The sequence below is a fragment of the Ochotona curzoniae genome, unplaced genomic scaffold, assembly GCF_017591425.1.
Source record: "Ochotona curzoniae isolate NIBS_2020 unplaced genomic scaffold, NIBS_Ocur_1.0 contig_1274, whole genome shotgun sequence".
In the NCBI taxonomy this organism is placed as follows: Eukaryota; Metazoa; Chordata; class Mammalia; order Lagomorpha; family Ochotonidae; genus Ochotona; species Ochotona curzoniae.
In genome coordinates, this window is record NW_024465023.1 from 14,052,828 (window position 1) to 14,195,364 (window position 142,537).

General features: G+C 44.2%; 4 protein-coding genes and 2 pseudogenes across 5 annotated transcripts in view; 3 read left to right on the forward strand and 3 right to left on the reverse strand.

Moving 5' to 3' along the window:
• The first annotated feature begins 5,352 nt into the window (after positions 1-5,352).
• On the forward strand, positions 5,353-82,761 carry MED14 (mediator complex subunit 14). The gene is made up of 31 exons (XM_040999879.1): positions 5,353-5,954; positions 11,266-11,292; positions 13,067-13,172; positions 17,387-17,560; positions 18,291-18,420; positions 18,890-19,018; positions 19,341-19,448; positions 19,981-20,113; positions 20,841-20,991; positions 21,431-21,542; positions 24,599-24,724; positions 26,268-26,346; positions 29,934-30,093; positions 34,731-34,922; positions 35,286-35,420; positions 40,423-40,499; positions 47,081-47,241; positions 47,328-47,474; positions 49,521-49,612; positions 51,171-51,323; positions 51,634-51,903; positions 58,094-58,234; positions 63,465-63,576; positions 66,100-66,231; positions 69,023-69,205; positions 70,383-70,618; positions 72,293-72,472; positions 72,564-72,671; positions 77,413-77,538; positions 77,949-78,141; positions 80,605-82,761. The coding sequence occupies exons 1-31, from the start codon at positions 5,716-5,718 to the stop codon at positions 80,676-80,678; spliced, it is 4,386 nt and encodes a 1,461-aa protein (XP_040855813.1). The 5' UTR covers positions 5,353-5,715; the 3' UTR covers positions 80,679-82,761.
• On the reverse strand, positions 42,803-44,473 carry LOC121171016 (annotated as a pseudogene).
• LOC121169335 lies at positions 59,247-61,383 on the forward strand (annotated as a pseudogene).
• Positions 82,762-83,935: 1,174 nt separating the features above from the next.
• Positions 83,936-105,673, forward strand: CUNHXorf38 (chromosome unknown CXorf38 homolog). Of its 2 annotated transcripts, XM_040999890.1 has the most exons (7): positions 83,936-85,280; positions 85,397-85,531; positions 93,824-93,943; positions 95,290-95,439; positions 96,060-96,239; positions 104,173-104,335; positions 104,721-105,673. In XM_040999890.1, exons 1-7 carry the CDS (start codon positions 85,065-85,067, stop codon positions 104,753-104,755), a joined length of 999 nt encoding a protein of 332 aa, XP_040855824.1. In that variant the 5' UTR covers positions 83,936-85,064; the 3' UTR covers positions 104,756-105,673. The 2 variants fall into 2 exon arrangements, with proteins under 2 accessions (XP_040855824.1, XP_040855833.1); XM_040999899.1 differs by lacking the exon at positions 83,936-85,280 and having other exon boundaries at positions 85,507-85,591.
• A 5,622-nt stretch (positions 105,674-111,295) lies between these two features.
• MPC1L (mitochondrial pyruvate carrier 1 like) lies at positions 111,296-111,751 on the reverse strand. Its single transcript, XM_041003051.1, has one exon. It carries the CDS (start codon positions 111,749-111,751, stop codon positions 111,296-111,298), a length of 456 nt encoding a protein of 151 aa, XP_040858985.1.
• Positions 111,752-131,788: 20,037 nt separating this feature from the next.
• ATP6AP2 (ATPase H+ transporting accessory protein 2) overlaps positions 131,789-142,537 on the reverse strand; it is a 22,956-nt gene continuing 12,207 nt past the window's right edge. Inside the window, exons 4-9 of the mRNA XM_040999922.1 lie at positions 139,438-139,533; positions 139,151-139,288; positions 138,125-138,178; positions 137,033-137,182; positions 134,726-134,845; positions 131,789-132,256 (exon numbers count right to left, since the gene is read on the reverse strand). Coding sequence (XP_040855856.1) covers positions 132,068-132,256; positions 134,726-134,845; positions 137,033-137,182; positions 138,125-138,178; positions 139,151-139,288; positions 139,438-139,533 — 747 coding nt within the window. The 3' untranslated portion in view covers positions 131,789-132,067. The remainder of the gene's footprint in view (positions 132,257-134,725; positions 134,846-137,032; positions 137,183-138,124; positions 138,179-139,150; positions 139,289-139,437; positions 139,534-142,537) is intronic.

Below are 142,537 nucleotides of genomic sequence, written 5' to 3' on the forward strand. Positions count from 1 at the left end.
CCAGTGCACTAGGAATGCGATGGCCATCCTCCCCATGAAGTGTGGGGCACTGGAGGTGGTGCTCCTACCTTAACACAGCAGCTTTTTGCTTTACTGACCCTTCCCCTGGCTGGTATGTTTGACTAGATTCCAGAGATCTGTAAAAGGTGATTTGGACAGGTGCATTAGTTTCTTTTGTGGAGAGACACAGTACACAGTTACACAGTTTTGCTGATTAATTTTTAATATACTTTTGATTTTAATGTGTTTGGACATAAATATGTGGTTAGGTTAAGAAAGGATAACATGGGACCTGGCACAATGACTCAACTGGTTAATCCTCCCTCTGCAAGGGCCTGGATCCCATGAGGGAACAGATTCATGTCCTGGCTGCTCTACTTCCCATCCAGCTCCCTGTTTGTGGTATGGAAAGGCAGTAGTGGTGGATGGCCCAAAGCCTTGGGACCCTGCACCTGTGCGGGAGACCTGGGGGAGGCCTGGGGGAGACTCATGGCTCCTGGCTTCACTTTGGCTCAGCTCTGGCTGCTGTGGCCATTTGGGGAGTGGACCAGTGGATGGAAGATCTTTCTTTCTGTCCCTCCTTTTCTCTGTAAATCTGCCTTTCCAATGAAAATCAATAAATGTTTCAAATGAATGAATGAATGAATATAAATGACCCATTTATTAATTAAAGCCAGAAAGCTAAGCACTATGCTTGGTGCTGGGATATCAGCGAGACAGACTTGTACACAGGACAGGAAAAGACAGAACGCCAATCAGTAATTAGGTGAATAAATGCTTGACTTAAAGCTTTGAGATGACAATGATGTCAATATTTATAGATCACTTGTGGTTTTAAACCCTTGGCAAATGTTAACTCAGTCCTTCTTTGCCATCACCCTGAGCTGAACACTACTGCTACACTTGAAGAAAATGAAATGTGGAGAACTTACTTACCCAGGACAGCTGATGGTATGTGGTAGGGCGAGGATGTCAATCTTGGCAGTCTGCTTTCAGGGGCTATGCTGCAGGGCGAGGTGGGGTGGGCAGCTGGGGAGGGGAGATGATTAACATTATGTTAAAAACAATGTTTTGTCAATCCATTTTGTTTCCCTCCTGGGCACTAAGAAAATGGTATTTCCCAGGTCCCTGGTGTGACTCATTTGGGTAATGGAATAAGGGTGGACATAAACCAATCTGAATTATAGCTTTTTGAGTGACAGTCGCCCCCTCCTCAATCAGGTGTGCCTTCATTGATCCTTGTGAGCCAGAGAAATAAACTGTGTGTTGAGTTGCTGAGATTTTAGGGTTAGGGTGAGCTAGAATATATTATACTATCAACAATATATATCTTAAAATTACAAAATAGTTCAAAATCAGTGACAGTCCTCTCTTTCTAAATTTCCAAGTTCTTAAAATTGTTGTATTTCCTTTCACCATTTCTTTAAGAAATCTATGAATATTTCTATGTTCATCTATGGTACAGAGAGCTCTAATTCATCTGAAGAGTTATGTAGAAATATAGTAATTGGTCCCGGTGAGATAGTGTAGCTGAAGTCCTCACCTTGAATGCGCCCGGGATCCCATAGGGGCGCCTGTTCTAATCCCAGCGGTCCTGCTTCCCATCCAACTCCCTGTGTCCTGGGAAAGCAGTCAAGGACAGCCCAAGGCCTTGGGACCCTGCACTCATGTGGGAAACCTTTGGATTGGCTTGGCTCCAGCCATTGCAGCCGCTTGGGGAATGAACCATTGGACAGGGGATCTTTGTCTCTCCTTCTCTCTGTATATCTGCCTTTCCAGTGAAAATAGATAAATCTTTAAAAAATAAAGAAAAATTAATAATAATAAAAAATACAGTAATTTACTTATCCTTCCTTGTAGTTGAGAGACTGTTCAGGTTTTTTTTTTTTTTCTTTTTTTGCTTCTATAAACAATGCTGCCATGGGCTACCTTGTAAATGCTTAATACAACAGAGAAAGGCCTCTGAGCGCTTTCTCATTTCAGCTGATTCTTGAAAAATAAGTCAGCCCTGTAGGGGCCAGGAAAAATATTCCAAGTATGTGGGACAATGGACAAGTCACAGGGTGGGAAGGAATGGCATGTTCTAGACCTACTGAGTTACAGTAAGTCAGGGTGCGAGTAGGATGAGATGGGTGCACTTGGCAGCAGGAAAGGACCACTGTGCTAAAAGTCTTTGGGGACCACAGGGATAAGTGTGAGCTGTTGAAGTATTTTCATCTGTTTCTAGATGGGTGAAACCACGCCCATAGCACTGTGATTTCTCTCTCTCAAATTCACCATGAATGTATCATCTGTTGAATGGATACAGTCATTGTTTTGCTCTCAATTTTGGAGAAACTGATGGCAGAATTTTATAGAAAATGAAAAATTTCCAGTTCTTTTTCTTGCCTCTCTTCCAAGAAAAAAAAAAGAATTTATTTATTTATTTGAAAGTCATTGTTACACAGCAGGGAAATAGAGATCTTCTATTTGCTGGTTCACTCTCCAAATGGCCCCAATGACCGGAACTGGGCTAGGCTAGACTGAGAAGCCAGGAATCTCTCCTGGTCTCCCACAGTGGTACAGGGGCCCAAGCATTTGGGTCAGCTTCCACTGCTTCCCCAGGCACATGAGCAGGGAGTATACTGGAAGCAGAGCAGCTGGGATTCCAATTGGTGTCCATATGGGATACCAGCACTGCAGCTGGCCGTTCCCAGCTATATCACAAGTCACAGCACTGGCCCCTTCCCTGCCCTTTTGTGTCTGAAGGTAGCTATATACTTAAAAATGAAACCAGAGATAGCATATTTTTCCAACAAAGGACCTTGCACCCCTGTGGGAGACCTGCAAGGGACTCCTGGCTTCTGATCTGCTCAGCTCTGGCCACTTTAGCCATTTGGGGAGTGAATGAGCAATGGCAGATTATCTGTCTGTCGCTCTCTTTATAAATCTGCCTTTCCAATATAAATAAATAAATCTTTAAAAAGGAATTATCATATTGATCCAGCAATCCCACTGCTAGCTATATATGCAAGGGCTTGAAGTCATGTTGCAAAGCTGTCTGCATTCCCAATTATATTCCAACATTTTTCACTGTAGCCAAGATATGACAGTTACCTAAGAACTCACGAACAGATGAATGGATTTAAAAAGGTGACATACAGGTGTATACACAATGGAATACTACCCAGCCTTATCAAAGGAGGAAAGACTGTCACTTGGGACAACATGGATGATTCTGGAGAACACTAGTAAAATTAACTAGGCACGGGGAGCTAAAAACCACATGATCTCTCTTACATGTTGGGTGTTACAACACTGAACACGTAGAGGGTACTAGGATAGTTAGCAGAGACTGGGAGGGACGGGGCTAACAGGGAAAGGAGAAATGCTTTCAAAGGATAGTTTCAGATCAACAGCCCGGTGGCTGTAGTGAATTCTACATTGCATATTTCAAAATCGCTAAGGATGGATTTTCTAAAAATGATTTCTTTTCGTTGGAAACACAGAATTACAGAGAAGGAGAGATAGAGATTTTTCCATCCATGAGTTCACTCCCCAGATGGCTGCAGTCACCAGCACTGAGCTGATTCCAAGTCAGGAACCAGGAGTTTCTGGGTCTCCCATGTGGGTGCAGGGTTCCAAGACTTTGGGTTGTCCTCTACCGCCTTCCCAAGGCATGCCCAGGGAACTGGATGTGAAGTAGGGCAGCCTGTACTTGCAGCGGCACCTATGAGGGATGCCAGCACTGCTGAGCTGTGTGTTACCAAGATGTAAGTATTTCCGTCACAAAGAAGTCTGGATGTGGGTTTAGCCTGTGGGATAGCAGATAATGCTGTCCCTGTATCGCCTGGGGCTTCTCCCCTTCAGATCCAATTCCCTATTAACACAGGGAAAAGCAAGCCGAGGATCCCCACCCCATTGGGTTTGGGTTCATGCCACCCACGTGGGAGACTCAGATGAAGCTCCTGACCCAGGTCTGGTTTAGCCTAGGACAGCATTTGCCACCATTTGGGGAATGAAACAGGAACGGAAGATGCCTTTCCCTCCCTCTCTTTCAAAATTAATACATCTTTGAAAAAAAAAAAAAGCCCAAGGAAGTAAGAATGTGAGATAAGATACAGTAGCGCATTTTGCACCTGTCACTAAGTATCCTCCTTCCTCTCAAGTGTACTTACAAATAGAAAGGTCAATTGCAAAGTTAAGAAAGTGTTCTTCCCTGAGGTAGTTTGCAGAGGATTGCCAGTCCCTGCCCTGCAGCAAAGTCTCTCAGGAGAGACAAACAATGCCAATGACGGGATTGTGTGTAAATGGGCTTTAGAAGCACAAAAGAGGGAAAAAATGTTTACAAGCTCTCAGGATCAGTTATTGACGAGGGACCAGGAGGGACCACGAGGGACCACGGGGAGTGTCCCAGCCTTTAGAGAACTGCACCAGCCCCTCTTTTCAGACTCAGAAGGTTGAAACCGCCAAATGGTCGCTGCATAGGGGAAGTGCCCGGGACCCAAGGCCAGACTTCCCAGCAGATCAATTGTCTGAATATCTGTCGGATGGCAGCCACTGTTCGTCGGAATACCCCGGGGGCTTACAAAATGCCAGCCTAGCCAGAGGATCGCCATTTGGAAAGAGGGGGCAAAGTCTCCCACGGCAGGGGAGCGGGAGGGGGAGGCATAGAAAGCTCTAGAAGGACAGGGCGGTTCGTCTGCGTGGAGGGACTAAAACCGAGTGGATTTGGGCGGGATGGGAAGGAGATTAACATACACCCAGCCCGCCTGAAAGTTTAGCCTGCCGCTAGCCTTGTCCCTACCCCAATCCTATTTTCTCTCCCTGCCCCCCTTTTTTCCCACAGCTTAAAAAAAAAGAAAGGGAGGGGGAGGACTGCGTCGTGCGTCCTCCCACGCTAGACGCCGGGGACGTCTGTCTGTGGGAAGGGCAAAGGCTTGAGAAATCACCCGTGGCGAGGCCACTACGGTTTCTTCGCGATTCCGAAGCCACCAGAACTCACGCACACTTAGGGAAGGTTTCCCTCCCATACACCCCGCTTCTCCGTGGGACCCGTACCCCACTTTCGAGATTGCTGATCGATCCCTCAGGGCTAATCGTGACCTTAACAAACGCCTGGGAGGCAGGGAGGGGTTGGGGCGGCGGCGGCGGCCAGGGCGGGGCGGCGGGTGACGTCCACGGTGACGAATCGCTCGGTCCTCACCCCGTTTCCGGCGGCTCGCGGGGCGCTCTTCCGTTCGCCCCCCCTCCCCCACGTCCCCCGAATGCCGGCCCCCGCCCCACCCCCCACCCCCACCCTCCGCGAACACTACCGCGCGGGGCGACCGGGCGAACCGGCTCGGGTTGCTCTCGGGAGGCCCCTCTGCGGAGTCTCTCTTTCCGCTCTGCCTAACGACTTCCGCTTTTGAGCCCGTCAACATGGAGACGGCGGCTGCGGGGCCGGGCGGCCTCTGAGCAGTGGCGGAGGCGCGGCGCTGCCGGGCTGCGGCCACACGGCTTCCCCGCCCTCCGTGCCTCCCCCGCCCCTCGCCTCCATCCCCGAGGCCGGCGGCTAGGCGATCCATGGGGGCGGGCCTCTGCGGGCGGAGCGCGGCTTCCTGTTCTGAAGCTTCCCGGCGGTAGGCGGCGGCTCCACTGCCCGCGCCCCGCCGCAGAAGGCGCGGTGACCGACTGCCCGGGAGGCTCCGGGGCTACATCTCGTGCCGCTGCACCGATCCTAGCCCCTTTGCCGCCATGGCCCCGGTACAGCTGGAGAATCACCAGCTGGTCCCGCCCGGAGGAGGCGGCGGCGGTAGCGGCGGCGGCGGCGGCGGGGGCAGCGGTGGCCCGGCTTCAGCGCCTGCTCCTCCTCCTCCCGGAGCCGCCGTGGCGGCTGCTGCTGCAGCTGCAGCTAGCCCTGGCTATCGACTGAGCACTCTGATCGAATTTCTGCTCCACCGGGCCTACTCAGAGCTCTTGGTGTTAACGGATCTGTAAGTGCCGCGAAACCCCAGCCTGCTTCCCAGCCATCTCTTCCCGCGCAACCGATTGAGAGGTTTGCGCCTCCCTCCCTACCGTGTTTCTCCCCGGCGCGGCTTAGTCGAGAATTTCGGAACTCAAGGGGTTCGTTCAGTAGAGGTGGCTGAAAAGCTTTGTACTGGAGGGGCTTTCTGGCGTGCAGGCAACGGAGACCTGTTCATTTGGCGTATTGCTAACACTTGGGTTGAAAATTGTCTTTGGGATTTTTGTCCGACTTGGAACCTTTTTAGCTTCCAGCATTACAGTTCAGGGTTTAAGAATATTCCACATTTAGAATGAAAAGAAAATCCCAAAGGCATGCATTCAGTCTTAGAGCCTCTGGACGATATGTTTTGAATGTAGGGTGTGTAATTGCTTCTAAGTTTCAACCTAGGAGATGGTGTATAAAATAACGCAACATTGTATGTTTAAGTACTTTCTTTCCTAGAAGATGGTAAGAATTGCAAGTCCTCTTGAGTCGTATGTATCAAAAAAAATTTTTTTTGTAGCCAATCTGTTGTTGTAGGGAGTTTGTAAATTACTTAGTTACCTGTGAAGTGCCTTGGGGGCATGGTTAGGGTGTTAATCCCTCCAGAATATGAACATAATATACTAATGCTTTTCAGTATATGAAGAAAAGGCTCTGTAAAATTTGGGGGCTGCGTTTTGCACGTTATAAGTCAGGTTCAGAATTAATATTTAATGTAGATTAATTTTCTTCCCTAATGGTAAGATTGCAAATCAGGGGTCTTTGTCAAAAAACATCAGTATGCAAAAATTAGACTGTTCAGTGTCACAGTGATTGGTTACTGGAGACTTAAAATAGTTGCAGGTGACTCCAAAAATTAAAATAGCTTCCATTTCTCTAAACCATTCTCAGTGTTGATGTACTGTACTTTACTGAATGAGACAGATATAAATAAGCCCGCCTCTGTCTAAGGAGAAATTTATGAGAAATAGCTGTCATCACTGAAATGATTTCAGTGGTACACATCTCTGTACTGTTCATTGTTGAGTCTTACAAGAACCTAAGAGGGTCCATGAGAAAGTTTCATGTGTGTGAAGGTCACGTACCCTGAATAGAGCTATGGGAAAAACATGTTGAGAACTGCTGCTGTTAATGATTGTGGTAATTAGTTTTTCCATAAAGGATTTGTAGAAATTTCTTGAATAATATTGTGTTATTTTAACACTTCAGGATGTGGCTTATGAAGAGAGGAACATCTGTTTTATTGTCAGAGAAAAAGTATTAGTTCCATGCCTTTCTATGATGTTGATTTCTATATACCATATAGGAGTATACACACACTTCACATACTTTAAAAAGGTTAATGGAAAAGCATCATTAAAAGATGAATTTTGAAATCACAATGCTGCTTTCAAAAAAGAAGGTTCTATTTTTATTGGAAAGTCAGATTTACAGGGTGAAGGAGAGACACAGAAAGATCCTTCCTCTGGTAGTTCACTCACCAAGTAGCCACAGTGGCTGGGGCTGAGCCAATCTGAAGCCAGGAGCCAGGAGCTTCAGCTGGGTCTCCCACGTGGGTGCAGGGTCCCAAGGCTTTGGGCCATCCTCTACTGCTTTCCCAGGCCACAAGCAGGGAGTTGGATGGGAAGTGGAGCAGCTGGGACACGAACTGGTGCCCATTTGGGTTCCTGCTACACGTGAGTCTAGGACCTAGCCACTAGGCTACCATGTTGGGCATGCTGCTGTTTTCACACTATGCATTTTTCATGGACTTTCTAAGATGCATGTATTTTCAGTATGTTTTTCCTTCATTCCAGATTCTATATCCAATTGCCCGTATTTTATTATTGAATGGGTGTTTCAACCTCTGTAGCCCAGAACCAAACTCCTGATTCCACTCAACACTCTTTCTCCCCCAAAAGCCACCTTTCCCATCTCAAAACAGCACGAGGCTACTTCAAAATGTTCATGGAAAAATAGAATTAAAAGATATTTTATTGTGGTTTAGAAGCATTTTGAAATCCATGCAGAATGTTTTTGGGGCATGTATTTTCTTTGAGGTTTTTTGGGGGATTTATTTTCATTGGAAAGTCAGATTTACAGAGAGGAGACATAGAACGAAACATCTTACATCTGCTGGTTTATTCTCCAAGTGACCGCAACAGCCAGAGCTGAGCCTATCTGAAGCCAGGAGCTTCTTCCTGGTCTCCCACATGGGTGCAGGACCCCCAAGGCTTTGGACTGTCCTCCACTGCTTTCCCAGGGCACAAGCAGGGAACTGGATGGGAAGTGGAGCAGCTGGGACATGAACTGCTGCCTATATGGGGTCCTGGCAATTTGTAAGAGGAAGGATTAACCAATTGAGCCAATGACCTGGGCCCCATTTTAGGCTTCTTAGAACTCTCTTATAGCTCACCATCTTGGCTTAGAAACATTTTACATTCACTTGTATGTACTGTGACCATAAAAGTTATGATCCAAACCAGAACTTTTTTTGTGAAGACGGTGCTGTTAATGTTGGTTCAATACACATAAACTGGAACTACTTTGGGCAAACCAAGACATGTGATCATCTTAGTGTTGAGACCCTATGTGATGTGTGCCTAAATGACCTTACTTCTTTAATTTGAAGTCCTGATTGTCTCTTCCTCACTTCTCTTCCACCTTTACTGCCCCTCTTGATGTTTTTGATAGTGTCTGCCACATTCCCACCGTAGAGCTGGCTTGCTCTTCCATTTTCCCTACAGCACTGATTGCCACCTGACATGATTAGTAAATTGTGCCCTATCCCTCGTTAGGGATAAGTTCTGTGAGGACTGGGGTTCTGACTTGCTTGCTATTTTCCCTGGCACATACTTGGAGGTTAACTAGATGTTTATTGACTGAATATATGAATGAATGAATTTTTAGGGCTCTCCTGTAAATCTTTAACAAATTAATGCTTTGGATAAATAAGTATATAAATGAACCTTCCTCACTATTAGTTTATGGTAACCAAAATTAATTTAGGAATGTACTATGAAAGTTCTTAAGTAGCCTGCTCTTCGTTGTTTCAGGTAGAATCCCTGACAGTTAACTCATTCATGTAGAGCTAGTATTGTAGGTAAGCTTTTGATGAGAGTTTCTTAGGGACATGGTTAGTTATTTCAGCCTCTGGTGCTTGTCTGTGAACTATTGAATTTGAAATTTAAGTGGTTTGGTTTTGGTCTCAGATTTGCTTTTTTCTTTCTTTCTTTCTTTTTTTTTTTTTTTGCCTTCTGCTTATTCAACTTTGCCCTCCCCTAAACATACATGCTTTCAATTTATTTTCTGGGGAAAAAAATAACAACTTAGTTAAATATCAAATTCCAGGATCTCAGTCATGTAAACTCATTGTACTTCAGTGTAACTAAGTGTGTGCCTTACTTCTAAACATTTGCGTTTTAGGTTTGTTTGTTGTTTTTAACCACAAATGATAGGCTTTCTTTTTCTTAAAAAAGATTTGCTTATTTATTTGAAAGGCAGAGTGACAGATCTTCCATCCACTGGTTCGTTTCCCAAATGGTTGCAACAGCTAGAGTTGGGCCAGGCTGAAGCCATGAACTTTGTTTGGGTCTCCCATGTAAGTGGCAGGAACTCAAGAACTACAGCCATTAGCCACTGCTTCATTAGCAGGGAACTGGATCAGATGCTGAGTAGCTGGGACTCAAACTTGCACTCTTAACCTGCTGTGCCACAATGCCTGCCCTGGATTTATTTTACATAAAGGGGTTTTATTTATTAATTTTTATTTTATTTTTGATGTTGTTTACATAGTTGAGAGGGATGCACGCCCTTGTGCATCTCTGATTAGGGTGGGGAGTATTAAGTGTGGAGGAAGATGGGTGGTGCAAATTCTTCAGTTTTTTTCTCCTGTCTGCAGAGGGGGAGGGGAGGTCCTCCCCCCTCCCTTTTCAAAGTACATCAGTACCTGGTGATAAGGAACAGTCCTTTAGTGACACCTTAGAGACAGTATGTGGGGGAAAAGGGTTCCAAGGGTGTTTCTGGAGTGGATTTGGTAGTTCTGAGATGCTGTCAGCTTCGTTGCACCAGGGTTAAGAAAATCTTTCCAAGGTCTATTGGTTGACCAAGTCCAGTTCAATGTGCATCCATAGACCCAGGAACATGCTGCAAAGATTAGGCAGGAGAACCTGTTCTGCTTTTCATCCTCTGATGAGGCACTTGACATTCTCTGTTGGCCTAGATGAACTGGCTGTCACGTCCCCTGAGTGCATCTGGGTGTGCTGTCCCCTGCACAGGCATCAGCAGCTGATGAGTCGCAGTTCCAATACATGCACTCCAAGATTGGGGCCCATACCTATCATTCAAGAAGTGATAGTTTGGAGTAGGGAGGCGGAATAGAGTGTTGTTCAGACTGTTGAGATGTGGACCGTGAAGCAATAGTTAACAAAACGTGGTGATTCAGCAGGCAGATCAGACCTTTCTAAGCATCATTGGGTATGTTAATGTTATTAGGGAGAAGTAGACATTGGTTGCTGACTATTAATACTAGAAAGCCAGCCAAAATATTAAACTGGAGCTATTTAAAAGTAAGCAAGGGTAGATGTTCAGCCAAGCAGTTAACATGCTCACTTTTTGCATTGTACTCCTGGGATTCCGTTGGCAATGCCAGCTTCTGCCCATGCAGATCCTGAGAGGCAGCAATGATGGCTTCAATGATTGGGTTCCTGCCACCCAAATGGGAGACCTGGGTTGAGTTCCTGGATCCCAATTTCAGCCCTGGCCATTGCAAGCACTTGGGGAGTGAACCAGAAGATGGAAGGAAGCGCTATCTCTGTTTCTCAAATAATACATACAAATTTAAAAGTAATGTATCTTTCCATTTAACCACCATGCAAATTGTAATTACTGTAAAAACCCTTGTCTGACACTGGTCCCTTTGTGTGATTAGCTTCCAGTTTTATCCACAATAACAAAACAGAGATTATTGCTTCGAAGTAAGATATCTGTTGGATTTGAGGAGGTTGGTACTCCTTTGAAGACTAAGAGGATGTTTTCTTGAAATTTCTGTAACAGCATGCTGCTGTGAGACTTGGGCTTTTTCAATGTTTGTGGTTCATGCAGTATCTTTTGAAGTATTTTCAATGGACAGAAATATTCTTTTGCTGATTTTTCCTTTATAGCTGTTTTGCTGGAAGCTCATTAAAAAGTAGGTAGCATCTTCTGAGTAACCATTTACTCAGGTTTTTTTTTTAATGCTGATATGTGGGTCAAAGGAATATTGTCATGCCTTTATGAAAGCATACATATATTTAATTAATTTATTATTTTTTTCTTAGATTGCCAAGGAAATCTGATGTGGAAAGGTATGAAAAGCTTTAAGTTTGTGTTTTTACTGATGTTTCTTTGAGTGTTGATGTGTGAATATGATTAGTGTGGGCTAGGGTGATTGTTCTCTTACATTTTGTGTTTAGGAAGCACCAGGGAAATGCAGTTGACTCTTAACAATACTTCTGGAGTGAGACCAGTTCTGGACCTTCTATTCTGTGAACTTTGATTGAATGACTAACTGGGTCAAGCTCCTGAGGGGTATAGGAAGATGTATACATTTGTAGTGGAAAAAGCTGAGAAGCAGGCTGGCTTTCAAAAGTTGGTAACTAATTTACCAACTTGTTATAATGTTGCTAGCAAATATCTTTAGAGGGCTGGCTGGCATTTGCCTATTGCTGTTACTGTTTTACAGCTGAGAAAATTTTGGTTCAGCTGAAAGTTGAGGCTGAAGACTTGACACTGGTATGATTTTGTAAGCCAAAGGAACAAGCTAAAATAAGACTTCAAAGAGATCATGTGATTGAAATTTATATTAATGACTGTCTACAAGCTACTTGGCTCTCTCGTTGACACTGCGGCTTCTTGATTCCCCCGACCCCCTCAATACCAAGCTACTGGGAAGGCTTTTAGCATTACTGGTGGCTATACTCCTGCCAAGCCTAAGTGACCTTTTTGATAGAATTAGACAGAAGCCAGAAAGTTAGAGATGGAAGAGATAATTGAAATAAGCTTGTTTTATGGCATAATTGGTCAGTTTTTTTTTTCCTCCCTCCCCGACTGGGAGGAAAGTGTAACTTAGGGTTTGTTCTTTTCCCTGAGGCAGCTGCTAGAAGTATTCCCTCTAACATTTCTGTTGTGTCTCAGTCTCACCCATGCTATACTGTTTTATCCGTTACAGTCTTCCACGGACATTGGAACAGTCTTTATATGGCCCCTAGTCAGGTTGCTGGCTCATGTCTGAGGAAGTCCTGCAGGTTGTCTGTGGGCTGCCTACACTCTGCACAGGAGCTGGGCTCTGTAGCCTTCAGCCAGCATTGTGCTTCAGCAGGAATTTTTATTTTGACACGCTGCATTGTGGTGGTGTTGGTGAGACAGAGTTGGCTTGGATCAATAGGTCACTGAATAGCTGTCCTAAGATTAGTAGGTCGGAGTCCACGGAGAGGGAGCTTGCATAGTATCCTTCACCAGTCCTGGCCTGTGGAGTGTTGTCTTCGGTTCCTCAAGGTAAACCATGAGGTGTAATGATGATCAGTTTCGCAGTTGCTGTGGAGTTGACAGAGCCAGCTGAAACACTGGTTGACAGCCTCAAACTTGTAGTCAGGCTTCTAAGGCTCTGTGAGGAAAGGTTCTTATAAGATCAAAATGGGCCATTGTTTTTATAGCAAGGCTTAAGCTTCAAGCTTTGGTCAAGGTCTGTATTCATTCCTTTCCCTTACCAAAAAAGCATCACTAATTACAAGTTTCAGTTATGAAATTCATAATTCTTAACCCCTAATTTGATCCTGTCTATATCTATGTATTGAGTATATTTTAGTAAGCTACTTTTATTATATGTAGTAAGCTACTTTTATAAAATTAATTTTAAAAATATTCATTGCTAGAATATACAGTTGAATTTGTTACTGAGATAAAAAATAAAGCATGCAGATGGTGCGAAAGATGTGATAGTAATTCATATTTAGAAGTGTTTTAGGTGGGTCATTTTGTTGTGGTTATAAGCAAAGGTTAATTTGTTTTTAAGTTCAGATGAAGTAGCTTGTGAAAGACTGTCTGATATTTTGGTTCATTGACAGTTGTTTTATTTTATAGGAAAATAGAAATAGTGCAGTTTGCAAGCCGAACCCGCCAACTGTTCGTTCGGTTATTAGCTTTAGTAAAATGGGCTGATAATGCTGGCAAAGTGGAAAAATGTGCGGTGAGTTCAAGTTTTAACTTTATTTTGTATAAAATAGCTTTTGGAATGTTAATTATAACAAATATATGTGATGTAAATATGGTTTCCAATTATAGCTTTGACTCATTTGTGATTTGATGATATTACTTATGTAAGTATTCCTATTTCTGTATATTAAGGTATAGAAAATTTCTAGGGAAACTTAATATCTCTGGTTGCCTGCTCAAAAAGACATCGTAACAGAGGGACTTGACATAGGAGACTGGAACTACAGAAGGAAAGTGGTTCGTTTCTGTAGGCTTTCATAGAATTTGCAAGGTTCTTTCCTTTAGTTTTGCTTATTGATTCCTGAAAATCCTGTGAAAATGACAATGAATATTTTCCTTGTATCTTATAGGTGAGAAGAGATAAGGTTCTTAGAAAATTCAGGGCTTGTTGAAGGTCACAGACCTTATCTGATAACACCGTTTGTGTGTGTGTGCTTGTTCCTGTACTCATTCTCTAAATCTCTGTTGAGCACAGGCTGTAGGACCTGGCAGGTGGCGGCTTGCATAGGAGAAAGTCACTGCAAACATGCATTCTTTTGACATTGAATCACTGAGGTTTATTTATTTTTATTGGAAAGGCAGATTTACAGAGAGACAGATTCCATCTTTGTTTCACTACGTAAGTGGCCACTACGGCCAGAGTTGAGCTGATCCAAAACCAGGAGGCTGGAGCTTCTTCTGGGTCTGCCCTATGGGTGCAGGGGTCCAAGAACTTGGGCCTTTTTTCACTGCCATTTCAAGAATGTTAGCAAGGAACTGGATCAGAAGTGGAGCAGCCGGGACTCAAACTGGTTCCCCTATGGGATGCCAACATTATAGGTAGAAACCTAAACTATAAAACCACGGTGCTGGCCCCTGAAGTATTTTCTTTCTCTTAATTTTTTTTGTTCTATACTTCATTTTCCATTTTTTTTAAAGATTCATTTATTTTTATTGGAAAGTCAGATATACATGGAGGAGGAAAGGCAGAGAGGAAGATCTTCCATCTGTTGATTCACTCCCCAAGCGGCTGCAATGGCAGGAGCTGAGCCGATCCAAAACTAGGAGCCTGGAACCTCTTCTGGGTCTTCCACAGAGGTCCAGGGTCCCAAGGCTTTGGGCCATCCTTGACTGCTTTCCCAGGCCATAAGCAGAGAGCTGGATGGGAAGTGGGACTACTAGGACACGAAACAGTGCCCACATGGGATCCCAGCATATGCAAGGCAAGGACATTAGCCACTAAGCTACCACGCTGGACCTTGAATCATTCTTTTGAAGTCAAAGAAGTGACGTGCAAGGAAGTGTACCAAAGTGGTTAAAATCTACCAAAAATAATTTTTTTCCTTTAGTAGGAAACCAAGTCGAAAGTGAACCAGCTATGATTCGAACCTGTGCTCTGATGTGAGAAGTTGGGGCTGCAAGTGTTGGTTTAACCAGCTTTGCCACAATGCTTACTCCCCCATCCTCAGAATTTGAATGTATGCTCAAGGAGCTTTAAAGAGGAAAAACATCAATTTGGTTCTTGTGTTAGCTCACTGAGCTTGTAACTTGGAGGCTGGTGTGTTAATAGGTGAGACGCACAATTACTCCTGTTCACCTCAGCCTCCTTTTTTAAAGGTTTACTTATTTGTGCGGGAGAGAGAAACTCTATCTACGTGTGCACTCATCAAATGCCCACAGCAGCCAGGACGGGGCCAGGCCAAAAGCAGGAGCCTGGAGCTACATATAGGTGTCTCACGGCAGTGCAGGGGTGTATGTTAGCAGGAAGCTAATTTGAAAGTGAAGGTGAGACTTGCTGCTAGATACTCTGATGGGGGATGTGAGTTTAGCTCGCGGTGCCACCGTGCCTGCAGACTTCATCCGTATTTGAGAATGGGGTCGAGACAGATTAGAGTTATTATCACAGAATGAAAAAATGTAAAAGAATTCTAAAGGAGAGTATTGTTAGCTATTAATAGCTGGATTGTGAATACTTTAAAAAAGAAAGAATATGGCCCAGTGTGGTAGCCTAGTGGCTGAAGTCCTTGCCTTGCACACGCCAGGATGCCATATGGGCACTGGTTCTAATCCTGGTGGCCCCATTTCCCATCCAGCTCCCTGCTGGGAAAGCTGACAAGTATAGCCCAAAACCTTGGGACCCTGCACCCGTGCAGGAGACCTGGAAGAGGCTCCTGGCTTCAGATCTGCTTTGTTCTAGCCATTGCAGCCACTTGGAGAGTGAATCATCGGATGGAAGATCTTCTTCTCTGTATCCCCTTCTCTCTGTATATCTGACTTTCCAATTTAAAAAAAGTAAATCTTAAAAAAAAAAAAAGTGGCACAGTGGCCTGAATTGCCTCATGGGATGCTTGCTGAGTGTTCCTTCGAGTTTCAAGCTCCTCTGCTTCTGATTCAGCTTCCTGCTAATGCACTCAGAAAGGGAATGAATGAGGCCTCTGCCTCACATGGGAGACCCAAGTGGAATTCTAGGCTACTGGCTTCGGCCTGACCAAACCTTGACTGTTGTGAGTGCCTGGGGAGTGAACTAGCAATTGGGAGATCTCCCCCGCCACCGCTAGTTACTTTGGCTTTTGTTATTTTTTAAAAGATTTATTTATTTTTAATAGAAAGGCAGATATACAGATAGGAGGAGAGACAGAGCGGAAGATCTCCTGTCCAATGATTCACTCCTCAAGTGACCACAACTGCCAGAGCTGCGCCCGTCCGAATCCAGGAGCCCAGATCCTCTTCTGCATTTCCCACGCAGGTGCAGGGTCCCAAGGCTTTGGGCTGTCCTCAACTGCTTTCCCAGGCCACAAGCAGGGAGCTGGATGGGAAGTGGAGCTGCCGGGATTAGAACCAGCACCCATATGGGATCCCAGCGTGAGCAAGGAGAGGACTTAAGCTGCTAGGCCACTGCGCTGGACCCTACTTTGCGTTTCAAATGAAAAAAAATAATCTTTTCTTTTTAAAAAAAGGGACATGGTGATGATTAGAAACCTACTTTGACTCATTAATAAGGTATTCAAAACTAAAGTTTTATCTTAGATAAGTTGAAGAAATGTAGCTTAAGTTAATGTATTATGAGTTCAGCAGGCTAGCTTAGAGAGGGTTTCATTAATGATCCATGTTTTGTTTTTTTTTTAAAAGATTTTATGTTACTTTTAATTTGAAAGGTAGAATTTACAGATAGAGAAGGAGAGACACACGGAGAACTTCCATTCACCAGACAGCTACAGTAGTTGGAACTGGGCTGGTCAGAAGCCAGGAGCCAGGAGCCAGGAGCTTGTTCTGGGTGTCCAGTGTGGGTGCAGGGGTCTGGATATTTGCGCCATCCTGTACTGCTTTCCCAGGCAAATAGCAGGAAGTTGGATTGGAAGTAGAACAGCCAGAACTGGAACAGAAGCCTATAAGGGATACCAGCACTGCAGGCAGTGGCTTTACTTGCTATGCCATGTTGCTAACCCCAAAGACCTATGTTCAAGGTGGAGCAATTTGGGCTAGATTAACTGTGGCCTCCCCATAGGGTTGGCACAAGTCTTCCTGGATAGAATTATTTGGTACTGTTGAAGTTTGGTACTTACTGACTTTGGTCAGAAAACATTTTTATGGTGAGCTGAATGATGGGAGAGCTGGGCTAGCCTTTATCACAGGTTAATACCTGGCTTTAGTTCTGACTCCAGCTATATGCTGATGCAGAACCCGGGAGTCAGCATTGATGGCTCAAGGAGTTGGGCTTGAAGGGGAGGCCTGGACTGAGGCCCTGGCTTTAGCCTTCTGGGTGTCTGTGGATTGAACCAAGGAGTGGGACCCCTTTATGTCTGTCTCTCTGCCTCTTTAAATTTAAAAGTAAACATATTGGAACCAAGGCAATCTAAGTTCAGGAGTCTCTGCCATTAATTATTTCATTATCAATCAGATCTAGAAATTCCTATGAGTAAAAAGTATTTTATGTTTCCTTTTCCTAACTTTTGATATTTTATATATACTATTTGAGATGGAAAAATGAATTGGAAAACCTTTTACTTAAAGTAATAAAACATTACTTTGTTAATATCAAATGCAAATGTATTAAATATTTTTTTCTGCAAGCTCCTGCAAAGTTTTTGAAGAAATATTTTAAAATATGGTAGAATTACTTTTAATTCACATCGGAGATTACTTTGAATAAATGGTAATTAGTACAGGTAGTGTTCAAGGCTGCCTAATACCTTTACCCTTGCTTTGAAGATGATCTCGAGCTTTTTAGACCAGCAAGCCATCCTGTTTGTGGACACTGCCGACCGCCTGGCCTCATTAGCTAGAGATGCTTTGGTCCATGCGCGCCTGCCTAGTTTTGCCATTCCATATGCCATTGATGTGCTTACTACCGGGTCTTACCCACGGCTGCCAACCTGCATTAGGGTAAGTGCTTTGCCTCAGTATTCTTAAAAGCTGAAATGGCTTTGGTATTGGATTCTACTGTATTAGGAAGCCCAGTAAAAGACATTTTTAAGACAAATAGTTTGTACAGTTCATTTTTTTCCGCGACAACGCAGATGGCAGGTTTTTTGATAGGTTGGGGATAGGATGTGAGTAGGTATAAAAATAAGTGAGCTGTGTTCCATTTTTTGGTTTGTGAGCAGACGGGAATGTAACAACCTATTATGTCCCTTTGTCCCGTATATAGGACACCTGAAAAGACAAATTGAGCAGTAAATGCACCACTCGTGGGACGTTTGAATAAATGTTAGGCACAGTTGAAATGCTGGGACTTAATAGGTTAACATCTATTTCAGATGTCAAAATACCTCATGCTAGTTATATTTTGGAAATATTTTAAAAATTTATGGTTGTAGTAGTTTATTGACTTAGTGCAGTTGTGTTTTATGCTTTTAAGAAGTGGTGAAAGTCATCTAAATGGCATAGAATTGCTTTCAGAAGTAGAGCTTGAAGATCAGGTTGCAATGGAGTTGTAACTCAGTGACTGGGTTGCAGCTTTGGTTTTGTAATGAATGGTAGTAATGGACACTGAACGTGGACCGTAGAAATGGATAAGATTCTCTTGTGTAAAGTGAAAAAAAATGTATAAAAGCAAACACAGGTTAAAAATATTCCTGAATGTTATTTCTAAATCACTTCAATTTTTTCGTAGGATAAAATTATTCCTCCAGACCCAATTACCAAGATTGAGAAACAAGCCACACTTCATCAGCTGAATCAGATTCTGAGACATCGTCTTGTGACCACAGACCTTCCTCCTCAGTTAGCAAATCTTACAGTTGGTAAGTAACTGAAGTTTGTTATTTTAAGAGTTGTTACCATATTTTCTTAAGCAGCTTCTTTGGGGTTCATTAAAAAAAAAAAAAGCTGCCAGTATGAAGCTTTGGGCCACAGTTTTGGTAGCGGTCGAATCTGATTGTCAGCCATATCATTGCCCTTTAATATTTACGCAGTGATGATATTTAAAGTTGAAGAATGAGAGAGACCCCCTGGGACTGGAGGGGGGCGGTGGGCCTACAGTTGCGCCTCCTGAAAATTTTGTTCATATGTGTTGGAGGATTTGCTTTATGATTTTTTTTTTTTTTTGATCTGGAGGCTGGCCATGGCTTATGTGGGAACCGCTGAACGATTTGCATGTTTACAAAAGAAGCTTCAACCTATATAAAATTCCTTGTAAGCAAGTGTAGAAATTGTAGGTTAGCAGAAAGTTGCTTGTTTTCTGTCAGAATATACCACTTCTTTTTCTAAAAGCAAATGGCCGGGTCAAGTTCCGAGTTGAAGGAGAATTTGAAGCCACCTTGACTGTGATGGGAGATGACCCTGACGTTCCATGGCGTCTTCTCAAGCTCGAAATTCTAGTTGAGGATAAAGAAACAGGAGGTAAGTTATAAGTGCTTATTTATTTATTTATTTTTTTTTATAAATGCTTATTTAAATCATAAGTATTGCCTTAAGTGTTTTGGCATTTTCATATTATGAAAATATCCCTGCAGAATATTAAATGTGTATAACGGAAGGTGATTTGATGACAGTCATTGAACTCACTGACTGAAAGTTTCAGTATTTCTCACAGTATAATATTCTTGAGATTTCCACAGATAATTTCATTAGCAATTCCTTAATAGAAGATGCTTTCTTAGCTGGTACTATGACACACTAAACACCTTTCTGACTAACTGCTTTTTTTTCCTGCCAATGGAAGACGGACGAGCTTTGGTTCACAGTATGCAAATCAATTTCATCCATCAGCTGGTACAGTCTAGGCTCTTTGCTGATGAGAAACCTCTGCAAGACATGTACAACTGCTTACGTATCCTTCTGAAATTAGAGACAAGCATATGTAAGGATTTTGTGTATCCCTCTTTCACATTTGTCCTTAATTATGAGTTACAGCACCCCATCTCTCCCCGCCTCATTGCTACTTTTTTGGATAGAAATATGGCTGGGTAACTGTCCAGTTATGTGAAATAGTGGTGCATATATAATAAGCTAAATTTAAAGTTTTACTGTTGACCTTTTAAGTAAAAGCAGAAAATGATTAAACATAGCACTGTTTAGAAATAAATACTATCTGGTTAATTCTCATTCTCTATACCATGAATGAATTGAAGAGCTTTCTGGATCTGTGGCTTGTTGATATTGGTTCAAAATTAAATACGAACCATTTCTCTAAAATTATGCCTCAAGCCATAACACTTTTTATGATGAGATTGGGAAAACATGATCCTGGAACTTTTCTTCATAGCCAGCTTTTTGGGAACACAGCCTTGTTAACTATAGTTTGCCTTTACTTGATGGGTTGTTGAAGTAAGAAATTAGATTTGCTTAACCAAAACTATCAGATTCCTTCTGCTTATCACTGCAGTTAGAAGTTTTGCACTCCCAAACTCTAATGTTAATCCGAGAGCGCTGGGGAGACCTCGTGCAAGTGGAAAGGTACCATGCTGGAAAGTGCCTCTCTCTCTCAGTTTGGAAGTAAGTAAAGATGATTCTGTTAGAGTCATGCTATGACTGTAAATGCTTGTTGTCCATTTTTCTCCCATTTAATACCCATCAGAACCAAGTGAGTTATCCATGTCCACCACTTTTTTTAGAACATGGCATATGTTGTATACAAGTACACTTCTCTGTGTCAAGACTACTGGCAAATTTGGGCGTGGCGGCATGGCCTAGCAGCTGAAGTCCTCGCCTTGAACGCCCCGGGATCCCATATGAGCGCTGGTTCTAGTCCCGGCAGCTCCAAAGCCAGGAGCCAGGAGCTAGAAGCTTCTTCCATGTCTCCCACGCGGATATAGGGTCCCAGGGCCTTGTTTCATCCTCTGTTACTTTCCCAGGCCACAGTCAGGGAGCTGGATGGGAAGTGGGGCTGCCAGCATATGAACTGGCACCAATATGGGTTCCCAGTGCATGCAAGGGGAGAGTTAATTTGAGCCATTGTGCCAGGTCCAAGTTGTTTTATCTTGGGGGCTTTTTTGTGTGTAGGTTTGTTTTATCTTTAAATTGTAAGTGTGTTTTCCTTTAAATGTAATAAATCAAAGGTTGTACTGGGGGTATCTTCCTAATATTAACTTAATCCTTCCATAATCATTGAGAGCTTATCATAGTTCATGCTCTCTGGTAGGCTATACAATAGACTGTTTTATTCCAATAGTTAACAATCTCTATTGAAATAACTTACTAATATTTCTTTTTTCCTGTTTAGTCAACAGGTTCTTGGGAGAAAGACAGGGACAGCATCTGTTCACAAAGTTACAATTAAAATTGATGAGAATGATGTTTCCAAGCCTTTACAGATTTTTCATGATCCTCCTTTGCCAGGATCTGATTCCAAATTAGCAGAAAGAGCTATGAGGGTAAAAGATTTCAATATATTTTAATGTTGTTTGATTAGATAAATAAAATTTTGCATTAATAGTTTTAGCCAATTCTTTAAAATACCTAATTGTTCCTAAGACTTTTTATGAAATGTATGTGAATATTATGCTCCTACATCTTTAAAACACTTGACCCTAATAAGATGTTCTTTTAAATTTATAGTATTTGGATTGAATCACTTTATATTTGAGCATTTTGTTAACTGACATATATAGTGTGGCTTGTTTTATTTTCTCAAAATGTTAACTATAGTTTTTAAGTTACCAGTATCATATGTTTATTTTGAACTACAAATTTACTTTCTTTTTCTTAACAGTGTAATTCTAAAAAGAGTATCTTGAAGTGCAGTAATATCTTAGGTTTTTAAAGTGACCATATTTAAGTTGCACAATGTGCCTTTTTGTCTTGTTTATGCAGATTGAACATTTATCAATAGAAAAACTGTTGATTGACAGTGTCCATGCAAGAGCTCATCAGAAGCTCCAGGAACTGAAGGCTATTCTTAGAGGTTTCAATTCCAATGAAAACTGTATGTTCTTTTAAATTGCGATTTCTGTTTTTATTTGGTTTAAATTGGTATCCATATTTATTTTTATAAAATGTATTTATAAGATTTTTTTCCCCCCATATAGTTTTTGTGGCAGAGAGAGTGCATTGGTGTGTTTTCACTTGTAAACTTCTCTTAATTTTTCCATATTTTCTTATTTAGTCTCATTTTTGAAACGGAAGATATTTAAAAATTTTAGTATGAATCATTGTGGTGGTTTTTTTTTGATTGCCCTCTTTCTGTATATATTTCAAAATATTGATTATGTAGTTGAGAGTCTTGCATATTATGTGGATTTCTGATTAGTGTGGGGACTGGTCAAGGTGTGGAGGAAGGTGGGTGAGATAAATGTTTCAGTTATATTCGTTCCCTCCTGTGTCTGGGGGAGGGAGGGGGCAATGGGGTTGGAGTGGGGAAGATGAGGGACTCAGTATTGTCAAACTACATCAGCATCCTGGATGGCGGGGGAGGGGGGTGCAGTCATTTGATGACATCTTAGCCAAATTCAGGGACCAAACTCGGGCACTTTGATATGGAATAGGGTTTCTTAACTGCTAGACCAAGAAATAATTCTTTTGAATACATTAATAAGATTTAGAATAAGAAAGGCAGATATAAACACATAATGAAAAGTCTTCCAAATTTAATTACCTAATAAGTATGTCAAGATCTTTGGGGAACAGTCCATCATTTAGGAAATAAGCCCCTTCGTTTTATGGAATATGGTTTCACAACATTGTAGTGAGCGTGTTTACTCTTCCTGGCTCAGTTGTTTGTGGTCTTGATTACTTTGTACCCAGAGTGTGCAGTCTTTAATTCAGGTGGTATAGCCTTTTAAGTAGCTCTAAGACTATTAAGACTAAGACTGTATTAAGACTATTAAGTCTTAATAATGCTGGTAGCAAAGGCATAGCCTTGCATCATCAACGAGCCCAGCTCATTCCAATACACTCGATAAAAGCAACTTCTTTGATATGTACCAGGAACTCAGGATTAAAATGTTTTAGTCAAAGTAGATAAAAATACTGCTTGAAGGAAAGAATGTCCGAAAGATAAATTTGTGTTTAGAATATTCTCTCGAAGAAGTTCTGGTATGCTGTTGCATCATTGGATTCATTCAGTTAATACTATATTTCCATATAGCTGTAAGAGAGGCTTTTGAATGTTCTCATTATAAAGAAATGGTAAATGCTTAAGGTGCCAGATATGCTAATTTCATGCTTTGATCATTACCCAACAAATATACATGTATTGAAACATGTACCCAATAAATATGTGTAAGTATGTGTCAATCAAGAGGAAAAGGACATGTAATCATTCAAGGAAAGTGAAAGAATAAAGCTGAAAAGTGGAAATCTGAAACAGCCAAAACATTAGCTCTTAAGTTTAGATCTTTAATTCATATTGAGTTATTTTCGTGGTTGGTGAAAGGTGGATCTGATTGCATTCTTTGCTGTAAAGATACGCAGTTGTAGTACGTCTGTTGATGCCTGGTTTCCCCCTGTTTGTCTTGTTACCCTTATTGGTGATAGGTTTCTGCAGTCTTAAATTTGAATTTTTTTTATTTCTAATTTTTCCAGAGAAAAATTCTAAAATGTTATTTTTTGAGATTCCAGAAAAGAGATTTCTGTTCTTTTGGGAGGCTCTGGCTTACTTCCAGATCATTGTAAGCAAGACTTAGTAAGCTTAAGAAGTTGGTATGATCGCCCAGAGGCTAGATTTCTTAGAAAAATAGACTGTAAGCATATGTTTACATAGAAATAATTTCTGTGTTTGTTAGTCTGTGTCACGGAGATTTCTCTTTCTAAGCATTATGTAGATGTTACTGCCTTAGTAGCAGAAAGATTGAGTTCCCTTTGTATTCCTGACAAATGGTTCACACACCTTTGACCTCATAGCCTCATCTGTATTAGAGGATGTTGGGAGGCTCCTTCCCCTTTAACCTGCTTAGATCTCTAACTCTAGGAGGAGTATATAACTTTTGTGGTTTTAAAGCTCCAGGGGTCTTTAGAGTCTTAGGTGTTAAAGTGCCTTGGGGAGGAGCCCAGATTACCTACCTAATGGTTTAAAGTGCGTTGAGTATTATGCTTTGCAAGAAGAGTTTCTTTGTGTTGTGGATCTTCCTAGGCCTGCTTCCCATGAGATCAGTTTTGAAAATGAGGACTTGTGGGTCCCCCACCCGGCAAGGGCCTGCTGGCTCTTTACTGTAAGGCTTGTATTTTAACTTGTTCACTTGGCCATTATCCTCCCTGTCTTTTTGCCTGCCTTCTGTGCTGTAGCTTTAGAGAAACTTGGTAAAAAGGAAAAAAAAAAAAAAAAGAGTGTATATATGTCTTTTTGCAACAAAAGTCTGGTCCACACTCTGAGCTTTTCAGTGCTTTGCTTTTTCAGTTCGTGGGATTAAGGGAAAAGTTATTTGGGCCTGGTGGATATAGCATGAAGGACAAGATAAAGTGTGTTAGTATTTGGGGTTTCTGTTTAGCTGTTGCCTATAGTCTCACTTCATCTATGATTTGAAAATGAGGTAAATAAATGACTTAAAAATTTTTTTTCTATATGGTCATACTACTTAATAGTTTTCAAATGTTTATTTATATACTTGAAATCTGAATGCTGAAGAGCCTCTCTTTAGGACATAAATGACATTTATTATTATTATTTTGTTTTACTAAAAGTAATTTTCTCCTTAATATTGTTTAAATAAGACCAAAAGGAAAATCCTTAGAAGTTGACTTTGTACTAACTATTGAGTAAAAGTAGAACTCAGTGATGTTGTAGTAGCTGTTTTAATCCTTTTTAAGGAATATTTGATTGTTTTTTTGCTGTAATGTTTGAGATGGATGTATTTGTTTCAAGTCAACTTGAAAACTACATTCTTCCATTTTAACTACTAATTAACTTAGTACGATTCCAGATTTCATAGTCATGCTTTACTTCTTACATCTAGAATCTTTCTGTGGTTGATTTGTTTTTATTGATTGAGTGTATTCTTTTTAAACATTCAGATAGAAAAATAATTCAAATTTTTAACCATTCAGCTTTCATAGAGTCAGCACTTCCTGCACTTGTTGTGCCCATCTTAGAACCCTGTGGTAATTCGGAATGTCTGCACATTTTTGTCGATTTGCATTCTGGAATGTTCCAATTGATGCTTTATGGACTTGGTAAGTTAAAAAAAAGTAACATAAGAAAAATACTTTTAATAAAGGCAATATTTATTTTGCCATTAAGTATTGGAAGGGGTGATATGCACAGTACTTAAAGTTGGTGTGGAAGGAATAAGTGGCTTATGTATGACCCTTAAGGGCCCTATTTTAATTCTAGGCTTTCTTTTATCAGAAGATAAACTTCCCAATATAAAGTACATTTGTGCTGTTTCTTTCATGTGAAAGTTATGTTGATGGTTGGTGTTTTTTTAGATTAACTTGTCAATTCAGCAGCTTAGTAGGTAAGTAACAAGAAAATTACCATAAAGATTTCTGCTGTCAGTTGCTGCTAAAGGAATTTTTTATAATAGTCCAAATGTCTAAGATCACTTGGCATACTCAGTCTTGGAGAATCGGATTTTTGTTTTCTGGCTTACACACAGTGGAAATTAAAGTTGACTTCTAGCTCATTTTCTTGCTGAGTTGACATTCTGAGGTGATAAAATATTAGGAATTTAGTGTTTTTGTGATATTGCTACAACACTATTCTTGACTACGTATAGTTTCTATTTGAAATTAAGCAAGATAGATTCGTACAAATAAGGATTTTCTGGCAATATTATGTGGGTATGAATGCAAAATCACAAAATTTTCAAATTTTTACTTATTTATTTGAAAAGCAACGTGAAAGATACTTTCCATTTACTGATTCACTCTCAAAATGGCCACCACGGCTAAATTGGGCCAGGCTGAGGCTAGGTGAGGTGAGACCTGACCTATTTCAGGGAGTAAACCAGCAGAAGGAAGATCTCTCTCTCTCTCCTCTTCTCCCCTGCCCTCATTCTGTATGTCAGTAACTTTGCCTTTCAAATAAGTAAATCTTTTTTTAATTTTAGTTTTTATTTTATGGCACAATTCTATATGCTTGGAATGTCCCTTGCCTCCTCCCCAAACTGCCTTCCCCCCATTGATTTTCCCCATACTCTAATGATAGTATAATCTTTCATAAGTAGTCCTAAGTCCATCCTTCTGCTATCTAATTGTCTCCTGACATTGCTGGTACAGTGGCAGACAGTCCAGCATCCTATTGTCAAGATGTATTTAACAGACTCATTGGGAATGTATCTTTGGAAGTAAAGATGCATACTGTGTTGTATCTTCACATCTGGATATGACAGTCTCCATTACACAGTTACTATACATTCCGTAAATGAATAGGCATACAACAATATCAACAATAGGAATAAGTTAAGAATTTTAAACCTTAATAATATGTGAATTAACTAGATCAACAATTTGGGGAAATTAACTATAGGTAAAAAGTTAATGTATTTTGGAATTGTTCTTGCCAGTGTGCACTTGATATTCGTTATCTGTGAGTCTCCTATGTTAAAGAGGGAGGGGATTGAATTAGGCAGATTGATAGCTAATGATATATTTAGGGTTTTTTTGTTGTTGTTAAAGTAAAACCATTTTCAATCTGGAGTAATAACTTTTCCTTAAGTTTTGGGTTACCTAGATTTTGTCATGTAAGCAGTCAATGCAATGCTTTCTTCTGTAGACCAGGCCACCCTGGATGACATGGAGAAGTCTGTGAATGATGATATGAAACGGATCATTCCTTGGATTCAACAACTTAAGTAAGTTTATTTACTTCACTCAAAACTAAAAGTGGAAAGTTATTTTGAAAAGAGGTATTGTTTTCATCATTACTCTTGATTAATCACTGTCTTTAAGGTTTGTGACAGGAAGCTGGAGCACCTTTTAGTACTTTATAATCTTACGTTCTCTTGAAATATTTCCAAAATATGCTATGTAAAGCCCAGTGTCAGATTCCCATCTAAAACAAATATAGATATGAAGGGCATGACATTCAACTTTTATTCCTTGTCATATTTTCTCTTGTGTAAGCACATTACAAATGTCCTGCACAATAGCCTTCATTGTATCAAATGTTCTTTGTAGTGGAGTCTTACTTGTTCTTTATCTAGGATAATATTCACAGTATGGATCCGAGAGCTGACACTTTCACAATAGTCATTTTTGCTTCTCTAATATCATCATTCCATTTGTCTTAAAAATCTGTTCAATGTTTTAAGTTGTTAAATCAAATACAATTGAAAATGGAGCCAGAGATAATTCTCTGGGGTTTCATTACTAATCTGTTGTATGAAGGCATCATAGAAAAAATGTTGCAGAAATCAAAACCCAACTGACAAATGGAGAGTAGGGGTCACATGGAGGTTTCAAGACAAAGACAGACTCGTTGGGGGTAGGGGAGGTCTTTGGTTGTTGCAATCTTTTAGCCTCACAAATTTTGTTTTTTAAAATATTTAATGATTTCATTATAACCAAGTGATTTTTTTCATTAATGTGGCATGATTTTTAAATTTAGGAAGTGGATTCAAGTATTTAGCTTTTTTGGCAGTGGCTGTTCAGTATATCCGGTGATGGAGAAATTATAGTCTCAGTAACAATTTCTAAAAGTTTTAGTGTTTTAGCATCATTTTGTGTGTTTTGCTAAATAAGCAAGGTTTAAATATCTGATAAACCCAATAATATATCCTCCATAACTTGAGGTTATTGGTCAGTGCCAGAAATAAAATCTAAACTGGAAAGCTGAGCCTCAAAAGCTTTTTAACAATTATGTGTCTGTACTTTACCCGACAAATTATTTATTAGAAATGTCTCCTGATTGCTACTTTCAATAGTGTTCTGGAATGATCTGGTGAGCAACCAGTATATCACTAATCTGTTTGGAAATGTCAAATTTTTGGAAAATTTTATTGAGCTACAACTTAATTGAGGTATTTCTTTAATTCTGTAAAATCCACATGTATTAAGTGTAGGAAATTTGCTCAGTTCTACAATCATCACCACAATCCAGTTGTAAGAAATTTGAAATGTTTCTGTCATCTCCCATGACTCAGTTTGTCCCCAGTTCCCAGCCCCAGGGAGCTATGAATATACCTTTTGTTTCTGTAACTTGGCCTTTTCGGACCATTTCGTATGCATGAATTATAAAGTATAGTCCTTTGTGCCTGATGTTTTGTTTAACATCCTGTTTTCAAGTTTTTTTCTCCCGTGTTACAGCAATGTATGAGGGTTTCCATTGCTCTGCATCCTTGCCATGAGTTCTTGCCATCATTGAATATAGACATCCTGGTGACAAAAGGTCTATTTGCAATTTTATTTTCATTTCCCTGAGGATTAATGAAGCTGAACAAATGTTCATATGATTGCTTTTTTATAATGTGCAGTTGAAGTGAATTCTAGAAAAAAGTAATGAAAAACTACATACAAACTTTATAACCCTGTTTTATTGTAGTCAACAGGCAAAATTAAGACTTTAACTTTAAAAAGAGATCTGCTTTGATTGAAGGGCAGGGTGACAGAGAGGGAAAAGTGGAGAAAAGAGATCTTCCATTTACTAATTGTGTCACCAAATGGACACAATCCTGGAGCTCACACCTTCATCCGGGTCTCTGGTGTGGTTGCCACATGTCCAAGTAATTGGGCAATCTTCTGCCCTTCTGTCTTCCAGGTTCATTAGCTCAGAACTGGATTAGAAGCAAAAAGCTGGCACTTGAACCTGCACTCTAATATGTGATGTCAGTGTCACAGGTGGTAGCTTAACCCACTGTTCTATGATGCCAGCCCCTGACTTTATACTTTAATAAATGTAGTTGGAACAAATATAATGTAGGAAAAAGGAAAGATACAGAAAATGTCAGGAGTAAAATTAATACTTTGAAAAAAAGACTACCTGTGCATATTGATATTTAAAATTTTTAATATGACAAATGAGCTCCTTTCTCGTAGTTTATGTAGGTCATATTGATGGCAATGGTACTCCTGTGAGATAACATGTATCTGAACTGTGTTTTTTTTTGTTGTTGTTGTTTGTTTAATAACATGCATGGCAGAGATAGTGTTCTCACACAGGCCTGTTGATGGGACTGGAAGTCGAGATCTGAAAGCATTTTTAGCAAGTTCAGGATGTTCATTTTGAACTGATTTCCAAAGTGAAGCAAGTAATACAATGTGTTCAAAGTTTACTTCTTAATCAGTAACCACTTTGAAGGATTGATCCTGTAACATTGTAGTTACATTTGTCTCAGGAAAAATTGTTTCTAGGTTTTATATAATCCTCAGTAGCAGTTGGCAAAGCTACCCCTAAAGTATCATTTATTAGAACACATGATTTCATTGTGCATGGCTCATACACAATTTGTACCAGGTACAATTCACTGTATAAATAGTAAAATACCCTGACTGTTCTGTGCCCTGTTTGTTAGCAAAACAAGCGGGAATGTTGTGGCACTGCTGTGAAAATTTTTCTTTTGTGAAATTAGCTCATTGTGCAGCACTGAACATTTGTGAGCCAGTCCTCTTGTCCTCATTTTTATATGTTTAAGTATATGATATTCTAGCCTCCCGAATAGACAATAATAAGAAAAGAATACTAGTATCAGTATTCAGGTGGTGGGTACTGGGCTTGTGGCTCAGCAGGTTAAAGCTACCATTTGTGACACCAATTACTGGAACACAGATTCGGATGCAGGCTGCTATGTTTCTAATCCAGCTCCTTGTTAATGAAACTGGCAAAGCAGAGGAAGATGGCCCAAGCACCTTGACCCTTGCTGTCCATGCTGGAGACCAGGATGGAGTTCCAGGTCTTAGTTTTGGCCTGGCTCAGCCTGGGATTTTGTCTGCATTTGGGGAGTAACCAGTGAATGGAAGATCTCTCATGTTCTGTTTAATCCTCTCTGATGCTTTGCCTTTCAAATAAATAAACTTTTTTTTTTTAAAGAGCATCTATGTAACATATGGTGACATACTCAAAAAGGAGGAGGGAAAGAAAATAATTAATGCTGGACCTTCTATGAGAAATTTATACATTAAAAATATAAAAACTGGGATTTGTATTTCCAGTGATACCAGGAAAATGAATTAATTTTTGTAGTTATTATTTGCTGTTTTGTTTTATGAACACTTTAGACATTTGATACAGGACATTGCATTTTGAATCTCTTAACCTAGAAATTAAGAAGCAATAGTTCCATACAAAACTGGAGAGAGACTCTGTCAGTATGGTCTTGTGTCCATCTAGTTCAGTTAAATTTCACTCAATTTTTGTTATTGGTGTTCATATTGTTTATTAAAAAATCATAAGTTGATCAGAAAAGTATGTTTTTGTGATGTGGACTGTCTCTTTTCAATTAAGATTTTGGCTTGGACAACAGCGTTGCAAACAATCAATAAAGCATCTGCCTACAATAAGCAGTGAAACATTGCAACTTTCCAATTACTCAACTCATCCTATCGGAAACCTATCTAAGAATAAGCTGTTCATTAAACTTACCCGTCTTCCTCAATACTACATTGTAAGTATGTAACTGACTCAAAAGAATCAAGTTCAGTGGTTAATGTGTAGGACGATTTTTTATGTAATTTGCAAATGGATTTTTGAATTTCATATTATGATTTTTTTACTTTTCAATTTTAATATTTATTATAAGGGTTGCAGATGGGGGAGGAAGGGAGGTGGGTGAGAAAAATCTTTCGGTTTCTCCTCCTGTGTTTGGGGTGGGTGCACAGGGACTGTCTCCCACACACTGCATCAGCCCTGATGTGGGGAAGAATGTTCAAGGGTGCCACTTGGGTGGTCTTAATTGTTCTGAGAAGTTGTTGGCTTCAGTACTCCAGAGGTGAGAATTTCTTTTATAAGGCCTTTGGTTTGATCGTGTCTACCTTAGTGTGTCCACAGACCTAGGTGCTTGTTGCAGAGACTGACCTGGAGTGTTGTTTTACCTTTCCATCATTTGATGAGATACTTGAACTCTTCTGTTGGCTTAGATGAGCCGGCTGTTTTGATTTGTGTGTTCATCTGGGTCTGTTCTCCGTTCTCGCATAAGGGTCAGCAACTGAACAGGCCCATTCCTGCGACATCTGCACTGGGTTTGGACCATATGTGATTCCCCCTGCAGTTGGGCATCAAGCGAGGTGGTCTAGTTGGGCAGCCTCCCAAGAAATTTCACCTGGGAGAACCTTAGACCTTGCTCTCATGTGTGCCAGCTGGTGCAGGATTGGTCTCAGTTCTTGCCCACCTCCCACCCTCCTGCCAGCCATCCCCCATACACCAGCCAATGCATGTACCAGTGGATACAGCTGCCTGGTTCATTTTTCCCTCCAGCCCTCACTCTCACAGGACCAGAAGGTGCTGCAGCCTCGATCAGCCTCCCAAGCCAGGCTCTCACATGCACCAGTGGGTGCTGTGGCTTTTTTTTTTTTTTTAAGATTCATTTTATTTATTTTTATTGAAAAGTCAGATTTACAGAGAGAAAGATCTTCCATCTGCTGGCTCATTCCTTAAGTGGTTACAATGGCCAGAGCTGAGCCAAACCAAAGCCAGGAGCCAGGAGCTTCCTCCATGTCTCCCATGCAGGTGGATAGTCCCAAGGCTATGGGCCATCCTGTACTGCTTTCTTAAGTCACAAGCAGGGAGCTGGATAGGAAGTAGGGCAGCCAGGATATGAACTGACACTGATATGGGATCCTTGTGCATGCAAGGTGAGAGGACTTTAGACATTAGGCTACCATGCCAAGCCAGATAATTAAAAAAAAAAATTCATTGTAAAGTCAGACAGAGAAGAGGAAAGATAAAGATCTTACGTCCACTGAATCACTCCCCAAGTGTCCACAATGGCCAGAGCTTAGCTGATCCGAAGCCAGGAGCAAGGAGCTTCCTCTGGGTCTCCTACACAGGTGCAGGGTCCCAAGGCTTTGGGCTGTCCTTGACTGCTTTCTTTGGCTGCAAGCAGGGAGCTGGATGGGAAGCAGGGCTTTTAGGATTAGAAACGGTGCCCATATTGGATCCTGACACTTGCAAGGAAAGGACTTTAGCCACGAGGCTACTGCACCCCTCCGAAATAAATCTTAGATTTTGCCCCTTTTTAACAAGCCTGCCATCCTACTAGTTAGCTGCTACCTATTTCCTATCTCTGTAAATTTGCTTTTACAGTCTGTATTTATTCAGCATAATGAGTTTGATACTCATTCAGGTTGCTTTATGTCTAGAAGACCTTTTTATTGCAGAATAGTATTCCATGCTTTGGATTTACCAGAGTTTGTTTAATGAGTTACCCTTTGAAGGGTGTCTGGAATGTTTACAGTTGTGAATCAAGCTGCTGTAAACAGATGCATATAGGTTTTATTTGAGCATGAATTTATTTCTTTTGGATAAGAAACTGGGAGTAATATTGTTGGGTTACATAGTTTCTGTGTTTATAAGAAACTTCCAAAGAGACTGTGGTTTTGCATTCCCACAAGTAACATGAGAGTTTTAGCTGCTTTCCATTCTTCCTAGCAATTATAATGTAACTTTAACATTTCAAACGTCCTGACAATGTGTACTGGTATTTCGGCATAGTTGTGATGATACTTGTGTGGGACATATTTTTTGTGCTTACTTGGTATCCAAATATCATTGTTGGTGAAGTGGCCGTCTGAACTCTTCTGTCTCCTGAGGAGCCTCAGGAGCGAGGCGCTTTTCTGAAGCTGGTGTGCAGGGAAGAGGAGGTGGGGGAACAGGGCAGATGAAATGGAAAGAGTAAGTTTTGCTCAGATTTATTTATTTATTTATTTATTGGAAAGGCAAATTTACAGAAAGATCTTCCATCTACCTGTTTATTCCCCACATGGCCGTGACAGCCCGAGATGAGCCAATGTGAAGCCAGGTGCTTCTTCCAGGTCTCTCATGTGGGTGCAGGGTCCCAAGGCTTTGTGCCATCCTCGACTGCTTTCCCAGGCCACAAGTGGGGAGTTGGAAGGGAAGTGGGACAGCTGGGACAAAAACTGGTACCCATATGCGATCCGGCATGTGTGAGGCAAGGATTCAGCCAGTGAGCCATTGTGTAGGGCCCCAGAAGCTTTTTTTTTTTAATGGTATTCATTTTTGTTACTAAGGAATTTAGACGTGTCGGTGCTGTTGCCTAGCAGCTGAACCCCTGCTTGTACTACTGGCATCCCATATGAGTGCTACTTTGAGTCTGGACTGCTCTACTTCTGATCCAGCTCCCATTTATGATCTGGGAAGGCAGTGGAAGATGGCTCAGGTCATTGGGCCCCTACACCCATGGAGGGGGCCTGAAGGAGGTTCCTAGCTTTGGATTGGTTCCTTTGTGGCTGCTCTGGCCGTTTGGGGAATGAACCAGTAGGATGGTTGTCTTCTCTTTCTCTGTGTACTTTTGCCTTTCGAATAAAAATAAAATAAATCATTAAAAAAAAAACAAATTTAGAGAACCTAGTGCAGTAGCCTAGTGGCTAAAATCCTCATCTTGCACATGTCAGGATCCCATATGGGCACTGGTCCATATCCCAGTGGCCCTACTTCCCAGAGATCTCCCTTCCTGTGGCCTGAGAGCAGTTGAGGACGGCCCATAAACCTTGGGACCCTGCACCCACTTGAGAGACCCAGAATAAGCTCCTGGCTCTTGGCTTCAGATTGGTTCAGCTCCGGCCATTGCGGCTACTTGGGAAGACAATCAGCAGGTGGAAAAATCTTCCTCTCTTCCTCTCCTTCACTCTGTAAATCTGACTTTCCAATAAAATAAATGTAAAGAAAAAATGAATTTAGAGACCATTTTTTAAACTTTGATTGTACCTTGAAAATAGTGAACTGGTATAGTAGGTGAGAGCAGGGTGTCTGGGCCAGGTTCCTGGAAGCAGAATATGTGTATGGCTGTATGACTTGGTACAAATAATTTACTTTTTGGTTCCTTGATTTCCTTATCAGAAAAATAGACAACATTTACCTCGCAAAATTGCTGGGAATTCGTGTGTTCACTTCTGTAATTGGCAAATAGCAAGGTCTGTGTCCGGGTTATTTTGCTCATCCTCACAGTGACCTTGTTCTTCCGTTGAAGCAGTTATGGCCTCGGAAAAACTATGTTGTTGAAGGACTATCCTATTGTAATCATGTGGGAGAAATCAGTAGGGCAGGGAGAGTGGAGAAAGGGGAAGAGAAATCCCTAAGGCTATGAAACTATCATAAAAATTTTTAAAAAGGGCCCTGCATAATAACCTAGTGGCTAAAGTCCTTGCCTTGCACACACTGGGATCCCATATAGGCGCCGGTTCATATCCCAGCTGCTCCACTTCCCATCCAGTTCCCTGCCTGTGCCCTAGGAAAGCAGTTGAGGATGACTCTAAGCTTTGGGACCCTGCACCCACGTGGGAGACCCAGAGGAAGCTCCTGGCTCCTGGCTTTGAATTGGCTCAGCTCTGGCTGTTGTGGCTACTTGGGGAATGAATCATCAGACACAAGATCTTCCTCTCTGTCTCCTCCTTCTCTCTGTATATCTGCCTTTCCAAATAAAAATAAATAAATCTTTTTTTAAAAATTAAAAAAATGAAAAAAAATCTCGTTTTGTTTTTACATGTCTGCAAGCATGATAGTTGTCATTTCCCCTAGCCCTAATCAAATTTTTAAAAGATTTATTGGAAAGTCAGATTTACAGAGCGAAGGTGAGACAGAGAGGAAAGATCTTGCATCCACTGGTTCGCTCCCCATGTAGCAGCAATGGCCAGAGCTGAGCTGATCCGAAGCCAATAGCCAAAAGCTTCCTCTGGGTCTCCCACACGGGTACAGGGTGCCAAGGCTTTGGCCCATCCTGTACTGCTTTCCCAGGCTACAAACAGGGAGCTGGATGGGAAGTGGAGCGGCCAGGGTACAAGCCATTTCCCATATTGGATCCAGGCATGTGCAAGGCAAGGACTTTAGCTACTAGGCGACCGTGATGAGCCCCATCATTCTTCTCTATTCTGGTCTATTATTTTGAAAGCAAATATATATTTACTGGGAATATTTTGTGCTATCATGATGAATTTGTCCTTGTTCTTTTAAAGAAAGACACGTTCAATTTATAATTCAAAGCCCTATTTGCTAGGAGGAAAGAAATATCCAGCACTTGATCTCTGAGTTTCTGATTTGAGTTTCTGATCTCTGAGTTTTCCTTTGTAGGTTGTGGAGATGCTGGAGGTACCCAATAAACCCACACAACTCTTGTACAAGTACTACTTCCTGTCTGTGAACAGCACTGAGCGTGAGGACAGCCCTGTTGTGGCGCTGGTGCTACAGCAGTTCAAGGAAGCCCAGGACTTTGTTTTTCAAACAAAAACCGGGAAGCCGACCAGAACTGGAACCAAACGGAAGGTATGGCGGCAGGGAGAAAAGAGCCCAGGACTTGGGTATACAATGGCTCTTAGAGACTGGGCTGCATGAGGCTTTAGTAACAGTTGTGTGCATTCCTTGAAAATGTTTCTCTTTCAGTTATTAATTGTGTACCATTTCCATGTGGAAACTTGTTAAATGCTGACTATTTACTACTAAATTACAGTGTTTAGGTCAGAATTTTCTCAGTTTACATCAGTATTTGCTCAGTAAAGACTTGCTGCAAGAGAAGAGTAACATTTGTTTTGGTTAACCTTGAACTTTATTGTGGTGTTTAACGGCCTGAAGGAATTGCATCACATTTGCTACTCTTTTACTCACATGTCTTATTTGCTTAAATTCTAGTTATCTGATGATCCATGTCCAGTAGAATCCAAGAAGACCAAACGATCGGGAGAAATGTGTGCCTTCAATAAAGTTCTAGCTCACTATGTTGCTATGTGTGATACAAATATGCCATTTGTAGGACTTCGGTTAGAGGTAATTTTTGAAGTCATTCTGAGAAGAGTGATTGTTAAAAACCTGTTGCTGAAGTTTCGTGGATTTCATCACACAAACCCGAACGGTTGTGATGCTGTCCATCTGGGGAGGACTTCATGACATCCGGGATTTCAGCCCTTGCGCTCAGATGCCAGACCTACTGCTCTTTATGGAAATGGAAAGTCAATTCTTCTCAGTTAAAAAGAAATAGAACTATTTATTCAGTCTAAAGAGGTCATCACATAGGGTGATAGTATTTCTGAGTTGAGTGCTCATATTTTGGTTCTTTAATGAGAGCGAGTTGAACCACATGAAATTAAGGTTTTGCTTTTGGTACGTGGCAGAATCTGTGCATATACATATAGGTAGTGTCTCTTCAGAATATCTAGTTTGATTCCATAACATGAAATTAAAGGGAGATAACAAATGAAGTTTTTTACATTTCTAAAAGGGTTTTGCCGGAGGATGGGTAGCCCTTTTGAAGTGATGCACTAAAACCCTAGTTAGGGAGTAGTACTGCAGTGCAGCAGGTTAAGCTGCCTCTTGGGACGGTATTCCATATTGGAATGCCAATTCAGTCCTGACTGCTCATCTTCTGATATAGCTCCCTGCTAATATGTGTAAGAAATAGCAGATAATGGCCCGTTTTCGAGTCTCTGCTCCCTCTGTGAGAGACCCAGAGAGCATTCTAAGTAGCCGGCTTTAGCCTAGCCAGGGCCACTGATTGTGGAGTAAACCAACAGATGGAAGCGATTGGTCTTTCTTCTTTCCTGCCTCTTCCTCTGTCACTTTGCCTTTCAAATAAATAAGTCTTGAATAAATGAAATCCTTATTATTTCCCTCTATTTTAAAGCTTTCTCTTTGTAAGAGTCTCCTCCTTTGTACGATACTGTGAATGAAGCAGTGACCTTAAATGGGGAGGCGGAGTTTTTCAGTTGGGCTGATGTGGTTGCTTTGGGATGACTTGCTGAAAATAGCTTAATGTCTTAGACCAAAAAGCAGCAAACTTTTTCTCTCAAGGCCAGATGGGAAATAATTTCGGCTTTATGGATCATATGATCTCTGTTATAGCTATTTAAATCTGCTCTAGTAATGTGAGCCAGCCATAATTGATGTTTAAGCAAATGAGCATGGCTGTGTTTCACATAAAACTTTATTTTGAAGAAGTGGCAGCAGTCAGGATTTGGCCTATGGACTGTGGTTTGCTAATAGAGGGCTTTGGAAGCTCTAAGTGGATGATAGGTGTGAAAATGTGAACAGCAGCAATAACCCAGAGAGAAACCAACCCAGAAACAGGCACCTAAAATGGCAACTCAAGTCTTCGATGTCTCAGCCCCCAGCTCTAAGAGTGAGTGTCCTCTCGGCTGGTGATTGGCCATTGCCCCTACACAATGCAGGGACATCCGTGTTTTCTGTTTGGCTGTGTTCTAGGGCTTTTATTTTTTAAAGGTTTATTTACTTGTTTGAAGATTTATTTACTTTTATTTTGAAATCTTTTACCGAGAGATTAGGAGATCCAGAGAGAAAGGGGGAGGTCTCCCATCTGCTGGTTCACTCCCCAAGTAGCTGCAGTGGCTGGAGCTGATCCCATCCGAAGCCAGGAGCCCAGAGCCTCTTCCGGGTCTCCCACATGAGTGCAGGGTCCCAAGGCTTTGGGGCATCCTCTACTGCTTCCCAGGCCACAAGCAGGGAGCTGGAAGGGAAGCAGGGCGAGCAGGATTAGAACCAGTGCCCATATGTATCCCAGCGTGTGCAAGGCGAGAGCTTTAGTAACTAGGTTATCGTGCCAGGCCCTGGATTAGTTCTTGAATATAATTTAGCTTTTACCTTTACAGCAGAAAGGAAGGATACATACAGTGTTGGAGCATTGTGATGTTTGTATCCTATCTCCTCAGTCCGCAGGTCAAAGTTTGGGGGTAAAAATGTGCTTTTGTGGCTATACAGTCTAATGCCTGTTGACATGTCTTCACTGTATTCCTGTATGTGTTGTATACATAGGTCATATAAGAAGAGTCTATAGTTCCTTGTTAAACTCAGTATAGGTCTTAAAAAATTGTGGTTTTTTTTTTTCTGTGAAAGTTCTAGTTGTGTTAAAAGACAAAATTGATGTTTCTAATTAAAGTAATTTATCTTGAGATGTTATCAGGGATATTTGTGTTTCTGACAGACTAGTGGCAACATTTTTTTAAATTTTATTTTTAATGTTTACATAGTTGATAGGGATGCATGCCTACATGGGGCTCCAATTAGGGTGGGTAGGATTGATTTGGAGGAAGGTGAGTAGAACACATGTTTCAGTTCTTTTTATTCTCATGGTCTGCTGACAGGGTGGAGGGACGAGAACTGTTCCTTGTTGTCGAAGTACATCAGCACCATGGGGATGGGTAATGGTCATTTGATGCTATCTTAGAGGAAAAATGTTCCAAGAGTGTTAATGTTCTGATAGTTCTAAGACACTGTTGACTTTGTTGCACCAGGATTGATGAAATCTTTCCAAGATCTATTGGCTCACTAAGTCCACCTGAGTGGGCATCCGTAGACCCAGACACTTACTGTAAACTTGCCCAGGAGAGTTGTCTAACCTGTTCTGCTTTTTGTCTTCTGACATGGCACTCTACATCCTCTACTAGCCTAGATGAGCTGGCTGTCATGTCCCCCGTGTGCATCTGGGCACGCTGTCACTGCACAGGCATCAGCAGCTGAGGAGGCCCAGTTCTTGCACCAATCAGCACATACCAATGGATGCAGCTACCTGGCTAGTTTCGCCTCCAGCCCCATCTCTCGTGAACTGATGGGTGCTGCAGCCTAGTCCTGCCCACCCCAGCCTGTTACAGGCCCAGTTTTCATTCACACCAGTGGGTGCCATGGCGTATTTGAAGTGACCCCAATAACCTCCGTTAGGCCTGCCCCCAGCACTGGCTTTTACATGTGCCAGCATGTGCTGTGTCCTAGCCCAATCTATCTTGCATTGCATCTGGTTCTCATGCATGCTTTTGGGTGCTGTAGCTTAGCTTACCCACCCTGCCCCAAACCTGACCAACATGTATGCCGACTGGTGCTGCCATTTTGACCATCCTGGGCCACCACCAGCCCTAGCTCTCATGCTCACAAGTGGGAGCTGCAGCCCAGCAGGGCAGGGCTCACAGTTTCCCTCCAGGACTACTTCCAGCCCCAGATCTTGTACCTACAGGGAGTACTGCAGTCCAACCTGATGTGACTTGCATCAAGTCCCAGCACTTGCCTTCTGGTTTTGCAGCCCTTATGCCAGTAGGTATGGCAGCCTTGCCCAGCCTGGCTTTTTCTTAGGCCCAGCTGAAATGCTGGTTGATGGGTATTACAACCCTACCTGGATCTGCCAGCCCCCAGTTCCAGCTCTCAAGTTTACCAGTGGATGCAGCAGCCCAGTAGGAACCCCAAGGTTTCCTTACCAGGTCTACTCCCAGCCCCAGGTCTTGGGTGTGCCAGCAGGTACTGTGGCCCAGTCTGAGACGGCCCTCCTCCAGCCTTGGTATTCAACAATAGGTGCTATTGCCTGGTTCAGCCCAGTTCTCCCCCAGTCCAAGCTCTTACCCATCCTGGCCCACACTCAGCCCCAGCCCTCATAAGAACTGATGTGTGTTACGATCTAGCCTGGCCTGGCCTGCATCCTATCCTGGCTGTCACTCCTGACAGTAATGTGTTGTGGACTGGCCCATCTCAGCCTATAGTAGCAACATTTTTTTTTTCAACTTTTTTCTTTATTTTTGACAATCTTTACATGGTTAATTAGGGCACAAAGATTCAAGGGCTACAGGAAAGTGGGTAAGACCATTATTTCCACATTCTCTTCTTTTCCTGTATCTGTATTTAAAAAAAAAAAATCATTCAGGTATTTGAAACAGTTCACAGACTGAGAGGCAGAGAAAAGAGAGATTTTCCAACCAGTGGTTTACTCCTCGTATGGCCTCAGCAGCTGGAGCTGGGCCAGGTTGAAGCTAGGAGTTTCATCCAGATTTCCCATATGGGTGGGTGCAGAAGCCCAAGCAATTGAACCATCCTCCAGCTGCTTTCCCAGGCACACTAGCAGGAAGTTGGATCAGAAATGGAACAGCTAGGAGTAAGACTGGGTTATACGGGATGCCAGTATCCCACGTGGTGGCTTTACCTCTCTGTTACAGCTCCAGCCCAGAGGCAACAGTTTTGCGCTTGCCCCATGCTTTAATTCCTTTTGAGTCTGAACCCTTATTGCCTACATGATCAGGAGTCGTTTTTTAAACTTTTGCCCTTCCCAGCCCCCAAAGCAAAAGGCTGAGTTCCTGCTTAGAGCTGTCTCTGGCTCAATTCTGGAATGAAGTGAGTACAAATAGTTTGACATAAAAGCCCTGGCAGTATCTACTAAAAGTATTCTTTTCTTTGGTAAAATCAGGTGACTTTTTGTTAGTAACTTCCTTGAAAGGGTTTCAGGCCTGTCTGTGCATTCATCTTTTTAATTTTCTGAATCATTCAATTGGGAAAGAGATCTCTGCATGAGTGTATAAATTAAAATCTTCAATTTCACATAGTAAATGGTTTATTTCAAATGTAGTTTAAAAGTTGTTCACTAAAAATATTTTTGATGACTAGAAATAAGACATGACTGTGGTTTAAATCTTTGTTTAGAATAAGCATGAAAAGAAAAGGTCTTTAAGACAAGAAAAAGGTCTTAATTTTTAGTGCCTCATTTAGAAAAACCAGCGTTACTGTTGGCTCACTCCAGAAATTAGACCGGTCTCCTGAATTTGGAAGATTTGCACCTGTGGAAGTGTTTTTACTTGCTGTTGTTTTTTTATTAACTGAGGTAGTTTTTAGTTTCATTGGATTTAATATTCAGAAAATCCAGTGATGGGACTAGTTCTCATGTGTGATACGTTGTAACTTTGGGAGAAGAGTGGCTCTAGAATAGATGCGGTAAGAAGATATCAGTACTTAGAAGTACTTTGTACAATTGGCAGTCTAATAACAATTGTGCATTTTTTCTTTCCAGTTGTCCAATCTTGAGATTCCACATCAAGGTGTACAAGTGGAAGGTGACGGTTTCAGTCATGCAATTCGCTTGTTAAAGTAAGTTCTGTCATATATCTTACTTGATACTGTACCCTGTTGTCACACCACCAGAACTGTTCTCCTTCCATGAGACAGTGTAGAGTTCAGAGCTTGTGGGTGTCATGGACTTCCTCCGAAGAATTACTAGGTCTGGGGAACAAGTGCCTTAAACATGTGAAGCAATGGGCCCGGTGCAGTAGCGTGGCAGCTAAAGTCCTCGCTTTGTATGCGCCGGGATCCCATATGGGTGCCAGTTCATGTCCCGGCGGCCCTACTTCCCATCCAGCTCCCTGTTGCGGCCTGGGAAAGCAGTCAAGGATGGCCCAAAGCCTTGGGACCCTTCACCGGCGTGGGAGACCCGGAAGAGACTCCGGGCTCCTGGCTTTGGATCGGCGCAGTACTGGCCATTGCGGTCACTTGGGGAGTGAATCAACGGATGAAAGATCTTCCTCTCTGTCTCTCTGTATATCTGACTTTGCAATAAAAAAAAAAAATAAAATAAATCTTAAAAAAAAAAATAACATGTGGAGCGGCAGTCTGGCACCACTGGATGTTTTAGGAGGCCTTTTCTCTGTATCTTTTTAAAAAATTATTCAACTTTTTAAAATAAATTTTTTAATTTTTTGAATAATAAATTTTAAAGAAATAAGTAAATAGAATTTTAAGCAAATTCTATTTACTAAGTGTGACTATCAGGCTTGAATTCGAGTTGGTTTTTTAGGATGGGTTCTTACAGGAAGTAGATGTGGGCTGGTTTATAAGTCAGGATGGATATTCCCCGAAAAGTACAAGCAATACTTGGACTAAAGAAGAGGTGAAGGTTCAGCGGAGGAAAGGGAGCTGGGCTGGGACAGGGAGAAGGGCTAGCTACTGATGCACAGGCTGGGAGGCATGAGAGAGCTCTGTGGCCTGTGGCCGGAAGGAGTTACTCTGCCTGACAGGCGCCAGGGTGAGGTCCTGTAGGGCTTTTAAGTGTCCAATTTAGACTATTTTCATGGCACTAAGAAACCATCAGATAATTCTAGGCAAGCGACAAGAGGGTTTGGAAAGCTGAGCCTAATAACAGCATGGACAATGAATTGCAGAGGAACAAGACTAAAGTAGCAAAACCTGATGCTGAAGTGGTTCCAACCAGAGCTCCCGGGTTTGGATTATGACAGAGTCCATCTGAAGCAGCCAAGGACTGGTGATTCAGTGGTATTGGCATGAGAGGGAGGCGGGTAGCCAAGACGCTGCTTAGTTTTATGTTGGGGAAATAACAGGTGAAGGTGGGGCTTTCCGAGAGAAGAAACCTTGCCCACGTGAGTTGGAAAGGGCTTTGCTAAGTTAGAGGCTCTTTGACATCTTTTTAGCAGGTGGGGATGAGTCTTAAGTGAGGCTTATTCAGGTAACAGGTATAGCAGGTTCAGTCAGGACAAGTCATCACCATGGTGATAGTAATTGAGTTGGTGTAGATCAGTAGGCGTATAGAGAAGATGGGAGGAGGGTTTGGTGCAAATGGACAGAGGCAAGAAGCCAGAGGTTGTTTAAAAATAAAACAACCTGGGAGACATCTGAGAGACACCAGGTGGTTGGGTCTCAGTTCTTCAGCTTGGCCCAGCTGATGGGACATGTCCATCTGTGTCTGTCTTACTGTCTGCCTTGAAAATAAAATAGAAATTTTAAAATGTTTTTTTAAATAAAAAATAAATAAAATGAATGTGCTACATGTGCTTTATAAAGTGATGCAGTGTGGACTTGGCAAAACTAGAGGGCCATCCCGGAAGTCTACAATTTGGGTCCAAAATACAGGATTTTGGCAGGAAGGGATGCATTTTGTTGTTTGTTTTTCATTCTAATTGGCATCTGTGAATAAGCCAATGATGTTAATGTTTGTGTTTTATTCTTTTTTTTACTTCTTCATAATAAATTTATTCATGAAAAGTAATATAGCATCAGGTCTGGGTGCTGTACATGGGCTGGGCCCTGGTGCGCTTTGAACAAGGAACTGGGAAACGAGATCCTCCAGGTGGGAAGTGTGCTTTTTAAAAAAGCTCCTTTATTTTTCCTGATAGTTTCTAGACTCGGGGATTTCCCCTTCCACCCTCTGCTCCTCCCCCATACTGTTTTCTCCATACCATAACAATAGCTTAGTCCCCCTCCCCCACCCCAGCATACTTTTTTATTTAAAAAAAAAAATAGTAATAATAACAGGAGCTACAGACCCCCCCCACACACACACTTAAAAATACACAAAAATAGAAGTCTCTGAGGTAAGTGGGGTGCCTGGGGCTTAAGGGTATTGAAAAGGTTTCACAGGTGCCAGGGTTTAGAAGGGGCACTCACTCACAGGGCCTGGAGGGCTCCTGCCTCAGTTGGTAGAACAGCACATAGCCCCTCACTGGAGGCCGCTTGGTTTGCACTGATCGGGGATACACGAGAGTCACTGGAGCCATGCCAACCAGTCTGGCACCAGCACAGGGCTGTGTAGTGGCCATGGTGGATGCTGCCCAGGTGTTTGCAAAGGGCATACAGCTGGTATACAGGGCTTCTGGCTTTGTTACTGGCAAAGTTCCCAGGTTCAGTTGCTGCAGTTTTAAGTCTACACCTATGCAGTTTTGCTTGATAGAGCCTTGGGAGGTGGCAAATTGATTCAGATGGAGCACCTGATTTCAGGGAACACTATTTGGTACTCCGTGTTTTGCTGACATTGGTCACACACTAGGGCATACTCCAACTCTGCCTCTTCTTCCTTGCTGAAACGGCTGAAACAGTTCTGCAGACACCTTGACCTGAGCAAATGCTTTCTTGGGGATGGGCAGGGACAGGTTACCAAAAGAAAAAAAAAAAAAAAAAAACCTCAAAAGGTCGAGGAGCCGATACTCACAGGCTTGACCCTTTAGACAACTTTTCAGCCAGCCCAAAAATAGGTTCACAGTCTTTCTGACGTCTCATTCCAGGTAGCATTTCCACGTCAAGCTGGCTCCTTCATGATCACTTAACTCGGGTTCCTCTAGCAGAGCCCCTCCAGGATTTCAGGACCTCGGCAGGTTCGGTGGTTGATTGCAAGGTGCAGTCGCTCCATGAGGCGCTTCAGGAACTCTGGTTATCTTTCTGGCTGTATCCCGAGAGGGAGGGAACATATTTCTGGAAGGTGGTTAGGAATCGACTAGGAGGGGCACAACTTCGCAAGAGTCATGGTTCAAGAGGCGCTGGTCACGTCTGCAAAGGCGGCAGTGAGTTCTTAAGCTGGACCGCCCCCAGGCACTTGTTGCCGGAAGTCCCAAGAAGCCGGGTCTTGTCCAAACGCTGAAGCATGGCAGTCAGGAAGCACTGGTTCCCAGATTTTGAGGCCAGTGTGACCAGAACCCAGAGCAGCATGTGATGAGTCACTTTTGCATCAGAGTAGAAAGGCTCAGAGGGCCAGCTAGATACCACGGAGAAGGAGCCTGGGAAGAAGGGGGCTCTGACCGGAAGCTGAGCAGCGTGGGCGGGACCAGGGAAGCCTCTGAGGCGGTGGAGGGAGGTGCTGCACCTCAGAGTGGGTGGTTCCTGCCGCAGAGCCAGGTGGCTCGGGGCAACCTCCGCCGCCACCATCACCACCGCCCAATAATACCCCAGTACCTTCCTAAGGCAATCCCCATGGGATGCAAGTCCCTATTGCTCTGACTTAAAACGGATTAGGTTGATCTTAGATGGCAGAGGCAGAGCCGCAGTTGGGCGTGGCGAGCCATGAGAGAGAACTCTCGGGTCAGTCCGAGGGCCTGAGATCCATCCTGGAACCCAGCTCCAGTTTTTTGAGCCATTCATCTGGAGGACTTGCGGGGGAGGCTGAAGTCATAAGATGGGGTTTGGCCCAGGGCTGGTTTGTGGAGCTCCTTGCGGCAGACCCAAGTGATGTGTCGTAGTTTATATCCCACTCGGTGCTGGACACTAAGAGGTGGCTCTTGGATTTTGGGATGTCAGCATAGGCGATGTTCAGAGGCCAGGGGCATTGTGGACAACACAGGTTGGACCTGTTCCCCATGGGGTGGCCAGGGAGGCTAGCGGGGGCCAGGCTCCAGCTTAGGGACACCTTGTTTTGCCCCCGGCTTATCTCCCCGCAGGTCGCAGGTCTCGTTGGAGCTTTAGCTGCAGGGGCCGCCGCCATCTTTGTTGGTCCTGCCCAGCAAGCGGCCACTGGCTTCACTGTCTCTCTTGTGTTTTATTCCGTGAGACATTATTTTTCCTGGATTGCAAGATATCAGAAATATCTTATTAGTATTTTTACAAGAGGATTTTCAGAATCCCCTTTCTGAACTCATGACTCCTTCATAGGAAGAAAGCATTTGATGTAGTTTAGCTTCTTTTTGCAGTAATCTTAAAGGAAGAATCTGCTCTAATCCTGGATTTTGCTTGCTTTATTTAAAGCTTACAGGATCATTTGTGGAAATGAATAAATTAATGCATTCTTGTATAATAGATGCTGTTCATTATTGATCGGGTGTAGAAAGGAGAAAAAAAGATGTCAATATGATTTTATTAAATTTAAATCCTGCATTGGTCTGATTAGTATGTAATTGCTAAAATGCACTTTATCTTTTTTTTCAGATTTATTTATTTTTATTGTAAAGTCAAGTTTATAGAAAGAAGGAGCGATAAAAAGATCTTCCATCCGATGATTCACTCCCCAAGTGACCGCAACGGCTGGTGCTGCGCCAATCCAAAGCCAGGAGCCAGGAGGAGCCTTTTCCAGGTCTCCCACATGGGTGCAGGGTCCTATGGCTTTGGACCGTCCTCGACTGCTTTCCCAGGCCACAGCAGGGAGCTGGATGGGAAATGGAGCAGCTGGGATATGAACTGGTGCCCATATGGGATCCTGGTGCATGCAAGGCGAGGACTTTAACCACTAGGCTAATGCACTGAGTTCTAAAATGCATTTTATTTTAAGAAGTTATTTTTTTAGGCTTTCATTTCTAGATATATTAAGTAGGAATATGAGTTGATGTTTAAACTGCTTTAAAATTGGGCACCTTTTCCTAAAGTTCTTTTTGTTTTTCAAATAAATGTCTTTGATGTACTTCTGAAGTCATAGTGCTGGTTGAAAAGAATCTTGATCCTATGATTTAAAAGAGCCTTGAAACCAGGGCCTGGCGCAATAGCCTAGCAGCTAGTCCTGGCCTTGCACGTGCTGGGATCCCATATGAGCACCAGTTTGTGTTCCAGTGACCTCGCTTTCCATCCAGCCTGTGGCCTGGGAAAGCAGTCGAGGACGACCCAAAGCCTTGGGACCCTGCACCCACGTGGGAGACCTGGAATAGGTTCTTAACTCCTGGCTTCGGATTGGCTCAGCTGTGGCCGTTGTGGCCACTTGGGGAGTGAATCAGCAGACAGAAGATCTTTGTCTCTGCTCCTCTCTGTATATCTGACTTTCCACTAAAAATAAATGTATTTTTAAAAAGAGCCTTGAAACCAAAGTTCTGAGGACAGCCCATAGCTCCGGATACTTGGTTTTGAGCTCTGAAGTAAACTTTTCCTTCTGCTGAGTTCACATTGCCGACAGGGCAGTGGTCTGTCTGGGGACCATATCCACAGGGGCTTTCCAGCTCTTCTATTGTGTTGCTTTGCCTCCTCTGACATGATGTTGATGTACAGGCACGGCTTATTTATTTCAATATTGAAATTATGTTACTTAACTTGTAATGTTTTGTGATAAATAGGGTCCTTTATAAAACTTTGGGAAAAAATGCAGAGATAGGTAATTTTAGGACAGCGAAGGTGGGGCCAGCACATTAGCAGGAAACTGGATTGGAAGCAGAGCAGTTGGAACATGAACCAGTACCCGTAATGGGATGTCAGCATTGCAGGCAGTCCCTTAACCAGTGGTGACAACTGCAGCCCCTCAGTAAGCTTTACGAATAACCTTTGTGTGTTTCTCGGACAATGCACCTGTTAAATGGGTTAATTCATGTGACGCTCCATCACAGGGTTACTTCTACAGAGGAGCAGGCTGACTCAGGCAGCTGAAATTTTGTTGTGGCAGTTCAATAAATGAGCAGGGTTTGGTTTTACTTCAGGGTGGACTTAACAACCTTGCCATATCAGCTACCATTAATGATTTTCCTTTGTTTAAAGAAAAGTCAGTGACTTATGAAGTAATGTTTTTTTTTTTAATGTATATAGTTGGGAAGCTGAATTAAGAGAGGCAAACGAGGCCAAATCAGAATTCACATACAGTTTTTTGTTTTTAACTTTCAAGCCTCTCTTCTTTGTACCATATCATCCTGTCTTCAAAGAGTGATTTTAGAGTATTTTGTTCACATTAGCTTCTCCTTGAGGATGTTCTGGGCAGATTTTGTAGGAAAGCACTATTCTTGATTGCCATTCTGTAAAGTTGTGGTCTTTTGAAATAACAAGAGTACGGGTAAAGACAAATATTTTGTGAAAGTGAGAGTACTAACTATGTTTATGTGCAAACAAATGGGTAAAGTAGTAGTAATTGTGAATTCGTCCTTCCTTTGCAGCCTGTGTCTAGAAGTATAATTTGAGACTCCAATGTCACCCCCCTGCCTGGCAGCATGTGCTTTGTGCTTTATCTTTGCTGTGTGAAATCCATTTAATGTGCTCTCCTTTGTCACCAGAATTCCTCCCTGTAAGGGTGTCAGTGAGGAAACACAAAAGGCTCTGGACCGCTCTCTTCTTGATTGTACTTTCCGATTACAAGGTAGAAATAATCGCACGTGGGTGGCAGAGTTGGTGTTTGCAAATTGTCCACTAAATGGCACTTCGACCAGGGAGCAAGGTAAGCTGTTTCTCACACTGCCTTCACATGTTCCTTGGTTTGTTTAAAGTATTGACTTCTATCAGTCTTCCCTTTTAATCCTGTAGGACCATCCCGGCATGTTTATCTGACATATGAAAATTCATTGTCCGAACCTGTTGGAGGTAGAAAAGTGGTTGAAATGTTCCTTAATGACTGGAATAGCATTGCGCGACTCTACGAGTGTGTGTTGGAATTTGCACGTTCTCTGCCAGGTATGCCTGAAAATCTTTAATTTTTCTCTGATGAATTAAAAAACCAAAAAAAGATGGGGAAGTACAGCCACATTGTGGCATAGTGCATAAAGCTGTTGATTGTGATTCCAACATCCTATGTGGACACCTGTTCAAATCCCAGCTGCTCCAGTTCTGATCCAGTTCCCTAATAATTACCTGTGAAAGCAGCAGATGATCCAAGTGCTTGAGTCCCTGCACTCGTGTGGGAGACACTGATGAAGCTCTGGATTCTAGCCTGGCCCTGCGTGACCCAGCCTTGGTCGTTGTGGCCACCTGGGGAGTGAAACATTGGATGGAAGATCTCTATGTGTCTCTCCTTGTATCTCTGTAACTCTGACTTAAAACACACACACACCCAAAACAACTAACAACCTGAAGAAAATGTAGCTAATGAAAGTAAGTGGCCATTAAAATTTTTTATTTTAAGGTTTATTTTCATCCGGTGTGTTCACTGATATACACATTGGCCGGAGGAGCCTGGAACTCTATCAGGGTCTCCCACATGGGTGCAGAGGCTCAAGTATTTGGGCCATCTTTCACTGGGTTACAGGTGCGTTAGCAGGGAGCTGGACTGGAGGTGGAGCAGCAAGGATTTGGATGCAGACTGCTTACTTGACCTGCTGAGCTACAATGTCAGCCTCAGAGTATCCGTTGTACCTCAGACTTATACAGATAATGCACACATATACACACAAACATACTTATATACCATATTATATATATTTTTTCTTTTTAAATTTATTTTGACAATCTTTACATAGTTAATTAGGGTAAGAAGGTTCAAGGGCTACAGGAAAGTGAATAATACTAGTATGTTTTCCATATTGTTACCTTCATGTTTAAAGGGGGGTATTAAGGGAGAAGGCCCGCCCAATTTCCCACCCTCCCCAGGTCCCGGATGTAGGGCATGCTCTGAGGTTCTTGCTCAAGTGGTTTTGATATTGCAACAGTTATGAATTGCTGTCAATCTTGCCACTCCAAGCACTATGAGGTCTTTGAAAAATCCACTGATTGACATAGTCTATCATAGCTGAGATGGTTGGTTGACCTGTTCTGTCTTCTCTCTTTTCTTGGTTAGGGTTCTGAGTCCAGCATTTAGATTAGGAAGATCTCCAAAGAGGCTTCTTGTATGTGGTAACAAGTACAGGGCCCGGCACCGTCCATCGCCCCAATCAGCTGGTGGTTGCAATTGCTGGGTTGGTTCTGTTTTCACTCCCGACTTCCACTGGAACCAATGACCATATTATATTATGAACAATTTTTGTTGACTTATTTATCTTCATAATTATGTAAAAGATAGGGATCATTCCCTCCCCCTCCATTTTTTTAAAATTTCTTCTTTTTATTGGAAAGGCAGATTTACAGAGAGAAGGAGAGACAGAGAGAAAGATCTTCAGTCCATTGGTTTACTCCTTAAATGGCTGCAATGATATACAGAGAGATATACAGAGAGAAGGACAGAGAGAAAGATCTTCTATTCGATGATTCACTCCCCAAGTAGCTGCAATGGCCAGAGCTGAGCCAATATGAAGCCAGGAGCTAGGAGCTTCCTCTGGGTCTCCCACATGGGTGCAGGGTTCCAAGAGTTTGGGCTGTCTTCTATGGCTTTCCCAGGCCACAAGCAGTGAGCTAGATGGGAAGTGGAGCAGAGAGGTCATGAACCACGGGGATCCCAGTGCTTGCCCGGGGAGGGTTAACTAATTGAACCATCCTGCTGGACCTTCATTCTTTATTAGCGAGGAAAGCATGTCACAGTCAGTCAGTGAATTTCACCAAAGGTCACATAGCTAAAGGGTGGCAGAGCTAGAGTATAGTTCACTCGCTCTAATGCTTGATTGCTACATTCTGCCTCCTTCTCTGTCCTCTTATAGAAATGAAAGTAGACTCTTGTGTTGGTGGGTATTTTTTTTAAAGACTTATTATGTAGAGAATTTTCTCTCCAGACATATAATACTGCAGCAACGCACTTGTCAAGTTTATATTTTAAAACTTTATTAATATCCTTTTTTGTTTCCTTTTGTTTAGACATACCTGCTCATTTAAATATTTTCTCAGAAGTTCGTGTTTATAATTACCGAAAGCTCATCTTGTGCTATGGGACCACCAAAGGGAGCTCAGTAAGTCTGTGGAGTTTCTCATAACTTTTTAAAGATTCAAGTCAAAAATAAAAACTACCTTGAAATAAGAGCTCAAAAATAAAGGATAAAATGATAAATTTCAGGGCTTTTTTCCCCCCCAGGTTTTGTTTTTATTGGAAAGACAAATATGCAGAGAGAAGGAGATAGAGGGTGAATGATCTTCCATCCTGTTATTTACTCCCCAAGAGACCGTAAAGGCAGGAACTGAGCTGATCTGAAGCCAGGAGCCAGGAGCCTCCTCTGGGTGGCCCATGTGGGAACAGGGTCCCAAGGCTTTGAGCTCTCCTCCATTGCTTTCCCAGGCCACAAGCAGGGAGCTGGATGGGAAATGAAGCATCCAGGACACGAACCACTGTCCATGTGGGATCCCTGTGTATGTAAGGCAAGGAATTTAGCCAATAGGCTACTGCACCGCACCTTTTTCAGAGCTTTTTAAAAGAAATATGCTGTGGGCCCGGCGTGGCTGGTCATGCAGCTAAAGTCCTCACCTTCAACATGCCAGATCCCATATGGGTGCCGGTTCTAATCCCAGCAGCTCCACTTCCCACCCAGCTCCCTGCTTGTGGCCTTTGAAAGCAGTTGAGGATGGCCAAAGCCTTGGGACCCTGCACCCACATGGGAGAGCTGGAAGAAGTTCCTGGTTCCTGGCTTCAGATTGGCGCAGCACCAGCTGTTGCGGTCACTCTGGGGAGTGAATTATTGGACGGAAGATCTTCCTCTCTGTTTCTCCTCCTCTCTGTGTATCTGATTTTACAATAAAAATAAATAAATTAAAAAAATATATGCCTTGATTCTTAAATTTTTCATGCCCCTCTGTGATGGGGCATACAATCTTGAAAAGTTTTGGATGAGATCATGTACTTTGAGGGTTTGTACTTTTTTCTTCACTGATCCCAAGTCACAATATGATTATTACATTATGAATAGTTATGAAGCTGATAACACTGTGTTATGTCTGCTGTGGGTCAATAAATGTTAACACAGTTTGGTCTTTTTCTTCATCTTGAAGGTATTCCTTGTAATCTACAGTTCCTTATTTTTTCCCTTCCATGTATGTAAAATGATAAAAAAATTTTTGTATGAAAATTCAGGCAGATAGCTTCTGTTTGGGCTGTTGTGTTACTTAGGTAATGTCACATTTCCCAAGTGTTTAAGATCTAGTAAGGAAATGCTTTCTTGATGGGTGTCTTTCTGTGCTGTGATAGTGCTCCTTGGTTAATAGAACTAAGATTGCAGTTAATCTTCATTTCAGAAGAAAAATAGAAAATACAAAACACTAAATGAGTTTGAGCAAGTAACGTTTTATCAGTGTTCTCTCTGTAGTATATTTGTGCTCTGTTGAGTCAAAGGTTGCTAATACATGTGTTCAGGAACTATCGTAGCTCCATATTAGCACATCTGGAATTTGCGTCAAGTTTTATTTTAAAGCTTGTGTTCAAAAGCTAATCTCAGTTAAATAGGTTGTTATTTTGCCTGTTAACTTTTTTTTTAACTTAATATGTTGCTTCCTTGTTTCTGTAATTTTTCTTTGATTTAGATTAGTATCCAATGGAATTCCATCCATCAGAAGTTTCACATTTCATTGGGAACTGTTGGCCCTAACTCAGGTTGCAGTAATTGTCACAATACCATTCTCCATCAGCTTCAAGAAATGTTCAATAAAACACCAAATGTGGTTCAGCTATTACAGGTAATTCAGTTTATTTTTTGTCTAAAAAATGAGATGTGTTTCAGGCAAAAGACGCTAAAAGAAAAATGCGTACTTACTTGTGAAAATAACAATGATGGGTACCTTTATCTTGTACATCTCGAAAGCTTCTTGTGGAATTTTCCTAAGATTCAAAGTGGATACAGTGACCTCCCTTATCTTCTTTTCAAGAAACTGTTTGGAATGTGCTAGAAGGATATTATCTCTTGTGTTGTTTGTTTATATATTGAGAAGTCTGAGATTTTAACGACTGTACAAACACTGACTGCTTTCTCTGTGTGTTTCCTTATAGGTACTATTTGATACTCAGGCTCCACTAAATGCCATCAACAAACTCCCCACTGTGCCAATGTTAGGCTTGACGCAGAGAACCAACACTGCCTACCAGTGCTTCTCCATTCTGCCACAATCTTCTACCCACATCAGACTGGCCTTCAGGAACATGTATTGCATTGATATATACTGCCGGAGTCGAGGTGTTGTGGCAATACGAGATGGTGCATATAGTCTTTTTGATAACAGCAAGTTAGTTGAAGGTTTTTATCCTGCACCAGGACTAAAGGTAACAGAGTTTAGCGTCTTAGCATGAGTAGTTATAAAAATGATCTCAAACAATTCCTTTGAGGTGAAACTAATGGGAAAGTAATGCATTCTTTTTTAAAAATTAATTAATTAATTAATTTTTTGGCAATCTTTACATAATTAGGGTAAAAAGGTTCAAGCGCTACAGGAAAATAGGTAAGACATTTAGTTCCTTCATATATCTGAGGTAAAAGGGGAGTTTAAGGGAGAAGCCCCACCCAGTTTCCCACCCTCCCCAGGTCCCTGATGTGGGGCATGCTCCAAGGGTCTTGCTCAAGTGGTTTTGATAGTTCAACAGTTCTAAATTGCTGCCAGTCTCGCCACTCCACGCACGATGAGGTCGTTGAAGAATCCACTGATTGACATAGTCTCTGTTTGCCCAGTTTTTCACTGCCAACATATAGCTGAGGTGGCTGGTTGACTTGTTCTGTCTTCTTTCTTTTCTTGGTTAGGGTTCTGACACCGGCAGTTCGATTGGGGGGGATCCCCAAAGAAACTTTTTGTCTGAGGTGTTCCCAGACCAGATTCTTGTATGTACTAGCAAGTACAAGGCCCGGCACAGTCCACCGCCCCGATCAGCTGGTGGTTGCAGTTGCTGGGTCAGTTCTGTTTCCAGCCCTGTTTTCCACTGGAACCAATGGGTGCCGCAGTCCAGCCTGATTCTGCCCAGCACACACTTGGCCCTCACTTAAACCAGTGGGAGCCACAGCCTAGTCGGAGCGACTCACAATAACCCCCACCAGGCCCGCCCCCTGCCCTGGTTTGCCAGTATGTGCAGCAGACTAGTCCAGTCTGTCCCACACCCCCTTCGGCTCTCATATATGTCAATGGGTATTAAAGCCTAGTTCCATCTAACCAGCTCAACTATCCAGCCCTCACAGATGTTGTTGGGTGTCTCTCTGTCTAGCCACCCCAGCCCCTGTCCTAGTTTTCGTGCCCTTCCGTGGGGGTGGTAACCCAAGAGGGAGGTACCCACTATTTCCCTCCCAGGCCACTCCCACTCTGGGATTATGCACTCTCCAGGTTCTGTGGTTTGACTTGACAAAACTAGGCCCCAGTGCCAGCTTCTGCCAGCTGATGCTGTGGCTAAGCCCAAACAACCCTCACCCACTCCAACTGTAGTTTGTACCAGTAGGATCAATCAGCCCAGCCTGGCTTTTCCCTGATCTAGCTCACATGAAGCCCACAGGTGTTGTAGCCCTGCTTAGTCTGGTCTGCCCCCATCCAAGCTCACACTCTCTAGTGGGAGTAGCTGTCCAGCAAGTAACCCCCCCCCTTATTCCCCCTGCTGGCTCTGCCCCCTCCCTTCCTGGTTCTCATGTGTGCTGTTGGGCGCTGCAGTCACATCTGGTACAGGCAACCTCACCTTGGCATTCCGTATTGTGTACTGCTTTTGTCGCGACTGAACCTGGCTCCACCCACACACTGTTCTGGTGCTCAGATTTGCCAGTGGATGACATGAACTGATTCAGCCTGGTCTGCCCCCGACCCATGCCAAATGTATGCCAGTGGGACATTTTCCATGGCCTGTTCTGGGCTGTTTCCTTTCATGCTTCTTGCACTTACCTGCAGGGACTGTGTCCTGCCAGAGGAGTTGCCCAGGCTCCTCCATCAGAACCTCTCCCAATGCCAGATTTCACACATACCATTGAGTCCATGAACCAGCCCTACTCAGTTCACCTCCTGTCCTAGCAGGAACAGTGGCTTTTCCTGACTGGCCTTCAACCCAATCTGGTTCTTACTGTTGGATGTTTCAGCCCAGCCACGGCTCGTCCATACCCACATACAGCTCATACATGGCTCAGTTGGGGCTGTGACCTAGCCTAGTCCATCCCACTTCTGCCCTGGTGCTCCAGAACACCAGGAGGTGTTGGAGTCTAGCCCGGTTTGGTGCGTCCAATCCCAATCCACACTTGTGCCAAGGGAGACTACAATTAGAACGCAGCCCCCATTCCAGCCCATGTGCCCCCCTTAGTGGGAACCTCCACCCAGCTAGGGTGTCCCCTTAGCTCCCCAACCGGGCCTGTTCCCAGCCAGTGTTCAGCAAAAACAATGCATTTTAATTTAAATTTTTCATGAAAGGGCTTCAAACAGTTAATGGAAAATGCATGTTATTGATCAATGCCATTTTTGCCATAGAGTTTTTCAAGCCACCTTGTAAGAAACAGTGTTTATTTATTTACTGTTAAGCTTCAAGTTCTGATTAAGTTCTGCACCAATGTGTACAGAATGATAGAAAATCCTTTCCTTTTTTTCCTACCCTGTAGTGGATAAGTGAGGTGAAAGTTACTGAAGAGAGTCAAGCTTACTCTTTGGAGCTCTAAGGAACTTTAAAAGTAGTCTTTATCATTGATTATCAAAAAGGTTTGGTCATCAGCTTGACTCTGATGCTTTTCTAAAATGTAAGGTCATGGGCCCGAGCCCCTAGATTTCCTGGTGAGATTCGATAGTGCATGTGTATATGTTTATAGTTTGTGATTAAATGAGTCCAAGAGGCTTTTGAAAAATAGTCCGCTGCAGCCATTCTTGTCATTGTCCTGCTCCTTAGACACATGTTTTCAGTTCTCAAATAGCTGGTTCTCTTGGTATTTATATCTGTATCTCTAAATAGCATGCTCATGCCACTATTGGCTCACTTTTTGGTTGAGTGCATTATCTGATTCCAGAATGGAAATGACAATTTTATTTTTGAAGGATATAGTTTATTTATTTGAAAGGTAGAATGACAGAGAGGGAGAGACAGAGACATCTGCTGGTTGACTCCTCTAAAGGCTGCAACAGCCGGGAATGGGCTAAAGCCAGGAGCCTGGAGCTCCACCTGGCTCTCTCATGTAGATTCAGGGACTCAAGTACTTTGGCCATCTTCCATAGCTTTCCCAGGCATGTAGCGAGCTGGGTCACAAGTGGAACAGCCAGGATTTGAACCTGTGATTTCATATGGGCTTAGGCAGCAGCTTAACGTACTGTGCCATAATATCACTGGTCCTGGCAATAATTTTTCTTTTTTCCAATTTTCTTTTTTTTAGTGCATTTCTTCCCACATTCAGGCTGCTCCTCATATATCAACATACTCTTCTTTCCTCCTTTCTTAGCAATATGGTTAGATACCAATTTGGTTAGGTAATTTTTTAGTTTTTGCATTACGATGAATATGGAAACGCCATTGCATTTAGCTTACTATAATTACTTTTATTTATTTAAATTATTTTTTTTTGCGTTTTATGTGAAAGACAGACAGATGAAAGAGATCTCCCATCTGCTGGTCCACTCCCCAAAAGCCTGCAACAGCCAGGGTTGGGCCAGGCTGAAGTCAAGAGCCTGGAACTGCAACTGGGTCTCCCACCTAGGTGGCAGGGACCCAGGCATTCATCCTGTCACCTGCTGCCTCCCAGAATGCGCATTAGCAGGAGTCTCGATCAGAAGTGGAGGAGCGGGACTCAAACCAGGCACTCCGATGTGGGGTGTGGGGTGTGGGTATCCCCAAGCTGCAACTTAATGCTGTACCAGACGTTTTCCCCTTTTTTTCTTTCTTGCTCAACATTTTACTTCTTGGGAATTATTAACTGGCTTTTTTTTTTAATATTGCTTTTCCTGTACTTCACTAACTCAGCCTTACCGTCTCTCAGTTATGTAACTCTTCTTTAAGTACATTCAAGCATATCTGATGCCCTATCAGCCTCATCTTGAATATCTTCCCTGGACCTCTCATCTGCTCCAATTTGGACTGCTAGTGCTCCAGGCCTTTTGTACAATGTTGACTCGAGACTCTTCAGCAGGACGAAGGGGAGGTTCTGTCACTTCTCTGGTGGCACATGGCTTGTATCCTATGACTTGGAACTCATATCTTGTTCATGGTTTACTTCATTGCCTTCTAGGACATTTGTTTCAGGGAGATGTTCCAGTGAGGTTGAGACTTTGTGTATCTAAAAGTGTCCTTAGTTTACCCTAATCTGAGGATGTCTAAGTGGATTCATTTATTGTAACAATTTTGAAAGTATCACTTCATTGTCTTCAAGGTTCCACTGTGATTGCTGCATCCTTTAATGTTCTACTTCTTGAATCTTTCGTGATTGTGTTTTCAGTGTGAAAGCTTGCATCCTCTTGTTCTGGGAGATTTTTCTACATTATGTATCATGATTCCTTTGCTTTGTTTTCTCTGTTAGCTCATTTGGATACCTCTGCTGTTTTGATGTTTAACGTCATGGCCTTGTCCTTTAATTTTTTAAAATTTTTTATTTTTGTCTGTTGTTTTCTCTGTGTCTCTGTTTTTGGGAGCTTTCTTCTGCTTTTCTAATCCTTCTGTTTTTTTTTTTTTTTTTTTTTGCTAAGATCTTTTTGTGTATAAATGTTTCATTTTATAGTATCCTTTTATGACATCCTGTTAGGCTACATTGTCTTCCCTAACCTTTCTTTTTGAGCAATCTCGGTTTCTGCCACTGTGCTTTCCACAATGGGGAGTAGATCCCGTTCATATTGGTGTCCTTTGTGAAATATTAAGTGGTAGTTTACTTTTAGTTAAAGGAAAACTATATTGACTGTGGTCTTCATTGCAGGATTATTTACTTGGGCTTCTTGTTGTTGTTGTTGGGGGTTAACTCCAGATGTCTGGAACTTTTGGTCTTGTGTTGGGATGATGTGAGTACCAAGAAAGAATGCATAAGCTTTCCATATAGGTAGCATGCATCTGTTTCCCAGTTCAGGTGAAGTTAAATGAAAGCAGAAAACTGTTTTTCGACTTTTAGTATGTGAATTATTAGTCCTCATTTTTCATTTGATACTTTTCTCAGTTGATCTTGCATTCCCCCAGGGTGGTGTAGATGTTCCTCCAGGGTGGCGGGGAAGATCTGGTGAGTTCAGTGAAAGTGGCAAGGGATCTGAGAGGAGTTCTGTGTCCACTGAAGAGTTTTTCTCCCCTCCCCCCCCCCCACGCAATCCTTCTGTTATTAGCCTCACGCTCATCCTGCTGCAAGGGTATCTGCCAGTTTCAAAGTGTCTTGGGGGTCTGGTTGGAAATGGCTTTGTGACTTGGCTTTCCCCACAGCTTGCTTAGGATGCAGTTTTCTTGCATCAGATGATTTAATTTCCACTCATCCATCAGCTGTGCTGCCTCCAATATAGATTGCCATTTTCTCCCTTCCTTTTTGTCTTTTTGTCTTACTGCCTTAATTTTCTTTGCAGTGCTTTTTGTGAGGTATCGGAAAATGGTGAAGCATATGTTGTGTTATAAGGCAATATGGAAGTTGGATGATTCACTTTGAATAGGTCTCTAGTGATTCTGATGAAGTAATGATAGATAATTTTTTAGGAGTATGAAGGTGGGAAATATTGAAGAATCTGTGCCTGAGATGCAAACTAGGTGGTCTTGCTCAATTTTTGGATGACATTCTGTAAAACAAGGCTGTCCCACTCTGGTGTTTCAAGATGTAATCATGTATAATAAAAACAAGAAAGTTGCTTAGGTTTCTTACTCAGTTTTCATGTCATATTTTCTACCTTGACATTGTGGTTACATGGCCATTCATTTGTTCCCCCATTTCCGGTCAGAAGTTAATTTCTTCTTCTACTTTCTTTTTTCTTTTCTTTTTTTAAAAAGATTTATTTATTTTTATTGGAAAGGCAGATATATAGAGAGGAGGAGAGACAGAGAGGAAGATCTTCCATCCAATGGTTCACTCCCCAAGAGGCTGCAGTGGTTGGAGCTGATCCCATTCGAAGCCAGGAGCTCTTCCAGATCTCCCATGTGGGTGCAGGGTCCCAAAGCTTTGGGCCGTCCTCGACTGCTTTCCCAGGCCACAGGCAGGGAGCTGGATGGGAAGCAGGGCTGCCGGGATTAGAACCGGCGCCCATATGGGATCCTGGGCGTGCCAGGCGAGGACCTTAACCACTACGCTATTGCGCTGGGCCCTCAGTCAGAAGTTAATAAGAAATATTTTGACTTGGTGTTAAGAGGTGCCAGGGTGTGCTTCTTCAGTGTTTTGCTTGTGTAATTCTTGTTAGTTGAGAATAATTTTGTACTTAGATGTTTTTTATTGCCCTCCTCAATTACCCTCCTTCACAGTGTGCACTGTCTCTTTTAGATTGTCCTAATAATCTCAGGGATGGACATATGTTTATTTCTGTTTTCCTTCAGTTAGGTAAGTAACCTGAATTTTATCTGTTTCCGTTTGTAGACGTTCCTGAATATGTTTGTTGACAGCAATCAGGATGCTCGGAGAAGGTCTGTGAATGAGGATGATAATCCACCGTCTCCTATAGGAGGAGATATGATGGATTCGTTAATATCACAACTACAGCCACCACCCCAGCAACAGGTACTAAATATCAAGTCAAAGTTCCATATAGTGTCACATTGGTGTAATTTTGCAGGTTCTAGGAGTGTCAGGGCTTTTTCGTTGAAAGACCAAGATGTCTGTGTGGGCCCACGGTGCTTAGGAAATTTCTTTTCTTTGCTTATTTCGTTCTTTCTTTTCTTTTTTTCTTTTCTTTTTTTTAAGATTTATTTATTAGGAAGGCAGGTTTACAGAGAGAGGAGAGCCAGAAAGATCTTCCATTTTTTGGTTCACTCCCCAAATGGCTGCAATGGCTGGAGCTGAGCTGACCTGGAGCCAGGAGCTTCATTCAGGTCTCCCATATGGGTACAGGGTCCCAAAGAACATGGGCCATCCTCCACTGTTTTCCCAGGCTAAAGGCAGAGAACTGGATGGGAAGAGGGGCAACCGGGTGTTTGGAGGTGAAAGATTAGCCAGTGGAGCTGTTGCGCCAACCCCTCAGAAATTCTTCTGAAGGGGAACAAGGCTTCCAGTAGTGGAAAGTGAATAGTGTCAGAGACAGCATGAATCTCAGACATTGTGATCACCTGTGTGCTTAAGATGATGTTATTTGATTCCTGCAGTGGAAACTTCAGCTGTGGGATTTGAGATCTTTAGGAGAGTGTCCTTACCACGTCGTGAAAGGCCCATGTTATTAGACTAGGTAGTATGCTGTGGGGTAGCGAGCTAAACCTCCGCCCACAGCAGCATCCCATATGGCTGCTAGTTTGAGTCCTGGCAGCTCCACTTCCCATCCTGCTCCCTGCTCATGGCTTGGAAAAGTAGCAGAAAATGGCCTTGGAATCCTGTATCCATGTGGGAAACCTGGAGAAAGCTCTTGGCTCCTGGCTTCGAACCAGCCCATCTCTGACTGATGCAACTGTTTGGAGAGTGAACCAGCAGATATTAAATTTCTCTCTCTTGCTGTCTCCCCATCTCTCTCTGTAACTCTGGTATCTTCCAAAGAAAATAATAAGTATGTATGTGTACGTATATATGTATATATATTTAATAGCAATCCATTTTATTTTTGATGCTTACCGAGTTGAGGGGGATTCATGCTCCTGTGGACCATCGGTTAGGGTGGAGAGGGTCAAGGGTGGTGGAAAGCGATGAGACAACCGCTTCCAATCTCCTTCCTGTATCTGGGGAAAGTGGAGAGAAGGGCAGGTGGCCACTCCCAGCGGCTCAATCACATCAGAGCCTGGGATGGAAAATGGTACCCAATGTCATCCCAGATACATTTTTTAACGAGATGTAAAGTTGTGTTGAAAAGCCCATGTTATTAAAGTAGAGCAAATGAACCAAATGTCTAGCGATGTGTACACATTTCAGGCCATTTGGATGAGCCCACTGTAGAGCCTTATGCTCTGTCATCTTTGCATCTTGATGCTTCTGATAATTGAACAGGCCCCCAGGGGAGCCTTTGTTTTTTCACTTAGGCTTCTGGACTAGCAGGCGACCGGTCATCCTTCATTCCTCCTTGTCTCCTTCCTTCACCCCTTCTCCAGTCCTTTGGCTCTGGAAAAGCTTCTGTCTCTGGCCTGAAATCTCCCATGGCTCCGTTTTTGCTGCATGTATGTGCTATATGCAAAGGTGTCTTTGACACATCCTTCAGATTTGGTCTGTAAAAGAGCTCACTGCTTCTCTTTGCAAAGCTTTCATAAAGTAGCATTGCATGGAACTAACATCCTACAGTGTCCACTTAGCTTGGTTGGATGCCCAGCTCTGGCAGCTTAGTAACTGTAACTTTTCAGTGTCAACATTTTTGATAAAATAACAGACTTACCTGAAGGAAGGTTGTCTGGCAGGTATGTTGTCCCTGAATTTCTGGCCTCCTTATTGTTTGCTTCCCTTTTTGGCCTTCATGAAGGTGAAGGAAGAAGTTCAATAGAATTCCACCTGTCTCTGTGTATCCAGGCTATGGGACTGTAATGACAGATGTTGACTAGAATATAATACTCTTGCTCTAAGAAAGTTGAGCCACCATTGGGGCAAAGGGCATTGACCCAGCAGGTGCCACAGCATAAGTTTTCTTGTGGAAGCCCCCTTACTTGCATTATATGTTTCTCTTATACCTGTGTGGAACAGGAAAGGAGCCACGTCCATGAGCTCTATATACCAGGAGCATTTCATACCGAACATGAGATTGATAATTAGGAAACTTGTTCCAAGCTAAGACAGAAAGATGGACGTAGGTAGATGGAAGACAAAAATAAGGCATTCCGTAAAAGTTGTAATTTATCATTAGTGACAATTTGGGAGATTTTCTGCTTTTAATGTCTCATCAAACCTTGTTTTTAAATATGAAAGTTTGATTTTTTTTTAATGCTAGTTGGAATTTTTTAAAAATAGTATTTACCAGCCTTGACTAAATGTCTTCAGACAGTGGCTTCAATGTTAGGGACTCTTGAGGGCTGAGTATTTTTTATTAAACAGTTTCAATTTTATTTCCTTTCTTTTTATTGGATAGTTATGCTGTATACTGTCTTGTAAGCTGTTAATCTCTTTGATAAGGTACTTGTGTAGAAAAAATATTCAGTAAGGGATTTATGTACATTTTACTTGATATTAGCAAATAGTGCTACTTCCTTTTTTTAATAAAATGATTAGTTTTAGTTGATAAGCCAGTCCATAGGAAAGAAGCAATATACAGCAGCTCGGGAAGGTCACAAGTTTAGTTAGAATGTAACATAGCTTAAGTGTGCAAAATAGCACTTCTAGGCCGTGCGCCCAGCGCTGTGGTTTGGCTGAAGCAGGGGTGGTGGGTGAAGTTGGGGTGCTCTGCAGGCCGCTGTCCACCCTGCAGCTGGGAGCACCTTGGTGAAAGTGGACATCAATGCAAGCCTGAAAAAGAAGAACAGTTTCCTCCTCCCGAGCCATGGCATACCCGGCATGCAGAAGTACCACTTTGGGGAACAGTCTTCAGGAGAGCCCAGACGAGCTCACACAGTCCCAACAGATCACCCCCGATTTGCATTTCAAGTTCTACTTCAGTTTCATAAGGCTATAGACTCAGCATTGGCTCAGAGGGTCAGGAACAGAGTCCATTTCAGGATATTGGCTCCAATACTACAGAATGAATGGGAAAAAATGGCTTTTTTATGCCATCTTCTGGTATTACTCATCGCTTTTTGAAGAAGCGCATAGAAGAGACTTTATTCTAGCATTGCAGAAATGAGTACACTGTGCTATATCAGAATCCTAGCAGAAGGAAGCTTGTTCCTCTGCAGCCTCTTAAATTATCTTTATTACACAGCATGAAGAAAATATAGCTTTTTTAAAAATGACAAATCAAAAGTTGTTATCTTCCTAAGGACATTCTTTAATGAACTCATTTTTAAAATTAAAAAAAAAGTGTGCAAAAGAAAGGTGCATACTACATTATTGGGTAGAAGAGTATACTTGAATAGGTGATTTTGTAGCTGTTGAGTTTAAGAGTTGAATTCTATAGTTTCTTTAAAGTAGGACAAGTCAGTCACACAAAAGAAACTGCAGTTTTTAAGATTCAAGGTATTTTACAAAAGAGGGCATCCTAATGGCCAGTGAGCACAGAAAAATGTTCTGACATTTCACATCAGAAAACTGTACAACTAAAACCACCGTGCGATTACACTAAATACTTGCCAACATGATTTTGGCCAAAACCTGATAACTCCTGCCAATTTTTGGTAGTAGGAACAACTGAAACTCTTCATTTACTACTGCAAGGTGTGTCACATGATAGGGTTACTTTGCAATAGTGCCGAGCAGTACTCCAGCTGAATGTTACACATGCCTGTGAGTCAACAGTTCTGCTCCTAGGTATGTATGCAATAGGTATGTGTCAAAAGCCCACAAAGGTTGGTGGCAGCATTATTTTTCCATAAAATTATAAACAACCCAAATGTTCATTAACAGTAGTATAAATGAATTAAGTTGGGCATAGTTATATATGGAGGATCTTATAGGAATGAAGAAACAAAGCAACGCTGCATGCACTACCCTGGGGGAATTTTACTGACAATGTTAAGCAAGAGAAGCCAGACACCATGAAAAGTAACTCAGCATTTAGGGAAGATGCAGAAACAGGGAAAACTAAGCTTGTGTGATAAGAGTGACTCCAGTGCTTATCTTTGGCGAGATGGGAAAGATGTGGAAGGCACATGAGGGCCTGTGGGCTGCCGGTGATAGTAGTTTGTCTGTGTCCAGTGGTAGCAACATTTACAGAAGAGTCACCAAACTGGACATGTAAGGTTTCTGCACTTGTTGTGAATTAGACTTCAATTTTGAAAAATACAGACTAATAAGACTATCCTTGGTTTTCATTACTAGAGATGAAGATAAACATGATAGAGATCAGGCTGAAGTACCATCTTTTATTCACTCAGAACTCCACTAAATACAAGATGCACTTTTTTATGTACTGCTAAGAAAGTAAACACAGTCAGTTCAAGTAACAAGACATGACTGCACACTAATTGCACCGATGTTGAAGTGTGGGGAAATAAGTCTTAGAATCATTGAAATAGTGGATAAATGATATAGAAAAATCAGTGATATGGTATGCAAAATGAGCATAAAACACTTTGAAGATTGAAAAGCAATTATTTTGGGTGTGTCGACATTGTGTAGTAGGTTAAGCCACCACCAGTATTACATATGGGACATATGGAGCATCAAGTTCCAGCTGCTCCACTTCCCATGCAGCTCCCTGCTAATGTATCTGGGAAATTCACATAGGATAGCCCAAATCCTTGTGCCCTTTCACCCATGTAGGGTGAAGAAACTCCAGGTTTCTGGCTTTGCACCTGCCCCGCTCTAGGCATTGTAGTTGTTTGGGGAGCGATCCAGTGGATATAAGGTCTCTTTCTCTCTGTATAAATATGCCTTTCCAATGAAGAATAGATCTTTAAAAAGAGAGAGAGAGAGAGAGAACGAATGATGTTCCAAGATCAGAAACAAGGAAGATGCTGTTTTGACACATTTTAAAAGAGTTTACTTTTAAGAAAAGATTTTTTTTTTTTTAAGATTTTGGCGGTTGCAAAGTGAGGGTTTAGCTACTAGGCTACCACGCCAGGCCCTTGAAAGAGTTTTTAAAGGACTGCTTTATTGATATCTATTTTGCACATTTCTTAACTCATGTTTCCTATTTGGTAGGCAGTTTAGTTGCTACCAGTGTAGCCCTTCATTTGTAAAGTCTTTAGTCTGTTGATGGTTGGTCAAGTTTTAATGTTTCGTCCTGTTCTTTCAGCCATTTCCAAAGCAGCCAGGAACATCAGGCGCTTACCCTCTTACTTCACCCCCTACGTCTTACCACAGCACAGTGAATCAGTCTCCCTCTATGATGCACACACAGTCTCCAGGTAAGATCTTACTCTCTTGTCATGTACAACTTTCAAATCTAGCACACACGCATATGGATTGGAGCCACTGTGCATCCCCGTCTGTGGCTACTTACTTGCTGTTTCTTCATTATGGCAGAGTTGGGGAAATTTGTGCTAATGGCTCAGGAGCACTTGAAAAGATTTCAGTTAAGTGACGGCATTGTCCCCCTACAACCTGAGGAATTCTAATCACAGCAACCTGTTACGGGTTGGCCCTCTAAAGGCTGAGGGTCAAAGCCTGTCCACTTTGTAAATAAAATTGCATTGGAAATCAGTCTCCGTCTGTTTATGTAGTATCTATGGGTGCCTTCCTACTGTGTCAATGCTTTATACCCAAAAAAAGGTGGGGCTCAGCTTTGGTGTATATGAAGGTGAGCCGACTCCCCAGCGTCCGGATTGGGTCCTGTACTGTCTAGACAAGACGGCCTTGCTGGTTGCTGTGTGAAGTACATTGTCAAAGTGCATCTGGCCTGAACAGAAGACAGGACGCATTATGAAACTGCAAAAAATTCTGATTTATGCCAACAGATATATTTGGCTTTAGATGTTCACACTGAAAATTGAAATTTGCAGGGCCTGCTTTTCATTTATAGAATAAAGAAATGTGTGCATCCGTGTTAGCAATTTGTGCGGACTAACAGAACCTGTTAATCTGTAGATGAGTAAAGTAGGGACATCGCTTGTTAACCAGCTACTTATATTGTAAAGTAGGAATATCTAAAGCCTTTTATTTAGTGAGGTTATGAGAATTGAATGAAAGAATTCCCATAAAATATTTAGTTGTGGTGCTTGGCATATGAAGGACCCCTCTTCGAACCAGCCGCTTATCTGCTTTGTCACCCCAACGGGGACGCTTGACATGCAGAGCTGCACAGGTGTTAGAGCTGAATTCCTGAGCCTGGCGCTGTGGCTTCATGGCTAAATCCTCACCTTATATGCATCGGGATCTAATATGGGTGCCAATTTCTATCCTGGCTGCTCCACTTCCCATCCAGCTCCCTGCTTGTGGCCTGGAAAAGCAGTGGAAGATGGCTCAGTGCCATGGGATCCTGCAACCCCGTGGGAGACCCAGAGGAAGCTCCTGGCTCCTGGCACTGGATTGGCTCAGCCCCAGTTGTTGCAGTCATTTGGCAAGTAAACTAGCAGATGGAAAATGTTTGTTTTTCTTTCCACAAATCTGCCTTTCCAATACAAATAAATAATGATTAAAGAGAGAGAGAGAGAGCTCTGATGCTCTCGTTCTTAGTGTTCTTTCCCCCTGCCACCCAAACACCCCCCCCCCCAGCTCAGTAGGTGAGAACCCTCCTTTCTGGCTGATGTGAGCTTGTAGTCATGTACAAACTGGCTTTCCGTGACTTCAGAATTTGCCTCGAATCCAACCACTTTCTATTGCTGTAGCCTTCCTCTACGCTCCTAGTCCTCTGTCACTAAAACACGTCTCTAACTGGTGATGTCTGTCTCTTCCCCTTCCCTTAGCCTGCACTGATATTCCCAGAGCAGCTCAAGTCCTCTCGTGGCATGGATGTTAGCTCATGGCTCCTGCTCCAAACTCAGCACTGGTTTCCTACTCATTCAGGGTGAACCCTGAGGCCCCGCAGTGACCCACAAGACCTCATGTGATCTGGCACTCACTCCTGTCTTGTGAACATTTCTCTCTTTTTTTAAAGATTTGTTTATTTTTATTGGAAAGTCAGATTTATGGAGAAAAGGAGAGACAGAAAAAGGCCTTCCATCTGCTGGTTCCTTCCCAGGCCACTGCGGGGAGCTGGATGGGGAAGTGGGGCAGCTGGGACATGAACTAGCTCCCATATGGGATACTGGTACTTGCAAGGGGAGGAAACACTCCCCCGCCCCTCCGCGGTGAACATCTCTGATGCCTTCTCCCGTGCGCCCTGTCCCAGCCACACTGCCTCATACATGTTCAGGATACTGCTTTTCCATTTTTGAGCCTTCTCTGTTTGCTTTGACTATCTTATCCCCTGAATATCCTTTTGCCTTATCCTTCACTTTTTTGTCCTTTCAGCTTACATGTCCCCTTCTTTGCGAGGTCTTAGGATATCCACCTCTACCGCTACACCAAATTGCCCCCTTATCTTGTTCTCATTTACTCTGTTATTTGGCAGATAATTGTATTTCTTATTCTACTAAAGTATAAACTCCCCAAGGCCTGGAATTGCTATGCCCTTTGTTAACTACTGCATCCCCAGATGCCTAGAATAGTGCTCAGCATGAAGCATGTTTATACCTGCTTTTGAATGACTGAAAGTGTAAAGGACAAAGTGCACCAGATTTTTAAAAAGTTTCATCAATCTAAGAATTACGGAGCCATGGATTCGAGCCCTCTCTTTTTTAATAGTGGAATCTTTTTAGTTTTTCCTTGCATTACTTACAGGCACTTTACTAATTATTCATTAAATCTGTAGGACGATTTTAGCTTGGGCTCTTTGGACAGGGCATAGTTTGTGTCCTGCAAGATCATCTGTAATTATTTTCCTTTACCAGGAAATCTGCACGCTGCCAGCTCCCCCAGCGGGGCTTTGAGAGCCCCGTCACCTGCGTCCTTTGTTGCCACTCCTCCCCCATCCTCGCATGGAATCTCCATAGGACCAGGGGCCAGTTTTGCTAGTCCACATGGTGAGTCCGTGCATGGAAGTGCTATAGTTTAAGAGCTTAGTGTGACAGTAACTTTTTGTTTAACAAGTGCCCTTATTGCAAATTAGTGTTTGTTTATTATTGAGGAAATAGCCAAAGTATTGCTGGAATAGAAATGTTTTCTGACCCCACCAAGCTGAGGTGATGAATGACTAGCTCGTTTCCCTTGGCTTTTGTTTGCGTCTTCTCTTTTGCGCTTGCGCTTCCTCTCACTCACTGCTTGCATGTTCGCTTACATCTCTGTTGCTCTCACTTGCTCACTACCCATCGTCTCGTCCTCTCCAACAGCACCCCCACGGGGCACTCTGACGTATGGATTATTTTGAGATTTGAAATTTTAACATTTTATCTTAAAAAAAAATACCTAATCTTGAGAACTGATTCAAATAGATGAAAACCTATTCTTCAAATACATAAGAGGATAGAAGAGCTACTGATTTTGCCTTTTTATTCCACCAATCACTTCCTCTTCCCAGAGTCATTTCATGTTATTAATTGTGTATTCTTGCAGTGTTGTTTCATGTACACACACGCCATGTATGTGTTTGCTTTGTACACACATGCAGCATATTGTACGTAGTGTTCAGTGCTGTTTTCATTTAATATATCATGAATACTATACCATCTCCTAGCATAAAAAGAGTTTTGTTTATAGACTGTGTAGCCCCTGTAATTTTGCTTTGTTCTATTATTAATATTTGTAGGAACATCTGTCAGTAAAAAACTCTGCATATCATACTAAATAGCTTTGTACTATCCCTTTGTCAGTATTATACATTTCGAATGTTTCCCTTTAAAAATGGTGCTGTCTCTATTGACATGCGTTGTTATTTCTTTAGATAAGTTCCTAGAAATGGAATTGCTGTCAAAGGGTTTGAGAAATTCTAAAGTTTTCAAAACATACTGTGAATTGCTCACCTGAAAGGCTGTGCCAGTTTCCTATAGCATCATACAAGAATATATGCTTTCTTGCATGAATGCCAGCACAGGCTATTAAGATTTTTCGAAATCTTGGCCATTTTGATAGGTGGAGATTGATGTTGTTAAATGTGTGTTTCTTTGATTATTAGTGAAGTTGAACCCATTTTTTATGTTTATTGGTCTTTAGTTGGTGTATCTTAATTTGTGCCTGCCAGTTTTTATACTTTCTCAATTCCTTGTGTGTGGGGTTTTTTTTTTTTTTTTTAATTGGAAAGTCAAATTTACAGAGAGGAGGATCTTTTGTCTGCTAGTTCACGCCCCAATTAGCTGCAATGGTCAGGCTGAGCCAATCTGAATCCTGGAGCCAGGTGCTTCCTCTGGGCCTCCCATGGCAGGTGCAGGGTCCCAAGGCTTTAGCCTGTCTGGATTGCTTTCCCAGGCTGCAAGCAAGGAGCTGGGTGGGAAGTGGAGCAGCCAGGATGTGAACCAGTGCCCATATGGGATCCTGGTGATGCAAGGCGAGGACTTTAGCCACTAGTGCTACCACGTTGGACCCTCTTGTATGTGTTTTTTTTTTTTTTTTTCTTACTGATTCTTAAGACTTCTTTTTGCAAGTAAAGACCATTTACTGTCTGATATATTTGGTAGAAGTATTTCCTCAGTTTGTTTTAAAGGGCATAAATAATATGTTGAACATGTTTGAAAGCTGGAATTTAAATCTCAAGTTGTTTATGAATCATTGCTGTCTCTTTTTTTTGTTTTAAAGATTGATGTATCGGAGCCCAGTATGATGGCTCAGTGGCTGAAACCTCACCTTGCCAGCGCTGGGATCCCATATGGGCGCTGGTTCATGTTGTGCCTGCTGCAGCTCCCTGCTTGCGACCTGGGAAAGTAGTGGAGGATGGGCCAAAGCCTTGGGACCCTGCACCTGTGTAGGAAACCCAGAGGAGGTTCCTTTCTTCAGATCAGCACAGCTCTGGTCGTTGTGGCCATTTGGGGAGTTAGCCAACAGGTGGAAAATCTTTTTCCTTCTGTTTTTGCTTCTCTCTGTGAATCTTCCTTTCCAACAAAAATAAATCTTTAAAGGAAAAAAAAAAACAGATTTATTCACTTGGAAAGAATTGGAGGAAGAGGGAGAGAGAAAAAGAGATCTTCCTTCTGCTGGTTTACTCCCCAGATAGCTGTAAGAGCCAGTGCTGTATTGGGCTGAAGCCAGGAGCCTGGAGCTTCATCTGGGTCTCCTTATGTGAATAGCAGGGTCCAAACATTGCTTTTCTCAGGCCATTAGCAGGGAGCTGCAGTGGAAGTTAAGCAACCAAGATACAAATTGGTAGCCATGTGGGATGCTGGCATCGCAGGAGGCAGCCTTAGCAGTCACAGAAAACCACTGCTCTCAAAACTTGATTCTTGATCATTTCTTTGTCAATGTAGCTTTCCCTAGATAAATACCATGGGGCATTTCCTTCCTCACATTCTTCTCTGAATAAAATGAAAGTATATCTTATCAGGGTTTAAAAGTACAGTATTTCAGCCCTTAAAATAGCTTTGAGGTTGTTGCTCTCTGTTTCTCAGCATGTGATTGCATAGACTGACATGGATTGCATATGTGGAAGCTTGTGTGAACGTAAGTTTTATCCTTTCTCTGTCTTTTCTGATTCTTGTGTCACATTAGAAAGCACATTAACTACACAACATAGAGCTGAAGCTTGATATGTAAAGAAGCATCAGGCTCCAGTGAGTTGCCTTATCAAAAGAAAATGAACTTATCACCATGTAAGGTTTTGAGTACTGTCAAATAACTTTGGGTTATTAAAATGTAGAGTTGGAGAACCATTTGTTTACTTTTTTATAGGAGCTCTTGACCCTAGTTCCCCTTACACTATGGTGTCACCAAGTGGCCGAGCAGGGAATTGGCCAGGGTCTCCACAAGTGTCTGGCCCCTCACCAGCAACGCGCATGCCAGGAATGTCACCCGCTAACCCATCCCTACATTCTCCAGTTCCAGATGCTTCTCATTCCCCTCGTGCTGGAACAAGTGAGTGCTGTTAGCATTTTTATGTTGTTTTTAAAATATAACCACTAAATGGTCTATTTTATTCCATCCTATTATTTGAAAAGAATGACCTACTTTTTGAATAGGGATCCTTATTTATTTATTTATTTTTTTATTGGAAAGTCAGATGTACAGAGAGGAAGATCTTCTGTCTGCTGTTTCACGCCCCAAGTGGCCACATGGCCGGAGCTGAGCCGATCCAAAGCCAGGAGCCAGGAGCTTCTTCCAGGTCTCCCATGTGGGTGCAGGGTCTCAAGTCTTTGGACCATCCTCCACTGCTTTCCCAGGCCACAAGCAGGGAGCTGGATGGGAAGTGGGGCCGCTGGTATTAGAACCGGCGCCCATATGGGATACTGGTGTGTGTAAGGCAAGGACCTTAGCCACTAGGCTACTACACTGGGCCCAAGGGATACTTTTTAAATAACTGAAATTTTTATCCTAAGTCAGTTAAGTTGAGAAGTAAGCCACATTTTAAGAAAGGCAAATACCTTTTCCAGAAGTCCTATGAATATCTGCCATGATTGCTGACTTCTGGTCACCATATTGAACCTTGAAGTTACATTCTGGTAGATGACAGAGAACTAACACATAAGAGAAGACCTGTAACTTTTAGTGTCTTAAAACAAACATCTTATGCTCACACTGGCTCAAAATCCTGTGGGTTTGCAGGCTCTCATGCACTTGCTTGTGTGTGGGTTGGGTAGGGGCTGGCTGTTCTAACATGGCCTCAGTTGGCATGTTTTCTTCTCTCTACACTGTGTCATCCTGCCTAATCCTGTACTTGTTCTCATGATGGCTGAGCAGGGTCCTAAGAGTGAGTAGAAAGAAAGCTAGGCTTGCAACTAACCCAGTGTCACTTCCTCCACCTTTTCTTGACCACCAGCAAGTTACAGGGCCAGCCAAGATCCCTGGTGGAAAAACTGTCCCTTCTTTCTGATGGAGCTGCAGCATTGTCACATTGCCAGGGGATTGGATTGTGTGTATGTGTGCGTGTAACTGTGGCACTTCCTGCTACCAAGGAAGTAGTATATGATTATTACATCATCAAAGTCACTGAAGTAGTGCACATTGATTTAGAATATCAAATAGTTATAATGCCAGCACAAGAGTGAGATAGCATGTGTTTGTCAATGAAATGACATGTTTTCCTCTCTAAAAGGTTCCCAAACAATGCCAACGAACATGCCTCCACCTCGGAAACTACCTCAGCGCTCTTGGGCGGCATCCATACCCACCATCCTCACGCACAGTGCCTTGAACATTTTACTGCTGCCCTCTCCAACGCCAGGCCTCGTGCCCGGCCTGGCAGGTAGTTACCTTTGTTCGCCACTTGAGAGATTTCTTGGATCAGTCATCATGAGACGACATCTTCAAAGAATTATTCAACAAGAAACGGTATGGATATCTAGTGGTCTTCCAAGTAGTGATTGTCAAAGGCAGGATGCTAACTTGCCTTGCAGCTCATGTCAGAACTCAAGTGACATCCCATTACTTCTTTTAGTCAGCTGGGTAGAATTGTGCTTGTCACCTGTCCTATCCTTTAAAATGGACTCCACTGTTCTTCCCTATTCAAATGTCAGCAGATTTCTGCACTTTGTAGTTGGTTGTGCTGTGGCTTGCACACATGCTGTGTGGCTAACATGGGTGTGGAGATGGTTCAGCACGGTGCAGAGAATCAATGTATTGGAATAAAATGCTTTATGATCATGATGTTGAAAGCTGCTTGGTAGAAACATTTACAACCAGAGTTATTTTAAGTCTTTATAGAAAAAAGAGTTATGACCCATCCTGTGTATGCCTTAAGCAGATAGCTCATAATCAACAGCACTGGACTTGTCGTTAGGATTACCACATACTAGTGTGTGCTTGGGTAAATTTCTTCTCCTTTCTGATAATAGTCAACCTACCTGTTATGTACCTACCTGATTACAAGTGTTGGATTTTGAGATATTGCTTGTTAAATTCTTACCATAATGCCTTTGTTATTTGTTATTTATTAACAATGTATTTGTTATTAACAATACATGCATTAAAGAGGTTGTTAACATGGTAAATGCTTAAAATATCTACTACATGTTTGCTGCATTGTCATTTTGCAACTTTTGTATTCAGACTAGGAAAAAACCCAAAGATTTTAAGTGGAATAAATAAGTTGAATAAATTTCCATTCATAACAACCCGTGACTTAGCCTCTGTTCTGCCCCCTCAGAGTCTGTGCAAGCTTTCAACTCTTTGAACCTCATTTTGTTCATCTGTGTAGTTAATATATTAGACTAGAACAGGAATCAGTGAACAGTGGCCTCTGGGCCCACATCCTGCCCATCACCTGTTTTCATAAGTGAAGTTTTATTGGGTTATAGCCACACCATTTATTTCCAGATTGTCTATGGCTGCTTCAGCTGTAATGGCATCATTGAGGACTAGTCACTGAGACCATTCAGCCCTTTAAGCCTTTCATTATCCAAGGACCCTTTATGGAAAAACTTTGTCCATCTGTGGGCTAGAACACAGGCCCAATCCAGATGTAATCTTTGTAATGGTGCTCATTATTATTTGTTTCTAACATGCCATTACAGAAAATGTGTCCTATATAAAAGTACTCAGAGAATAGTATAATCAGCTTCTGTGTTCTCATCACCAACAATTGGCTCATATCAGTGTATCTTTAGCTCATCCATCAGATTGTTTCCCAGCATCTTATGAAATTTATTGTGAAACTCGGGTCATTCTCTGGAGTTCTCCATCTGGACTTTACTGATCAGTTCTCTTTGGAACCATTTAACATAATTCATTTGACCCTATGTTTTCTGTCATCTTGATAAGTCATCTGTGTCAAAATACTCAATTCAAGCTCAAAATTTTTGTTGTTTGGCACGAATCCTTCACAGGGACATGCAATGTCTGATTACATCTCTTGGCAGTGCTGCTAGGCAGTGTTGATGCTCTGTGTGTCAGCCTTTGTTTTGGTACTAGTATCAGCTTAGCTGTTTTCTTTGAAACAGTTCTTTCGGTGGCCTGTTCATTTTCTGTTTGTCTTACACGTTAATTGGATGTTGTCTTGTTTTGCAGCTGCAGCTGATAAATTCTAATGAACCTGGAGTGATTATGTTTAAGACTGATGCACTAAAATGTAGAGTAGCCCTTAGTCCCAAAACCAACCAGACCCTTCAGCTAAAAGTGACACCTGAAAATGCAGGCCAGTGGAAACCTGATGAACTTCAGGTTTTGGAAAAGTTCTTTGAAACAAGGGTATGTGTTTGTTAGTAGTAATGTGTGCTTTTAATGCATGTGAAGAAAGAGAAGCATGATGGAGAGTAACTAGATTTACTTACTCTTGTAGGTTGCTGGACCGCCATTTAAAGCCAATACACTAATAGCCTTCACCAAGCTGTTAGGAGCCCCCACACACATCCTCAGGGATTGTGTGCATATTATGAAGCTAGAGCTGGTAAGTTAGCAACTCATACTTTACTTTTCTTTCTTTCTTTTTGTTTTTAAGACTTATTTAATTTACAGAGAGAAGGAGAGAAAAAGATCTTCCATTCACTGGTTCATTCCACTGAACCAGTGAGCTGATCTGAAGCCAGGAGCCCAGAGCCTCTTCTGGGTCTCCCACATGGGTGCAGGGTCCCAAGGCTTTGGGCCAGCCTCTATTGCTTTCCCAGGCCTCAAGCAGGGAACTGGATGGGAAATGAAGCAGCTGTGACATGAACCAGCACCTATATGGGATCCCAGCACACGTAAGGCGAGGCTTTGAGACACTAGGTTACTTTAATGGGCCTGCAACTCAGACTTTTTTTTTTAATCAAAAATATATGTTTTTTTTTTCTTTTTAAAAAAATTTTATTTTTGCAGTGGCTCCTGGAGTGTAGCAGGAGCTGGTGTCACCAAGCTTGAGAGTCCTCCTAACATCTTAAAAAAAAATTATTTTTGACGCTGTTTACATAGTTGATCAGGGTGGGAAGGGTCAAGGATCAGGGGACTTCTTGTATATGGAGAAGAGAGGGATACAAAAAGAGAAATCACAGCCAGCCTCCCAACCGCTACATTAACCAGGGGATGGGGAACTGCCACCCGATGTCATCCAGGGTCCCCATTGTGCAGCATTTTCTGAGGGTTCTGTTCATGTGTTTTCAGTAGTTCTGAGATGCTGCTGACACTGCCACTCCACAGATGAGGAAATCCTTCCAAGGTCAATTGGCTGTCATAGTCCACCTCTTCATTAGCCCAGATATTTGCTGTCAGGTTTCACTGGGGTAGTTGATCAGTTTGTTCTGCCCTCCATCCTTAACAATCCACTGGGTGCTGTGGCCCAGCCCAGCCCTGTCCCTGGGCTCCTCTATCGAATCTCCTCTCAGTGGCAGATCTCGTGCACACTGGTGGGTCCTTGACCCCAGCTTATTCCACTTCCTGTCCTGGCAGGAGTAATGTCCTAGCCCAACTGGCTCATACCCAACCCAGTTCTTACTGTTGTGTGTTACAGCCCAGCCAGTCCTGGTCCATGCCCTGACGCAGCTCTCATGTGGTCCAATGGGAGCCAAAACCTAGCCTAGTCCATCCTGTACCTACTTTGGCTTTCACTAGCACCAGTGGATGCTGGAGTCTAGCCCAGTCTGGCGCACCCCAGAGCCTGTCCACACCCATGCCGAGAGAGACTGCAACCATATCCAGCCCAGACCACCACCCCCGTTCCAACTCTCATGTTTACTAGTGGGAACCACAACCTAGCTTGAGTATCCCCTTAGCTCCCCAACCACGCCTGATCCCAGCTCCAGATCTTGCACATCCCAGTGGTTGCTCTGACTCAGCTCTGTATAGCTTGCTCCCTGTTTTGACCTTTGCCATCAGATGCTTCAGCCTGGCCTGACCTAGCCTGAGCTGGCCCCGCAAGTCCTAACTCTTGCTGATGAGTGCTTATAGCCTGGCCCTGCCCAGTCCACTCCCATCCCTGATTCATGCAAATCAGCAGGTATGATAGCCTAGCCTGGCATGCCCCATATTCTAGCCTGGCTTCTGCACGTGCCAGTAAGCTAAGGTTGGCTTGGCCCTGCCCAGTCTACCCCTTTCCAAAACCACCCCACACACATGTGGACAGGTGGATCTACCCTGCTCGGTCTGACCAACACCCAGGCCTGAATCACATGTTCACTGGTGGGAGCAATGTCCCATCAGAGGAGTTTCCCTAGTTCCCCCCACCAGAGCCACTCCCAGACCCTGATCTCACCCATGCCAGTGGGTGCTAGACCCTTACCAGGTCATAGGCTACCCCATCCGTCCTTCATATATATGAGTGGTGGTTGTTGTGGCTCAGCCCTCCCACACCACATCCTTGGGTGTATCTGTGGGTGCTGCAACCTGGAACAACCCAGCCTGTACCCAACCCCAGTACCTATGAGTGTCCAGGGGTTCCATGGTCATGCCTAGCTCAGCCTGTCACAACCCCCAGCTCCAAGCAAACCAGCTAAAGTTGCAGATCATAGGGGTGGGCCCACATACTCCCACAGAATCTGCCCCCGTACTCAGTTTTCTTGCATGCTGGTTAATGCCATGGCCCAGCCTAACATTACAGTCTCCTGTTTCGACAGTCATTGGTGAGTACTGTGATGTAGCCCTGTCAGGTAGGCCCGCTGCCCTAGCTTTAGTGTGCACTGGTGAGTGGTATTCAGCATTGGTCAGTACTAACTACCCCAGCTTTGCTATGCTGCAAGGGCCGGTGCTTGGGCCTGAAGCTTAAAGGTCCTTATGTTTCCCCCTCAAGACCTCACCTCCACAGGTGCCAATAGCTGGGCAAGGGCCTCAGGTCACCTGGCCCAAGCCCTGCCACCTAGGAGTAGAGATGGGGCTAGCTGGCCCCTTCCGACTCCAAACACCCAGTAGGCTGACTGGCTCAGGTCTTCAAACCCAAGCCCCTTCCTTGGGATTGACTCACCTGGGTTTGGCAACTCATATTTTTCTTGCAAGTTTTATTTGAGGACATTAAAACTGATGGGGCAGTGTTTATTTCATTCATTTATGAGCTTTCATTTTTCTCTTAATTTATCTTTAAATAGGTAACAATTCTCTTGTATCTTTTGGGTTTATTTTTTAAAGATTTATTTGAAAACCAGTTACAGAGAAAAAGAGATCTTTTAAAAAAAGATTTATTTTCTTTATTGAAAAGGCAAATAGAAAGAAGAGACAGAGAAAGAGCTCTTCCGTTCACTGGTTCACTCCCCAAGTGGCCGCAATGACCAGAGCTGAGCTGATCAGGAGCCAGGAGCTTCTTCCAGGTCTCCCACAGGTGGGATCTCATCCAGCGCCCTGCTAATGGCCTGTTTTGAAAGCAGTGGAGAATGGCCCAAGTACTTGTTCTCTGCACCCACATGGAAACCTGGAAGAAGCTCCTGCTTCCTGCCTTTGGATCAGCCAGTTCCAACCATTGTAGCCATTTGGAAAGTGAACCAGTGTATGGAAGATCACTCTCTGTCTCTCCTCTTTCTGTAACTCTGTCTTTTAAAGGAGTAAATCAGTTTTTAAGAACAGAACATTTCCCACCCTCAGTATTTGTTAGTATTCGTGGTGACTATGATTTCCGGGATATTAACCTTGACGTATTGCTTGAAATTGAGGCGCATCTTGCTTTAGTCACTGGACATATTGTGGAAATCTTTTCACATTATACATGAAAAATATCTTATCCAGAAAATGGCTTAGTATTTTATTCTATGGATGCATTAAAATGGCTGAGAATCTACCTTCTTGATGGATATTTCTGATATTTAGTCTTTAGAAACTGTGTAAGTAAAGAACCTTTTTTATGGATGTGCCAGTGTATCTTAGGGTAAATTTCTAGAATTAGTTCCTGTGACAGAGGATATGTATGCTTGTAATTTGAGTAGATATTCTCAGAATGGTTCTTCATAGAGGTTGTGCTGACTTTATTCCCACCAGTGACTTCTGGGCATGCTTGCTTTCACTCAGCAGTGCTTTGTTCAATCTTTAGCTTTTGGGTCTTTCTCTTCTTTATCTGTAGGAACTCTGCATTTTAAAGAAGTTAACTCCTTGGGGTGTGAATTGTAAATATATTTGCTATTTGTGCTTTGCTTTACTTTTGGATATTTTACTATGCAAAATTTCCTTTTTAATAAATAATGATATTTATCAATATTGGTGTCGAAACTTTCCTGGTTTTGTATCATTATCAGAGAGACTGTTCCTAATCCCAGGTTTGGGGGGGAAAAAAAAACCAAAACCTTCCTCTAGTTTCTTTAAATGCTGTTTAGTCATTTTTTTAAAATCGCCTACTCAATTTTTGATCCATTTAAAATTTGTCAGTGTGGAAAGAGATATGGGTGCAGCTTTTCAGGTTTTGGGGGGGATGTTGAATTCTCTCCTGTGACAGTATACAGTTAAACAGGTGGAGTCCCAAGAGCTGTCCTCTCGGTCCCCCCTCCCCAACTTCAAAATAGTCCTTCTATTTTCATGTTTCTGATGTTGAGATTTGAATACTTCAAATATCTCATTCCTTTTTTTTTTTCAGTTGGGGTTTTACTGTTAATGATTGTGACAGCTGTGTTCTTTCACTAGTTGTCTCAACCTTTGTCTTCTTTCAGCATGACTTGTTGAGAAGAAATCCATTTGTGTTTGTCAAGGAATAGATGTTTATGTGGCTGAAAAGCACCCATGGGTATAATTTTAAATCACTACTATAGTCTGAAAAGTTGATTTAGGAAAGGAACTGGAGGCTTGACTGGAAGGTCTCGGTGAACACCAGTTAAGGACCTTGAACGCCAGGTCTTGGTCCTCAGCTGGGCGAGATCAGGCTTGTCCGAAGCGGTATGGCCGTAGACAAGCCAAGCGACAGTGGCTCAAGGATGGACTAGGAAAGGCTGCCACTGCGAGGGACTGTTAAGGGTTGCAGGAAACCCTGCAAGAGAGCGGAGAAGAGACTAGGTTTCAGGGCCACTGCCCAAGCTGCATGCGTAGGCTTGGGAATGAATGAAGTGAGCCAGAAGGAAAGGAAACACAGTATATACAAAGCTTTGTAGTTAGTAACCTCATGTGTATAGTTCTGTGAAAAATTGTGAGTTAGCAATTTTATATTCTACCAATAATTGGGTTTAAAATAGCATTCTCATTTTTTAGACTCCTGAAAATGATTTTAAATTCTGATATGACTTTTATCATGATTTTTTTTTCCCTCAAAACAGTTCCCTGACCAGGCAACACAGCTAAAATGGAACGTCCAGTTTTGTCTAACGATCCCTCCCAGTGCACCCCCTATTGCACCTCCTGGGACGCCTGCTGTGGTGCTGAAATCCAAAATGCTATTTTTTGTAAGTGTTACCCAGTATCTCTGTGTGTGTGTGTGTGTGTGTGTGGCGCATGCGTGCAGAGCTTCTAAGGAAGAAGTGGTTTGTGAGAATAATAGTAACAACTTTTGGATAACAATGTATCTTCTTGCTAGCTGCACACATCCAGGCCCAGATTCCTTGTCAGTTCAGGTTTGTTAAGATCCTGGTTCCTTTACCAATAATTGAAATTTGTTGAACCAGGTAATAATGTGGTGCAGTTGCAACTGAACTGTAATATCCAGTTGTTTTGTCATTTGCCATATTTTCCTTTGCTTACTGTGTCTTAAATCTGAAAGTATAGTAAATCATAGTACCTTTGATACTTTACGACAGTTATTTTCTTACCGTGTTTTTTTTTTTTTATTCTCTTTGTGTGTCTTGTGTGTCTATAGCTTCAGCTAACACAGAAAACATCGGTCCCTCCCCAAGAACCTGTTAGTATCATAGTTCCCATCATTTATGACATGGCTTCAGGTACAACCCAACAGGCAGATATTCCCAGGCAGCAGAACTCTTCTGTTGCTGCTCCCATGATGGTCAGCAACATCCTGAAGAGGTTTGCAGAGATGAATCCACCACGACAAGGTACATGACCGGTAGACGATGTTTTATTGCATATATGTTATGAAAGTTGTTTATAAAAGTGAGAGACACCCCTTCTCTCCTCTTCTCCTTCCTTAACCCACTCCACCCCAAGCCCTAGTGATAGAGCTGTGGTTGCTGTGACCCTCCTAATGTCTGCCTGTCGCTGTCTTCCTCTCTTACTGGTTCTTAATTTTTGTCCATTTCTCTGCTGCCTGAAATTTATTTTTGTTAGTGCTTTACTATTGGGACTGACCCAGTTGCTAATGCCAGAAGCTTGTATTTATAGCACACCTTGCCACAAAGCCGTAGGTTAGGATGATAGAAATTTCCATGGCTGTGAATTCCTGCCGTACCATCAATACCTGCCACTCTGTACATCACAAAGTTGAAATGCATGTTGGTTTCTCATATTTCATGGTTCAATCATGAGTAGAATACTATCATTAAAAGTTCTGTATCTTCTAAATGTTTTGTGAAGAATAAAAACTGATATAAATGGCATCACTGCTTTTTGGGCTTCTTATATAAGTGTCAGGCGGGTGCAAGTGAACCTTTTCACCAAGTGCACAATGAAGCTCTCAAACTGAACATTTGCGAGGAAACAAGAATGTTTCTAAAGAAACAAGGTCCCTTCAGTACCGGAGTAGCCTACGCCTAACACGTAAACTCCTGGCAGTGCTAAATTTGGGATTTCAAAACATCAAGCTCAGCAAAGAGAATTTTTCTTCTGTTTTGCTCATTTCTGATATCAAGGAAATTTCATTTAAAATTTGCCCATTTCTAATATTAAGGAAGTCCTCTTTAGAATAATTTGGAAATAGCATTTTATTTTTCAATGAGGGAAAAGTTGTTCTCTGAAACTTTTTCAAGTACTACAAGTGTCAGAGGTTTACTAGAAATGACAGTTTTAGCTGTTGCAACATATTGTACCTAGACAACTTGTCACTGTTAGTTTGTGAGGAACACACCGGGCAGTAGAGTATGCTTCTTTTGTTGTAACATTTCTTCTACTTCTTACAATTTGCTGCTTTCATCCTTTGACTTCCCTCTTCTTTCAGCTAAAAACTAGTTCCTCAGGAATCACAGTTTAACCCTAGCAGAACTGTCGAAGTAGCCATGCAGTAGGGCTTTGCTAATGGACACCATTCCTTCACTCGCAGATGATCATCGCCGTCTTACAGATGGTTTTGTGTATGATGTCTTGCGGAACTTAAAAGTAATAGAACAATGTTTTGATCCTATTGGGGTTGAGAGTTTTTCTATTTATCAATAATGAACAAATTTTTTTTTTTTAAAGAAGAAACATAAATCACTTCTTATATTGGAGAAACTGGTGAGGTTTGGGGAACGTCGTTTGGTTTCCATCCCTCTCCCCCTCCTTTGAGCTGGGCAAACGTTTAGATTTCCTTTTCTTTCTGTACCTGAATTTTCCAGTGGTTGGAGAGAAGGTTGGCACTTATGTTCACAGGATCACTGCACATTCTACCCTCTGCCAGAAGGCTGGGTGTCACAGGAAGTCTTCAGTCCTCCCGCTTTGAGTACTCTAGGCTTAGACCATGTTCCTAGCAGAAGGGATCTGGCCTTTTGGTTAAAGGTATTTGTAGCGATTACGAGAAATGAGAGAATATTTGGTTCTTTTGAGCAAAGGGGGAATTGATATGATGGATCATCAGGTTCCCTCACCCAACGCAAACTCTCATGATAACTGGTGCACCATTCCCCGCCCCCCCTTTTCCACATGCGTCATGTCCCTCCATCCTCTGTGAAGTGCTTCTTAGAGAAATCACTATTTTTTTTTTATTCAGAGATTTTAATATTGAGCTCTAGATGTTGAACCGTTTTCTTAAAATTCTTTGGAAAAAACCTCCAGTAGTTTGTCATGTATCTGCTGCTAGCCATATATGGTTATTGAACTAAAGTTGAAGAGTTTTGAATTCAACTTGTTGGTCACACTGGTTGCATTTTAAATGTTTGATATACAACAATTCCATCATCACAAGAAGTTCTATTGGACAGTGCTGTCATGGACATTTTTATCTGGCCGTTAATGCAACATTGGAAGTTAACCACCAGCGTTGTAACTAAAGCATAAATATAAACTAGATGTTTTTGTTTGATCCCAAATACTTAGGCAGTCAAAAGCCATAAAAAGCCCAACTTCAAAGGCTTACCCATCACTACAGTATTTCTACAGAAGTCAAGGCATCTTTTGTCATAAATTCAAACCTAAGTGACATTTGCTCAAAATTTTCTTGCAAAGGAAAAACAAAACTGAAACCAAATATAATCTGATTTTTAAAAACCACAGCTTAATCCTCTGTAGTTTAGGCAGCTCAAATTTAGTGTTTTATTTTGACCTTTAAAGTTCTTACTAATCTTAGATTTAATTCCCTCTTCCCCCACCGGTGTGTTAACATCTTTCCTGTATTGCGAATAGCTAATGACCATTTTTCTCTGTTGCAGGTGAATGCACAATATATGCAGCTGTTCGTGATTTAATGGCTAATCTTACACTGCCCCCTGGTGGGCGTCCATAGACACTATTGTTTTTAAACCAGGAAGGCTGACAGATGAGACAAAACAACACATACAAAAATCTGAATTCAGCCTTCTGTTTAAAAAAGAAAAAGGACTTCTTTTTTTTTTTTTAACTTTAAGAGCTAAATATAAACTGGCAAAAATTTTCAGGGTGCACTTCTTCTTTCATCAAAAAGACCATCAAATTTTTTGTATAGTGAACTTGTATAGTATGTTCAAATGGGACACAGTTTCAAACTAGGTATTACGTCAGTGTCCGCTTGCCAGTAATAGATTTAATAATCTGTTTTATACTATAAAGTTATGAAAATGCCAAACTTGTTTATTTAATTGTTTTCTTATGTTTTGGGTGTAATAGTCTTTTTTTTTTTTTTTTTTTTTTTGGTTTTTGTTTTGTTTTGTTTTAAGGCAGGTCTGTCATTTTTGAATACTGTAAAACTGTGATAAACTTTATATTGAAGCTGTATTTTAATATGACCGCTTTGAATCATTACATGAATATGTTTTGGGAGCTGTTATAAACACATCCCAAAAAAGCAATATTTAATAAAACTAGGTTTAAAAAAAAAAGAAAAAGAAAAAAAAAATGACACTCACTTGTGTGTATACAAACTCTATAGCCTCTGAGGGCCTCTGTTCATTTTAACCTGGTTGGGCCAGTAATTCATTTTTATTAATACATGTTATGAAATTTGACCAAAAACATCTTCTTTGTTGTAAGGTTAATTTATTCAAATGTTCCTAATTTGGTTGGTGGTAAACATTTAGTACCTCAATTTTCTTTCAGTATAGGATATGGGTAAAAATACAAAGAACCCAGTCTTTATTAAAATAGAGACAGAAAGTGGTTCATATTGGTCAAGGATCCCAGATAATGCAATCATTCTCATCTGTTGAGGATATGAGAACTTTTTTTGCTGGGCAAATTCAGTTTACAGGATACTTCTGCATGTAGCATTAATTAGGAAACAAAGAACTTTAATGCTCTACCTTTGCATGAAGTGTCTGTGATGTTTCTTTATCTTGCTTAACTTCTTGCCTTCCTCACCCAAGTTGGGGTTGTTCATTGTCAACAAAATAATAGACTGTTTTGCTTGGAAGAAAACAGGTCCAGTTCTTGGAGCTTTAAGAATCAAGATCCAGGGCCGGTCCAGGGTCAAATGGAGTTTCTGGTACCGACACATCTCAGCAAGGTTTCTTTTTGGAGCACTCTGCTGTCTCTCCCAGTCAGTCGGGGACTTGTTAAGCTTCAAAGAACATGATCTGAAGTGAAGGTCTTCTGGTGACTTGATGCTGTTGGAAAAGTTTTTAAAATGATTATACCATGCTAAATTTTATGGTCACTGTAATAATAGTTCTCCATTAAATTTTGGATGCTTTGTCTAATTCCACTTTAAGCTGATTTAATTGAGCTTCTGTGCCTATCCACTACCTGATTCTAGTTTCAAGCATCTCACTACAACTATATCATGTCTGTTCGCTTGGTTCTCCATTCACTTCCGGTCAGAGTTGAGGCCTTCTTTGCCCTTCTTCTATGTCTTATTTCTGCTTTCATCTGCTGCTTCTCACCCAACTCTGCACTATTAGGAGCAGGTGACTAAACTTTTATCCTTCCTTTATGGCTGCCTTTTTCCTCCTCCTGTTTGCAGTTCTCCTTACAACGGTAATCGCATCAGTTTGGCAATCTGAGATGTCTTTATCAAGGATCAGCCCCTTTTTGTGTGGAGCTGGATCCTGTCTTTCATGTAGAATTCTACATGTATATACAAGAAATGTATTTTTATCTGCAGGATAATATTGTTTCAAAATAATTTTATTAATAGAGTTCACTTTTCGGGTATTTTCCCTTTTTAAGTGTGGTTTTGAAATGTTAATTGCAGTTTTGTACACGATGCATTCAGTGGACACCTTTTTTTCTCCTGAGTATAACTCTCCTCGGAATGCATTGTGCAAATGCAAACGAAGATAGGATTCATTGAACAGAATTTGCTTTTGATGCTTATTATGAACCCCTGAATTTGAATTTTATATCATGCTTGGTACTTGGAATTAATATCCCTTATTAAAGCTTGAAACCATTTAGCGTTTGAGTCCTAAGTTTCATCACACCATGTCTTTTGCCTCTTTTGTTTACTCAGGTTCAATAAAAGGGACTGGCTACCCCTAGCGAGTTTTTCCTTGTAGGTGGTTTTGGACTTGACTTTAAGATGTTTTCAATGTGATTTTAGTATTTACAATGATAAATAAAAGTTATACGCGTTTCAGAGAACTACCAACTCTCTAGTTAATTTTGGTGTAGAAGTTCTGGATTGTAGTCTGGTTTAGTATTAGTGTTATCCTTGAAAGGAAACCATGGGCCTGATTCGCCACCTCCTTTTCTTCATCCACCAAAATGCCATTTCAGAACGGCTTTTAGAATTAGAAAAGTGAAAGGCAAAAACTTCAACAAAACGTACCATGTTATTAATAATGGGAGCTGAACTTCACGTTTGATAACTAACTCTGAGTGAGCTGTGTCAGCATCAACTAACGCACACATGATTTTCAATGTAAGTAGCACTAATAACTTCACTGCGTTGCAGTTAACGGTCACCCGTTGCGCCACGGAACACCGAATACTCTTGTGGGCTGTGGTTGATTTGACTTCATGAAGTGTAACTCGGACTTCTCGTCCAATGTTAACATAAAAAGTCATGCCCTTCTTTCATGGTTTTTTTTTCTCCCCACGATGAAATACTATTATATTTTGCTTTTTTTTCTTTGTCACCCAACTGTTCTTGGCATACAACGAGGAAAAATGATAGTGTAGATTTCATTCCTTCTTGTGGAATTGACTTTTTACTCTCTCTTGTGGGATCAGTGTGTCTCGGGGTGATCTGAATGTGCTCAGGATGGATTCCGTGCCACTGTGACATTTACACAGGTGCTTCCCCGCTCTGGGAACACTGTGATCACACAACTTCCTGTCGGGTTGCCTCCGCTTGCAAATGGCCTGTGACTTCTTTCAGGAAAATGACTGATGGAAGGGCACATTTAGTCCACGCAGAGTAACAGCTATTGCTTGCCGAGAGCTTACCAGGTGCTAGGCACTGTCCTAACTGCGGGCATTTGCATGTGTTTTTAGTCCTCACAACCATCCTATGCGGCATCAATATCCTCCTTTTAATAGATGGTAAACAGAGGCCCAGAAAAAGAAAATGATTTGCTTCAATCCGATTAAATTATGATTGCTTAAACTCAAGGCACTAAGGAGCAGCTCGTGTCCAGAGCCAGTCAGCCGAAACACAGAGCCTCTTGGTTGTGAAGCAGGAAGTCGGGGCGAAACCCTGCAATGTGTTGGGTTTAAAAAAATACTTGAGAGAGTTCCTTCCCATCTGCTGGTTTTCGCTAAATGCCTGAAGCGACCAAGGGCCAAAGGCAGGAGGACTGTCGGCCTCTGCCGTGGGTGGCAGGAACCCGGTCACTTGTTCTACCTCCCCCGGGGTCTGCATTGGCAGGAAGCCGGAGTCCAGGGCCAGGGCCCAGCATTGCAGGGGCAGGGGGGCTCCCCACAGGGGACCTGGGAGACTGTAGGCCTCGAGCCCGTTAGACCTGCTGCAGATCCACCAGGTAAGACTTCCTTGAGGCCTTTCTGCCTCCAAACAAGCTTGCCATGTTTTCTGAGCCCAAACAGCTCCTCAAAATAAAGCTGACTGGACCGCTTGTCACTCGGAGTGACAATCCAATTCCTTCTGACCCCTGGCTCCTGCTTTCTGCAGCTTCTTTCAACGCCTTGCGTAAGGAGTGGGAATCCTGTAACTAAGACCCCTGAATACTTTCTGAGCTTTACCCGATGCTTCCGCAGGCTCCAGAACACAGGTGACACTGGCCTGTTTGTTTCTGCTAGGTGGCCCCTTGGCAGAGGTTTTTGAATTTTGTGTTCGCTTACACACCCAAGACACATAACAGCTGAGCGGTATAGGCAGCCAGCAGTTAGATTTCACTAGCACTTCGATTTGCTACAGCTAGTCTGTGGCCTCAGAAACTAGATTTTAGAACTCAGTCACGCAAGGAACATATACACTTCCGCATCTCAATTACACAGTCACGGACTTCAGGAGAGGGGGGTCGAACTTGGGATTCGCTTTTGAGGGACAGGGCTTAAGGGTTTGGGGAAGCGGCTGCCTCATAACACTTGAAATACTCACCGGTTGTCACCTCCGTGGCGCCGGGCAGACGTGACCCGGAAATCAGGACGCCCCGCCCCCGGAGCGTGTGACGCAACGCGCCACGCCGTAGCTACTCGAGAGGGCGGTGTCTGGGCGGAACTGCGCCTGCGCATCAGCCGTTTCCCAGGCTCCCGCGCCTGCGCTCTTGTCCACCACACCTCAGAGCCAAAAGGGGCCATGGTGCTGTCGGAGTTGGCTATCCGCTTGAACTGTACAGAGTACAAGAACTGGGTGAAGGCTGGTCACTGCTTGCTGCTTTTGCGCAGCTGCCTGCAGGGCTTCGTCGGCCAGGAAGTGCTCTCCTTCCATCGCAGCCTGCTCGCCGCAACTCCCAGCCTCGGCCCCCGCGCCACCTGTCGCGGCGGCTCCCGTTGCAGTCCGCGCGCCCGCCAGGTGAGCACCTGGCCCGGGACACTGGGCACCACTCTCCATCCCAACCCCATCCCCGTCCCGTTCCTTCCGCGGGCCGGGATCCAGATGCCACCTCTCCTCACCGCCGCCCCCTGTAGTTTCAGCCTCAGTGTGAGGTGTGCGCAGAGTGGAAACGGGAGATTTTGAAACATCACGTCAACCGGAATGGAGACGTGCACTGGGGAAACTGCCGACCGGGTCTCTGGCCTGTCGACGCCTGGGAGGTGGCAAAGGTAAGCACCTGCTGCTGAGACAGAAGAAGGAGGCAGCGACTCATCTGGCACCCGAGCCCGGTAAACAGATGCTAAGGCAGAGATTGGTTGGTGGGTGGGTGGGTGTGTGTTCTGGGCGCTGTTGCAGTAGGCGCCGCGAAGCTTAATTTTCTGCTACCTGTTTGCTTCCTGAAGGAATTCGAGTTTGCGGCTCCTGCTTAGAAAGCTATAGCTAACACTTCAGCCAGAAATGCTGGGGCAAGAGCCTGAGGTGTGGAGGAGGACATTTGTGCACTGAGTGGCTAGCTGATTTTAGCTATAGGTGTCATGACTCTGACAGAGGAAGGTGAGCGAGGTTACCAATGCAATAGAAAGGATCTGAAAGTGCCTAGGTAGGGAATAAGTCGGGAGCCGGGGATGGGCTATAAAGAGACTTAGTCTTTATGTTAATTTTAAAAAATAATTAAAAACAGACTGTGGCTTCCTCAAAAAAAGTGGGGGTGGGAGCCTCTTATTCCTGTCTCAGATCTTGCCAATGTAACTCACTAGCTCAGCTATAGATTTTTTTTTAAATATTTTCCAGAAGCTGAGAGGGACAATCAAAAATGCTTTCTCCATGTTGCTGGGCTGTTGGGGGCGGCCTGCCTGCTGCTTTGCCTCAAAGCTTGGCACCCAGGGAGTGAAGCTCCCGGCCCGAATCCCAGCTCAGCTGCTCTAACATGCCAGCCTCTGTCTCCTAATCTCAAAAACACTGGGACTGGGCTGCCTCAGTGGTCCCCATTTTTGTGGCTCTCACGGACCAGGAAGGCCTCCACCCTGTTCTCCATGCTCCTTTGTTTACTCCATTGCCACCACGAAGTGGTCAGCTTTCACTTTGACCCAGAAGAGACCGAAACAGGGTTCTGTCTAAAACTGTGCCTGCCCCTCAACTGTCTGGAATTCCCTCCAATGCCCGGCCACCTGCTTAGGTCACTCTTGGCCTCCTCTTGATGCTGCTCCACGTGCAGACCTCCTCGCGCAACCCAGTGTTTCCGCGTTACCTCACCCACCCCATCCGTCAGTTTCTTGACTCCCTGTTCTAGCATTTTCTGGCCCACTCCATTTCAGGCCCTCTCTTGTGTGCTCACACTGTAGACCTTTTTCAGCCCAGGACTTCTCAGTGGCCGATGTCCTGCTCACCTCTGGCATGCTTATTTCACCATTCTCCACCCCCACTCCTTTCCCCTGTACTGCTTGTATCTTTTTGAGGTCTCATGGCTGTCTACAGAACCAGCAGCTTACACACTCCTGCCGCCTTTTCTTTGCTCAGCCGACCTCATCTGCACGGTCCGTCAGTAGAGTCGCTCCCTTGCAGTGACATCAGCCCTGTTTCTCCTTGCTCTGAGCTCGCCAGGCCTCACTCCAGCCCTGGCGACACCATCATCCACCTCTGCCCGGGGAAGGACTCTCCCCCGGGAGAACTGACTGCTTTCACTTTTGTTCTGGAACCCTCCAGGCTCCTGTTCCTGGAGCTGACACTTCCTTGCCTTTCCTTGCCAAGTTGCCATGCCCAGTCCTCCCTCCCCCCTCACTCCTGTTAATGTTGCTCCCGCTTCCTGGAGTTGACAGACACCCTCCAAACACATACTTCCTCCTCTTGTTTGCCAGGTCTGCCATCCTGCCTCTGTGGGCACTGTAGTCTTTCTTCCTGCTACTAAGGAAGAAGGCAGGGAATGGAGAAGGGGGAAGTATTTGGCCTGGCTGTTATGATGCCAGTCAAGGCACTCACATCAACACTCTGGCTCCCAGAGCAGATCATGGGCGAAAGGCAACAATGTTGGCTCCAGCAGTTGGGAATTATACACTGAAGCAACAGATGGGAATTCTGCCTCTCTCAGAGAAATTGCGTGGACAACTTTGTTTACAAAAGAAAACAAAGGACGAAAGATGTCTTTTCATTTTGCCATTGCTGAGCCTTGTGTGTCTCGATCTTTGCCCCTACCATTTGCCCAAGGACTTGTATGTCTTAGTTGTCCCCTCCCATCTTATTCCCTTCATCGTTAGTTAGCTTTATTTTTTTTAAAAGATTTGTTTATTGCAAAGTCAGATATACAGAGAGGAGGAAAGACAGGGAGGAAGATCTTCCGTCCGATGATTCACTCCCCTAGTGGCTGCAACGGCCGGTGCTGTGCCATAAGCAGGGAGCTGGAAGGGAAGTGGAACAGGGATATGAACTGGTGCCCATATGGCATTCTGGTGCCTGACGGGGGAGGATTAGCCAGTTAAGCCATGCTGTTTTGTTTTTAATTTGTTACATTTTCTTTTCATCTCATGAAGAGGCAGAGAGACAAACAGAATTCCATTGTCCACTGATTCACTACACAAATGCCCACAACAACCAGGGCTAAGCCAGGTAGAATTAAGGAGTCCGGAACTCAATTCAGATCTCTCACATGGGTGATGTGGGCCCAAGCATTCGCGCCATCATCTGTTGCCTGCCCAGGTTCACATCAGGAAGCTGCATCAGAAGCAGGACAGGATCCTGATGCTGCAGGCACTCTGATTCTGGGATGCAGGCATCCTCAGTGACAGCCTAACCTCTGCACCAAACACCTGTCTCAGATGCTTCCTTCTCACTTCCACAGACCCTGCAGTCTGTTGCACCCTGCCTTCGGCCCCTGCCACTGTACTGCATCCATGAACTTTGCTTTACCAAACTCACCTTTCTTAGGCAAAGTGCTAGTGAGTGCTCCGTTGGCTGACACGCTCCAGGCTACTGCCTGCTTCCTGGGCCCCTCTTCCTCAGCCTTCCTCAGCGCTTCCCGGCCTCCTTCTCTGGTGGTAGTACCCAGGCCTGGGGAGCTTGGTACACCAGGACTTCAAAAAGTTCATGGGAATGAAATGAAAAGACATGTTAATTTTTGTGCAAAACAATTTGAAGTGATGTGCAGAGTCTAACAAAAAATTTGTGTAATTGCTTCTCGGCCTTTTGGCTAAAATCAAGTGTAAAAAATTTGCGTAAAATTTATACTGTGGGCCCGGCGCGGTGGCGCAAGTGGTTAAAGGTCCTCGCCTTGCACGCCCGGGATCCCATATGGGCGCCGGTTCCAATCCTGGCTGCTCCATTTCCCATCCAGCTCCCTGCTTGTGGCCTGGGAAAGCAGTCGAGGATGGCCCAAGGCTTTGGGACCCTGCACCCGTGTGGGAGACCCGCAAGAGGCTCCTGGCTTTGGATCGGCATAGTATCGGCCCGTTGCGCTCACTTGGGGAGTGAATCATTGGATGGAAGATCTTCCTCTCTGTCTCTCCTCTCTGTATATCTGCCTTTCCAATGAAAAAATAATAAAAATAAATCTTTAAAAAAATAAATAAATAAATAAAATTTATACTGTGGGGCCCAGCACGGTAGCCTAGTGGCTAAGGTCCTCACTTTGCATGCACCGGGATCCCATATGGGTACCAGTTCATGTCCTGGCTGCCCTGCTTCCCATCCAGCTCCCTTCCTTGGCCTGGGAAAGCAGTTGAGGACAGCCCAAGGACTTGGGACCCTACAACCATGCTGGAGACGCAAAAGAGGCTCCAGGCTCCTGGCTTCGAATCAGCTCAACTCCAACCGTCACGGCCACTTGGGGAGTGAATCAGCAGACAGAAGATCTTCCTCTCTGTCTCTCCTCCTCTCTGTATAATCTGGCTTTCCAATAAAAAACAACAAATACATCTTTATACTGTGAAAAAAACTTTGCATGAATTTCAACTGCAATTTTTGGTACCAGCATAAACTTTTATTTTAAGTTTAGTTTCTTTTTTAAAAAAGATTTGTTTATTTTTATTGGAAAGGCAGATTTAGAGAGAGAAGGAGAGACAGAAAAATCTTCCATCTGCTGGTTCACTGCTCAAGTAGTTGCACTGGCAGAAGCTCAGCTGATCCAAAGCCAGGAGCCAGGAGCTTCCTCTGGGTCTCCCACGTGGGTGCAGAGTCCCAAGGCTTTGGTCCATCCTGCACTGCTTTCCCAGGCTGCTGGCAGAGGCTGGAACGGAAGTGGAGCAGCCAGGACAGAAACAGTGCCCACATGGGATCCTGGCATTTGGAGGTGGAGGATTAGCCAGTCGAGCCATCACTCTGGGCCCTAGGTTTTTTGTTTGTTTGTTTGTTTAAGATTTATATATTTGCGCACCAGGTGGTGTGGCCTAACGGCTAAAGTCCTCGCCTTGAACGCGCCAGGATCCTCCTAGATGGGTGCCGGTTCTAATCCCGGCAGTTCCACTTCCCATCCAGCTCCCTGCTTGTGGCCTGGGAAGGGAGTCGAGGACGGCCCAAAACTTTGGGACCCTGCACCCGTGTGGGAGACCCAGAAGAGGTTCCTGGTTCCCGGCTTAGGATTGGCGCAGCACCAGTTGTTGCGCTCACTTGGGGAGTGAATCATCGGATGGAAGATCTTCCTCTCTGCCACTCCTCCTCTGTGTATATCTGACTTTGTAATAAAAACAAATAAATCTTTTTTTTTAAATAAAAAGATTTATATATTTGAAAGGCAGAGTTATATAGAGAGAAAGAAAGACAGAAAAAGATCTTCCATATGCTACTTCAATGCCCAAATGGCTGCAACGGCTAGACCAGGCTGAAGCCAGGAGCCTAAAATGCCATCCGGATCTCCCATGTAGTTGGCAGGGGCCCCAGCACTTGGGTTGTCTTTTTCTGCTTTCCCAGGTAGTTTAGCAGGGAACTGGATCAGCAGTAGAGCCCGGTGTGTTATAGCGCCAGCCCCATTCTTTGAACTTTGTGAAGTCCCTTTCTGGTGAGTCTATACCAGTGCCTCCCAGATTTGACACCCTTCGCCTGCCTGCTGCTGAGGTCTAGGTGCCCAGATCCAACTTTTTTTTTTTTATAATCTTACATAGTTGATTAGGGTACAAAGGGCTAAGGGCTACAGGAAAGTGGGGGGTCAGAGGAGAAACAAAGGGAGAAGCCCCACCCAGCCTCCTCCCATTCTGGGTGGAACACTGCCCAAACTCTTCCTGCCCAAGATGGTAGCAGCAGGGCGGAGCTTAATCCAGTTCCCAAGGTTCCCTCAGGGCCTGGAGAAAGCCTAGGACTGCCTGAGTCCCCAGCATTGGGTCTGGCCCAGCTGGGGGACCCCCCACAGCCGCCACATTGCAGGGAGCTGCTTTTGCCCCAACCCCACGTCCAAACCAGATCCAACTTTCTAACCGTCCCCTTCACCTGGCTGCCTCCCAGGCACTTCATGTTTAGTTCTGAAGTGGGCATTATCCTCTCCGCCTCCCTCCACCCTCAGCCCATTCCCACCACAACTTCCTAGATTTGGTCTTGTTTCATCCTCGCCCTCTAGTTACCCCCTGCAGAATGTTCCTGCCTGGCCCTCACTGCAGCTTCCCTTCTGGCACCCTCTGCTGCCCTGTGCACCTCTGCTAGCCGGGGTGTGCCACCTGCATGTGGCAGTTAGGTCATTGCATTCCCTTACCCCAAACCCTTGGATTCTGCCTAACTCCCTGCTGCTTTCCAAGGCCAGCAAGGGCCAGCATGTCGGGGCCCAGTTTGTCTCCCCTGATTCATCTTCTACCCATGGAAGAGTCCGCAGAGGGCAGGAGCAGGTGACTGTGCCCTTTGCTTGCCCTGGGCATTAGCCAGCTGGAGCCTGGGAGCACGCAGTATGATTTTCAGAAACTGTTTTTGCAGTCAGGAAGTTGCCAGGCTTTGCCTGTTGGCTTTTAATACTGAAAACAGAGAAAATGCCAGGGCTCATCACGGAGATGAAAAACCATGCCTCTTCTGAAAGGCACCTGGGCACCTCCAAACTGGGTATTCTCTGCAACAGCTGATGTAAGCAAAGATCTTTTTCCTTCACTGTCATTGGCCTAGTTTGCTTGTGGTAAGTTAGCTTCTTTATGAACCTCTGAGCATCCAGCAAAAACTTTTTAAAAGTGAAGTTTTTTAAACTTATTTGAAATGGAGAAAGGTTACTGCTGGTTTAACTCCCCACATTCTTAACACCAACCTGGGCTGGGCCAAGACGACAGCAGGAGCCTGGTACACAATTTGGGTTTCCCATGCAAGTGGCAGGGATCCAAGGACGTGGGCCACCATCTGCTGTTGTGCAGGGTGAGCATTAGCAGGAAGCTGGATCAGAAGCAGAGTCGGGATACAAACCCATATGGGGTGCAAGTGGTCAAAGTGATGTTTTAGCTGCTGTGTCAAGCACCTGCCTCCGTAGTAGGTTCAGTCAGAGGATCAGCGCATTCGTGACAGGACCTACACAGGACTTCACAAGTTCATGCGACATGCGCACTGTGAGGAAACACCTGTGCGTGGACATCAAAGCAGTTTTTTGATCTAAAATAAACTTATCTTTTTATTCTATTTTTTTTTCATGAACTTATGAAGTATCCCTGTCCCAACAGAGTGATGCTACTGTGCCTTCTGATCCAGGCTGTGCGCGGAGGCTCAGGTGTATGATTCCCCAGCCCCCACATCATGATATGCTTGGGGCGCATGAGCTCCTCCCAGCAGCATTCAGATGATCCTGCAGAGTAAAGCATACTGTCGGGGGCACTGGAGTTGCTTACCCACCAAAACGTGTGCATGTCAGTGGAGCAAGACTCTTTATTTTGAATTCTCACATCCCAGTTGCTCCTGGCTCTTGGCAGAACAGAACGTAAGTTTGGCAATATTTCAGGACAGGAATATGCCCAAGCCTTTCCTGTCATAGCAGTTTTTAAATTGTGTGCCATAAAATTGAACTGAAAGCAAGACGGTGCTAGAAGAAGGCCCTTCTGGGACATTTGGAATGTCAAGTCCTGAAGCTCTAAAAAGTTGTGGAGCAATGGAATTGTAAGTTTATTTTGGTGCCAATAACAACAACCAAGAAATATTTGGAAATCCCTGTATAATTTTTTGTCATCTGCATTTCTCACTAGCTTTTTAATAGACCCCTTGAAGGTCCTACTCGCCATAGTAATTTCCAATATTGACACTAGTTCGTTATTCTGTGCCAGGCACTGTGCTAGCACATTACTTGTTCAATGGACATGAGGACTTACTGAGGAGTAATCTAAGAAGTAAGTAGCCCAAGATCCTTTGCTGGCAGTTGGCCAAACTTGCATTTGAACCCAGGTCTGTCATGCTGCAAAGCCCAGATTCTTAATACCATCACAACTGAACTTTCTCAACTCATTTAGAAAAGTGTATGAGGTCCCTACATGAACCAACGGAATTTTTAACCCCCAACTCCTCCTTACCCCGGCTCCTGAGTAGGCAGTTGGGGTAGTGGGAGCGGCTTCCAGGGTCCTCCGTGCGGGGGCAGACCGTGGCCACTGTCCCCTCAGGACAGGTATAGGAGTCCGCACCGCACGCTGTCCAGCGAACGGACTTGACTGCACTGACTGCTCTCCGCGACACGGCAGCGGCTTCTGGGGCAGGGAGTGGGCCCAGTTCGGGTCTCTGTCTCCCAGCGACTACCCGAGCTGCTTCTCCAAGTGCCCCCGCAGGGTCGCAGCAACAGTTCTGCTACTCCCCCGGCAAGCAGACCAACCCCCAGGAGTTACACTGGCTTCCACTCCCCAGGGAAAAGTCCTTCCAGGGAAAGTGCCCTCGAGGGAAGATCAGGGGCAGCAGAGATTTCCCATTCCTTGGTGAAGTGAGTTTCGCAAACAAGAAAAGGCGTGGCCTGGAAGCTTGGCTGAGCCTGGAGCGGAGAAGGGAGATTTTGCTGGGCTAAGGCTTGGGCAGAGCAGCGCTGGTGGTGGTGGTGGGGGGTGCTTGCACAGCACGGAGTGCCTCACCTCTGCAGCCTTGTGCTCAGGCTGCCAGCTGCTCAACTTGGGAGCATCAGTCCTGAGCTCCTGGCCTGAGCCCGGCTCAGCTCTGCTGCAGGCATTTGGGGATACAGCAGTCTTAAATCTCAGTATTTCTGTCTCTCCTCCTCCCTGCCTTTCAAAGTGAATGAAGATAAATTTTAAGAAGCAAACAAAACAAAGTGTTCACATTGAAGAATCTAATTGTACTGAAGCTAGTTTTAAATGTTCAGAAATTCAACCCCTGGAATTCCATTAAGGAAAAGGGAAAAGGTACCTTCCGCCCATGCTTTCTGCTTCTATCTGGGGAGGCAGACCAGAGGCCAGTTAGATTGTATCATAGCTCGTGGCAGAGAGCTAACACGCTGGTTCAGTTACTATCCTTTGTTGGGGCTCAGCCATGACCCTTGAATTTCAGTGTGTGGGAGACTTGCAGTCACCATATGGGGAATAAGCCAGAAGACTTCTTCTCTCCAAGGCATAGAGTCTGGGGGAGACTCAGGTGTCTGTGTCCTTGTGCCACAGGCCTTCATGCCCCGAGGACTGACAGGCAAGAAAGGACCCGAGGAATGTGACGCAGTTGCGCTTTTAAGCCTCATCAACTCCTGTGATCACTTTGTGGTTGATCGAAAAAGAGTTACAGAGGTAAGAGCTGTCCGATCGAGCACTGCACCGTGCGTCAGTTGGGTGCCTTCTCTGAGCCCGGCCCTGTGAGGCTGAGCCAGCCATGCAGGCACAGGGCACCGTAGATGCCCTGGCACTATGGCTCGAAGTCGGTATCACCACGCAGGCCAGCGGGGCTCATGTATCACACGCACCTGCCATGCCGTCCAGGATTCCCTCTGGGCAGGGGCAATCAAAAGATTGACCCATCGATTGTCCCTAATTAGAGTTTCAGGACAACTTGTTATCGTGCTGATCCCCACCGCAGCAGGAGCCTCCGCGTTCTCCTACCCGTCCTCCCAAAACCAGCAGCAGAGTCGTTTCCCACATTCCGGGAACCAGCAGTGCGTCATTCTGTGTGTCGTGTGCCGACATTTGACATCTGCCCTTCGGAGTCAGACACTCAGCAGTTAGTTGCAAGAGCAAAGCACAGAAAACTAAAGGAAACATGAGCATCAGATTTCCTCGGGGCAATGTCCGAGTTCTCCAGTAACCAGAGGCTCGTTGAGAAGAGTGTCTAGTGTCCTTGAATTATGCATAATACCTGCAGAAAAGGCACCTGTGTCTGGTCAGCATGACAGCAGCCGGAAAAAAAAAATTGAGGATCCTCGGTGACATTGCACAAATCTGTCACAGCAGTTGACCCCTTGGATATCTTTCAGTCGCAAAATGTGGAACACTGTGTGAATTGCACGTTAGTGTGTCACAAGAGAGCCCCGTTTTTCTTAACATATAAAGAGCTGATTCTCTTCAGTCAGTTTCATCAGAAAACTCCCTTGATCTGACTCGCTGGCTCTACAGTCACTTAAAAAAGATGTTTGCATTATCTGCCTCAGCCAGAAGTAGACCGAGTCCCGTTACTCTTGCTCTCCGGCAGGGTGTTTTAAGTTGAAAGGTTTGACGGAATGTGCGATATCCAGCTGGTGATAAGATTTCAAGAGCTGATGTCGACATGTTTGTGTTTCCTACCCTCATGAACTGATTTTCCAAGAGGCAGAAGGTTAAACATCCCTTCAGGCCACGCTGGCCCTTGCTGGGACCCACGGGTCATGTCAACAGCCTCTGGATCGCTAGCTGCTCGGCTCCGGAGATTAGGAAAGCGGAAAAGGCCAAGCGAACCTTGCTCAGTTTTCGTTGTTCTCTTACCTGGAGTCCTTCGACTAAAATCCTTGGTGTGGTCATTTTTTTTTTGTCCTGCCTGATTTTTTTTTTCCTAGAAAACTTTCCAATTAGTTGCCAAACATCTGAAGCTTTGGCTTCCTTCAATTTCTCCTGTGGAAGCCGAAGATCGCGGTTTGTAGCCTTGTATCTTCTGATTCTTCCTGTAGGTGATTAGGTGTCGTAATGAGATCATGCACTCTTCAGACATGAAAGTATCCTCCACGTGGCTTCAGGACTTTCAGGTGAAGATCCAGAATTTTCTGAGTGAATTCAAGACTATCCCAGAGATTGTGGCGGCAAACTCCAGAATTGAACAGGTAAACGAAAAAAAAAAAATCAGTGGCATAGAGAATGAAGCAAGATAGCAATGACAGCTGTAGTCTCACCTTTGATATTTGAAGCTGAATTTTAAAAAAGTTGTTTATTTTTATTGAAAAGGCAGATCAGATTTACAGAAAGAAGGAAAGACAGAAAGAGAAAGTTCTTTCATTCACTAGTTCGCTTCCCAAGTGGCCGCAGTGCCTGGAGCTGAACTGATCTGAAACCAGGAGTCTGAAGCTTCTTCTGGGTCTCCCATGTGGGTGCAGGGTCCCAAGGCTTTGGGCCATCCTCTACTGCTTTCTCAGGCCACAAGCAGGGAGCTGGATAGGAAGAGGAGCAGCTGGGACGTGAACCAGCACCCATATGGGATCCTGGTGCATGCAAGGTGAGCATTGATTGAGCCATTGAGCCATCATACCAGGCTGCTCAAGCTGAATTTTAGACTGTAAGCAGAGGAGAGTCACGGTTGTAAAATCTGGAATTATGCTGGACTTTGTTGCGGTCACTTGTGTGTTGTTGAGGTAGCTCCAGTCCACAACGTTTAAGCATAAGGTCTTTGAGTAATCCCATGGAGCGTCTTTAAGTTGGCTCATGCGTTTGTGTGATAACCTCACAGCTGTTGCTTTCCGACTGGGCAGTTTACCTCCCCGAGGGAGATCAGCTAGATGGCTGTGAATGTGCCGAGGGAACTTACATGAGCATCAGCCAAGTGAATGAAATTGAAGTGGAGTTGCTAAAGGAGAAACTTCAGGAGCTGTACATGCAAGCGGAAGAACCAGACGTGTCACCTCAAGAGGTAAGCATAAAGCCCTGTGACCTCCGTGTGGGTAAAGGGCTGTGCCAGGCAGGGTTCACACAGGACCAGCCACTCGATTCCAGGACTGCAGGCGTTTGGGGCATGGAGAAATATTAGCTTCAAACAACTATGTTCACACCATCAGCAAGCCTTGGAGGCGTGCCGAGTCAGCGCCACACAGCGGAGTGACCTGCTCCTTTGGGCAGCCATGGGATTCCTGAGAAAAATGCCTGGGGTTTCTCTGCTGACTGGAGAGGACCAGCAGCACAGGTGCTGTGGGGCTAGAACTCACAGAATCAAGGTGGGGACAAATTGGCAAAGGAAGAAGGGCATCCTTGGCAGGGCAAGCAGCCCTTGCAAAGGCGTCAAACACTGGCTTTGAGCCTGGGCAGTGAGCAGGTGAGCTAGCATAGGAGTACGCTCAGCCAGGAGTTCCGCAAAGGCGGTTGAAGCCGTGTTTGAAAAACGTTTCTTGGCCATGGCCAAGGGGTTTGAGCATTATTCCCAAAAAGTGGTAGGGACTCAGCTGACTTTAAAAAAAAAATATTTTTATTATAAAGGCAGATTTACAGAGAGAGAACAAGAGACAGAAAAACCTTCCATCTGCTGTTTCACTCCCCAAATGGCCACAATAACCAGAGCTCAGCTGAGCCAAGGCTAGAAGATTCTTCCAGGTTGCCCGTATAGGTGCAGGGTCCCAAGGCTTTGGGCAAATATCCTCTGCTTTCCCAAGCCATTAGTAGGGAGCTGAATGGGAAGTGGAGCAGCTGGGACTAGAACCAGTGGCCATATGGGATGCCAAGCACTTGCAGGTGGAGAATTAGCCAGTTGAGCCATTGTGCCAACCCCAGCAGATGTTTTTTTTTTTTTTTTTTAAGAGTGAGAAGAAGAGAGTTGGCTTTTGGAAAGTGAACTCAAACTTAGCTGGATGTTGCACAAGCCACGGGGGCACTGGTGAGGGTGGTAGAAAGGGGGCAGAAACTGGAGGTCGTGAGGCAGGGACCCGAGTCTGGCACGTTAGCTTGAGCAGAGCTGCTGGATCTTACTGATTAGGCAGCTGACTTGGGGATGGCATGGAGGTGGGAACAGGTGTTTGGGGGAAAGATGTTAAAGGATCAGGGTGTCTAGCTTATGGTCTGAAGGCTAGTGCTGGTCTCAGATCTGGATAGGAGTTCGGGAGCAAGCTATGGAAGAAACTAATGTTAGCAGAATTGTATTCTAGTAAGGCTGAGAACATTCCAATAGAGGCTGGTGTGGAATTCCAGCTCACAGGAGATGGGACAATCATTTCACCTCCCTGGTCCTTCTGGTCTGAGAAAGGCAGTTGTGGTTAGCATGTGAAACGTAGTGGGGATGTTTATTCACTGCAGAGTGAGTCGTTCGTTCATTAAGTCCTGCTCAGCACTGCTAACATACCTAAATTAGCCATTCTGACATTGATCCAGATGCTTTCTTCAGCTGGCTGAGCTCTTTTTGCAACAGTACCAGGTCCCACTGGTGTCTGTGTGCCCATCCTGGCACATCAAAAATATCTAAAATGATTGATTAGAATTACAGATTTTCCTTTTGACAAAACAGATTTATTCTGTTGAGTTGAAAGAATGAAAGAAAGTGAAAAAGAGGTCTTGCACCCACTGCTTCAATCCCCACATGACAGCAACAACCAGGGCTGGACCAGGCTGTGAAGCCAGGAGCCCAGGATTCCATCTGAGTCTCCCAGGAGAGTGGCAGGGGCACACGCACATGGGTCATCTGCTGCTGCTTTCCTAAGTGTTCTAGCAGGGAGCTGGATCAGAAGTGGAGGAGCTAGGACCGGAAGCAGTACCCATACGGGGATGTGAGAGTTGCAAACAAAGCTTAATAATGGGCTATACCAAGCACCAGTTCCAAATCTTCTCTTTTCTAAACCCGAGGGTTTCCTCTGGCTTTCTTCTCAAATGCTATCAAACCAGCCACATTTTCTTGCTTCCGATGCTTTCAAAAACAGGATAGAGTAAGTGAAGGCAAATGGAGGAGCAGGTGCGTTGCCCCTGAGCCATCAGCAGTTCCGGCTTCTCTCTTGAGGGAGCCACCGTCCTTTCCCTGTCCGTGTGTGACAAAGAGCAGAGGCTGTGAGTAGCGACACACTCAAGCTGGGAGCCCTTGGCCCTTGGGCCCTAGAAGGGCACTTGGCCTTCAGCGTCTGCCCTGCTTGCCCAGGAAGGGGGCCCAGGAGCCCGCACTGGGCTGTGAGGACTGGTGAGGTGGTTTGCCACAGGCTATCCCGCTGCTGCAGACATGGTGTAACTGAGGACTGGCCAGGGCAAATTCGTACCCTCCAGATCTCTGTCGTCCTGTGCCCGGGGCTGCAGAGCCTCCGGGAGTTCTCTTTTTTTAACTCCCATGTCTAGTACATCAAGGCATTTCTCTTAATATGTCAGTTAATGGCAATGGAAGTGGGGATTCATGGACGTGTTCTTTGAAGGAAGTTAAAGATCAGCTGTGCTTATGTGTGGAACTTGACCTCTGACCTGTTCTGAAAGCCCATACCGTATAAAGGTTATCCATGTACTCCAGGGTTGGTCTTCAACAGAGAATTCAATCAGACCACATTGTTTTTTAAAGATTTATTTATTTTTATTGCAAAGTCAGATATTCACAGAGGAGGAGAAACAAAGATCTTCCATCTGATGATTCACTCCCCAAGTGACCGCAACAGCTGGTACTGCGCTGATCTGAAGCCAGGAGACAGGAGCTCTTCTGGGTCTCCCACACGGGTGCAGGGTCCCAAGGCTCCACTGCTTTCCCAGGCTACAACCAGGGAGCTGGATGGGAAGCGGGGCCGCTGAGATTAGAACCGACGCCCATATGGGATCCCAGCGCATTCAAGGCGAGGACTTTAGCCGCTAGGCCACAGCACCGGGCCCCAATCAGACCACATTTTATTGATCCTAAAATGCCAGCAGTTGTCAGACAACATATGTCAGTTACTTTTTTTTTTTTTAAAGATTTATTTTTATTATTTTTTATTGGAAAGGCGGATATACAGAGAGGAGAGACAGAGAGGAAGATCTTCCGTCCGATGATTCACTCCCCAAGTGAGCCGCAACGGGCCGATACTATGCCGATCCGAAGCCAGGAGCCTCTTCTGGGTCTCCCACGCGGGTGCAGGGTCCCAAAGCTTTGGGCCGTCCTCAACTGCTTTTCCAGGCCACAGGCAGGGAGCTGGAAGGGAAGCGGGGCTGCCGGGATAGAACCGGCGCCCATATGGGATCCCGGGCGTGCAAGGCGAGGACTTAACCACTTGCGCCACCGCGCCGGGCCCAGTTACTTTTTTTTTTATGTCACTTACTTCTAAGAAAGAAAAGTCAAAGACTGATGGTGTGCTAGTACGGCTACCACCTGCAACACTGGTTTCCTATATTGGTATTGATTGGAGTGCTGGCCGCTCGGCTTCTAATCCAGTTCCTTGGTAGGTTCCTGGGAAAATATTGGAAGACAGTCCAAGTGCTTGGACCCCTGTTTCCCATGTGGGAAGCTCACGGGCAGCTCCTGGCTTCCACCTGGCTCAGCGCCTGCCATTGTGGCCATTTGGGGAGTGAACTGGCAGATAGAAGATCTCTTCCCTCTCTCTGTTTTTCAAATAAATAAATTGTAAACAACAGCAATGCTGCCAGTTTGTAGTAAGGCACTGTCAGTGTTAAGGTGCCTTCTTACTAGGGATGTTAGAATGTAAGAACACATCTATCTAGGAACCAACAATTACAGTGAATGGATCACGGCCATGGGATTTTTTGGGGGGAGGGGGTGAGTGTTGAATCAGAGCTGTTTCTGGTTATTGTTTGAAGTGGTTGGCGGGGAGCAAGGTCGGAAAGGTAAGCAGAGAAACATGGCTGGAAATTTAGCATGACAGTTTTGGGGAGCTTGGCATTTGCGCTCTTTTCTGCTAGTGTGACAATCTTAAAGTTTTGTTACGCTATAGAAGGGGCTCCATGAAAGCCGACCACATGCAAGTGGCTATGACCGCAAGGCATTTTTCACCTCACTGCCAGAGGGGAGCAGTGGCTGCTCATGGCATTGTGTCCCTGGTAACCCGAGTGTCTCAGAATTCAGGTGCCTCCCAGGTGTCCCTCACATAATCTTCATGCCCCTCAGTGCTCTGTTGGAGCCTGGGAGTTTATAACTCCACCAAAGAAGACTGAGCGCAGTACAGGGCCGAAACAAGATTGTTACTGATTTCTCTTTCCTTCCTTCTTTCCTTCTTTCCTTCTTTCCTTCCTTCCTTTTATTTTTATTGGAATGGCAGATTTACAGAGAGAGGGAGAGACAAAGATCTTCTGTCCTCTCATTCACTCCCCAAATGGCCACAATGGCCAGAGCTCAGCCAATCCGAAACCAGGAGCCAGGAGCTTCCTTTGGGTCTCTCATGCGGGTGCAGGGTCCCGAGGCTTTGGACCTTCCTCCACTATTTTTCCAGGCCACAAGCATGGAACTGGATGAGGAGTGGAGCAGCTGGGACACGAACCAGTGCCCCTATGAGATTCTGGCACTTGAAGGAGGGAGGATTAGCCAATCAAGGCATTGTCCTAGGTCCTGTTACTGATTTCTTTCTTTTTAAAAATATTTATTTATTTTCATTGGAAAGGTGGATTTTCATAGATGACAGAGAGAAAGATCCTCCGCTTGCTGGTTCAGTCCCCAGTGGGTACAGCAGCCAGAGCTGAGCTGTTCTGAAGTCAGGAACCAGGAGCCTCCTCTGGGTCTCCCATGTGGGTGCACAGTTCCAAGGTCCGGGGCCATCCTCAACTGCATTCCCAGGCCACAAGCAGCAAGCTGGATGAGAAGTGGAGTGACCAGGACATGAACTGGTACCTATATAGTATCTCGGCATATGCAAAGTGAGGACCTAACCACTGGGTAACAGCACTGGGCTTGTTACTGATTTCTTAAACCCTGTCTAGGGAGCCATTTCACAGAGCTTGGGGATGCTCAGGGAGAAGCTAGTGACAGAATGTACTCGGGGCCATCAGGGAAAAGATGGGAAATGGCAGTATATTTCTTATGTTCCAGAAATATCTGTTCAAGACCTACCATGTGCCAGGCACTGTTCTAGAAGCTGGGTATGCATTGTTGAACAGAACTGACAGGGATCTCTGTGGAGGGAGACAGGCAATGAATAGTTAAGCCTAGTAAGTAAATGGTGTGGACAGAACCAGGAGAAGGAAAACACACAGAGTAGGGGACTTGGAGTTGGCCAAATGGGATGTAGATGTCAGGTCACAAGATGGTGCTATCATGAAGAGGGGGAAATTAGCAAGACCTTGAACAAGGCAAGGACTGGCCATGTGTGCATATCTGCAGGGGGGAAGCGCCTGGTGAGCATCGTGGCTGGGGTGGGAAGGAGGAACAAAACAGGGGGCTGAAAGTCAGAGGTGTGTGGGAGGCGGCAGATGACACTGGGCTTGTGGGCCATTGGGAGGATGCAGGCACTTCCTCCAGAATGGGGAGCCTGGTGGAGTTGCAAGCATGGGAGGCCCAAAGGAGCTGCAGGTGGCGTGGAGGGTGCCCGTGGCTGGTCAGGGCAGCAGAGTGAGGGAGAGGGCGGGCAGGACGCTCCTGTGGTCCTCCAGGTGAGATGATGGTGACTTTGCCCCGGCTGCAGGAGTAGAGGTGGTGAGGAGGCAGGTGGACGTAGCATGTGAAAGGAGAAGGGGGTCAAAGTCAAGGCGAGGAGTTTGGGCTTAAGTAACTGGTAGAACACGCATACAACAATAGACTGGCACATAGTAGTTACTGAATAAATTAAGCATTTGTTAAATGGATGCAGGAAGGAAAGAAGGTACCGGGTGCAATGGTTGTTTCTACTCCTCATGGATGGTGTTGGTATCATCATCCTTGATTCACAGTTGTAACCTCAGGCAGGTCAGATCATCTTGCCCAAAGTCACACAGCTGGCTCGATGACAAGGGCAGGCTGCAATGTCTAAGCCTGCATGCTTGCATGCTGTGATTTTCCTGGGTGCATTTTCCAATGTTCCATCTCCACCACCTCCTCTCCCTCCACATGAAACTGTGCATACGCCTTCCCTGTTGTGGATAATTTAAGCCTCCTTTTGACTCTGCCTCCCCTGTAAGCTAAGATCATCTCCCGAACCAGGAGCACCTCTTAAGCACATTTCAAGAGCAAATGCATTTATTGCTTCCCACAAAGGAGAAGCCTCAAGTTCCAGGCAACGTCAATTATGAGGCACTCCTGTTGGAGCCGGTGAGAGGGAGAGGCACACATAATTCAGAAGGGAAGTGAAAGCCAGGGCAGGCAGCACGTGGAGAGCAGGGGTTTCTACAGAAAACGTTGAGTGAAGGAGAAAACACTGAAAGCATGAGGCCCTGTGGGGAGGGTCCGAATGGCCTTAGCTGGGCTCCACTTCCATGCCCTCCCCGACAGCCATCACTCAGCATCCGGCAGGTGCATTCACTTATGTCACAGTCACTTGCTGAGGACCGCCTCTCCTCTAATGCTGTGGCCAATTGTGAACACTGCTGCTGCTGTGTCACAGCTGCTCTGCTAGTGTCGCAAACACCTCACGTCATTGCATTCAGGCGATCGTGACTTCGCGTGGAGTTGCAGCTTCCCCAAACGCAGTGCAGAGCGTTCTGGGATAAGCACAATGAAAACGTGCCCCTAGTCCCGTTTTGTGAGTACTTCAGGTAGCCTACACATTGATGAACATGTTGCTGGTAGGAGTTGAAATTGATTAGCACCTCTGCAGATGGTAGTTGTGGCAACATCTGTTAGGATTAAAACAAGATGCATGCTGTGGTACAGCTATTTAAGCCACCACTTGGGATTGCCTGGGTTGCGTATTGCAGTGCCTGCTTTGAGTCCCAGATGCTCTGCTTCTAATCCAATCTGTTCTAGCTTTCTGCTGCTGTACCTAGGAAGGTGAGACAGGATGGCCCATGTGTGTGGGCCCCTGCCATGCACATGTGAGCTTCTGACGGAGCCCCAGGCTGCTGCCCTCAGGCAGGGGCAGCCCTCGTTGCTACGTCCATGTGAGGCGTGACCCACTAGATGAAAGATCACTCCATGTTATTCTACCTTGCAGATGAATACATTTTACAACAAACTTTTGAGAAAACCTGAGCCAAATGAAAAATGCATTTCACTTCAAAGCAGGGGCCCGCAAATCAGCTTCTTGCTAAGGCAAACTGACATCCCCCAGGTTAGTTAGTGCGACATGATTTACCTAGACACAAGTACCGAACTGTGGGAAAATATGAAGCATCCCAAACTGCGATGGCGATCAGCCGTGAGCAGACGCTAATGAGATTGCTCTGTCGTGTCATACAGGAGAGATGAGTTCCGAAGCCTCGTGTCATGTCATGTTCTTTGTGTTTTTAAGGATGCGTATCTGCACACATGCTGACGTGAACACATAGAACATACAGTTCTCAAAGAGTCATGAAGGGTCACCTGCAGGGGGAGGAACTTTTGACTAGGGACAGGCTTTGGAAGAGAACTGACTTTTTGCCTTGTTCCCTTTCCCTGATTTTGAATTTGCTGTTGAATACACAGGGTTACCAGTTAGTTACCTAAACAAGATGTGTATGTACGTATGTTTGATGGCAAAGTACAGGTCCTAACCTTAAAATGAAAGGTTTTCATCTTACTTCTGCGTCTGTACCAGTGAAGTCTTCGCACACTAATGCAAGTCATTTTCAGCAATGACATTGGGGAGCACAAGCAAACACCTAGGTCAGGTTTTTGAAGGGAGGGGGTGCTTTGTTGTACAGTTGCTTGCATCTGTTTGAAACCTTGCGTGTAGCCACGATTTCCATCTCCTGGTGGGTGCTTGTCCAGGAGCCAGGCTTGAAGCTCGGGAAGTTGTCATTTGAACCACCAGGGTCTGCCGGAGTGTCAACTCAAACGGCCACTGCTTGCTTTCCTCTGGCAGATCTCGGATCGACTGGCAGCGATGAAGGAATTTCTGAGAAACAATGAGGATCTTAGAAACGGTCTCCTGGAAGACATGCAGAAGCTAGACAGCCTCCACCTACAGCACCAGAAACCAGAGGCAGAGGAGCCTGGGGAGGAACCGCCTGCAAGTGCAACCGAAGGTGCGTGGCCTGAGGATGCAGTCCCGAGCCCCTGCCCTTTGACTGCGTTCTTTCCTGTGAGGCCTGACCTGAAGCGGCCCCACCTCCTTCTTTCAGGGAGAGAGGTTGTGAAGGCTTTGGGCTTGTTTTCTTAATTCCCACAGCCATGCAAATCAATTCACCAGCAACTCCCTGGCAGCTCTGGTTAACCAGCTATGCCCAGAGTCCCTGGCCGAGGCTTAATCGCCCTGATCCCATAGCCAACGCTCCCTCGGGCACTGGAACAGTACCAGGGATGGCCACCAGCTCTAACCGGGGCTCAGTTCCCACAGGAAAGCTTGTTAAAGTGCCTGTCTCCATAGACAACCCCTCTTCCCCAGAAAGAAAACGTCCTCTTTCATTTCAGGTTGCCCTCCAGCAAAAATCAGGCGAGTTCCGTGAGAATCAGCGTGGCTTCTATCTCGGAGTCCGGTACCTGAACACAAAGGAACTCCTGGGATTTTTCTTCCCCCTGGACTTTCCTTTGATTCTTTGGGAAAAAGGTTTTTTTTTTTCCCCCCCACTATGTATATCCAGAAACTTGGGGTTATATAATCTATACCACTCAAACATAAGACATACTCTTGTGCCAATACTTGTTACCATTCAGGGATCTTGGGCTACTTAAAAGCTGCCATTCTTTTCTGGTCCCAAACTCCAGCTGCTTAAGCTAGTATAGGCTAAATTTGGTCAGGCCTGCACCATCCCCAGCAGACATAGCCTGCCCCCACTGCTGCCCGAAGTCTTCCTCATGGCGGATGCCTGCAGGTATGCTGCGCTAGCCATGAAAAAAATCCTCCCTCGCTTTGTGCAGGATGGTAAGAAGGAAAATAGGCTGAGGGGTCATTTTCAAACTCTTTCCATTTAATGTGGAACTGTTAGTACTAGGTTGGAGTAGCCTGAGGCAACAGGACTTGAGAGGCGGGGGTGGGGAGATGGGGGGGGATAGCGTGGGCCATTACATCAGGACTGGAGAACAGTTAACTTGCCTGGCCAGTAAGGGGAGGGCCGAGTGGCATGTTAGGGGCACAGTTCCGCACCTGGCAGCTTGTGGATGAGGTGCTTATACCAAGTGAGCTATGGCCGTCACTGCGCTTATGTGTGGAGCACAGGGCCTGGGGCTCACACATACCCAGAAAGGCCGGACACCTGCTGGCTCAGGGTGTGCCTAGGCAAGACTGTGAATTGTACTCCTGAACCTGGGGCCTCATTAGGAAACATAAGAATCCATTTTCATAATTCTTATGGAGCTACAAGAGATCTTTTATTTCTTTTTTTTTTTAAGATATATTTTATTTTTTATTGAAAAGTCAGATATACAGAGAGGAGGAGAGACAGAGGAAGATCTTCTGTCCGATGGCTCACTCCCCAAGTGGCTGCAACAGCTGGAACTGAGCCAGTCCAAAACCAGGAGCTTCTTTCAGGTTTCTCACACAGGCACAGGGTCCCAAGGCTTTGGGCCGACCTTGACTGCTTTCCCAGGCCACAAGCAGGGAGCTGGATGGGAAGCGGGGCAGCCGGGATTAGAACCAGTGTCCATATGGGATCCCAGCTTGTGCAAGGCGAGGGCTTTAGCTGCTAGGCTACTGCACTGGGCCCCCTCCTTTTCTTTCAATGAAGGTATTCACACTTCCTCTGTCCCTTTTATCTCCCTCCCCAACAGAAAGCCCATGCACTCCTGACTTTTTCCTGTTTGTCGCCTGAACTGTGCAACCACTGTGGTGGTCTGTGAGGTTGACCTTACTTGTCCCTTCCCCTGCAGCCACTTATTTCCAAGGCCAGACTCACTGCCCCCTGCAACCTCTGGACCTTTAGGGACCAAAATCCCATGTTTCCCATCCCCTGGAGGAAGTGCTCCCTCCCATGCCCAGGAGTCAGGTGGGTGTGCTCCTTTGCCCACTCAGCTGCCCACTAATGACAGAATGTCTGCCTGGCATGGGGATGGCCGTCTATAGCTGTACACTGAAATGCACAAAGGTGGACAGATTCTGGTACACAAGTTGAGATGCCGCTTGGGACAACTGCATCCCGTGCCAGAGCACCTGTGCTTGGGTCCTAGTGCTACTCTGTCCCTGCCACCCATGTGAGAGAGCTGGATTGAGCTCCAGGCTCCTGGCATTGGCCTGGCTCAGCCCTAAGCCATTGCAGGCACCTGGGGAGTGAACAAAGGTCTCTCTTTGTTTCTCTGTCTCTTTCTCTCTACCTTTCAAATAAATAAAAAAAAATTTAAAAAGATAACTTTTGCTGTAACTGAAAAATCCAGAGGAATGCAAATGTGATGGAAATATCCTGTTATCATTTAGTCTTTAGTCATATGTTTTCTTTCTTTCTTTTTTTTTCTTTTAAGGTTTGTTTGTTTCCTTGAAAGGCAGGGTTGCAGAGAGAGAGTGAGGCAGAGAGAGAGAGATTTTCCATCCACTGGCTCACTCCCCAGAGAGCGACAATGGCTGGAGCTGGGCCAGTCCAAAGCCAGGAGGCAGGAGGCAAGAGCTTCTTCCAGGTCTCCCACATGAATGTAGGGGCCCAAGCACGTGGACCATCTTTCGCTGCTTTCCCAGCCTGTTAGCAGGGCACCGGATTAGAGATGGAGCATCCAGAACTAGAACCCAGTGCCCATACATGATGCCGGCATCATAGGTGCCGGCTATGCCACAGCACCGGCTCCTAGTCTTATATTTTCTTATTCTCTTCCTTTCATAGAGGACTTAATGAAATATTTTTTAGCTTCTAGTTATGAGATACAAGACTTGGGGTCAAATGGAATCTTGAACTAATTTAAGACCTGATTTTTAACTTTGGGTTATGAACTCTTTGATGTTATACCTCTATCTAGTTAGTTTTTCCTTATCCATCCGACACGCATTTGTCACAGGGCAACCGTGTGCCCAACACTCCGTGCACGGGCTTGTAAGGCATGCATGATGCGTGCGGAGGATCATCTTAGGGACTTTGCTCTGATCATTAAAGGCAGTCTTTCAGAAAACTGTACTGGCTATAGTAATTACACTGGGACAGAGAAATGAAGACATGCCCAAGAAGGCTTTAAGAACATGCGTAGCACACCCAGAAACATTGGCCTGGGAATATCTCTCGGCCAGATCTGTGGGCACAGTTACAGGGCTGGGCACAAAAGGAGGTGCGCGGTGGCATCGGTAACCAGCCGTCAGCAGAGAGCTGGGTAAGGGGTAGCACATCCGTCCCCCAGGCTCTTAGGCACCTGTTAAAGAGGAAGGGAGTGATGCTGCAGCAGTGTGGAGTCATCTCCAAGGCCCGTCGGGTAGGAGAGCAATGCTTTATCATGCATGTGTGCCCTACTGCTACTTGTGTTTGCTGCTAGCTGTAGTCTGCAGCGTGCTGTGTTTTTCCCAAGCTTGTCGTGTCACCTGTAACAGGAACTGAGGGTGAAAGGGCCAGCAACAAGGAATTTGTCTTTTCCGTTTTGTCTCCTCCCATGTTGAGTTGTTTACAAATACATGCTCAGTCCTGCTGAAATTTTTTGCATGAAAATTTTTCATTTGAAATAATAAAAAGATATCAATGATATAAATTCAAACTGCAAGGTATGTGTGTCCCATTTCTTGTAAAATGCTAGCCTCTGTTTCGTAGCTACACCTCCAGGGAGGCCTGCGAATGGTACACGTCAGGGGAAGAGCCTGGTAGGTGAACTCCTTTGCACAGGGGCCTCCCTGTGTGTCATAATGGAGTGCCTTGTCTTCCTCCAGCAAATGTGACTTGTTGATCTTGACCTCTGCCCAGGATGCAGTCTGTGGCTCAGAATTCTGAAGGAATTAAAGGAGAAAAATGGTCTTAGCCTTCGGGTTGCAAAGATAAGACAGTACTATGGATTTGGCCTGTTCTTTACCAGGCGGCTCTGAGAATCTGGTGGGGGGGGGGGGGAGTTGTCACATATTATAAACTCAACACAAAGGACCCGCATGGTGGGAAGTGCATAGTGTCGGGGCAGGGGCGGCTACCACCTCTGGAATGCTAGTTCCGCAAATTCAGAAAGTACTGTAGACAGTTTAAATTAAATTACCAAAGTCAGAAAGGATTCTGTTGGAGAGTTTGGGGAGATTATGAAATGATCAGTACCCTAATGATTTGAAAGGTTCATTTTTATTAAAGCATTAATTACATGGCTTGAAACATTAATATCCTAGGCAAGAAAGAGTTAGCTCTCCTACCTGAGTGAGCGCATTATGAATTAGATGGGCTAAGTGCAGCTTCGCATTAGAGTGGGGAACTTGCAATCTTTTGAATATTTTCTATAAACGTTTTGACTTTTAAAGTGCAAATGTAGAAATGAGAGGAAATTATCGGGAGAGATTACCTCCTTTCTCCTTAGGAGGTTAATTAGAAATCCACCTGCTCCAAAATGTCTTCAACAGACAGTGGCCACTTATTAAAATACACTCAAATTAAAAAATACATCTGGCAAGATAAGCCTAAAATATATTAATTTCTACTCATGTAATAGTAAAGTAAAAAAAAGTCCTTGAATGTTTTAATAAAAATCTTAATATGATTCATTTCATAACTTTAAAAACTGGTTTTTATTACTACAGTGTAATCTGAATTATCTGAAATATTAGAACTATTGTGTTCTTTCAGAAACTTCACAGACCCATGCTCTATGAAATATGAAGGGTGCTTCAAAAAGTGCATGAAGTGAAATGATAAGATGTTTATTATTGATGCAGAAACGTTTTTGAAATCCGTGCATATGAGGGATCTTCAAAAAGCTCATGAAAAACATGAAGAAACTGCATGGATTTCACCTTTATTTTTTTTTTTGTACTAGAAACATTTAACTCCATTTTTCCATGAACTTTTTGAGACCCTGGTGTGCACATTGACAGTGGCCACTCAACTGTAAACTGGGTGTTTGGTGACATCTGTTGGGGAAGGTAGGCAATGACCTTAATGCTTTATTTCTACTGAATATGAGAAAAACGTTAAGAATTCTTGTATCAGAACCATGTGTGGTATCCAGTCTCCAAGATGGCCCCTCATGGTCCCTGCTTCCTGGTATCCCCCTCCCCTGGCTTGTCTTCCCATAATGTACCAGAGTCAGTCTGGGGGAAAATAGCGGAAATGATGATGATGGCACTGCCCACATGAGCTAGGAAAGAGCAGGGCTCTTGTGAGTGTCTGGCACAGTGATTCGGAAGCTGCTGGGCATGCCTGCAGCCATATCTGAGTGCCTGGGTCTAACATCTCAACTCTGCTTCTAATCCAGCTTTCTGAGAATGCAAGATGTGACCTGTTCCTGCTTCAGCCTGGGCCAGCCCTGACCTGGCAGGTTGGGGGGCATTTGGGAAGTGAACCAGAAAATGGAAAATCAGTCCCTTTGTTCTTTCAAAATAAAAGAAGAAATAACCAAGCGGGACTTCCATCTTGGCACGCTGCTCTGGGGCAAACCATGTCATGTCATAAGCAGTGTTAGGAAGCAAGCCTACATGATCGTCACTGGAGCCTTCTGCATACAACTGGATTACGTGCACTTGAAGTGGTCTTTGAGCCCCAGTCAAGTCTAAGCTTGCAGTCAAGTCCATCTGACAACTGAGAGTCTGTGAGCCCAGAGGCACCCAGCTAAGTCACTCCAAGATTCCTGAGCCTCAAAAATCGTCTAATATTTATTGTTTTAAGCTAAGTTTTGGGGGATGATTTGTTGTGTAGCAAAAGATAACACGCTCTAGTTTCCTGTAAATTGCCCTGCTGCCCTGTTTACACTGTGGGGCATAGCCTGCCCAGAAATACGAGTTGTGCCGAGAGGCCACCAAAGGTCAAGAAGGGTCTTCTGGCTAATGTTGTGCCTGCCTTGCCCCAGGTGATCTCTTCTGGCCCCTTTTCATAATTGCTTTCAATTTGTTTGCATCTGAAGTCCTTAAAGATTTTTTTTTTATTTGCAAAGCTTCAGAGATAGAAGGAAAGACAGAAGACAGATCTGCTGGTTCACTCCACAAATGGCTGTAACAGCCAGAGCTGGATCAGTGTGCAGCCAGGAGCCAGGGACTTCTTCTAGGTCTCCCATGCGGGTTCAGGGTCCCAAGGCTTTGGGCCGTCCTCCACTGCTTTCCCAGGCCATAAGCAAGGATCTGGATGGGAAGTGGAGCAGCTGGGACTGGAACCAGCACTTAATATGGGACGCTGGCACTGCAATGGGAGGGTTAGCCCCACATTTGAAATTGTTAATGAAAGCATGTGTGTAAGCACTTATAAATACATCAGAAGTCCTGTTCCCCAACCACCTGCAGCTTCCTGTATCCTTCACAGTCAAGGGCAAGAGGAATGCTGGAGGGCAGCCTCTGCTACAGAGGCAATGGCTTCCCACGCAGTTGAGCGCTTTTTTTTCTTCCCTCTTGCGTCCTGATTTTAGAAACAGTAGCAGCCAGTGGATTCCTGGGGAATTACCCCAGGCACCTGCTTCTGACCTCTGACCCTCATTGGCTACCCCTAGCTAGCATTCAGTACAGGGAAATATCTTTATTTGCCCTGGACACCTAAATCGGGGGAATTGTTGCCAAGAGAGATTAAACGGAAAAGTGATGATTTAGTGGGTAATGTGATGTACTTTTCATTTACAACCAAGTCTTCCACCCCCCACCCCCCATGTGAAGTAATCCTCAGGTTTGCCAAGCTTCTCAGAGGAATCCTGGGTAATCCCCCCTCAGCCTCAAAAAAAAAAAAAAAAACAAAAGAACAAAAACCCTTTTATTTTCAGTTTATGAAATCAACAACACTCGACAGTTCAAAGCTATTTTATTGATCACAATCCAGGTTTTTAAAAATCATTTTTGCATTGTTTGAGAGTCAAAAACCAAAATAAGTCCTCATTGGTCTTTATTCAGGAACGAATAGTCCAGTGCTTGTAAACTGCAAAGATTTTGTTCAGGTCCTCGAGACCCTTTCGGGGACCCGGAAGTGGAGTTTGCGATCCCCTTAGTTGGAGGTTGTGAACCCAGGGTCGCAGTCCTCCATCGCAATAGCAGAAGTGGGAGCCCCGGTGGCGGCGGCAGCCGTAGTGGCGACGGCAAGAGGAGCAACAGTGGCCTGGGCAGCGGTAGATGCTTTGCCGCCGCCATAGTGGTAGGCCAGGTAGCGGCTGGCCTGAATGCTCTGCAATGTCGCGTTGGCGCTGTGACATGCCAGGAGCAGCAGGTTTCGTGGCTGGACCCGGTAGGCGAAGCGCATGAAAATCAGGGAGTAGAAGATGAGCGCGGTCGTCATGCGGCCGCTGATGATTTCCGGCGACTCCTTCATGTCTTTGTAGGCAGCCAGCGGAAGGCCCCAGTTGGCCACTGGACCCCAGAAGTGGGTGCTGGTAATGTAGTTGCGGAATTCCTTAGTCTTTACATAGTCTCTTGACCTCTGCCACAGGGACACCAGCCCCGCCATAGCTGCTGGGCTCGCCAACGGCCCGACAGCGGTGGCACCCCCAGTGACGCAGAGCTGCTCGCGCCCTCGGGTCATTGTGGCGAAGGGCCTGGAATGCCACGTGCCTCCAGCCTAAGTGCTTCCGGCTTTGCGGCGTACAGCCTTGGCTTGCTGGCCCTTGCGAGCTGCCGTAAGGTGCAGCGGCTAGCACGTGCCGGCGCGCGCACGCCTTGCGTACGGTCGCCTGGCGGTCCTTTCCTCACGCTGTAGCCGCTAACCCGGAAGTCGCGTGGCCGCCACGGGACGCCGAGGCCCCGGCCGCCTGCTTCTCCTCAGCCGTGCTGGAGGAGCCTGAAGAGGGTGGAGCAGCCCTTGGTGCACAGTTCCTCCACCAGGTAAGACTTTCACCTGGCACAGTTGACCTACGCATTCCTTCCAGACAAAGGAGACATTTCAACCGTGACTATTTTATTTTAAGATTTATTTCATTTTTATTGGAAAGTCGGATATACACAGAGGAGGAGAGACAGAGAGGAAGATCTTCTGTCCAATGATTCACTCCCCAAGTGAGCGCAATGGCTGGAGCTGAGCCAATCCGAAGCCAGGATCCATGAACTTCTTCCGGGTCTCCCACACGGGTGCAGGGTCCCAAAGCCTTGGGCCATCCTCGACTGCTTTCCCAGGCCACAAGCAGGGAGCTGGAAGGGAAGCGGGGCTGCCGGGATAGAACCGGCGCCCATATGGGATCCCGGGCGTGCAAGGTGAGGACTTTATTTGCTAGGCTACCGCGCTGGACCCTCAACCCTATTTTAACATCTGTCCCTAAAGAACAAAGATGGTCTCCTACTTAACTATAATGCAGGGCCTGACTTGATGGGCTCAAGTCCTTGCCTTGAATTGGCCGAGATCCCATATGGGCGCCAGTTCGAGTTCTGGCAGCCCCACTTCCCATCCAGCTCCCTGCTTGTGGCCTGGGAAAGCAGTGGAGGACGGCCCAAAGCCTTGGGACCCTGTGTGGGAGACCTGCACCCGCATTGCAGACCTGCCTTTGGATTGGCTCAGCTAGGGCCATTGCGGGCACTTGGGGAGTGAACCAGTGGATGGAAGATCTTTCTCTTTGTCTCTCCTCTCTGTAGGTCTGACTTTCCAAGGGAAAAAAAAATCTTAGAAAAGTTCCTAATTTGGGCAGAACTTAACGGAGGATTCACAGTCCCCGCGCATCACCACCAGGGGATCGTTGAGCTAGGCTGCAGGCGCCACCTTCTGGTCGCTCATGCGCCTAGCAAACCGCTAACCTCGCTGCTGGGTTCTGGGTGCTGGTGCAGGGTTTCCCCACGTGGCCAGAGTGCGCAGGCTTTTTCCCAGCATGGTGGCTGAGTTCCAGAAGTCTGACAGGCAGCACAGCAGAATCTCTGTGCAAGGCAGAATCCTACGAGGCCCTCCAGTGATCCTCACTCTTGCAAAATGTTTCGAGTGTGAGAAGAATCTATGAATAGTATTAGATAATACTACTTCTGTGACGATCTAATAAACCACGGAATTTTGCAAATGTAAAAGTCTGAAATCAGTCAGTGTAAGGCTAGGGAAGATTCTCCAAGTCAGCCTAACCTAGTCACACAAGCCATTGGTATCTGGTCTAGGGCCTGACAGATTAAGCCGCCACCTACCACGATCGTATCCCATCTGGGCACTGATTGGATTCCCAAATTCTCCCTTTCCAATATGGCTCACTGCTGAAGTGCCTGGGCAAGCAGTGGGCCCTTGCAGCCATTTGAGAGATCTGGAAGAAGCTCCTGGCTCTTGCAGTTGGCCTGACCCAGCCTTGTCTATTGCAACCAGTTGGGGAGTAGATCAGTACATGGAGGATCTCTCTCTGTTACTGTTCCCTCTTTATGTATGTAACTCTGTAACCTTAAAAATATATTTATTTTTATTGGAAAGGTAGATAGACAGAGAAAAGGAAAGACAGAAAGATCTTCCGGCTGCTGGCTCACTCCCCAGGTGGCTGCAACGGCTGGCACTGAACCAATCCAAAGGCAGGAGCTTCTTCCAGATCTCCTTCTCAGGTGCAGGGTCCCAAGGTTTGGGTCAGCCTTGACTGCTTTCCCAGGCCACAAGCAGGGAGCTGGAAGGGAAGTGGATCAGCCAGGATATGACCGGTACCCATATGGGATCCCAGAATATGCAAGGCAAGGCTTTAACCACTGGGCTACCATGCTGGACCCGAAATAAACAAATCTTTAAAAAAAAAGTGGGGTTTAGAGGCCAGAGACAAGAGGAAGGGAGAGTTGAGAGCATCGGAGGGATTTGCTGTGAGGGTCAGCTGACTTTGCAGGTGAGGAATGACAAGTAGCCAGGAAACAGGGACTTCAGTCACATGACCATAAGCAACTGAGTTTTGCAAACAATGTGAATGAACTTGGAAGCAAGTTTTCCCTTGACTGTCCAGGAACTCTGTCCAGCTAACACATTCACTTCCTCTTCATGAGAGCCTCAAGAACAAGAGCTCAGCCATGCTGTCCCCACAAGTCTGCCCTACAGCAGCAGCAGCTAAGAGATAAATATTAATTTGTGGCAATTTGGAAAACTAGTATGAACTATATTGTTTATGGAGCCAGCTCCAGAAATCACAGCTGTCACTTTGTTCATAGTCACAAAACCAGGCAGATTTCAATGTGAGAGGACATAGACCCACCTGCCAAAGGAGTGTCAAAATCATACCTCATGAAAAGCAAATGGGGCAGGCATCAAGCCTAGTGCCTAAGATCCCAGTTATGGCACCTGTCTCCCTCATCAGCATGCCTGGCTCTGGCTCCTGGTTCTGGCTCCAGACTCCAGCTTTCCTGGTAATGCAGACCCTGGGAGGTGATGGGGATGCGGATGACCCGGTCCCTGATTTCACACTGACCTACCTATTGCAGGCACTTGTAGTGTGAACCAGTGGGTGGGAACTCTGTCTCTTGGCTGCTTAAATAAAGAAATAGAGAACAGGTGGAATGGGAAATATTGTGACCACTTATAGAAAACACAGTCTACCATGTTACTTACCTTGAAATCACATAATTATGGGTTGACTAGATCTCACATACACTATGAGGTTTAAGTGTGTTAAATCCATGGCACAGGATCTGGCGTATAAGTGCCCAGTGAATTTTAGCTGTTTTTTTAATCATCCAATGCATTCCCCTTATTTTACAGAGAAGGACATGAGGCCTTAAGGGATCACGTCGTTTATCGGGGTGGCATAGTGACGTAATAGGAAACTCTGCTCAAGTTGCCCGGAACTTCTGCTCTGTTTTGGCGTTTTCAGCCATGTAAATTCCTTTGGGCTGGGAAAGGAGTCACCAAATGAAGCATTCTTTCTTCTTCTTTTTAAAAAAAGATTTTAATTTTTATTGGAAAGGCAGATTTACGGAGGAGAGACAGAGAGAGGTCTTCCATCCACTGGGTTCCCTTTCCAAATGGCCACAACAGCTGAGCTGAGCCCATCCAAAGCCAGGAGCCAGGAGCCTCTTCCAGATCTCCCATGTAGGTGCAGGGACCCAAGGCCTTGGGCTGTCCTCTGCTGCTTTCTCAAGCACATTAGCAGGGAGCTGAATGGAAGTGGAGCAGCTGGGACAGGAATCAGAGCCCATATAGTGCATGGCAGAGGATTAACTAGTTGAGTCATCATGCTAATCCCTGAAATATTTGTTTTTTGGCTTTTTAAAAAAGATTTATTTATTTATTTATTTATTTATTTTGCAAAGTCAGATATACAGAGAGGAGAGACAGAGAGGAAGATCTTCCGTCCAATGATTCACTCCCCAAGTGAGCGCAATCCAAAGCCAGGAGCTCTTCCAGGTCTCCCACACAGTCCTTGACTGCTTTCCCAGACCACAAGCAGGGAGCTGGATGGGAAACGGGGTCTTCAGGACTCGAACTGGTGCCCATATGGGATCCCAGTGTGTGCAAGTTGTGGACATTAGCCACTGGGACTTTAGCCATCTAAAATATTTGTTATTCCCACCAGCCTTCCTAAGGCATCACTGGATGCAGCCCCAAGCACTGGATCATCTTACAGCTGGGGAAATGGAGGCACAGACAATGGAGAAGTGACTTTCCTGGCACACTCCTTTGTTTAACATTTTTTGCCTGGTAGATACTTGCTGATTGTTGTGGTTGCAGTGGATGGGCCAGACCTAAACTAATAATGGGGGATTCAGATGTTGTAATGGAACTTGGGCAGGAGTCAGAGGAAGAAATAGAAGTGAAATAGCTCTAAGGATGGAAAAAGATGCAGAGTTAGGAATGAACAAAACTACAGAGAATTTTAATTGGCTGAAGTGGAAGTAGTAAGTGACAAAACAGTTCCAGGGTTAGACAACATCAGTAATGTTATTCCTCACTGCAAATGAATTAGTCCTATTTATTCGCTGTATATTTTTAAGCTTTATTTATATATTTGAAAGGTAGAATTACAGGAGGGAGAGAGCGATTGATTTCCCTCTGCTGGTTTATTCTGCAATAGCCAGATGGAGTAGGCTGAAGCCAGGAGTCAGGCGCTCTGTTGTCTCCCATGTAACTATTAGGAACCAAAATACTCGGGTAGCCTCTTTCCCAGGTGCATGAGCAGGAAGCTGAATAAGAAGGGGAGCAGCCAGTACTCTACCAGGCCCTCTGGGATAGGGTGCTGGCAGCAAAAGCTTCGCTTTGACCCACTGCAGCACAACACTGGCCTCTGGCCACCAGGCTTCGTGGCTGAAAATAAGCAGCTATGTGTTTATCATTGTTTTAAATAATGTTTGTTTAGTATTGATATTATTGGAAGTGATAGTTCTGCTGCACAGACATAAGCCATCAGGATCTTTTATAGGACTTGACCAAGAGACACTAATATTGACATGGCTAGCAAATTATGGGAAGATACAAGCAAATACAAAGAGAAATTCAAAGATATCCTTTCCCTTTTCCCAGTCTTGGAAATATGCTATTGCTGTTGCGTGTTTTCTTCTAACCCTCATCCTTGGTCTTAGGAAATCGTGCTTGGGATGGCTAGCCCTGGTCGTGCGCTACTCTGAGGGTGCCCTCATGCAGGGGACTGTAGAAATCACAGCTCTTTAATTTTTTTGAAAGTTTTTACTTGGAAGTAATTAGAAACTCTCCTGAGTCTAAAACAGGAATAACAAAACAAGAAGTGTCAAAAAAAAAAAAAATCCTCCCGCGTTTCCTTCACCTAGGATCGCAGGCCGTTAACATTTTGCCACACACGTTTGCTTTGCTCTTCCCTCTGCCCTTAAGGGCATTTCTTCACTCCAGTGTCTGTTTCCTGAGCTCACACACATTCATGGGTTTTTTTTTCAGGTTACCACAGTATACCCACCAAAATGAAGACATTCAATGTGGCTACAATGCCGTGATCATTAACCTACATTGAAAGTTTGCCAATGATTCCTATCATGTCCTACAGAACAATTTCATTTTTCTAGTCCAGGATCATACATGGCATTTAATTCTAATGTCTCTTTAGTCTCCTTTCATCTGGAACAATTTTGTCCCTTTTACATTCATGACCTTGGATGTTAGAAGAGTTGTAGCTTTTTTTTTTCCCCATCGGAATGGCAGATTTCCAAAGAAAAAGAGAGGCAGAAAGAGAAAGATGTTACACCTGCTGATTCACTGCCCGAGTGGCTGCAACGACCAGAGTTGAGCAGATCCGAAGCCAGGAGCCAGGAGCTACTTCTGGGTCTCCCATGTGGATGCAGGGTCCCAAGGTCTTGGGTCGTCCTCCACTGCTTTCCCAGGTCACAAGCAGGGAGGTGGATGGGAAGCGGGGTTGCTGGGATACAAACAGGGGCCCATGCAGGATCCCTATGTTTACAAGGTGAGGATTTAGCCACTGAGCCATCATGCCAGGCCTGAGTTCCAGCTTGTTAGAATGTCTTACAATTGAAGTTAGTTTGATGCTTCCTCATTGCTTCTTTTATAGTCTGAATGTGTATGTGTGCCCCACTCCCCCAGTTTATATGATAGAGCTTAACCCCCAAAGAGCTCTAATGACAAGGTGGAGCCTTTGAAAAGTGATTAAGTCATGCTTTGCCTTTAGAGCGGGATTAGTGCCTTAATGTAAGAGGTTAAAGGGAACTCACTAATTCCTCCCTCCCCTTTCCATCCCTCTCACTGTTAGCACATCGCAAGAAGAAACTGTGTTGGAAGCAGTGGCCCAGTGGTGCCAGTGCCTGGAGCTTGCACTTCCAGCCTTCAGAACAGTGAGCAAAAAAGAAAAAAAAACCCACTCTATTGTTTATAAATTTCCTAGTCTGCAATGTGTTTTGTCACAGCCACTGCAACAGACTCGGGAGTTACGTTTTGGCAGTAACAGCACGGAAGTCACATTGGGTTTTCCGTGCGTCGCATCAGGGTCACGTGCCGTCTGGTTGTCTCCTTAGCCGGGGTCAGGTGGTGGTCACCAGGTTTCTCCACTGTGAAGTCAGCGTTTTCCTCTTTGCAATGAATATGTAATTTGTGAGGAGATACTTTGAGACAATGTGCATATGGATTTCCTCATCAAATATTTAACCCACTAGTTTTTGCAACCATTGATGATTCTTGCCTGAATCCACTATTACTATAATGACTTCAATGTTTTATTTTTTAGATGGGTTTTTTGCGTGAGGGTTTAAAGCAATAAAATGCAGAAATGGATTCCATTACATTTGGCCTGGAATGCTGGCCAGCGTTTATGAAAACATATAACTATTTGTGAATTAGGACTGTGAAAATTGGCTGTTTAGGACTGGAGTATTTTCAGAATTGTGTGTGTGTATGTTACCATATCTTGTGCTGATTTTCCTTGGAATATCTGGTCTTAATCTACCAAAGGGAGTAAATAGCATTGTGCCTCCAGAGAAGCAGGGTGAATAAAACAATAGGCGGGTATATTGGCTGTGTTATTTCCAGATGCTGCTGAAAGTAATTTGAGAGCCATCTGTGGCCTTGAGTCTACTCTTTTGCCTTCGTTGCGGTTTTTCCCATGTGAAGACAGAGGCTGGAGGCTGGCTGGTTGTGCAGCATCTTCCGGTAGCCATGAGAATGTTAGTTCAGAACGTTGCACCTCAGTCTTTTTAGGTATAAAATGCTCCTTGTGTTGTGCTTTGGTCTGGGTTCCTTGGTAGGGCACAGGGCCAGGGGGAATCAGCTGTGTTCAGCTCCTGTGGAACCACTGCTCCTTCTCGATCTTTTGCTTATTCATGTTTGGATAGCTCACCGCTCTTAGGTTCCCAGTTTGCCCTAAAGATTAGGTTCGCCTTGCTTGTAGTGGCAGGATTTGCCAGGCTTGTGGGGGGCCTTGGGGTTCGCACTGGCATGTGGGGCCTGGGGAATTGTGCATGTGCTTGGATCCCAGGCTGGTGGACAGGCATGGTGCAGAGGGGGGAAGGGAGACTGGCATGATGTGGTGTGTTGATGGACTGGGTGTGGGGAATGGTGAACATGCTTGGGTTCCATGTGGGTGGAGGGGTAGGGTCCCAAGCCAAAACACACGGTGACTGTCTAGTGATCCAGGCATGCACTTGGGTCCCTGATGGGTGAGGAATGACTTCTGGGAGACATCCACCAACAAGACCATGGCACTTGCAGGTGAGTAAGGGGGCTGTGACCAAGTAGTTTTGAGGAGGAAAACTGGAGGATTTTTCTGGGTCAGACCAATACACTCGCCTATGTGCGAGACCTGAGCTGGGCTAGTGTCTGCTATCACCAACCACCACCCACTGGCGCACGTGTAAGGTAGAGCTTGGGTTCTGCATGGCAGGCCTTGACCACAATACCTGTTAGTGAGTGTTGTATCATAGGATGGGCCACATTAGGCTGGGCCATGACACTAATCAGCACGTGAGAGACTAGGTCTGGGGACAGATGCTGTGGGGGAAGATGTGGGCTCATCCCTATGGGACTGCTGTATCTGCTGATTTGCTCAGGAGCTGGGGATGATGATGGGCCAAGCTAAGCATGACCATGTGACCATGGAACTCACTAACACTCATGGCTGCTGGGGTTGGGAACAGGCTGGGCTGGTCCAGAGGCTGTAGAAGAATTGGGTGCGGAGTGGGCCAGGTCAAAATATCCATCAGCACACACAAAAGCCGACATGGCATGGGGCGGGGCAGACTGCCAGATAAGGGCTTAACACCCACTGTCACATGTGAGATTTGGGGAATAAATCAATGAATCAAAGACTCTCTTTTTTCCCACTCTATCTTGGTCTCTGCTCTCCAAATAAATAAATAAATCTTCTACAAAGAGAACTATTTTTTTGATAAAGTCTTTATACAGACTCTCCTTGGCTCTGACTCCCCATTTTCCTGCGGTGGGAAGGGCATCTTACACACATCTTACACATAGGAGTTGTCTGTCAGTTTCTCAGGAGCAGGAGAGGATTAGGAATGCTTTCGTGCGGCCTCTAACTTGCAGGTGCAATTCACAGCAGGTGTTACTTGTTTTCAGGTGGCTGATTCTGCCACTTCTCACTGTACTAGGAAATAGGCTGCTGGGTACTACCAGTGCCCAGTCTTTGCACCAAAAGGAAAACTTTTTTGAAAAAGACTTATTTATTTTTACTGGAAAGGCAGATATAAGAGAGAAGGAGACACAGAGAGGAAGATCTTACGTCCGATGGGTCACTCCCCAAGTAGCCACAATGGCTGGAGCTGAGCTGATCTGAAGCCAGGAACCAGGAGCCTCTTCTGGGTCTTCCATGTGGGTGCAGAGTCCCAAGGCTTTGGACCGTCCTTGACTGCTTTCCCAGGCCACAAGCAGGGAGCTGGATGAGAAATGGAGCAGCCAGGATTGGAACCGGTGCCCGCATGGGATCCTGGTGCATGCAAGGTGAGGATTTAGCCACTATGCTACCACACCAGGCCCAGGAAAACTTTTTATTTTTACTAAGGGAATCATCCACTATTTGAATCTTTTCTTTTTAAGATTTATATATATACATACGTACATACATACATATATATTTATTTTTTGAAAGTCAGGTTTACAGAAACTAAGAGAGACAGAAAGATCTTCAATTTATTATTTTACTCCCCAAATGGCTGCAATGGCTGGATTGAGCAATCCAAAGCCAGAAGTTTCTTTCAGGTCTCCCATATGGGTACAGGGTCCCAAAAACATTTTGCCATCCTCCTCTGCTTTCCCAGAGCACACGCGGTGAGCTGAATGGGAAGTGGAACATCCAGGACATGAACCATATGGGATGCCAAGGCTGCAAAGTGGAGGATTAGCTAGTTGAGCTATCACATCACCCCTCCCCCCAAACATTTTAAAACTTTAAAAAAATGTATAAAAGTGTAGAATGTGACTTGTTAACAACTATTTTATTTTGGAAATATTTCACACTTTCCAAAAAGTTGCAAGAATAATACAGAGCTCTCCTTGGTCCCTTGACTCAGACACAGTGTCAGTCATCTGTCAGAGCATCCGAGGCACTAGATGACAGGGGATTCGGGAGCAGAGCCAGCAGAGCGTGAAGTCTGGTAGAGTCTAAGGGGGCAGTGTACAGCCAATGTGTGAAACCAGAAGCAGGCCCAAGGCCCTGCATGGAGGCCTGGCGCTGGTGATGGGCCCAGGGAGGGGTCATTGTGAATCCTTGAGCCTCACAGTGAGGAAGGAGAGCCGTGTCTGCAGTGGGGGAGTGTTTCACAGGTGTAAGTTTCAGATAGGCGTTTCATGTAGTGCTTAAGCTGCTACTAGGGATGCCGCCATCCTGTGGGAGGGGTGTCCGAGTTCAAGTTCCAGTTGCCCCGTCCGTCCCACCTGCCACAGGCACTCGGGCAGTGAGCCAGTGGGTGGGAGCTCTTGCTCATTTTGTCCCACTGCCTCTCGGATAACCAGAGTAAAACGTGAAGAAGTTGAAACTTATTCTCTGTGTACAGGATTCTTAAGGGGCAGCCAGGCTAGGTATAACATTCTTGGCTCGCGTGATCTTTCCTTGCCCCTCCCCTCTTGGAATACTTTGGAAAAGTCTGACGCCAGCCACATTTTCTCATTCAAATATGGAATCTGACCTTTTGCCTGAAATTCCTGAAAATGTCTTCTTGTCATTTAAAAATTTATTAAACTCTGTCTTGGAGCCGACTTGATATTGTCAGTTTCCTCTAGTGCAGGCTAGGCCCTTTCCATTTATAGATTTCAGTTTTCTCTTGTTTCTGAGAAGTTTCCTTAGAGTTTTAAAAATTAGCTCTCATTATTCTTCACTGACTCTAAAAATGAAACAATATGTTGGGGGTTTTCAGTAGCCTATATTAAATTTTCATTTGAACCTCCTCTCCCATGGGTGCTTTGTAATTTATTCATTTCTGAAATGGTTGTCTGTCCCCTGTAGGTTCTTCCCCTGGGTTTTATTCCCTGTTTTTTGGTCTGTCTCTTGACATTTCTGATTTTAGGATTTTTTTTTAATACAAAAAGATTTATTTTATTTTATTTTTGTATTTGAAAGGCAGATACAGAGGGAAGGAGAAACAGAGAGCTTTTCCATCTGCTGGTTCATTCCCCAAATGGCCACAACAGCAGGAGCTGAGTCAATCTGAAGCCAGGAGCCAGGAGTCTCTTCTGGGTCTCCCACACAGGTGCAGGGTCCCAGGGCTTTGTGCCATCTTCTGCTGCTTTCCTAGGCCACAGGCAGGGAGCTGGAAGGGAAGTGAAACAGCCGGGACACGAACCAACACACATAGGAGATGTGAGTTGATAGTCCTCAGAGTGTGGGAAAGGACCAGTTTCTAACTTCAGTTCCATACCGGACCAGTGATTTTATAAAACATAAGACTTACTTTGAAAATTAAAATTTGAAAGCATGATATAGAAACATAAACCTGATTTTATTATATTTGAAAGATAAAATTGTAAGTAATCAGGAGAAACACAAGGTTAGTCTTGGAGAGTATAAATAGGCAATCACGTGATAATGACTTGTCTTTTCCCAAATATGATGCACTAGAAAGTTGGAGTCAAAGCAGTTTCTCCGTATTAAAAACCTACAGGCACACTATGGACAAAATTCTAATATTAGTAAATTTTTTTTGGTAAGATTTCCTTTTTAAAAAAGATATATTTATTTTTGTTTGAAAGGCATGTTTACAGAGAGAAGACAGAGAGAAAGGTTTTCCATCCACTGGTTCATTCTCCAAATGTCTGCAAAGGCCAGGGCTGGGCTCATCTGAAGCCAGGAGCCAGGAGCTTCTTCCACATTTCCCACATGGGTGCAGGGGCCTAAGGGTTTGCACCATCTTCTGCTGCTTTCCCAGGCCACAAGCAGGGAGTTGGATGGGAAATGGAGCAGCTGGTACATGAACCAGCACCCATATGGGATGCCGGTGCTAGCAGATGGAGGATTAGTCTGTTGAGCCATGCTGCTGGCCCCTACGTATTTAGTTTTGATTTGGAAAGTCAGATCTAAAGAGAAAGAGAAACAGAAAGATCTTCCATCCACTGCTTCACTCTCCTAGTGGCCACGACCACTGGAGCTGAGCTGATCCAAAGCCAGGAGCCTAGAGTTTCTTGTGGATCTCCCACACAGGTGCAGGATCTCCCACACAGGTGCAGGGTCCCAAGGCTTTGGGCCATCTTCTGCTACTTTCCTAGGCCACAAGCAGGGAGCTGGATGAGAAGTGGAGCAGCCGGGACACAAGCCAACACCCACGTGGGATCCTAGTGCATGCAAGGCAAGGATTTAGCCACTAGGCCATTGCACCAGGCCCTCCTACTTATTTATTTCAAAGTCAGAGAGAAGAAGAAATCAGAGACCATCTATCTGCTCTTTCACTTAGCAGATGGCTGCAGCAGCCAGGGCTGGAACAGGCTGAAGCCAGGAGCTTCTTCCAAGTCTCCCACATGAGCAGCAGGGACACAAGAACTTGGGCCATCTGCTGCTTTTTCCCAGGCCTTTAGCAGGGAGCTGGGTTGGAAGTGGAGCAGCAGGGACAGAAGTCAGCACCCATATGGGATAAATAAAGTGCTTGGTTACTTGTTAATGCATTTGATTTAGGTCAGGCTGTTGACAAGCCTACCTTCAGGGAATGATGTGTAGCTGAAGTATTTCATCATTTTGTCTGAACATTTAGGGTGAAGCCGCAGTACCTCAGAGGTATGTTTCTAGGAGTCCAGGATGACATTTTAAAGGAACTCAGCAAACTGAGGATGTTCATTTTTAAAAGTTTATTTATTTCTGTTTATTTGAAAGGTATAGTGACAGAGAAAGAGAGGCAAAGCAACTATCTATCCATCACTCCACAATGTCCCCGACAGCCAGACTGGGCCCGGCAGAGCTGAGTCTGGAATGCCCTCTGGCTCTCCTGTGTGGGTGCCAAGTTCTCGAGCCATCATCCCTTGCCTCTTGGGGTATACAGTAAGAGGGAACTGGATCAGAAGATGAAGTGGAATTTGAACCCAAGCACTCTGATGGGGCATTCAGGTGTCAAGCAATGCCTTAACCTGCTGTACTACAGTGCTTGCCCCCAAGATATTTGTTTTTAATTTTTATCCAGAATAGAAGTAAATAATGATTTAGCCCCAGAATGTCTTCAAACATTCATGCAGTTTCTATTTATAATTTGAAACTTAGGGCTAACTATAAATTCTGAACTTTTAAAAAAAGACTTATTTGTATTGGAAAGTCAGATTTGCAGAGAGAAGGAGAGGAGAGAAAAACCTTCCATCCGCTGGTTCACTTTCCAAGTGGCTGCAGTGCCTGGGGCTAAGCTGATCTGAACCCAGGAGCCAGGAGCTTCTTCCAGGTTTCCCACACAGGTGCAGGGTCCAGCAACTTGGGCCATCCTTTACTGCTTTCCTAAGCCACAAGCAGGGAGCTAGATGGGAAGTGGAACAGCTGGGACATGAGCCAGCACCCATATGGGATCCTGGCACTTGCAAGGAGAGGATTTAGCCAATTGTGCCATCATACTATGCCCTAAATTCTGAATATTTATACTTTTGGGTGACAGTTGATGCAGTCATTTGAACTTGGGTTTTCCCCTATGACACTCATATTGTGAGAGACTGAGAAGGTGGAAACTGAAGGCCAGTATTTTGAAAGGGTTCAGCTGCTGCTTGGCACATGGACATTCTGTGTGAGCCTTGGTTGGAGTCCCAGCTGCTCTGCTTCTGATCCAGCTCCCTAGCCCATGCCCTTGGGTCCTGCTACCCACGTGGGAAATCTGGGTGAAGCTCCTGGCTTCAGCCTGGTCCAGATGTGGCCATTATGGCCATTAGGGAACCAGTTGATGGAAGATTTCTCTCTCTCTGACACTCTGCCTTTCAAATAAATACATTTTTTAAAGGCAGAAATTTTATTTTCTTTAAAGAAGGCAGATATACAGAACAGAGGAGAGACAGAGAGGAAAATCTTCCATCCAATGATTCACTCCCAAAGTGACCGCAACGGCTGGAGCTGAGCCAATCCGAAGCCAGGAGCTCTTCCAGGTCTCCCACGCAGGTGCAGGGTCCCAAAACTTTGGGCATCCTTGACTGCTTTCCCAGGCTACAGGCAGGGAGCAGGGAGCTGGATGGGAAGCAGGGCCGCTGGGATTAGAACCAGCGACCACCATATGGGATCCTGGCACATGCAGGACGAGGACTTTAACCACCACATCATCACGCCAGGCTCTAAAGGCAGACATTTTAATACAGTTGTTTGGAGATAGGGCCTTTGGGAGGTGAACAGATTAGATAGTGGCTTTATGAAAGAGACCAGAATACGTATGTGAGTGCATTCCCTGGCTCTCATAAGGGACTCCCTGGCTCTCACCTTACCTCAGAACTCCATCAGCAAGAAGACCAGGAATAGTTGTGGCCTTGGATCAGAAGTGTGAGCCAAAATAAACATCTTGGTTGTAGTACTTTGCTATTAGCAGCGCTGGGGATTAGGACAGTTGGCAAACCAACCTCACACCGTATTCCAGCTTGGCTTTGTTGTACATGGCTAGGCTGCAGGTTGTTCTGTATGTGGCTCACCACAGAAGCTTCCCAACACCCAGACTGTTCTGTACCTCATTCAACACAATGAGTCCGTTTTTAAGTTTGGATATCATGGAATATCACAATTTCTCAACACACTGATCTCAGTTTTTGTGCTTACCACATGGCAGGCTGTGGGCTGGCACCAGGTCCACAAGCCACGTTTTGAGTAACCCACATGATCCACTGGCATGAATGAAGATCTAGCTGAGCTGTTAATTGAAGATTAAGGGAACATTGAGTAATAGACCAAAAAAAAAAAAATCATGAAATCTAACCATGACCTTGTTACCCTTTGAGGCATCAAAAGCAAGAACATTTCTTCCTACTCCCTTACTCATTTTCTCACTATCTATTCTAGTAATTACCACTTTAACTAGCTCGCTGTCCATCTTTATCACCCTGGTGTAAAGATAAGCTTCTGGTTAAGTTAAACATCTAGCCCATAAAGGCGGGTGCTGCCAGAACACAGAGTATTCCAAAGAATGGTGGGATGTTGAAAGAACACAGGAGGCAATGTATAGGGGCTCCCAAGAGCCACATCAGGGACAGTTAAGTGACAAAATAAGTGGCAGTGCTCAATCATAATTTAGAGATTTATCAGAGGCTAAAACAAATACCCATGAGTTCATGCCAATATGAATAATAGAATAAATTAATGAGGGAGAAGAGAAAGCTGTTCTTTGCAGAATTTCAATTAAAAATTTTAAAGGGAATGATGGAAATAGAGAATAATTATTTGACAAGCACCTCAGTAATAATTGTTTTGGATAATAATCATCAAATGGGGGACCAGAATTGTGACTTAGTTGGTATCCAGATGGGTACCAGCTCGAGTCCTGGCTGTTCCACTAATGATCCAGTTCCCTGCTAATGGCTTGGAAAAGGCAGCAAAAGATGGCATGAGTATTTGGGGCCCTGCCATCCATGTGGGAAACCTGGATGAAGCTCTTGTCTCACGGCTTTAGCCTAGCCTAGTTCTGGCCATTGGCCCTCTGGGAAGTGAACCAGTGGATGGAAGACATCTCTCTCTACAAGTCTGCCTTCCAAATAAAACAAATAAATTTTTAAAAAAATCAATGAATGATAAAATTAATGTTAGAAGTATGATATATTTTTTATTTTTTTAAAGATTTATTTTTATTATTTTTTTATTGGAAAGGCGGATATACAGAGAGGAGAGACAGAGAGGAAGATCTTCCGTCTGATGATTCACTCCCCAAGTGAGCGCAACAGCCGGTACTATGCCGATTCGAAGCCGGGAACCAGGAGCCTCTTCCAGGTCTCCCACGTGGGTGCAGGGTCCCAAAGCTTTGGGCCGTCCTCGACTGCTTTCCCAGGCCACAGGCAGGGAGCTGGATGGGAAGCGGGGCTGCTGGGATAGAACCTGTGCCCATATGGGATCCCGGGTGTGCAAGGTGAGGACCTTTAACCTCTTGCGCCACCGCTCCGGGCCCTAGAAGTATGATATTTTAAAGGTATTTAATTATGGAGGCTGTATGGTAACATTGTAACCTAAGACTCCACCTACATACAGTGCCAGCATCCCATATAGGTGTGGGTTCGAGTCCTGGCTGTTCCACTTCCTATCCAGCTCTCTGCTAGTGTGCTTGAGAAAGAGCAAAAGATGGTCCAAGTTGTTGGGCCCTTACACCCACGTGGGAGACCCAGATTTCTGGCTTCGGACTGGGCCAGCTCTGGTTATTGCAGCCATTTGGGGGGTGAACCAGAGGATTAAGGATCTCTGTCTCTCCTTGTCTCTGTGTTTTGTATATCTGCCTCTCAAATATTAATAAATATTTTTAAAAAGTGATTTGTATTAGCCCTGGGCTAGAGGTAACCAGGCTCATTCTTTAAAGTGTTTAATAATAATAATAAAGTTTAAAATGTTAAGGAAAAAAATGAGTAACTTTAAAGGGGAAAAACTTGGCAGTTTGACCAAAGTTTACATCATCAAAAATGAGACATTGATATCCCTGTCTCCTGATAAGGATGTATTGTGATGGGCACACCACCAACCACTTCACTTGTCTTCTTTCCAGAAACAAATAGCCTGAACTGAGTCCTGAGCAAAGCCCAAGCCCAAATTGAAGGACTGTAAATTAACTGGCTAACAATCTTGAACATCAGTCAAGATTAAAGGGGACAAGTGTTAAGGATACGAACAGGCCAGCTGACATTTCACTGAAGTTTGCTCCTGTGGCTTGCAGGAAGAGACTGGCTAGTGAACATCAAGAGCATAATAATATTGGTCTGAGTAGAGTTCCTTGAATTTACTTTACTTCACTAGTGTACTGTAGTTTATTAACCATCCACAAACTTCAGAATGTGTTTTTCTCTTTGAGTGCTAATTCCCACAAACCTGGGGTATTACCATCATTCAGCAAAGTTAAAAGATTTTCCTGAGATTATTCAGCTACAGAATGGTGAAGCCAGTGAGCCTAATTCAGTGATATGTGTGCTGATGCATTTTGACCACAATGGCTCTTACTCCTGACCTCCTTTGACCCACTCTGTTTTCCCAAGAAAATGTGGCATATTCAGCCATTCTGACATGAAAAGGCTAGAAAGAAACTTTATCTAAGTCCAAGGCTAGAAGGCTTGATGCCACTGTGAGATTCAGAAGGCATGGTTATTGGTCCCAGCTCCTCAACTGGACTGTCCATTGAAAAGTTTATAGCTTCCGTATGACATGGATCGATGAAAATATATTATCACTCACTTAAGAAAGACATAGCCAAAGAAAATAAAAATCGATTCTGTGTTATTTCTAATAGAGTAGGCCATAAGCACTATCTAGCACATATAGAATCTGATATTTTGTAATCCTGGAATCTTCCAATTAGCTGCCAAGTGATTGGATTGGATTTCCTCTTTCAATGTCAGAACAGTCTGCCATGAGTCTGCCTTTCCTGCCTCTCACACAGATCTCAGCACTGTGATTTATGTTCCTGAACAAATTAGACTTAATTTAAGAGCAAATCATCAGCAACAGGTATAATAATCTTGGCAGAACATTTATTTTAATTAATTGCTTTCTGCCTAACACAGATAGAAGGATGCTGATGCCATTTACCCTATAAGGATTAGTGCTGTCATGTAATTAATTTTTTTCTTCCCCTAGAACTTAAAGTCTCATCAGTTTTAAATTACAAAGGCATTGGTTTACTTCATATTTAATCATAACAGTCTAACTTCTATGGCAATGTTTATATATAAGAAACTTGGAAGAAAAATGGATTCCAACTGCTCTGCAGCATTATAGATTTCTGCTCCCCAAATGTGAGCCCTGTTGGGACCAGGCAGCTAAAATGCCGTCACCCCACCAAGCTGGCAAGGGGTAAGGAGCAGAGAATACTTGAGTGACTTGGTAGTTTTTCTTCCCTGTGAGATTGCTTCACACTATTACGTACACTTCAGTGAGAGGCCGGAGGAAAACGAAAACTGACTCCATTCTATAGAAGTCTGATGTTTAGCAAAAGATTTACTTATTTGAAAGAGTTAGAGAGAGAGGGGGTAGGGGAAGAGACAAGAGAGTCAGCTTCCATCTTCTGGTTCATTCGCCATATAGTAGTCATATTTGCCAGAGCAGGCCTAGGCTGAAGCCAGGAGCTTCTTCTTGGTCTCTTACCTGGGTGCAGGGGCCCAAGGGCTTGGGCCATTTTCCACTTGTTCCCCAGGTGTGCCAGCAGGGAGCTGGATCAAAAGTGGCATAGCTAGGACTTGAACCAGTGCCTATATGGGATGGGCTATATGCCTATATGGGCTTTGTAGGCAGTGGCTTAATCCATTATACCACAACACCAGCCCCTATTTATGGAAGTTTAATGCTGTTAATTATTAAAGGCATTTGGCTGGAAGTGGCAGAAGACACAGCTAAATAGACTCTTCTCAAACTTGCCACTCAACTATTTAAAAATGATTTAATGACTTTCCAAAGAAGAGACAGAAACAGCTAACCTAGACCTAAGGAGGGTTCCCAGTAACAGGACTGCTTACACTATACCCCATTATATGTCTTCTCAGAAAAGCACTAAATGGGCTGGCTTGGTAGCACAGCAAGCTAATTCCCCACCCTGTAGAGCCAGCATCCTATGGGATGCCAATCCATGTCTGACTGCTCCACTCCGTATCCAGCTCCCTGCTTATGGCCTGGAAATGGCCCAGAGCCTTAGGATCCTGCACCCGCGTGGGAGACTCAGAAATTCCTGAGTCCCAGCTTTGGATCAGCTCAGGTCTGGCTGTTGCTGCCATTTGGGGAGTGACACAGCAGATGCAAGATCTCTCTCTCTCCTCTATAAAACCTTTCAAATAAAATATATAAATCTTTTAAAAAAGAAATAACACTACACCTTTAAGACTCTATTTGAGCTATTCCTTCATCTTTAAAAATGTTATAGTAAGGACCTGGTGCAATAGCCTAGTGGCTAAACAATATGGGTACCAGTTTGTATCCTGGTTATTCTACTTCCCATCCAGCTCCCTGCTTGTGGAAAGCAGTAAAGGACTGCCCAAAGCCTTGGGACCCTGCACTTGCAGGAGAGACCCGGAAGAAGCTCCTTCCTGCTGGCTTTGGATCGACTCAGCTCCAGCCGTTGTGGTCACTTGGGGAGTGAATCAGTGGACAGAAGCTCTTCCTCTCTGTCTTTCTTCCTCTTTGTATATCTGACTTTCCAATAAAAGGAAATAAATTAAAAAAAAAATCCAGTGTAAAACCATCTGTTATCAACAACAGCAAAAAGAAAAAAAAAAAAACCATTTCTGATGAGATAAATGTTTTTTAGGGATTTTTTTAAAGATTTATTTTTATTTTTATTGGAAAGGCAGATATACAGAGAGGAGACAGAGAGGAAGATCTTCCATCTGATGATTCACTCCCCAAGTAGCCGCATCGGCTGGAGCTGTGCCAATCCGAAGCCAGGAGCCTCCTTCGGGCCTCCCACATGGGTGCAGGGTCCCAAAGCCTTGGGCCATCCTTGACTGCTTTTCCAGGCCACAGGCAGGGAGCTGGAAGGGAAGCGGGGCTGCTGGGATTAGAACCAGTGCCCATATATGGGATCCCGGGTGTGCAAGCTGAGGACCTTAACCACTACGCCATCACGCCGGGCCCTTTTTTGGGGTTTTTTAAAAAATGATTTTATTTATTTTTATTGGGAAGTCAGATATACAGAGAGGAGAGACAGGAAGATCTTTAGTCCACTGATTCACTCCCCAAGCGGCCGCAATGGCCAGAACTGAGCCAATCCAAAGCCAGGAGCCAGGAGCCAGGAGCTTCCTTCAGGTCTCCCACGCAGGTGCAGGGTCCCAAGGCTTTGGGTCATCCTCGACTGCTTTTCCAGGCCACAAGCAGGGAGCTGGATGGGCAGTGGGGCCACTGGGATTAGAACCATTGCCCATATGGGATCCTGGTGCATGCAAAGCGAGGACTTTAGCCGCTAGGTTACTTTATAGGGCTCTGTCCAACAGGTTTTTACACTATAAAAAATTTAGTACTGAAGTGGAACAAATTTGGAATCATTCATAACTTTGTCACTCCTTATAGGCATTGGTCCACTTTTACATGAAAAGTAAAAATCATCCATTTTCATTTAATACTCTGCAGAATGAAATTTTATGCATACTGTAGTAAATTTATAGGTGAAAGGTTATTGAAGCAAAAACATGATTCAAGGTATCTTTCCCAAAGATCTGGCTCTAAAAGTATAATTGTAAGCATCTAGACTCCACAAAGCTAGTCTCCCCGTAGATCACTGCAGTAGCTTCAATATCTGTACTAGATAATAGAGCACCAAACTTGCAGAAGTTCAGAAAGCAGCTACCCTGTTCATCAGTCCTAGGGCGAAGCGACTGTGTATGCACACCCACGTTTGAAGGCTGCAACAAGTTAAAACACCTTTCTCTTGTTTCAGAGATATTTACATCAAATTAAGACATTTATAAATGGTTCATAGATACAACATCCCAAACATGATCTTTTTTCCTATCTTGTGTGAGAAAGTTGAGCATTGATGTTTCTGTAATAAATTCAGTGTACTTTTCCAGCTTAAATAACACAGACTATTCCAAGCATTTTACATCTTCATTCAGTGCATATTTCCAACTTTATTAAATGGAATGAGATTATATTACATGGGCATGTCATAACAGTCGAGCTTATTATGGAATCTGTCACGGAGTTCACTTGATATCAATACTACACTTCACTCTGAAAAAATATCACAGGCACAGACAAAATAGAGAACATTTTTTTAAACAAATTTAAAGTATTGTATCTACTTCAAACCACACTAAAAGATACATTTTAATAAAACAAGCAATTCCTAAACTCCTTTCCTAAGCCTGACAAGTTCAATCCATTCGAATCTTCTGGTTTGTCATCCTATAAATGATGCTATCATATCCGGGATCCATGTTCCAAATATTGTAAGCAGTGATGATCACAGAGAAGGCCAAGGCGATCATGATCCAAAGTATCATGTTGAAAATCACTGGATACTGAAAATTATAGTTATATGCAAGGTTGTAGGAACTTGGATTCTATAATGAAAAAAGAAAAAAAAATCAACAGGGAAAATTTTTTTCAAAAGCCATTCTTTTTCAAAGATTTAATTATTTTTACTTGAAAAGCAGAGTGCCAGAGAAAGCAAACACAAGAGAGAGAGAATCTTCCATCTGCTGGTTCACTCCATAAATGGCTACAACAAGTGGAGCTGTAGGCCTGTCCAAAGCCAGGAACTTGTTCTGCATTCCCTACACATGGGTCCAGGGGCCTAAGCACTTGGGGCATCTTCTACTGCCTTTACAGGCCATCAGCAGTGAGCTGGATTGGAAATGGAGCAGCTAAAACTTGAATTGCCATCCATATTGGATGCCAGTGTCACAAGTCAAGGCTTCACTTGCGCAGCATCTGCCTCAAGGGAAGAATTTTAAGATTGGAAATAATCTCAATACAGTGGCTAGGAATCATTTGTCTAACAGACATTTATTCATAACCCAGAAGATATCACTTGCACCAGGAGGAACTAATGGGGACCTTTGTGGAGAGGGTAATTGGCAGTACTGGTCGTAGTATAAACTGGTCCAACTGCTTGAGAAAAGTTGGCAACACCGAATGAAGTTGAAGGTGTGCATATGCTGCACTTCAGGAAGCCCACAGCCTAGGGAAGACATCTATCTATACCCATTCCAGGACACACATGAGAACAGCGACAGAATGCATGGTTGTGGTATACGCACACAAGGGTTGTAACAGCAATGAAGTGACAGAACTACAGCCATGTTGATCACCTGGCATGGTTTTCTTAAAGGCAATACTGAGCGAAGAACCAGAAGAAGATGTGCAGTGTGATTGTATTTGTAAAAAATTCAAATACAGATGAAACCAGATGATAGCACACATGTAGCCCAAGTATATATAAGGAAAAGCAGAGCATGACAGAGTTAATAGTCACCTCTGGAGGGGGACAGACAGACCGAGAAGGTAGGAGCTCTTGCCAGGCACGACTGTTCTCTTAAGCCACGGGGAGTTAATATTTCCATTCTTTTACTAGTATTAACTAGCTTATAATTTTAAAGAGGGAAACAAATGGTGCATCAATCCCATCACCTGTCTTGGAGCCGGAACTGCCAGGCCTCACAGGAGGGGAGAGGAGAGGAGAGAGGATCAGTTCCTGGCCTGACAAAGGCATTGATGATAAAAGTGAATTCATTTTGGCCCTGAACACTTCAACAGTAGGACGACAGCAGGACAGGGAATAGAATCAGAGAAGACAGGGAGAATCTGGACTTGTGCCTAGGGGCACGGAGAAGTCAGGGGCCACTTCTAGACAGGAAGTGAGTGACATGATTTGGCTCAGGTTTGGCTTAAAAAAGGTTAAGTCTGATGTCAGTCTGTAGGATGGATCTGGGACAGGCCAGCAGAGCAAACAGGGAAATAGTTTAGAAGGCAGTGCCATAGTGAGGTGTGAGAAATGAGGGCATGGTGCCTAGCAGTGCAAATGGAGAATACCCAGGTTCTATCTGTCCCACTAGGAGGACTCGATCAGCATCTCCTTACACTAAGGGAAGCTGGGCATTTCAGCCGGGGCAGAGAATGGGGACGTATGTGTGTGTGTTACCCGCAGGGAGCTTAGGGTTGAAGTGAAGGATCTCCAATCCTGGAAAGATTATTGGCTTCTCTTCATAAGCAGGTTCCCTTTCCCATGCCTTTGACAGGGATGACTCAATGAATTTTAGTGTATTTACAGAGCTGTACAGTCATTGGCACAACCTAATTTCAGAACCCTACAAAGAAACCTCATGCTGAGGCCTCTCTCCCCTGGGAAGCAGGACAGACCATGAGTACAGAAGGGTTGGATGTACCACAGTGATGTCTGTGACACGACAGAGGGAATCAGAGACTGCTGAGTATTCCACAGCACGTTTCATACTAACTTCCCATTTCAGAGCATTCACTTTGGTCTAGTGTGTTTAGCAAAAATGGTCTAAGGATTTGAGATGGCGGCTGCAACTAACCAGTGACAAACACACATATATTTTACCATGGCCACCGACCATGCCTCCAACCCACTAAATGCTTAAGATCAAAGAAGGAGCCTTATCAAAAGACTGTTGAAGTCAAGTCAAAGTAGAGTTGTGCACAAAAGGGTCACAATGAACCTGGGTCACAGAGACGAGGCACCTCCTAGAGGAGTGGCATCCGCAGGCGGTGGAAGCCCGCCAGCCCCTCAGGGGCACTTCGGGTGCCTCCTCGTGTCTACCCATATCTGAATGGCCTTTTTGGTTTTGACAAATTTGATTTTCATCCCAGACTCAACTGCTTGTGTTGTGTGATGACACCCACAAAGAAGTGAGCATTACTGGCAAACTGTAAATGAGAAAGCTTGCCTTCAACTGAAATTGATTGTCCGATTCACCTTTGTGTCACCACAGAAGCTACAGGATTGGATCTGTTTTTTTTAAAGTGACCTTTCTAAGTTTTAAAGCAGGATGTAAAATCATACTCACATCTTGTTTTATCTCAAGGATGGTCCTTGCCTTCCTCCCGGCGGATGAGTCAAATGATTTGATAGTCACTAATTCCACCACAGCATTCCCACCATACAGATTGTACATGTCATCTGCAAACTGAAAATCTCTTATTAATGTTATTTGTCTCAAATACATCTTTATCTCTTTTAAATGGACAAAGTCTTTATGCAAAATGGCTCAACTGAGCTAATTAACATGCATCACTCACATTCTTTTTTTAAAAAAAATGGCTTATAAATCATTAGTGTAGCCATAAGCCATATACTTACTGGTGGTTCACAAATTACACTATGTCTTATTATTTTTATTTTCAAAGATTTATTTATTTTTATTTGAAAGGCATAGTAAAGAGAAGAGAGACAGATCTTCCACCCACTAGTTCACTCCCCAAACAGTTACAATAGTCAGAGCTGGGCTGGTCAGAAGCTGGGAGCTTCTTCCAGGTTTCCCAGGTGGGCCTAGGGAGGGGCCCAAGGACTTGAGTCATCTTCTGCTGCTTTCTCAGGTGGATTAGAAGTGGAGCAGCTGGGCCCGGCACGATGGCGCAGTGGTTAAGGTCCTCGCCTTGCACACCCGGGGTCCCATATGGGTGCCGGTTCTATCCCAGCAGCCCCGCTTCCCTTCCAGCTCCCTGCCTGTGGCCTGGGAAAGCAGTCAAGGACGGCCCAAGGCTTTGGGACCCTGCACCCATGTGGGAGACCCGGAGGAGTCTCCTGGCTTCGGATTGGCATAGTATCGGCCCCTTGCGCTCACTTGGGGAGTGAATCATCGGACGGAGGATCTTCCTCTCTGTCTCTCCTCTCTGTATATCTGCCTTTCCAATAAAAAAATAATAAAAAATAAATCTTTAAAAAAAAAAAAAAAGAAGTGGAGCAGCTAGGATTCCAACCAGTCCCCATACAGGATACTGGCACCATAGGCAAAAGCTTAACCTATAATGCCACAGTGCTAGCCCCTACACTATGTCTTAGAGAGGGCCAAGTCTTCAAGGTTTTGATTATGTTAAAATATTCAGAAAAGCGTTGAGCTTGAACAGCTACTAAAATTTCGAAAGTGGTTGCTTTGAGACTGAACTTGTTGGCATATAAACTTGGGGAGGGGGAAGAAGGAAGGGAAATGAAGAACTCCTCCTGAAGTGGGGCCTTTGATGCAGTTTAGGACAATTGGTGTCCCATATCACAGTGCTGGGTTCTAGTTCTGGCTCCGCTCCCAACTGCAGGTTCCTGCTAACACCCACACTGGGAGACAGTAGGTAATGATTCAAATGCTTAGGTTTCGGACACCCCTGTGGGAGAGTGGGCTGAGTCTGAGGCCTGGCTTCGACCTGCTGCAGTCTGTGCTGTTGGGAGCACCTACAGCGTAAACCATGAGTGGGAGACTGTTCCTCTCTGCCTTTCAAGTGAATCAAAAGGAATCACAATAACACCCAATCTTCCTAACTGGTCTCTGTTTAATCACAAACTTCTGCAAGGCCTTACTAAAGAAGTTCAGATGAGCAACTTCAAGGGCAGAGGAGACAATGCATTTCTTAAGCACCTACTAAATGCCTGTTAGTATGCTAGGTGTTCTGCCTTGACTGTCTCACAGTGTTTAACATGTACAGAGTTTTAGTTCAGGAAGATGAGAAAGTCCTAGTGATGCAGGTTGTGCAATATGTCAGTGTATTTAAGGCCACTAACACATGATCATACCACTGAGCCCAGCACAGTAGCCTAATAGCTAAAGTCCTCACCTTGCCTACACTGGGATCCCATATGGGCGCCAGTTTGTATCCCAGCTGCTCCACTTCCTTTCCAGCTCCCTGCTTGTGGCCTGGGGATGCCCCAAAGCCTTGGAACCCTGCACCTGCGTGAGTGACCTGGAAGAGGTTCTTGGCTCCTGGCTTTGGATCAACTCTGCTCTGGCCATTGCGGCCACTTGGGAAGTAAACCAGTGGATGCAAGATCTTTTTTTCTGTCTCTCCTTCTCCGTAAATATGGCTTTCCAGTAAAAATAAATTTTTAAAAAAGTGATTACAGTGCTAAGTTTTACACATTTATGCAGAATCCACATATGCAAAGTACTGCACTGGGGGTATCACTTGCTTTCTAATGCTGCTCCTTCCAACACTGGAAAAAAACTCCCACTATGCATTCCCACTTCTGACTCTACCCTTGGCCACTGTGATAAGGAGGACCCTGCAGAAGGCACAGGAGACTTGACTCATGTTTCCTGGAGCAGTTTTCCATGTGGAGGCTAAGAGACCTGGGCACACTCCACACTCTTACCCACACTGAAATTTACCTTTTGCAGGGCATTCACAAGGATCTTAGAAGCATCTTGAAATTGCTCAGAGTCTTGTCCATAACGTTTCCCAATTTCATCCAAACCTGCCAGCTCCAGCGAATACAGATCTGGAGAATGGTCCTTGGCTAGATGCTTATGTCGAGACAACTGGGGAGAAGAGAGCAAAACGCGGCAGCAGACAAAGTAAGGTGTCACACACAGCCATTCCAAGTGGTAGGCCTTATTTATTGACCCATGCCAGTGTCTCACAGTACACGAATAGTCTAAAATGGGGGCAAAGGCAACTGGTTTGAAATAGGAGTTTTTGATAAAAAACAAACCTAACACAATCTTAGGTTTAGGAGCAGTGCCTGGACTCTGAATCTTTAATGAAAGCTCTTCAAAACCTGCCTTGCTTTTAAGACTTCAGACATGAGCTAGGGGGTGAAAGAATAGAAGGGTAGACCAGCCTCAGCCTGATGAGTTCAGGAATCTCCGAGCCCCGGCGGTTGGAGCAGAACACACCTCCCACTGGCCTCTCAGTGGCCTCCTAGGGCTACAGTGCTTGGCTTGCAGAACCTCTGCCTCCCCCAAGGTGACGCCCGCTGAAAAGTTTAGGAACTGATTTTGGCAGCAAGCAAACAGCTAAGGGCTTCCATTTTAGCCACAAGGATGATTTTGTAAAATGCATTCACCAGAAAAAAAAAAAATTCAGGCAGATTTAGTCTCTTCTTGACTTGGTCAGTAGCACTATTAGCTCCAATATTATTTCCATGGTCAGCCCAAAGATACCAGAATCAAGTCTTAATATCTTAGAAAAAAAATTGATGGCTAAGTTAGGACTATAACCAAGGTGTTCTTCTTATTTCCAGGTCTGTATTCTTGGAGAATATACTGTCTCTCTTAAAGGTATAAATGTATTTTTTTTTTAAAAAAGTATAAATGCAAAATAATGACTAAACAGGAGATGAATTTAAAACTCCCTAACTTTGCAGTTTTCATGAGATCCTAAATATCAGACATCAACTTTCCTACTGTCCTCCAGTATCATTCAGGGATCCTCTAGAAGCTAAACAAAATGGAACTAAGACGTGAGGGCTGTCAACTTACCAAACTTGAAATGTCATGTAATACTTGCAGTTCAGAGAGAAAGAGTAGGTCAACCTTCAAAGCCAAAGGAAATGAGCGTTATTTTAAATATGCATCAGAGAGCTGTACAAGGGGACCTCAGCAATCATGGAAAATGGAATTAAAAGACATGTTTTTTTTTCCATAATGTGCATTTCCCATCAACTATTTAAAGAATGCTATGATTTCAAGTTTTCTGCACTGAAATAAATTTACCTTTTAATTCCATTTTTCCACAGACTTTTTGAAGTTCCCTTCTGTTTGCCATTTATCAAATAAGGCACAGGATATTACAGATGTCAGTCACGAAAGAGAACGCATACAACTGTGCCCCCCTTGAGAGATTCGCTTCCATTGCAAAAGGTTTCAAATGCTGTTTCCAAAGAAAGAGGTGACAGCCATGCCCTGGCAGGGTGATCACCACTCCATTTTTCATAGACCCGCATTCTACAGTGGGGTTCCCTCCAGCTGCACTGCACTGAGATCCTGCCAGTGGCCCAGTTTGCTCACTCCCTTTGACCACTTTCCCTGCTGGTGGTCTTAGCCATTCACAGCGGATAAAGAGGATAGGTTCCTGGCAGATACGTCTCTGCAGTTATGAGGGTGCGTGGGCAGGTGGGGAAGCCACAGGGCAGGAGCCAAAGGTAGGGGTGACTCCAGAACCAATGGCACTGCACTGAATAGTGGCTTCCGTGTAACCATGTCTGCAGGTTTCACCAGCCAGTAAGGAGACACTGTGATCTTTGGTCTGTCCCAGAATTAATTGGGGGTGGGGGATGGTGGGGGAAATGACACAGCCCTCATGCTAGAATGTAACACTATTTCCTACAGCTCAGCTTACGAATCATGAGACCTGTATGAGCATACCAATATAGACTCTAGTATGGCACAATAATTGCACAACTTTCGTTTTCTGAAATTTCAAAGTTTCCAACATTTCAAACAGCATGAGGAATGGGAAACGAATAATGATATTCATGTATTCAATTCAGCAAACACACTCCTTACTTCATTGTTCCTACTCAGAGAGTTGAGGGGAAGGGAATTGAGAATGGAGTTTTCTTGAAACAGGCGATTACGGAGCTGTCGCAAGGTGACTGACAGGTCTTCAAACACGGAGTTTGCCTTCCCCACCATATATACTCTCTGCAAGGAGAATCCAAAACACCAAGTTACATTCCACTGATGAATCTCTGTACACACAAGACTGACAGCATCGATCATAACCTGAGTTTTAAAACTATAAAAATTATGAAAGGCTAGTTTTCAAAGCATCAGTACAAACTATTACTTACTTCCTCACTGGGAGCCAACTGCAAAACGACTGGAGTTTCTTCAGAAAACAAGGAGTGAATGGAATTGGCAACGTTGTCAAGACTAAAAGGAACGGCCTGAAATTTAAGAGTAAAACCACAATTATTACCTGAACCAATATAGGAAGGAAAATCATGGAGATTGGCATTAAGCAGGAGCTGTATTTTAAAAAGGGCAATGGGGCTTTCCATGGTAATAAAGATGCAAATCATTTCCAAATCAAGTCGCTGCTCCAGGGCACGGAAGATCCAAGTGCCCCCTAGAGGTCTAAGTCTATATTTTGCAACATGCCTAAAGGGAGAACTAACTGGCTAAGGTCTACCACAGATCATTTTCTGGTCATTTGTGTATGCGGAGCAGCAAAACATTTGGTTTCAATAGTGATTCAATGTACCACAACGAATGTGTATTCCACAGTAAAATATTAACTTGCACTGAAGAGAAGGAATCGGAACAGAAAGAAATGCAGACCCAATTTTTCTCTGTGAAACTTTAAAATTGTTCCCTAAGAGCTGGGGTTTGTCTGCAGACCTTCTGAAGATCTGTAGACAAGGAGTGTAACGTACACAGCAAAAGTGAGGACCACATGACAATAGTAGTCTGAAAAAAACCAGTTATGATTAAGACCTAGTTTTTCCACTGGATTTTTTTTTTAAAGCAAATTATAACATAATAGACTGCACAAACCCTGAGTTCCCAGCTCAGCAAGTGTTGACAAAGGAATGCACTTGAGTCACCCAGCCAGATTAAGACACAGAGCACCAACAGTGCCTTGGGAGCACCCACTTATCCCCTCCAGGGTAGCACACTCTGACTTCTGGCATGGCATATTTGTTTTGCTTTATGTTATTTAAAAAAGATATATTGGAACTAGTGTTGTCACAGAAGTCAAGCTAAGCCACTGCCTGTGCCCACAGCACTTATGGGCAGCAGTTTAAGTCCCAGCTGCTCCACTTCCAATCCAGCTCTCTACTGATACACCCTAGGAAGACAGCAGAAGGTCCAAGTGCAGCTACTACCCACATGGGAGTGGCAGGCTCCTGGCTTCAGCCCGGCCCAGCTCTGGCTGTTGCAGCCGCTTGAGGGAGTGGACTAGCAGATGGAAGGTCTTTTTCTCTCTCTCCCCTTTCTCTAATTCTGCCTTTCAAAGAAATAAATCCTTAATATATATTTTTTTCTTCTCAAAAATACTTGCTTATATTATTCTAACAAGTAGTAATGGTTTTATTTTTGATTTATTTATTTGTTATTGGAAAGGCAGATTTCCAGAGAGAAGGAGAGAGAGAGGAAGGTCTTTCATCTGCTGGTTCACTCCCCAAATGAATGCAATGACTGGAGCTGAGCTGATCTGAAGCCAGGAACCAGGAACTTCTTCTGGGTCTACTACGTGAGTGCAGGGTCCTAAGTTTTGAGCCATCCTCTACTGCTTTCCTTTTTTTTTTTTTAATCAATTTTTAAATTTTTTACGTTTCCTGTACTGCTTTCCAAGACCACAAGCAGGGAGCTGGAAGAGAAGTGGAGCAGCCAGGACTAGAACTTGCTTCCATATGGGATCTTGGCTCTTGGAAGTGGAGGATTGACTACTTGAGCCATTGCACTGGCTTCTGATGGTAGTTTTTTAAATGGTAATTTTTCCCCCCAGTAGTTTCCTTTAATATTTAACAGTTCACGTTCATAAGTAGCAAATTAATGCTAATGTAGTACAGGCAGGAATCAATGTGATTATACACATCTTACTGATGAAATCCCAGCGTAAAAATTAAGCTTATCAATTTCAGGATACTGCAAAATGAAATCAATTTCTTATCTTATTCAGGATGCACATTAACTCTTCTAAAAATTCTCTTAAAATGAGTTGATGAGTAACTAAAGAGGGATAATGAGTAACTACAGAGAGCTCAGACTTGTAAAATCATACCACAACCAGCCTGCTTGAGGCAGCTGCAAGTGGTTTTGCCATTGTAAAGATCTCTTACTCAGCTTTGGAGGGACACAAGATACTTCGAATAAGTTTAAAGTTGAAATATATGTATACAAGGGATCTTCACAAAGTTTATGGAAGAAGTGGGGGTTTGGCCTTGGGGTGCAGATAGAAGCATCCTGTATCACAGCGCCTGCTTGGGTCTGATGGCCCTTGCCAGCCCCTGGTTCCAGCTTCGTGCTAATGCGAACCCTCAGTAGCAGCAGTGATGGCTGCAGCTGCTGGACTGCTCTCACCTACACAGGAGACCTGGACTGAGATCCTGGCTTTCAGTCTCAGTCCAGTCCTGGCCATTGTGCACATGCGGTGCAGAAACCAGCAGATGGGAGCTTATGTGCTCTCGCTGCCTACTAAAAAAAAGGTCATGAAAAATGTGTATTAGGATAAAACTGCATGGATATAAAAAAAGATTTTTACTGGAAAGGCAGATTTACAGAGAAAAGAAGAGACAGAGAACAATCTTCTATCTGCTGCTTCACTCACCAAGTGGCCACAATGGTTGGGTCTGACAGGAGCTTCCTCTAGGTCTCCCACACAGGTGCAGGGGCCCAAGCACGGTGGGTGTCCTCTGCTGTTTTCCTAGGCTATAAGCAGGGAGCCGAATAGGACATGGAGCAGCAGGGACATGAACCAGTGCCCAATTGAGATACCAGTGCTTAGAGGTGGAGGATTAGCCAGTTGAGCCATCATGCCAGCCCCATGCATGGACTTTTATGGGGGTGGGGAAGCCATCAAAACAAGCATCTTTTAATTCTATTTCTCACAAACTTTGAAGTATCCCCGTACATGAGCAATGACACTAACCCGCCAGCAACATTTTGCCTGGTGAAGTGGCACTGTGTTTAGGGAAGTTGCAGATTAAAAGTCACCTGTCCCTAAGCCATCACACTGGAGAAGTTGATGAACTGGAAGAAAGGCAGACTGAAAAAAAAGGAAGTGACTCCATACACAGCTAAGTTAGGGAAGTAAAAGGCTTGAGTGCTAAACATCTATTTTCTCCCCCATATTAGAAGGCTGTCCATATTTGTCCCAGAATTTTTGTACTCCTATGACATAAAATCTAATTAAAGTTGCAAACTAATCAAACAGGAGCTTCATTA

Bases quoted from the DNA above. Each gene is read 5' to 3' on its own strand.
- CUNHXorf38 (XM_040999890.1), top strand. From the start codon at position 85,065: ATGGTGCTGTCGGAGTTGGCTATCCGCTTGAACTGTACAGAGTACAAG. The intron at 85,281-85,396 runs GTGAGCACCTGG...CGCCCCCTGTAG, and splicing joins GCAGTCCGCGCGCCCGCCAG to TTTCAGCCTCAGTGTGAGGT. The intron at 96,240-104,172 runs GTAAGCATAAAG...TTCCTCTGGCAG, and splicing joins CAGACGTGTCACCTCAAGAG to ATCTCGGATCGACTGGCAGC.
- MPC1L (XM_041003051.1), bottom strand. From the start codon at position 111,751: ATGGCGGGGCTGGTGTCCCTGTGGCAGAGGTCAAGAGACTATGTAAAG.
- MED14 (XM_040999879.1), top strand. From the start codon at position 5,716: ATGGCCCCGGTACAGCTGGAGAATCACCAGCTGGTCCCGCCCGGAGGA. The intron at 11,293-13,066 runs GTATGAAAAGCT...TTTATTTTATAG, and splicing joins AGGAAATCTGATGTGGAAAG to GAAAATAGAAATAGTGCAGT. The intron at 58,235-63,464 runs GTACTAAATATC...CTGTTCTTTCAG, and splicing joins AGCCACCACCCCAGCAACAG to CCATTTCCAAAGCAGCCAGG.